This window comes from Hippoglossus hippoglossus, chromosome 8 (genome assembly GCF_009819705.1).
Source record: "Hippoglossus hippoglossus isolate fHipHip1 chromosome 8, fHipHip1.pri, whole genome shotgun sequence".
Classification (NCBI taxonomy): Eukaryota; Metazoa; Chordata; class Actinopteri; order Pleuronectiformes; family Pleuronectidae; genus Hippoglossus; species Hippoglossus hippoglossus.
Genome location: NC_047158.1, coordinates 16379878 through 16524056, shown reverse-complemented (window position 1 = coordinate 16524056; position 144179 = coordinate 16379878). Strand labels below are relative to the sequence as shown.

At 41.5% G+C, this 144179-nt stretch overlaps 8 protein-coding genes and 3 long non-coding RNA genes across 26 annotated transcripts in view; 6 read left to right on the top strand and 5 right to left on the bottom strand.

Moving 5' to 3' along the window:
• Nucleotides 1-8561, top strand: part of LOC117766391 — an 8771-nt gene extending 210 nt beyond the window's left edge. Inside the window, exons 2-4 of one of the 2 annotated variants that reach the window (XR_004614706.1) lie at nt 133-257; nt 1968-2080; nt 8495-8561. This is a non-coding gene — a long non-coding RNA (uncharacterized LOC117766391). Of the gene's footprint in view, nt 1-132; nt 258-1967; nt 2257-8494 lie in introns of those variants that run through there. The other variant, XR_004614705.1, reaches the window with a different exon arrangement.
• Nucleotides 8562-38684: 30123 nt separating this feature from the next.
• spag9a (sperm associated antigen 9a) lies at nt 38685-62176 on the bottom strand. Of its 11 annotated transcripts, none has more exons than XM_034593347.1 (32): nt 61619-62118; nt 57678-57798; nt 55919-55989; nt 55732-55820; nt 55007-55157; nt 52290-52376; nt 50981-51116; nt 50682-50775; nt 50470-50591; nt 50005-50016; nt 49483-49497; nt 49191-49248; nt 48772-48924; nt 48607-48658; nt 48379-48509; nt 48207-48263; nt 47148-47312; nt 46829-46958; nt 46076-46165; nt 45894-46001; nt 45559-45745; nt 45224-45439; nt 44886-45096; nt 44244-44360; nt 44021-44101; nt 43868-43935; nt 43599-43750; nt 42863-43034; nt 42517-42630; nt 41317-41493; nt 40776-40913; nt 38685-40631 (listed from the first exon to the last, which is right to left on the bottom strand). In XM_034593347.1, exons 1-32 carry the CDS (start codon nt 61916-61918, stop codon nt 40513-40515), a joined length of 3894 nt encoding a protein of 1297 aa, XP_034449238.1. In that variant the 5' UTR covers nt 61919-62118; the 3' UTR covers nt 38685-40512. The 11 variants fall into 11 exon arrangements, with proteins under 11 accessions (XP_034449238.1, XP_034449239.1, XP_034449245.1 ...); XM_034593348.1 differs by having other exon boundaries at nt 43599-43747; nt 61619-62097; XM_034593354.1 differs by having other exon boundaries at nt 45269-45439; nt 61619-62097.
• A 1522-nt stretch (nt 62177-63698) lies between these two features.
• Nucleotides 63699-66021, bottom strand: LOC117766385 (interferon-induced protein 44-like). Its single transcript, XM_034593367.1, has 7 exons — nt 65997-66021; nt 65868-65925; nt 65469-65667; nt 64876-65025; nt 64317-64488; nt 64101-64201; nt 63699-63995 (listed from the first exon to the last, which is right to left on the bottom strand). The coding sequence occupies exons 1-7, from the start codon at nt 66004-66006 to the stop codon at nt 63834-63836; spliced, it is 852 nt and encodes a 283-aa protein (XP_034449258.1). The 5' UTR covers nt 66007-66021; the 3' UTR covers nt 63699-63833.
• Nucleotides 66022-73778: 7757 nt separating this feature from the next.
• On the top strand, nt 73779-76469 carry LOC117766389. The gene is made up of 3 exons (XR_004614703.1): nt 73779-73863; nt 75712-75789; nt 76312-76469. It is a non-coding gene; the product is annotated as an uncharacterized LOC117766389 (long non-coding RNA).
• LOC117766384 (interferon-induced protein 44-like) lies at nt 74367-86050 on the bottom strand. 2 transcript variants are annotated; one of them, XM_034593366.1, is made up of 9 exons: nt 85926-85950; nt 85772-85814; nt 76698-76739; nt 76299-76497; nt 75682-75831; nt 75123-75294; nt 74907-75007; nt 74441-74820; nt 74367-74404 (listed from the first exon to the last, which is right to left on the bottom strand). In XM_034593366.1, the coding sequence occupies exons 1-8, from the start codon at nt 85933-85935 to the stop codon at nt 74653-74655; spliced, it is 885 nt and encodes a 294-aa protein (XP_034449257.1). In that variant the 5' UTR covers nt 85936-85950; the 3' UTR covers nt 74367-74404; nt 74441-74652. The 2 variants fall into 2 exon arrangements, with proteins under 2 accessions (XP_034449257.1, XP_034449256.1); XM_034593365.1 differs by having other exon boundaries at nt 85772-86050.
• On the bottom strand, nt 76748-78452 carry LOC117766390. The gene is made up of 3 exons (XR_004614704.1): nt 78225-78452; nt 77672-77702; nt 76748-76977 (listed from the first exon to the last, which is right to left on the bottom strand). It is a non-coding gene; the product is annotated as an uncharacterized LOC117766390 (long non-coding RNA).
• LOC117766388 (LITAF domain-containing protein-like) lies at nt 79114-90564 on the bottom strand. 3 transcript variants are annotated; one of them, XM_034593373.1, is made up of 5 exons: nt 90367-90564; nt 88851-89010; nt 87801-87945; nt 87489-87579; nt 79114-79810 (listed from the first exon to the last, which is right to left on the bottom strand). In XM_034593373.1, exons 2-5 carry the CDS (start codon nt 88993-88995, stop codon nt 79802-79804), a joined length of 390 nt encoding a protein of 129 aa, XP_034449264.1. In that variant the 5' UTR covers nt 88996-89010; nt 90367-90564; the 3' UTR covers nt 79114-79801. The 3 variants fall into 3 exon arrangements, with proteins under 3 accessions (XP_034449264.1, XP_034449262.1, XP_034449263.1); XM_034593371.1 differs by lacking the exon at nt 79114-79810 and having other exon boundaries at nt 87151-87579; nt 90367-90560; XM_034593372.1 differs by lacking the exon at nt 79114-79810 and having other exon boundaries at nt 87151-87579; nt 88851-89006; nt 90367-90560.
• Nucleotides 90565-92531: 1967 nt separating this feature from the next.
• On the top strand, nt 92532-94393 carry LOC117766386 (myeloid-associated differentiation marker homolog). The gene is made up of 2 exons (XM_034593368.1): nt 92532-93007; nt 93381-94393. Exons 1-2 carry the CDS (start codon nt 92741-92743, stop codon nt 93969-93971), a joined length of 858 nt encoding a protein of 285 aa, XP_034449259.1. The 5' UTR covers nt 92532-92740; the 3' UTR covers nt 93972-94393.
• Nucleotides 94394-95735: 1342 nt separating this feature from the next.
• On the top strand, nt 95736-96932 carry LOC117766387 (myeloid-associated differentiation marker homolog). Its single transcript, XM_034593369.1, has one exon. It carries the CDS (start codon nt 95835-95837, stop codon nt 96687-96689), a length of 855 nt encoding a protein of 284 aa, XP_034449260.1. The 5' UTR covers nt 95736-95834; the 3' UTR covers nt 96690-96932.
• Nucleotides 96933-102930: 5998 nt separating this feature from the next.
• Nucleotides 102931-108200, top strand: LOC117766382 (somatostatin receptor type 5-like). 2 transcript variants are annotated; one of them, XM_034593361.1, is made up of 4 exons: nt 102931-103243; nt 104656-105384; nt 105510-105854; nt 106100-108200. In XM_034593361.1, the coding sequence occupies exons 2-4, from the start codon at nt 104704-104706 to the stop codon at nt 106163-106165; spliced, it is 1092 nt and encodes a 363-aa protein (XP_034449252.1). In that variant the 5' UTR covers nt 102931-103243; nt 104656-104703; the 3' UTR covers nt 106166-108200. The 2 variants fall into 2 exon arrangements, with proteins under 2 accessions (XP_034449252.1, XP_034449254.1); XM_034593363.1 differs by having other exon boundaries at nt 102945-103243; nt 104630-105384.
• Nucleotides 108201-113852: 5652 nt separating this feature from the next.
• LOC117766381 (Na(+)/H(+) exchange regulatory cofactor NHE-RF2) lies at nt 113853-141463 on the top strand. The gene is made up of 6 exons (XM_034593360.1): nt 113853-114488; nt 115709-115990; nt 133768-133995; nt 138678-138831; nt 139301-139419; nt 139535-141463. Exons 1-6 carry the CDS (start codon nt 114282-114284, stop codon nt 139697-139699), a joined length of 1155 nt encoding a protein of 384 aa, XP_034449251.1. The 5' UTR covers nt 113853-114281; the 3' UTR covers nt 139700-141463.
• The last annotated feature ends 2716 nt before the right edge of the window (nt 141464-144179 follow it).

Genomic DNA, 144179 nt, shown 5'->3' with positions numbered 1-144179 from the left:
ACCTCTACTTCCAGCTCAGAAAGCAACAAATGTGAAAACTGCTGGGTTATTCTTTTTTCTTGTAAGATTTCAGCAAATCTAACTCTAGTTTTGCTCTTATTACTTTCCACTCTTCCCACCTGTCATCCATAGTCGCCCGACTCCGGATGTGTTCCGACGAGTTTCCGTGGCCAGCCCCAAACTCCAGATGATGTCTGAATGAGCCCATGAAAGAAAACAGCCGGAGATTCTCAAGAAGATTCACCAGGAGCAAGTGGGTGTGTTGATGATGTTTCTGACAAAAAAGTAACAAACATAAAGAATGCAAATGTCTCAGGACAAGAAAAGCGGAGCCATACTCATGGAAGACACTGATGATGATATCAAGAGAGCTTTTTGGGATATGGGCTGATGCCGGAGTCGATGTGCTGTAAACAAAAACATGTGATCTCTGCAGACGCATAACTATGCTACGTCCAGCTGCCTCTGCCTGCTGCATTACTCCTCTGAACGATTCCAACACATCTGCGTTGTTCAAGTGTGAAAGGAAATCTCCAAAGAAAGTCCGTACTCAATTGGGGGGACATTCTCCGGAGTTCACGTCCAAAAAAAGCTCCAGTTGATGTGATCACAAGTGGACAGCTCTGAGGTGTGAACGTACCCAGGACACACTGAGGATGCATTTGAGATCTGATCAAATTCAGAGGTCTAAAATCAACAGAAATGACAAATGTGTGTATTTTACATTTCATTTTAATACCAGGTATGAACAGGGCCTCAGCTAAATCTGATGGGTTCTTATGTAACAACCCTGCAGCAAAACATCTTCACCAAAGTTCTTTCAAATTTCCTGGGCGTTTTGTTTTGACATTGTAGATTACAGAATTATATTTTATTACACTATTTAGAGGCGACTTCAATGTGTTTTCCTCTTTCACTACTGTAAATCGAGAGGATGCCTCGGTACTGTAACAGAGTGATACCGGCAGTGCAGCGTCTCCCTCTGTCTGTGTCCCTCAGATTTATAACTCAATTACAAAAATGACTGAGCCGACTGGAACCATGCAATTCACCTCCACACGGCCGCCCTGTGTCATAAGCGTGTTGACGTAACCGATCGGTTACAGCAGCCGCCCACGACGGAGAGATGCAGAGGGATGGGAGAGGCAGGAGCGCAGAGAGAGAGAGAGAGGGAGAGAGAGAGAGAGAGAGAGAGAGAGAGAGAGAAAGCCCTATTATCCTGATTGCCCCTCAGTATCCAGGAACTCTGAGAGCCACATTTCTGTCACTTAAATTTCACAAAGTGCCTCGCCTCCGTCGTCTAGGGCACATTGTTTGCCGTCACCTCTGCACAAACAAAACTCCCATTGAGGCAGAGCGAGCGCAGGCCTCCGGTGATGTCACAGTCGCCATGGTAACTATTCTCACGGTGCCCCCCCCCTCTCCTCCTCCCCTTTCCTTTCACCCTCTTTGATCCTTTAAATCTCCTCTGAGTGAGAGTGCCATTCCATCTGTCTGTCGCGCTAATGCCTTCTCCTGCAAACATGCAGGCTGCACTGTGCGACTCTGATGTCGCCGATTCACGAAATCTCCGGGACGCGGCAGAGGTGGAAGAGGGCTGCGTCACTGCGATAGGTTTGAAATGCTGAAAAATGTTTACACAAAACATACGTCACACACGTGAAAAAGCCCGTCACACCCCTGACATCTTAATGTGAAATTCATTTAATAGTTAGAGTTGGGAGGAGGATCAAATAAAGAGAGCAGGCTGCTGTTTGGTATGCATGTGTCTGTTGATTTACGAGGGAGAGCTGTGGAAGGGGACGCTGGACTCAGAGATGGATGAGATAGATGGGTGGTGGTGATTGATGACGGACTCAGCGGTGATGAACACTGCACAAAGGCAACAAGAGAGAGAGAGAGAGAAGGGAGGGGGCAGATACACACTTAAAAACCAATGGCACTATTTTTGTTTTTCTCCTGTTCAGCATCTGAGACGTGATCCACATAACTGCCCCTCCGGCCTGAGGAGGAAGACAGTGACTCAGAGAGGTTTAATTCCAGAAGAAACTGCAGAGAGGGCGGCCCGAAATACTTCAAGGTGTACACTACTCTTTCACTTCATACAAAGATGGTAACCTGGTATATTTGTGCATATAAGGAACGCCAGTGCCCTCAGAAACCCAAGTAACTCCCAGTTCCCAGTTCAGGAAAGTCTGACGGACAAGTGAGTTTTTCCACTGAAGTTATAGCAGAGACCGGCAAAGTCACTGGTAAAGCAAATACGACCCAATTAACAGGCGACCAAAATGAAACATCCTCTCTGGGTTTGAACACAGTTAGAAACCATGTGGGTGATGTAAATAGTATTAACAAAATAGATGTAGTCGCTTTAGACATTTAAGTGAAGAGTTACATATTATATCTTTAAGTACTTTTACTTACCACTGGTGCGATAATAACTGTGGTATTGTGGTTGAAGCACACAGAGGTCATTTTCTTTATTATTTCAATGTAAGAATTAGAATTAAACAGCTTTACTGTCCACAGTCATTATTCACACATAAATAAAAGTAAGAGAGATTTTTAAAAAGCTGTTTAGTAAGAGCATTGATAATATCGTATCATAAGCATTGTAATGGAAACTTTAAAAAATATTGCATGAGTATAACCAGTGGATTGCACTTCAAGATACAGTTGAAACTGACTTATAAAAAGTCAGATGTATTGATATATACACATTAATATTAATAAAACAGCATTTAAAAGAAGGGCTTGAACCCTCATCAGATAGATCAGCCAAAAAAAAAAAAACGGTATTTATCTTGCTGGGTTTTGTTTAATCTAAAAAGTCAGTGTGGCCTCTGAAGCTTGTCGGGGGGGTCACGTCCCACAGCAGCTGATAGTAACGTGTGGACCTGCTGCCGTTGATCACTCTTGATCTCACAGAGACCTGGTTATTATGTAAAAACAAAGATTTATTTTTAGCCCCCCCAGCCCCTCCCAACCCCAGGCTCGGACCCGGTTGTGCTGGTTCCATCATGAGAACATATGGATTACAGGCTGCATTACGCAGTGTGAGGTGTGGGTCGGTGGCGTAATATGTTTTTTATATATACACACACACACACACACACACACATATAAAATGGTGTTATTTACATTTTATCACATGTGGAGTGCAGCACTGTATGAGGGGCAGTTGATAAAATAACTGATATGTAAAGATAATAAGCCAAAGTAAATAAACTAAAACTAAACAATACAAGAGAAATGTTGCAATTAATCTTTGTTTGTTTAGTTTTTTCTGTGAGTGTGAGTTTTATTTTGCTTTAATCGAAGCCTCGGCCATGTTGACCACACAGCGGTCATTCAGAGGCCAGGTCTCAGTAGCCGCGGTCACATCCAGCTCATGGGTTATGCAACGTGAACATACAATGACCTGGTTAACACTGTTGTACTACAACAAACAATTTTCCTACTGTATTTACACAGAGGTCTATGCAGCATGTGCAAGAAACTGGCTGCGTTGAAATCAGACGCGTGGAAAATGAATGTTCTTCATGAGAGCAGACAGAATAAGAGACAAACAGATAGAATGACAAACAACCGGGGAGGATCTTGCAGTAAAAAAAAAAAAAAAAGCAGATGGCGAAAAGCAGCACAAAAAGACAAAGCGATGAAGAGAGGGTGCACGGGAATAATAAGGCATGATGTAAACATGGTGAGAGGGGGGGGGGAATCTGAACACACACAGGCAGAAAATTGAGGTGGCGGTCAGCCAAGGGTCGTGTGAACCGAATTTCAAATCTAGACATGAAAAACCTCTGCTGCATTTAAATGAAATACAGAAGTTAATTCCTCACAAGTATTTAATCACCCGGGGCTTTCAACCTGTCGTAGAGTGATGCCTTTGGATTAAGAAACCGGGCGCTACATCCATTAGCTCCACATCCCTCTTATACAATTACATCCACCTTGGAAAACTAGTGATGGGAACGGGATCCAGATTTTTACACATGCCCGCAGTTGAGTTCAGCGATGCATGTGTCCCATTAGCGCCCATTCTGCAGCCAGTGTTTCAGACAAAGTCTCACAGGCTTTGATCAGCCCAATGTCAAATGTGAGACGGAATGCCAGGACGGCCCAGCTGCCCCTCCTCCTACCAGGCCGCTCAATGGTCTCCTTGTTCGGAGCCAGTGCCCTAGAAGTGAGGCTTCATGGAGGCAGCAGTTAAATTTGTTCCTTTGTGCATAAATAAAAAACATGGATGGATGTAGGGGGGGGGATGAAAGGTAACGAGGACAGGTCGCTGGTGTGTAAGGTCCTTGTGAATAATCAGCGCCGCATACAAACACTGCAGAGCGCAGCCACCGGAGATGGGACGAGGAACAGGAGAGGGCGGGGGACAGGGGGGGGGGGGGGGGGGGGGGGGCAAGTGGAAAAATCATTATCTGAGCACTGAGGGCTGTTTCAGGTCAGATTATTACTGGCAAGGACAAGTGAAGCGGCAGCATGGGGAAAGACGGACAGTGGAAGAGTGTGGAAAGAGCGGTTGACCTTTGTTGCAATGTTTGTTTGTTAAGCAGGGTTTGTTTTGTGGGGAACTGGACGGCCACTAAGGGAAGAGCAGCATTTTTTTTTACGAGTCTCCTGCCTGAGCTGACAGGCAGGAGAAGGGAAGGAAGGGGAAGCGTCAGAGAGGAGGAAGAGCTCTGTTGCCTGTCAAACCGTGGAACAGCTTTGGATTGGAGAGGGACAATGACAGGAGGGGGAGAGAGGACAAACATTGGAGGGGGGAAATTGTCTCGGTATCTGTGACGCTGGTGATGCCAGGTCTCTCCGTGCCTTTGGGATCAGCAGCGATCATTATGCCGTTTCTATTCTTGCACATCATGCATCCTGTGTTCAAGGATCCTATCATTATCCTGTTTGCGTGCGTGTGTGTGTGGTTACCTCTCACCTAATGAGTCTGTTTGGAGACGCTCTGATGCAGAAAGTGCGCATGGCCACCCAAACACACAATGAAGTCCTCTCACACGTAGCAGGAGACTGTCCGGGTCAGACGTGTTCTCAACAACAAGAAGATGTTGAGAACACTCAGGCGAGAGGTGGAGGAGGACATGTCTAGATTTGAGGACATGATGTCTAAATTCTGCTGCAGAAATCTAAGTGTTTTTGTGAACAGGGGTTACCTGCCCCTTATCCTTATCTCCAAAAGCTCTCGAATCCCGTTGTCTTTCCAAGTTGACATCTCCATATGCGCCGCGTGCCAGAAACATCGTAAACATTTCCAATCGCTCACTTTTTTCCGAATATTTTCCTGCTGGGCTCACGCCGACATTTGCCGGACATTTTACTATAGGGGCCTGCCAGAAAATGCCCGGCGCAACTGACTCAAACATTTTCATTCTCACATACAGCCCCTTCTGGAAAAGTTCAGGAAGATGTCCAGACTTCAGTGTAAGCAAAAGAAAAATGTGTATATCAACATTTCAAGAAGAAAGAAAAATCCAATTTGTGTTTCTTTCCCCTTTTGCATTTCACCTCTGACATGATGTCCAGCTCAGAAGTATTCAGCCGTAGTATCGGACGTATTCAAGGTTTCAGGCTTTGATGGCCTCAGGCTGGAGCACGAGCAGCATGTAATGACAGAGCACGCTCAAGGACAATGGAGGGCCAAAAAAATTGTGGCTTACCTCCAAGGTGCTCACGCAAACCCCCCCCCCCCCCCCCACAGGAGCAGATACAATCAATATAAAATGGAACTTGGAGCTAAAAATATGTGTGCGGCCGAGCAGCTGCGCGGTGAAATATGAGCGCTGGAAATTAGAAAAGGGTCAACAATAAAGGCAACATTTAGTGATCTGACAGCACTATCTCACATTACTGATGAACCACGGCTCCATTTACTTCTTGATATGCAGTGCATGAAAGCTCTTGATGCACCACTGAAATAAGAGACTCACATTTCCTAGTATATGTCAGATGAACTGGTATATCTACTGAGTGCCATCAACCTGCAGCCATGGGAAACATTATAAAAATAAATTGAGATTTATTATAAAGGCAATTGGAGATGTTGATCTATCTTAGCCTTTTACAGGCCACATTCCCACGTGTCTTATTTGGTGCACGGTTCGGACCAAAAGAAGTGGTCTTGGTCTTTCACCAATACGTCAGCAGGGATTGGCTGTAGCCACTGGACATTCAACATTGGGAAAGAGGTGGTGTGCATGTTGCCAGCGTATTGTGGGGCTGAAATACAGAGATTAACCTTTCATACCTACAGTCAATTTAGAGTCTGCAATTAACCTAACGGAAACCAGCAACTGTGGGAGGAAACTGGTGTACCCGGGGGAAAAAGCCACGCAGACGCAGGGAGAACATGCAAGCTCGACACAGAAAGACCCCAGCCCGAACCTGGATGGTAAATAAACATCTGTTCTAATTCCATACACAGTAAAAACACTAAACAACCTTTCAGTACTTTGGGAAAAATCAGTGCAGCAAGTGTTTGTTTTTTTTACTCTTGGAGGACTCCTCCCGCAAGCTCAACATAATTCAGTACTCAAAACTCAATAGTGTTTTCCATCAGCAGTTCTGCTCTCTGCCTTGTTCCACTTTCTTGTTTCTTTGGCCCCCTGAGTATTTCCTCCAGCCCCCACAGTATTTCCTCCAGCCCCCACAGCTCAGCCAGGATGCTGCATCCTCCTTGACGAATAACAAAAAAAGGGGGGCAACTAAAGAGAAAAGTTAAAGTTAAATATGATCAAAAAATTTGTGTATTCTTAGATTTAAAGATGAAAATGTAACAATACTTCATTAAAACAACTAGAGCTATGTTATATATTTTGTTGACTTTATCCAACATGTTTCCAACAATGTTCAAACGCAGAAAAATCACAGATAACACAATTGCAGATGTAACACAATTGCCCTTTCAATTGTGTTCCACCGCTTTAACCGTGACTTTGCTCGTTTCCAGGGCAACAACATATGACAAAGTAAAAATACACTGCTCGCCTGTATTGGTCCCTCGTTATGAGTCAGTATCGTTCACTGTCTTTGTGAATGATGTGAACAAAACTGGAACACATTACCTGAGTTGTGAGTGTCATGGCAGATTTTATTTGGCAATGGTGGTGATGCCAACAACTCCCATGATCCCACGCTGCTTCACAATGTGATTCTACTTGGTCTTTTGTTGCTGTTTTCACTAAGAGACCCTGAACTTTCGTTTCCCATCTTATTTTGAAAGGGAAATGAATCCATTAATCATTATCAGCTCTTCATCCGCAATCGTTATATTATAACACAACATCATCATAATCCATATATGCAACACCATCACTATAAAATATTATATATATATTCTTAATTAATCAATTAAAAACAGATTTTCCATCATTTGTAAGAATAATGTTCTTTTCTAAGTGACACCAGCCTTTGGATGCTCCTGGATGATATAAATGAAACTGAAGTCAGACAGCTCAAATGAAGGATGTACTTTTTCATTCTGGTGAAAGGAAGAGACTGTCAATAACACTCAGGAAAGCCTCGGCTACAGCGACAGGTCTCACGTTACCTTGAGATGGGGGAACAAATGTGTCTTTTTTCATTGGGCTCATATCTGTAACGGCTGAATGGTTTGGACGAACGCCACATATGTAAAACAGCCCGAGGCTCTGAAAAGACAGCAACAGGCTCAAGGAGAAATAATTCATGCAGCGAGAAAGAAAATGCTCCTGTCAAATCTATTCATTCTTTCCCCTTTTTCACTGTGTTTTCTCACGAGAAGAGCAAATCTAAATATGAGTGTATTTCATGCTGGTGATTCCGGGGGTGTAAAACAACAGATAATAAGGTGTTGTCTCCGAGGAACTACAACCGACCAGCTCTTTTTTTTTTTATTAGAAAAACCTTACAATGCCAACTTACTACACACCTTTCCAACACATGCTTTGGGCCAGTTTTCATCCATCTCTTTATACACACACACACACACACACACACACACACACACACACACACACACACACACACACACACACACACACACACACACACACACACACACACACACACACACACACACACACACACACACACAGTACCACAGGCCCGATAATAGCTGATGAAAGCAATGTTTGATGATGTTTAATACCAACAGCCTGGGAGGGAGGATACTTGAAGTTCAAATAATCAGCCCTGCCGTCCACTACTTCATTCATCCTGGAGACAATTTCATTTATCGCCGCAGCCCAGATACATCACCTATTACATCAGAGTCCACCTCATCTCCAAGGACACACTAACGACCCCATTAAATAAGGATGAGGAATCCTGCGGTGCGTTGCCGCTGCCTCCCAAGTGTGTTTCATTACTCCACGTGTGCGCCCGCATCAGTGTTTGCATGGGCCACGAGACGGCTCCCACAGCAGCACTTAAGTCTTCACACACATTATTACACTTTTCTGTCATCCCAACACTTGTATTTGTTTTCTTCCCACAGTGAACAGCAGCAGTGTCAACAGCCTTTGCACAGAGCGACGAGGATTCCCCCGCTGTTAAAACCCACAGTGAGTGTCTGAAGGAGTAAAGAGAAAGATGTTATGTTGTCATAGACGTGGTCCAACATGGGCCAGGGGATGTGCCTAAAAAGCTGAGTCATTGTTGTCCTCTGACTTCTGAACATATAATCAATACCTCGGGGCATCGGACAGCACACTGGAATTGGAGGCCATTTTCTTGCTCTGTTAAAGTGCCTGCAAGGCACCTGAGGAGTGGCATCAGTTCTGACACCGCCGTGCCATGGTTTTTCAAGCAGCCGCTGCAAAGCACTTGTGTTGGTCAGCATGAAAAAGAGGAAAGACGAGGGCTTATTTAATTACAGTATCTTTTTACAAACCACGTAAACAAGGATGCAAACGTATAGATTTACTGTATTTTTTATTTGCACTGTGGCAACATTGCAGTTTTCTTGGTTTTCCAGCAAATTCTGACAAATTCACACATCACATTCGACTGCCATCCTGCCACTTGTTACACATTCATAAGGAAATTGAATCAACACGTCTGCTAAGATCAACCACAGAGATGGACTGAATAGTAAAAGAGGCTGCGCTTGCATAAATAGCCCAAACTCCTTCCCTCTTCCCCTGTAACAAAGACAGGCATTCACCATCTTTGGTAGACACTGGTTCTTTCAGACCAGTTCTGGTCATGTTGCCATTCTTACTGAGAGAAAAATGCATTGTAAAAAGACGCAAATGAACCAGGACCGTGCGTGCTGTGTTTTCCACTGTGGGGAAATGTTCTTTTCACAGTGAAAGCAGAAGCGCCTATTTTATTTCTCCCCGTGCAGATATGCTGCGGGATTCAAAATGATCCTTCAGTCATTTCTGACCTACACTGTCAGTTGTACACACTCTTGCTGTAGGGCAATGCAAAGTACTGCCCTGACTACATGCTATGCTGATAACAAGTCAGTGAGCAAGCCCGGACCTTGACTCAGATCTTATGGGCGTTAGCCAGCAGAGAGCTGCTTTCAATGCTGGAGTCATCGTCCTCTGGTTGCCTTCTAATGCTCAGATAATAAAGACGATGAGACGTGTCAGAGAAAACAAAAAAAAAACGTAATTTTCATGGTGCCAGATTTCTCTGTGGTCTTCTTCGTAGTGCACATTTATGAATGAACTGATGCAGGCACAAATCAAGGACACATCTGTGTCTGTACTTGGAGGCATTTTTAGGAAGTGACCCTCTACCACACATCCTGTCGACAGAAATATTCTCTGTGGAGGATTGAGCTGAAGCTTGGGCCGATGTTGTGTTTGGACAAGGAGGAAAAAGCCTGTGGCCTCCACATTCACACAATAGAGTCTTTGAAATCCTGCAACACCTTAGACAGGGCGGGACCTGTTTTTTTAATCCTCACGTCCTCATTAGAAACACTAGGAGCTCCACAGCTGTTTATATATAGCCAGCATCTGAGAGACTCTTTTGTCCTAAATAAGTAATTGGATGGCACGAATGCTCTCATTTCCATAAATTAAGCCACAAAGTTTTACAAGTTTGGCAAAGACCCCCTGCCACGCACTCAGCGTTTGAGCATTTTGAAGCAATGTTGTGGTCCAATTAATGTTGGGCTGCACAAACACTGCTGCTGCTGCTGCAAACTCTGAGCCCTGAGGTGGCAATTTGTCTGATATCTTCTCTTATTTCTCATACACAGTCTGTCTGAGCCACTCCAGCCTGCAGCTGCTCTGCTCTTATATATTTTCAGTTGATGACTTCTTGTAAAACTTGTATCTGGACACTTGACGGATTAATCAAAGGCCACAGCACTCTCCCGAAAAGTGGTGGTGATGATGGGATTCCTCCGAGGAGGCAGTGGCAGGTTACTTTCCAGCAAACTAATCTGCATATAGAGGAAGTCGGGGTGGCTGGATTGGTCAGTCAAACTTCAGTGTCAATGTTTTTGTAATCATGACCGAGGTCATTCTCTAACAAACCACAATGTTTTCCTAAGCCCAACAAAGAGCTTTCAACACATTCAAATCAAAATTCTTAATTATTCCTGAAGATAAATATGAAAGAACAGCAAAAGGAGTAGTGAGCGAGCAGTGTTGAACAGGCCCTTGCGCTGCCATGCATGTCGAGGGAACAGACAGGAAGCGTATTGACACATCTGTGTGCTGTCGCTACCATCGGATAATATGCAAATGAGTTTGATGTCATTTCTTGCTCATGTGTGTGGCGTGAGAGACATAAAATGCATATTGTGTATCAATTCCCGGGTCTAATATTTGGTCCTAGAGAGCATGCACCAATGTTACAGACCAGACCAATGTAATTGGAATGGTGATTGTGACATGACGGCTGCCTTCTGTTGCCAGTGGGTGGCGCTATGACTGAGTTTTGGCATGCAGATGACTTCTGGCCGGGGATTCTTATCAAACATATTCAATTTGGAGCAGATTAGACAGTGTATATGTGAGTAGAAACAATTTCCTTAGTGCTGACGAAACATCGAGTCGCCACAGAGGAGCCGTTTGATGAAAACACAATTTTCACAATGACTCATCATCATCGTCTCGAGGTTTTTCTGACAAACATTACAGCAGAAAGTCAAAGATTCATCTGTCGGTGATGCCACAGTCAACTGAGACTCTTCCTGTCGAGGGATTGTTTAGATTTTGTTTTTGCCGCCAGTGTGCAAAGTAGCTGCTGAGTGAGCGCTCTTGGCTTTCGCACTGAACCCCCGGGATAAAATCACTCCATTGCGTCAAGTTGTTCTGTCCACTTGGTGAGGACGTCTGCAACAGCTGCAGGCAGCTGCAGACCCGGACCACGGGTGAGTCTGAGTGAGATGGAGGCAGCTGCCGGGAGGAACAGAGGCTGTGCACTGTCCAGCTCCCAGATAACGTAATGTTCTGCATAGAAGCGGTGAATATACAGCTCACAGCAACAGTCTCTGGCTTTTGTTTGATAGCTAGATATTCACACCAAATTCCAGTCACATACACAACAGGCACGCCTGGTGAGAAAAGACTTGTTTGCTAAATTAAAATGAAAGTACATGGAAATCAATGTAAGCACAACCAGCTCTAGCAATGTTTCTCCTTGCAACACAGGCACGTCCATCATTCTCAAGTTAGTATTTTGAGCCATTTCATTTCTCTTCTGCTCCCTGCTACTCTTTCATTGTATGCATCTGCTCAGTGTCTTAATACCACTGATTGATCTAAAAGCCACTGTGTGATGCTACTGACGTTTTTGCTGAGACAACAAAGTGGAAAGTAATAACTTTGTGGCAGCATTAAAACAATTCTGAGTACTGTTTTTTTTTTTGTAGTAATGATTGTCCCTTAAACAAATCCTGGTGCTGATGAAGTGTGATTGCCTTGCTGCAGAATAATGGAATAGCGTGAAAGGTAGGGGGTGGAAAAACATAATTTGCTAAATGTGCAGTGTGTAGATTGTATATTCTTTGTGTGTGTGTGCTCAGCAATCTCCGTAATTGCATGATTGGTAATGTCACCGCTGTCACCCTCGCTCAGTGATTTACAGTTTCAGCATTAAGAAAGGTGTCAACGACTACAAACAAATGGTCCAGAAGTTAATATGCCTTCGTGCACAACATGCGAGCCATATTTTCACGAACAAATGCTCCGCGTGAAGTAAAACTCTCTTTAATGTGCGAATATCTGCCGAGAAGAGAGTGAGCACGGTGGAAAAGTTCAGAATTATAATTGAAACCCCGCAGCAGTGATGAAATTATACCAAAAGGTGCATTGGGCTGTGGTGACTCCTGATAACGGATGTGAGGTTTGGACTGAACTGGTGGTGAAGGCAAATAGAAAGACAGATATTTCTTGATTTCAGCCCTTTCATTTGTGCATAAATGTGCAGTAGCTGGGCAGCCACACACACACACGGACACACACACACGGACACACACACACGGACACACACACACACACACACACACACACACACACACACACACACACACACACACACACACACACCAACATTTCCACCAACTCTCCTCTTGTCTCGGCTCCAGCTGTAGTTTGTTTGGCAGTAACAAAGGTTGAGGAGTGTTAATGTTTCACTCACTCTGCCAGTCTATCTGCCAAGTTCCTAAAAATGCACTGTAGGGCCTCTTGGAGAGGGGGGGGGGGGGGGGGGGGGGGGGGGGGGGGGGGGGGGGGGGGGGGGGGGGGGGGGGGAGGGGGGGACTGCTTGAGCAAACACAACCTCTCTCTCCCTCCTCTCTCTCTTTTCCTTCCTGACATTTTCGATAACTGCCCGTCATGTGCAGCAATAAGCACTTTTGCCGCCTCGTATTCTCCTCTCCCTCTTTGCTGTGTCAACGCAGCTGACGCATAGCACGCCCGAAACCGTTGAAGCCAATTTTCAGCAGCTCCTCTCAAGCACAAACGCTGGTCACAGATTCAGGAGAGTGATTTTCTAAGTGAGTGAGTTCTCACCCCCCCCTCTCCTCGAGTCTAAACATCAGACCATTCAACATGCACAATGACTGATGTGGTGACACGGGGCCAAACTGAGTTCCTCTCAGGCCCAAGGCTGTTCTGTCAGCCCACCTGAGTCCGACTGAGCAATGGGAGACCCTCTAGGTCTGTTGCCGGGTAGAAGCACATCTCCTCCCCTCGCTGTGATTGGCTGATGCCGTGCTGACGGCCCGGCCTCTTGGATCGCTGGTGTCTTCTCTGAGCTCAGCCGGCTGTCACAAACAGGCAGCGGAGAGCAAACCCTAACAACTGCTCTGGGGCCAGGTATTTGTGATCGGTTGGCTGCTAAAGATAGAGAACAGAGGCCTAGGTCGTCTGATCCAACATCTGTCGGTGTGCAACTCCACTCAACTAAGTTTCAAAAGCCAAGTTTACTTTGCCAAAGTAAAAAGTCCACCCTCCCCCCATCTCTATCTTATCTCTGTATAAGTTGACAGATCCTTTTTCCCCTGAGGACAGACCCTTGAATGCACCACAGCCAGAAAGACAGACTCACTGAGGCACATGACAGTGACGGAGATACAGAGCTGTTACGTGTGTTAATCATCCGTGGGAACTTAAACGTCTTTCAGTTATAGCTGCTGTCACGACACAACTGTCCGAGTCAGTTGCTGCGAACATGTCAGCTGCAGAAAGATTCACAGGAGTGGGAGATGTTTCAACATGTGACTGACATGAAACTACAAGAATACAAATATCTCAGGATGAAAAAAATAGCTGCCGGGCACATGGAACATGCCGAGAATGACGATAAGGTCAAAGAGCTTTTGGTGATAAGGGCCGACGCTGGCGTAAAAGTGCCACAAACAAAAAGCATGTGATTTCCACAGTGAAATTAATTTGTCATGATCTGCCTACTGCCGCCTGAATGTTCCCTTTATTTTTCTGTTATTATGAAAGAGTCACAGCAGAAATCTCCCGCTGCTTTCTTCGTATGTGAAAGGCGAACTCTGGAAAATGTCCAGGCCCGATTTTTACGGACTTTTTCTGGAGTTCATGCCTGAAAACTGCTGACGTTTGAATTTCCGTGGCTCTCTCTTAATGGAATACAATTTTTAAGATTGGCAATATCTAAATAACAATAAAGGATGTTGTGACAAACATACACACACATACACACACACTCAAATGAAAGAGTGGATGGCCTGTTAATATATAGTAAGTATATACAGGGATATTCACTTAAATGTTGTGGAAGGTTTCACACTCGTCACAGTAAAAGTAAGAATAGATATTATTTATCATACAGAGACACTCCTCTGTGAGTGTTTTGAATAATACATGTTATTACTGAATATATAACTTGTTGCATGTAAGTTGCCAGTGAGTCATGGTGCTTTATTGGTTACTTTGAAAGCACAGCACTGCATCATATTCAACAGATGCATGTGAAACATTCATCTGTAAAGTAACTGAAGCTGTCAGATAAATGTAGTGCAGACACTTTGTCTTGTCATAACAGGGAAAGTGTAACTAATAACATCAGCGACGCCTCTCGATCCATTCAGGTTCACCCATTACCCAGCATGCACAGCAGGGCGCCAGCTCTGGCCCCCGCTGATTGAAACGCAGTCATTATCAATGCTTTTAATAAGATCAGCGTTTGACAGATCAGAAGATGTATTACTCGACAAACTCTGAGATGTGGGCGTGATTCAGAGGGTCTGAAACCAGGCTATCTGCTCCCTGGCTTCCCCATCGGCTCGGATGTTCAGCATCAGCACTATGTGGTTACGTAATGTAATCCTACCTCACACTGCTGGACTCTCAGGCCTCAACAGAGAGGGACGGGTTTCTGTGAAGGAGATGTTTCTGGATGTAAACTCTTCTCGGCTGCTGCCACCTGCTCCTCCGTCACGACACGCAGCCCACCTCACCTCAGATACTCTCTTTCCTCCTAATCCCTCCTCCTCAATCTCTAATTAGTTGGCATGGGTAACCCTGCAGTCCGTGTCGTAACACAGATGAAAACAGATGTTGTTGTGCTGAGTTTTTAATCTCTCAACATCAGCGTTGATTCAGACGACTGATAATCACGTTACATCACGCGGTAAATGGATGGAACACATTTTTTTCCCCTCTTCAACATAAACCTCTTCTCACAAAACAGAAATGTCATTTTGGGAACAAATGCTGTAACCTCGTATTTCTTTGTTCTTTAAGTTTTTATATAAATTTTACTGTAAGTATCATTGTTTGTCGTTGTTTCTGTCACGTGGGCCCCGACAAGCTCAGTGAAAATCGTCTTCTTCAACAGGTATATGGTCTCAATGCTGATAGAGTTGTTTGGCTCATGCATTAATAAACAGTGTCATTGCACATGTACATGCCCCACAGCCATCAACAGCTCTGCAAATAGTGAAAGTAAAAATCAAATATTAGAAATGCTGGGAGGGATGCCCGATCTGTGATACACACAGGGAGAGGCGGCTTTGAACAAATGTCACAAAGCATAAAGTAAAAACTGGCAGAGTGTCATGTGCACATGTAGTTGTAGTCTTTGAAATGGGAACCTACAATGTCAAGGCCCCTGAACATGTTGATTCCGTTACACTTTTAAAAATGTCAAACCTACAACATGAGGCGTTTGCATGAATAATTGTCAAATAGATAAATATGGTCATCTTGCCTCTGGGTAAATAACAGAAATTGGCCCAGTTGGCCCTTGCCATGTAAGTGGAGGCTGTTCCCTGCTGATACATCGTCTGTCCCCCCCCCTCTACGGGCCTGCTTCCAAAGGGCGCTGCATCGCTCAGCCTGCCACTGGCATGGTCTTCCCCTTAAACTAACACACACACCCATCCACACACACACCTACCTGTGCACACACTCTCACACACACACACACACACACACAGAGAGCAAGGCTGCCAAAGCCGGGAGCGTGGGTTGAAAGTACGAAAGAGGGAGGAGCTGCATCGCCAGGTTGTGGCAGCCTGTGGAACCGAGGCATCCACCTGACTTCCTCACCTCGCTGCACGAGAACAGGCTAAATGAACTCCTTTCGGAAGATTCATCTTTACACAGACACAATTTTACACTTTGACCAATTATACTAAATTGACCAAAGCAGCCACTGTAACCAGGAGGAGAGCAAGAGCAAGACGGGTTGAACGATGCAAATGGGAGCTGGTTTGTTCAGACAGTGCGTGTCTGTATTTGTGTGCTCAAGCTGTCTGCACGGCTATCTGATGTCCTTCCAGATACATCAGTTGATCCCAAAAAAGGAGCAGAGGAGGAGGGCCGGGGGAGGAGCAGGCAGAGGAGGTGGGCAGTGGAAAATTTTTCCTCCAACGGCGTCAGTAAAGACAGACGTCCGGACAAAACGCTGCCATGTTTAATGTGCAAGCAATGCATTAAGCCGAGCGGCATAATGCAGAAGTAAAGCATCTGATCTTTGGTTCACTGGGAGATAAAGCAGCAGTCAGAAATAGTTATGACACTGCTCTCATGTTTTATTCATGGTGGTGTGCGTGCTGTTGCTTTATAAGATGAGACAAGAGAGAGTGTTGTAAAATAAACTCTTTTCATTTTCATACTCACTGAGAGAAACAGCTGCCCTTGTCTTTTAATGGCAGCCCTGTGAGATTAGGAAAAGCATAAAATCTGAGAGCATAATGAGAAAAGGAGGACGAGCAAAGGAAAAAACAAAAATAAAAAAACAACATCAGGTGCTTTCTCAGTCCATCCACCTCCAGCAAGGTCAAAGACGTGGAAAAGTACACATCATTTTCCTTGGCAGCTCGGGGAGGGGTCACCGTTTGTCTTATCAGGTCGGAGCAGACTGCACCGCTGTGCTGTGACCACAGGAGTACACCTTCTCCTCTTCAGCGATACATACATTCACACACACACACACACACACCCCCCCCCCTGCCCTGAACGTACACTGTCCATCACCTGACCACCTGGCATCAGGCAGCATCTGCTCTTATTCTCAAGCTGAGGAAACACTGAGGGACAGATGGAGGGGTACGGGAAAAAAAAAAAAAACAGGAGAAGGAAAAGTAAACAGCACAGGTGAACGCAGCTGACTATCTTTAATCCATTTTAGATTAAGCCGGAGTAAAGCACATGTGATAAAAAGCACTAATTATTAACCAATGTTTTTGCTCTGAGGGAAGGTCTGACATTTGCACGTCAACGGCCCTGCTCTTAACGTCCGAATGAAACCTTTGAATCATCGTTATTGGAGACGTCCTGCGTTGGAAAGGTCAAGAGAACATGTTGAAGCCGCCTACATGCTGATGGACTGGTGCTTTTTCTTATTGATTCAGATTAAAAGCACCTTTCCTATTGGACATCCATCTGTCATTTGTTACGACCAGAAAGTGGCTTTTCATTTAAAAATGTCAAGGTCTTGACCAGATTGTTGTGTCCGCGACAGAGCATGTTGATGGGACTGTTATTGGAAATTATATAGGAAATTATACGTGTGATCAGCGTGTGTGCTTTTATGTGTTTGCGTTATGTTGTCAGACATATGGAGCTTAACTGATGTGCACTTGATGAATGGGTAACAGGTGGCAGAGAACATGAGGTTGAAATAAACAACATGCTTCAAGGGCACAACATGTACTGACAATTGTTTACCATGATCAGTAAGTGACTGTGTGTACGTGTGTGTGTGTACGTGTGTGTGTGTGTGTACGTGTGTGTGTGTGTGTGTGTGTGTGTGTGTGTGTGTGAAGGCAGAATGAGAAATTAGGGCTGCTGCCTGCCTCTGATGTCAGAGACACAACCTGGCACTTTAATGTTTCAATTAAAATGTGCAGTACAAGTGATCCGTGCAGGAACACTATGCCGCACTGGTTTGTTGCCCCTCACATTCATATCCCCCCAGCAGCCATAGAGATGTAAATCAGTGTAGGTGTAAATACATACACAGGCCGCACATCAAGGGATTCTGAATTCGCATATTTGAATGGACTGTCTGAGGTTCAATTTTCCATGTTGGTGCGATGATCAAAAGATAACAAGATCCGTGGAGAAAAAAGGGGGCTTTCAAACTTTGGTTTTAGCATAATGAAATTATTTAGTGCAGCCTGTTTGGCCTCAGCACAGTGGGAGCATATCACTCTAATTGAGTGCAGGGGGTGGAAAGGCCAGGTCAGGCCACTTAGAGGATAAGACACGAGTTCATCGCTGAGGAAACACAAGCACGTGGTTACAATGCAGGTGAGATGAGGCTCATATTTTAGTCTCAAAAATCGACATCCCACAGTCTCTTCAATAATCCCAAGGCTTAACACTGCAGAGCGTCTTCTGTCCGTCACTGGATGAATGTTAGTCCTAATTGCCTCCTGCCTCTTTGGCTTCTGCAGAATGTTTTCCTGTCAAAGTTTTGCAGAGCCAGATGTGACACGAGCACCCACGTCAGGAGACAGATGCAGCGACACTTAAGGGCTAGTTCAGGACGCCAACTCGAGCCGCGCTGCTCCAATCATGTGACATACATATACCTCACACTACACAATCCTCTATAATACACACCCACCCAATTTGATGGCCTATTTAAGCTGCAAAACTTTCCCATCACTCCCTTTGCTTGCCCCCGCTGCAGCGTCAGTATAGCTGCCAGTTGATATGCGGCCACTGGGCAGCGTTTTCCCAGTGATCACTTGTTACACAGTGTTACCACCAGGGTTGTGTTTTGATTCACTGGACTGTCGGCAGGTCCCCAAAGCCCCAAACAAACAAACAGCGTGCACTTATACTGAGACTGGTAAGGCCACAATAAATAATGGAACACCAGGGGACTGCAAAGTACAGTAACACCACAAACACAGTGCAAATATATTAGGCTTAGCAACATTATTACTACCTATCTGTTAAAGTTAGAGGCTAAGACCAAATGTTACATCCACTGATAACAGCATCATACTGGCCCGCTGCAGTCACTCCTAACCAGGCTTCATGGAAACCAGAACTGTGCAGCTGGGGTACGTGGAAGCTCAAAGCCGAAACTGTAAACCTAAAAGCAGAAGAGTAGCTTTTAGCAATGTTTGTTTGTTTTATGCTTAAATCGTTATTTTATTTGTTGTTTTCTATTTTTTGATTTTGTATGATATCCTTTTCTGTCTTTGATTTGAAATGCTATTGTATTATTTTGCTTGTTGCATTTGATGTTTTGTATTCTCATTCTTTTTTCTCTGCATGAAGCCCTTTGGAACGTGGTAAATAAATAAAATTATTATTTTGATTATGACCATTATGATTGTTATTAACCTTAAGTAAAAGGTTGACAGCTGGTGTACAAGTTGAACAAACCAGTATAGTAATGGAAAAATGATTGATTGAAAATGAAAAAATATGAATATAAATAATGGTTGAAACATCCAGCTCCCGCCACTGCAAGTAGGTTGATACAAACGCAACCTTGAAAATCAACCAACAATGACAATGTAATTGCATTAAAATCAGTGTAACAATGTCCACTTCGGTATAATTAATAGTGTTGAATAAAACTCTGTTTATGGTCCCTCCATAAAAGCATAATTGAACATAAAACATGTTGTTAAATGTCGAGATAACCAGAGTTCATTTGGTCGCACTGGGCTGGTGCTTCACAGAGGAAAGGTTGTGGAACCAGCTTCACTGATGCTGCCTCAGCTGGATTATAGGAGCGTCAGAGTCGACTGTATAGAAAGATGGCCGACATGACAGCTCCCAGCAATGTCTAAGTCACCCACTACTGGCTGGCTGCAGTACTGGCCATAAAACCTGGCCTCCTCCATGTTAGTGAATGGGAAATTGGCCAAACTAAAATGTCAAAATTTATGTCAAATAAAATCAGAAAAACAGTTTATGGTAGTTCTCAGCACACTGATGTTTGTTCTATTGCTCAAATTCCCTGATAATTCGTTTTGATTTAGTTATTAGATCCTATAAAAACCAGGTGAAACCTCACGATTGACACCTGAGACTGAGTCGTGATTGGCCGAGCGCGTGTATCGGCAGGACCTCGCTACCACAGCTCCACCCCCCTCAGATTTTGGTTCAAAAAGTGAAAGATGGCAGTGTACATATCCAGAATATTTTGGGCTTGTGGAGACGTTTCATCCATCTTTATATATATATATATATATAGGTCGTTTCAGATTCAGTAAGATCCAGACAGCCGGTCTGATTGGATGCTGGAGCGTTTCCTCCGTTTCCTGAATAACCCTCAGCACGATCGATCCGGTGACTCATGATCGGTGGACATGCAACAGGGAGGTGGAGCACAGCGACCACAGCCGTCAAAGCATTTACATCAGCTGCTGAATCAGAGGCAAGAGAATTATATGAATTCACTGTGACCTTTAGCATTAAAGTTAGTGTGACATAATAGGTTATGACCATCTGCTTGAATGTGGAGACCCATTTAGGATTGCTATGCATCAGACACAGCTGTGGTTGTTCGGTGTAAATTCATACAAAACATATGGGAGACATAACTATATATTGTAATATTGAATAATTGTGTAACTGTGAAAATATTAGTTAAAATCATTAAAAGCATAAAAGTAGATACGACATGGAGTAAACCAAGGGCTCTGCAAGTCTTTATCCAGCATTTGACTGTATGCGTATGATGTAAACATATTATAGTAAAAAACACTTTCAATCAAATTAAACTTGTTACTCTCTGTATAAAGAATTAAAATAAGTTGAGGGATAAAAATAATAGATATTTATCACCCAAAATAGAAATGTTAATTTATGAACTTATTCATATCTGTAATAATTCAAATTTGATGAAGTATACAATTATAAAGCTAAAGTCTTTATATGTTTAGCTCTTACATTTTTTACCATCCATAAACACACTGATCTCAGACAGCAGGGGCAGAGTGATGGGCTCGCTAGAGGAGAACCAGGACACATATTACACTCCCTATGCTCTCTGCACTCCAGCTCTGATTGATATTAGTGCCATAAAGCACAGGGCCAGGGCACTTTTTGACACGGGCGGCATAAATCCCACAGTATTGAGCTGATGAAAATAATTTTTAAAAAAAAACACTGCTCGCTTAAACACAATCCACCTCTCAACACTGAAAACAGGCTCTTTTTGCTGGTTTAGACGTTTCTCTCTCGAATAACAGTTTCCGGCATTATTCTATCAGACTTCTGTTCATTTCTGTTTCTCTTTTACATTAGACTTCTGTACATCGACGCCTGTTTCCAACATGGTGACCTTCAAGGTATTAAGGCGTGTCCATCCAATCTTTCAGCCTCTCCTGAAAAGTCATAAAGCACTGCTCCGACACCTCAGGGTGCAATGTGTAGAGGCGAGAGTTATGTGCCGTAAAAAAAAAAAAAAAAACATCTAAACATGACTGACTGGACTGGGAGCCCAGCGTGCATGTTTACATTCTATTTCATGCAGGCTTCACACTCCGACAGTGTTTTAAAGTCGTCAGGCACAGACGTCAGGCACAGACGTCATCACATCGGCGTGCACAGACAATTACAGTCCAGTTAAAATCATATGTTGCAGTATAAACTGAAAAATTATGAAATATCCCTCTTTTAGTATTGTTATTTTAGTGTCCCATCACCCGTCTCTTCGACTGAGACACCGCTTGTGTTTCTCCAGCTTTTGCTCAGCCATCGATGTAAAACAAGTCATTTCTTTAGTCAAACATGCTGTTTGAGGAAGAGTGAGATGGGGCCTGCTTCCTCCGTCAAGATGTCCAACAATGTTTACCCAGTAAAGTCAGTCACATTTTAATCCATTTAGCTAATGTTTGCTCAGCATCACTCAGAATACATAAAACGCTCTGTGTTTAGATTGGAAGGGACGGCGTCAGCAAAGCGCTGAAACCTGCCGTGCAAAATGAAAAGAAATCACTTGCCTTGTTTTTGAGCTGTGTCAAAACAGACAAATATAGGGATTTTTTTTGTGTTGGTGAATATTAATGCACATACGGTAAAAACACATAATTAAAAAAAATAACAAAATGTTTTTAACCTTTATATCATTGTATTTGGGCATTTATTTACTCATGAGCAGAATAGTTCAGCCGCCTGGGAGGTTACGTTTTCATCTGATCGTTAGCAGAATTTTATAAAAACTACTTAAACGATTTCCATGAAACTTGGTGGAAGGATGGGGAATGGATCAGGGAAGAACCTGTAAAATGTTGGCATGGATCCGGGTCAGGGGGGCGGATCAAGGATGTTTTTCAACATTTTTGTAGATTTCTCAGAGAAGTCATAAAAAGTCATAAAAAAATCTGGCCCATTTAGGGAACCGAGATTTGTAAGTGTGTTTGGTGCAGATCCAAATAAAAGTCTAGATCTAAGTGAATTTAAATGTGGTTTTTCAAGGGGACTGTTGGGCCTTGGAGGAGGTTGGCACTCTACTGGGTTCTAGTTTTGCATCAGTGCTGGCTTTCTTTAGCACCAGAGAAACAGACATAATCACAGCTAATATGAAAAGAATCAAGAGTGCAACCTGGTCGTGGCATTTACTGATGCGGTGGCCGGCCTCCCTCTCCTGTTTACTTTGTCAACACTGCAGACGGTCTGCAGGGATGAAAATACTGTAAGTACACAGAGCTGCAGAAGCCAATGTTCTTCATGGTGATTAATCAACAGTCATTTCTCTGAAAATGTGAGATGCTCACAGTACTTTTCAGATGGATGGTCATGGCTTTGCAGCATTTGTGTTTCACATTCGTTTGGTGTTTCACAAATTTGCTAAGTGCTGATAAAATTACTCTCGCATTACCACTTATTCACAGAACTGCTGCCTGCTTCCATTCAGCATATAACTATAATAAAAGGGGACAGAGAGAATGAGAGAGAGATATCACTTCCGGGGGCTGAATGTTTGCTTGTTTTGAGAGCAAGGGCAGCCTGCAGCTTTCCCCTAAAAGGTTTATAGTGTCCAAAAAGGAAATGAGAAGAGAATGAAGAGAGACACAGGGGGGGAAAGAAAACAGTAACAGAGACTTTTTATGTGCAAAGTTTGAAAAAAAAAAATTGAGGATATGTGAAAGAGAAATGGAGAAGGAAATCAAAAAGGTAGGATGCTGGAGAGGGGAGAGAGGGAGGAACCATAAAGAAAGGAAGATAGAAGCCGAGAAAGAGAGGAATAAATATGATGTAGCTGTCAGAAGAGAAAGCCACCACTCTCCCTGCTGTTGATGATTTGGCAAGCACCGTGGAGCGCTGCAAAACCAAGGATGGATGGAGCGTAGTTATACCTCCGCTCTGCTGACGCCTACGAGTGTGTAGTGACCCGGCACATGCGCAGATCAAACTGATTCCATCCAAAACACTGTCGCTATCCTTACAAATTAACCAGGGAGTTATAGGAATAATATATCAGTGGTTTGCAAACGTGTGTGAGCTGAAATCTTCCACAGCAGAGCAAGAAAAGGATTTTTTTTATTTCCAATTTTTGCTCAGGCTGCATTGGTTGAATATGAATCACAGAAAGTGAATGAATTAGAGGCAGAGCCGAGTGAAACTGGCAGGAGAGCCAACTGGTTTCCACTTTAAACTTGGCTTCAATTTCTCTTCTGTTGTTTTTTTTTCTTACTCCACTTTCTGTTATTTCAATTCCGGTCAGTTCTCAGATCCACAAACAGCCTCTGAGGTGTCTCTCATTATTACTTTAAACGACATTTGGTGTTTTGCAAAAGTGTAAAAAGCTTGAGGTACCTATTATTGCGGGGCTGAGACGATTTCAAAGAATTTCTGCAGGGTGCTCTGTGACCTACACACCCTTCATGAATTTTAACAGCCCCTTTTACGTATGAGAAATATTGACAGGGAGAGTCAATACAGAATGAAATATTTATGGACAGTGACTGGGTAGAAGGCTTGAGAGGCAGCGCCACCGTATCAGGTGCAGAATGACAGGATTCAATTAGAGCCAACATGTTTCTCAAGTTGAGAGGTGATCATTGAAGGTCACATGCTGTTAGGATTTCTTCGATCCTGAAGGAACTGAGCACCGACGGGTAACGATTGTTTTACTGCGCGTATTGATATTCACTGCAGGTTCATCACGAGAGAGACTTTTCACTTTGCAGGATCACGTTTTGAGTGGGTTTTTTAACCTGAAATGAAAGCTGCATTTTGACACAAGAGCCAAGTAGTCACCTGACAGGATGCTCGCGGTGAAGGTTTAAATCTTTAAACTGTAAACAACACGCAAAAACAGACAGAAATCCAGCTTGCCATGTTGTCCTTTGTAGATGAAAGACAATATGATCCTCACTGAGCACAGGAGACTGTCGTTCACATTAAATCACACACATCATGTACCCTATTGAAATACACTGCAGTGTGTTCCTGAATGCAGAGCCACAGGAAACTATTACAACAAGGCAGTGCTCTTAATACTAATCCAGTCAATGTTAAAGCTGTTCCTTGTGTGTCTCTGGGATTTGGACTGTTCCTGCAGTTTAACCATTATATAAAGTTACACTTTCTGCAAACTCACAATAGGATAATTGAACAACTCTTTTCTCCGTCTGCCTGGTACATGCACTATAATAGCTTCCAGTGCTCCTTATTCCCCTTGTATAAGCTTGAGCTAGCTTTGGTGGCAGAAAGCATCGAGCTGACCTCAATCCCCTCCCACTGTGGGTCACTGTCTTCCCTGGCAGAGCGGCTCTCTGACTTGTGACACGAAGCAGCAATCCGGCATATTATTAGCCCTGCAGCTAGCTGGTTCCCATGGCCTGGGGCGATTAGCCTTGCTATTCATACCCAACCAAAGCTACTCTCTGGGTCCTTCTCAGTCGCTCTCCTCAAGGATGTGACTGGTCAGATTCTCTGTGCTGCAACTCTAGCTAAGCGGCTGATTAGCACAATTCCGTCAGAGAAGAGTTTACGTGTCCTTATGGGGGTCAACAGTGCACCTGATGTGTTTTTAGTTGGCCCTGTCTAAAGGTGCAACCACCGAATGAAAATCAAAAGTCAGTGGCAGCACAAAAACAGACGTAAAAACTGCTTCTAACCTGGTTCTACACCAAACAGTTTCACAAATATATATTAAAATAAAACGTAAAATAGGACTTACATTATTACTTATTAATCCCGAAGGAAATTCTTGTTTCAAGATTACAGTACAGAACAATATATAGTAGAATAAATACAGTGAAAAGAATATAAAATGTAAATGAAGGTCTCATTAAGTCTATACCAAGTAATGCAGAATCAGTCCCTATTATACAGTAGATATCAGTACAAATGAGAATAAGCATAGGCAAAGTCACATTGGACAGAGAAACTAATATTTAACTAAAGTGGCAGTATGTAGAAATGAAATGATAAAGGAGTAAGTGATATGTGAATCACACGAGAGCTTTGCTCTATGTCAAAATAGTTTACACAACCAGATAGTGATAAGGCTTTTAGCTGTGGGAGGACAAGCAAAGTGACATTGTGTAGATGTGTAGAAATAACCTGTTTCTGTTGTGCAAGATTTGTGTGATTATGTAAATGCAATTTTCATCAAACTAAACCTGAACTTTCCAGTCCAGGGAGTTTTGCATGATTTCACACGCAAATTGTATACATTTTATCATTTCAATCTTCACCAATTATTATTAGGTTTCACACCGTTTATCAAAATTACAACACATGAAATGAAACCGGACTATTCTCAGCCCCAAACACCCGAACAGCACATCTGACACCATGGTGCATTGATTTTCAATCTATCATCAATCTCTTCCTATATCACATAAAAAGAGGATGCTGCTGCACGCTGAAATCCTATCCTCCCCTTTGGGCTAAGATGTACTGGTTCTTCACCTCAGCTTGTCATGAAGGAGACTGATGCTCCTGCGAGGCATCCCAGAGGTCAGGCTGCACGGCTGCAGCTCAACCTTGGCAGATAAATTAGTAAATTTAATTCCCCCTCTGCCCTGCTGTATGTCTTTTAGTCGTGCAGTTGCGTGTGTGCGTGTGCGTGTGGGGGGGGGGGGGTCATCCAGTAAAACCAAAAAAGCCATGATTCTTCCCGCTGTATTTCATGTGTCGGCGAGAGAAAGCAGCAGACACAGATGAGGCAAGAGCGGCCAGAGATTAATTTAGTTTGACATATATGAAATAGAGGTTCACAAGGGAAGGTTTATAAACTGGAGTTTCAGCTACACTGTATCTCAAAAATTGCAGCTTTGAAGATGCATGTGGTCTTGCAGGAGTTGTGTTTTAAAAGAAAAAGGAATAAGAAATACTTAATACAAGATATTTTTGAGGCCTGCAAATCATTAACAGACACGAGAGTTTGCACTTCCATGTAACTGAGATTTGAAGACTGAGAGGGAGCAGCTTGAAAAGTGTGGATCACAGAGGTTCAAGGTAGATACAGTACGTGGGAGGCTTCTTCCACAGACATGTCACAACATGGCATATTTCACAAGACGACACAATACCACCAACTGTGACCTATTTGCTAATCAAACTGTAGATGATAATCTCATTGAGGCAAACGGTCGTGTCAGTACACAGTAACTTGTTTTCCCCGTTGCTTGCGTAAAATGTTAATTATATTAAGGCTCCTGTGAATTCTCAATGATTTCAATGAGGAAATTCTTGTAGCATAGCAACACTTGTAGAAGTCCTTGAAACATTTGGAAACGCTAGGAAAAAAAGGGTGGTTGGGGTTCATTTGGATTCGTGTTGATGGGGAAATCTGGTACTTGCGAAAAAATATATATGAATACAAATAATACATACAGTATATAGACATAATAATGAGAGCTTGTGTACTAAAAACTCTATAGTGGCAATACCAGTGATCACCTTTCACCCGCACATGTATGTTCATGTTTCAATTTGCTTTACTCGAAATTGCTTCCACTCTCATCCGCTGTCCATTACTTGTCCGTCACTCTCTTTCACACAAACACACTTGGATCTTCCCCAACACTTCATGCTGCTAATGCCGGATGGACGTTGTCATGGGAACTCGTCTTTGACAGTTTCCACAGTTCACACTGAGCAGCAAAGACACAGAAACTCACTCAGGAGGCATGGAAGGTGTCAGGCGTCAGAAAGATATATATATAAAAAAATAATAGTTAAAAGCAGAAGGGCCGAGCGTGACGGGCAGCAGAGCAGGACGGATGAAATCATCGTGACACCGTGACCGAATGATTCATCTGTAGGCTTTGTACTGTCGACAGAATTATTGTTGGCAGTGACAGATTGCAAAATAAGGATTTAGCAGATTTCAAATATGTTAATATGACACATTTTAACATATACGCACATTTCAAATGACTGTGTTGAGGGACTTTTCCTGCATCAGTAAAAAAAACTACAAAAATGACTTCAAGTACAATCTTAAGGAAACAGTTTAAGATTCCTAAGATAAGGTGAAATATCTCTTTCTTGCTGAGAGCTGAATGAGTAGATTGATACCACACTCGTGATAGTTTAGAAGCTGCAGCAGTTGATTAGTTTAGCCTAGCTTAGCATATGGAACAGGGCAAACGGTTATAATAAATACCAACTTAGCAAACAAGATAAAACATGCTAACTAGTGAGCTTTAAAGACGCTGGTAGGTGGAGTTTGGTGCTGTTGGACAGAGCCAGGCTAGCGGTCTCTTCTTCTGCTTCTCGGGTTTATGCTAAGCTAACCACGCACATGGTAGCTTCACATTTATTGCAGCTGGGCAAGAAACCGAATTTCTCAATGAGTCAAAATATTCCCTTAAATCTCATTTATGCAAATAATGTAACCATCGCTTCCCACATACTTGCGTGTGTTCTTTACGATCCCACGATTATTATCCAATACATCCACTAGAGGGCAGCACAGAGACAACAGTTTCTGACAACAATAACCATGGCAACAGTGTAGGAGGTTGTGATAATGTACCTCCCCATGCAGATGCCTGTAATTTCGAACCAACTCCAAAGTCTCTTCCACCATAGCTGAAATTTCTTCATCTATGGTCGTCTCGCTTGAAATATTGGCTACACTGCCCCCCCCCACCCACCCATGATTTCTGGTGGCACTGCTCCATTTCGTCCATATCCGTTAGCTTTTTGAAGATGATGTGCGCGGGTATGGATCCAGAGTACGCCCGAAGGACGTCCAACATTGAGTATGAATGAGCCTGAAGACCAAAAATGCCAATGCTCCGACTCAAACCTCTGCACTTTGTAGATTTGTTTGCCTAAAAAAAAAAAAAACAATCTAAAAAGCCTTGAATGGAAAATCAACACCAAATGTTAACTGCTCCTGTCTGACAGCACATTAAAAATCATCTCACTGCCAGAGGACATGTGGTGTTCTCACAGTAAAGGTTTTGCAGATTCAGTCTCCCTGCTGCAGATTTATGACTCCATCTCACCACACGCCTGCAACTGCACCTAGAGATGCTCAGTAATCACATCGTGGTGAAAGAAGCCAAAACATTTGCATGCATGTGTGTATTGTTTGTGTGTGTGTTGTTTGTGTGTGTCTGAGCAATGCACACATTTCTATCCACATCCCAGTGTACACCTTCCTCCTCAATGTGTTGTTAATGAAAACCATGAGTGGGCATAATGGAGCTGGCAGTGGCAAGTTATTTTTCTAGTCTGGCTTCATCATCTTTTTTACAATGCATACGGCATGTTGAATTGCTTTTATAGATGAAATATGATCCTGTCTTAATTTTTTTTTTTTAAAAACATGTGGTCAGCAATATTCGGTGTTTCAGGCAGTTTTTCAGAAACACAATGTAGGATATAGTGAAGTGAGGATTTCTTTACTCAGACTTTTTTTTCTTTATCTTTTTATTCCATTTGGTCCCGAGGCGTCCGAGGCACAAACTGTCATAATCTAGTTTTCTCAGCCATCCCAGAGTTCAGGCACAGCAGCAACTGTGGAGCAGAGCATCTGTGCCTGTGGCCTTCAGGTAAAGACGAACCATAATACACAGGAGGACGTCATAAATAAGTTAACAGGGAGATAGTGGGAGACACGTCTGTATTACAGAGTCTGTCAGGAGGGAGGGAGGGAGGGAGGGAGGGAGGGAGGTGAATCCAGGGATACGTTGGCATATGATGCTTCACCACGAAATAACTTCATGTAACATGTTGTGACTTCTTATTGAAAATCATAATTTGGATTAGCAAATGTTGCACAAACACATTATATGAAAAACCTCGTCAAGCGACCAAACTGTCTTTGTTCATTTTGTTTTTTGTACAAGACAAAACAAGCGTTAGTAGGCAAATTTCATTACCTAGGTAGAACCATGCTACCCCCCCCTGTTTACAGTCTTTATGCTAAGCTAACTAGCTTCATGGTAGAATCAATAAGAAAACTGAATACACATGAGAGGCACTTTGTGCGCGCATAAAAAGAAAACATCTCAGCATCTGAGCTGCACAATAAGACGACCCCTGGAATCTAAGACCCCAATCACAGTAATAATACTGATAAACACTTTTATATTGAAACAGACGGTATAAAATATAGTAGGCACTGTTCTCCTCACGCCTTTACGTTACCTTGACATTAAAGTCACAACTAACCTTGTCACATCAGGGTTCGCTCATCTCTGTGGTCTAGCAAGGACATGGATGTAGTTTCTGGGGGCACATGTGATTTGCAGAGGATGATTGACTTCAGACATCAGACATCAACATGACACTGTTCTGTAAACCAGAGACTACTATTATTATTATTAATTATAACTTGAAGTGCATTTAGCCTGACCCACAGCGGCTCCATGTTTGCCATTTAAAAACAGCAGCCACAAGAGCTGCTGACACGAAAGGCTCCGTGACAGAAGTCACATTCAAGGACAGACATTATATTAGTTGTTCTTATAAATGAACACATTTGCATTTTAATGAGCCATCCCATAACTGTAACTCATGAAATTGATCGTGTGGAGGAATATAGAACATCTATCACATTTCATTTCTCATGTGGCCCCGCAGGAAGACATGTGGGCTGCGTTATGCATTCGTGAGCGGCGTAATTGCATAAGATTGTTAAATGGCCAGCGCTCGATAATATTCACTAAACAGCGTGCCATTTTTAATGCGCTCATTTTCACTGCTGACCTATAAATCCGATGCCCTCGTACATGCATGCACTGTAAAACTGTGTCTGTCTTCCAATATGTTTTGGCTAACAAGCAGAAAGTATGATTGCAGATGTTCAGTTGAAGGAAATGTGTGAGTAATCTTTCAGTCGCTCATATGATTGAAGCTTTTCGTTGAAACCAGATTCGAATTCTCTGCTTAATCAGTGTTTCTGCGGACTCTGAAAAATTAAAAAAAAGGCAAACATTTAATAACCTGAGGTCTAAGAGTATGTTTGAATGGATCTTAATCATTTAACTATTCTGTCCTCGACACGTTTGCCTGTACACGAATCGACAGATAGGGAACAGGTGTCAAGAGAAAGTCAGAGTATAGATTCTTTACTGTTTTCTGCTAAACTGAAATATACAAAAGGTCATAACAACTACTGACTGCTCTAAAACAACACAATATATGCACAAACATTAAGCATATAAATAACAGCTACAACATACAAATACCACGTTCAAGTTGTGTGTTAATAGCTGCACATAACATGTGAATAATACACATGAAGTTCACCAGCTTATAGAAATAATACATACAGCAAAAAGCTACCAAAAGACGATTATACGAGAAAACGCCATAATTACCTTAGGCTCAATAACATTAGCAATATTATGTATATATGTATATAAACTACCAACCAAGTACAAGTGTTAATCATACCTAATTGTAAACTGTATATGTACTTACAAACGACAGACACAAACAAAAGATGGAAATGATAAGGTGGCTGGAGCTGCACACTGACCACATGCCACTTGGTAACTACTTCCTGTTTGGAATCTCTGAACTCCGACCTGGCTGTGTCACGTGACTAAAACAACCAATGAAAAGAAAGAAGAAACTAAATAATAGTGCTCTACTCACAAACAACCACCAGGGTAAAACTAAATGCAACTTTTTGAAACAGGTTTTAGAGATAACGTTACGTTCCAAAGGATTTTCTCTACAAAGCGACTTCACATTACCTTCAACTAGAGGGAAGTGTAACCAATCCTGTGACTGCGATCTCTCGTCATATGTCGTACTTGACAGAAGTCTTAGATTTCGTCCATTATGGTCCTAAAAAGTCTTAAATTTCACCTGTTGCACTCGTGTTTTCTGTCATTTTGCATGTTGCATCCCAAGCTGAGACACACATACCATCAATGTACCGGAAATAATAAGTTTTATTTTACTAATTTAGCCATTTTAGCCCTACACAGGTTAGTGGCATTAATCTAACTGCCCTCTCCCCCAGAGTGATGATGGATACTCCAGAGTCGAGAGCCTCAGGATCCAGGAGGACAGCACCTCACTGAGATCTAGACTGATCGGTATTAACCGACAGACAACTTCAAGACTGAAATGAAGAAAAACAGCAATATAAACAATGACACACAGATTCACAATGCATTTCATTGATTTTCTGTAGACTTACTCTAAGCGTAACCATAATTACTACTTGCCTTACCCCAACAAAACCTTAAAACATGTCTTCACTTAGAAATGTCATGATTTTGGCAAAAGGGACATGCTTTTTGTAACTGTGTCACCTGCCTCTCTCTCTCTCACACTCACACACACACACACACACACACACACACACACACAGAGAGAGAGAGAGAGAGAGAGAGAGATGTCAGCTTGTTGCTGCTTTTGATGATGGAAGAGTTCAATATTTCCACCAGCCTCTCCCCAGAGGTTTCTCCAGATGAACGTGACATAGGAGGGCCCCTGGGAAAGGTCAGCACAGCTCAGGGCCCTGGTGGGGCCACATCAGATAAAACAGTGAGGGATCAGGAGCTATATGTAGCCCACCACCACTGCGACTTTGCTGAGGGGCATCAAGGAGGACTGAGCCCTAGAGAGGTGGAGGATGGAGAGATGACAAGAAGACGGGAGTAGCACGGTAGGAGAGGTTGAGAGGGAAGGGGAGGAGACGGGGGTAAGAGGGAGGAGAGAGGTGGCAGGGTGAGGCTGCAATGGAGCAATGGATGGAGCCCAAGTGTGTCAGCGATCATATCCAGGATATTTTGGCTTCATGACTGGATATTGGGAGGTAATGGAGAGATAAAGCGTATTTTACAATAAGATCTCTTGATTTAATGTGTAAATTTTTTAGTAAACATTGTTTGGATTTAACAAGAGCTGATGAGACATTAACTCTGAAGTTTATGTTAACTGTCACACACTGTGGGAGGGGTCAGATGTCATACTGAGGTGATGAGGGTAAACAAGGGAAGAAATTAGACAACTGAGGGATTGTTGGCTCCGGATTTTTATTTGAATTGGCACTTAATTACATTTAATTACACAGACACAAAAACACTCACAATGTTAAAGAGAAAATTCAATAGCCCTGGATCAATGGCTTTCCTGACCCATAATGCATCCTTCAAGTTTCATGGTAATCCATGTGGTAGTTTTTGTGTAATGAATCGAAACAACAGACAAAAACGTAACCTCTATGTTGGAGGTAATAGTGTTTTCAGTATAAGATTGTCGATGAACAAATCCTTGAATCCTTCATAAATCCTCAGCAGGACCACAGAAGCCCATAAATCCATTTCCAGACAAGTCACATTGAATTTTCTTGTGTTGTGTTTCAGACAAATTGTATCGTATAGTTTAGACACCATTTACTTTACTGAAAATAAATATGATTTGAACTTTTCTGGGCCTAATGTAGCATAAATCACATTTACTAATAAAAATCACTTTTTATTAGCAGCTGTTTTTCACCACGAGACGTTGCGAAGCTCAATCGCAGAAGGAGAATGGTTGTCAGAAAGAGAGCAGAGCGCCTGAAAGCCTAAAGTGCCTCTTCAGAGAGAAAACAACTGCCGGCTGCATGAATCATAGAATTCGAAAGGCTGAGAGAGAGAGAGAGAGAGAGAGAGAGAGAGAAAGAGAGAGAGAGAGAGAGAGTGACGCATAAGGCTAAATCCATCCAGTTGCTGAATGCATACAACACACACACAATAGTGCAAAAATGAAAAGGAGCGATAAGAGCATTATGTCTACGTCATCGGTGAAAGAGTAACCAGACCCGCGGGGCAGAGCGGATAAATAAAGCAGCGAGGAGTGTGGGTAATATTACCCACATTTCCCTGCTGCTTGTGGCCTTGCTGCCTGTCATGCTCTGCTGGTCAGTGATGTCACTGAGACTGCAGAGGGGTTCACTGGCCCTGCCCCTCACTGACATACACAAACATGACAGGAGTATGTAAATACACGCACGCACACACACACACACACTGCAGATGCTTGACGTTTAAACACGCAGCCTGTAAATTTAAACACATGCACATGACTCCTCGTCAATATCTGTCTGCTCAATAATTCATGGTACAGTGTCAATGCAGCGACGGCCAACAGCTTTCACACACACACACACACACACACACACACACACAGTTTTTCTTCGTCTTTGGCTGAGCTGTGACTGAAAACCTTTGGAGTCTTGCTTCAACACTTACAGACAGAAACTGGCGGCAGCAGGGTGGATAGGTATCAAGACTCTGGGCTCTTTTCCACAAACAAGGTTACACCACACACTTGTGTACTTCAGAGGCTCTCACTAAATATAGGACGGGAGGAGCAGGAGGAGAGAGAAGGAGGATGAGGAGCTGACTGGTTTGCACCCATATATGACCTCCGCCTCACTGCCTGCCAGCACATGGTGTCACACTAAACTCCCAGTCCCCTCAGCCTTTGACTTATTTATTATAAATAGACGTACACACAGACAATCACCACAGCCACCAATTCATTATGTGAATCTACTGTTTTCCCAGTTAAAACAGATTCCAGCTGTTTCACCTGCAGGCTTGTGTTGGGTTCTTGTTGTGCTCTCTACCAATGCTGTGTTGTGTTACTGTACTGGCTCAGAAAATGCTTAGAGCCCATTTCAGTGAAATACTGCGCACCTCCACAGGAGGCCAAGGGCACTCTCAACGGGACCGAGGGAGGCTTTTAAATCACATTGGATCACATATCCACACACACACTCACACACACACACATGCACGGGGAGGGACAGTCCACAGCACATACGGTCCTGCAGTCAGGGGAACAGGAAACATATACGGTAATAGACTGTAAGTTCTCTCCGTATATGAAATGATTCATTCTCTCTTCATGGCAGCTCAACCTGCTGCCTGTGCTATAAACAGCAGAGGACTTCCTCCGAATGTACACACAGGGGGAAAAGTGTGTACTCCAGTCAAACTGTGTGTGTGGGGGGGGGGGAATTAACTGCATATGTGTAACATTGTCAAGCAATTACATGTGTATTTACTAGTTCTTACTTCCCCCCCACACAAGATGTCTAACTATCCCTTGAAATTTCAGAACACAAATGCTCTTTGTCGCCACCTGATGGAGCCAAAGAGCGCTGATGTTTTTCCATCAGATGAGACGAGGCTTGACTTTATCGAGAAAATCAAGATACATTGACGTGAACTGACAAAATTCCTGAAGGATAAGGTAAACAGGCAGAAACAATACAAATAGTTGTGTGGTCAACTATCGCTGCAACGATATATTCATCAGCTAAAATAATTTACCTGAACCTCTGGTTGTGTCCTGTTGATGCTTATGAGTCAACAACGGTTGGCGAGTGACCTCCTGTGATCTCAAGTGTGAGGAAGCCGCCAAAACAGCTGGAAACGCAAACAAGCGCTCACGCGGCTGCTCTCAAATCCACGCCTGCATGTGACCTCTCAAATGTTGACTTTGCAGATTGAGTTTAGCACTCCGGATTTGTTTTGCGGCTCTGAAATCTTTTTTCACCGCGAGACTTCCATGGCAGAAATTCTCTGGCACAGAGCGGAGATGATTGACTTGATTGATGCCTCAGATGTTGTTTGAAATGAAGAGCGGATCCTAAAATGACAAAATGGTCACTTGTACCAACATGTCTTCAGACGCCAGATCCAGGCAGGTGTCAGAGCAGTTGCTAGAGGAAATGTCATGTTTGAACCTCAAAGATTTTGAGTATTTGTCTTTCTCCATCCAGGGGAACAGAAGCACAGGCCTGCAGAGAGCATCGTGCACTGGGATCAAGCTACTGGCAGAGGGGGAGAGTCCTGATGGTAATTATGGGATGCAGCTCTTCCTCTCTCTTCACCACTGCCACTAGTCTTTCAGGAAACTCTCCTCTTCCCTCTCTCTCCCTTCTCTCCCCCATCCTCTCTGTCTTTCCAGACTTTGTGGATTTCTCATCCTCCTTTCTTTGCTTCCATCCACTCCACCGCCTGCATGGCCAAGAACGACCTTAATTTTGAAATTACATAACACGGCCATCTTTTCAGAAGGAGCTTCCAATCCCACCCGAACACGTCATCGGAAGAAAGCTTTCATAAGCGGTTGCAAAGATGAGAAATTCAATATTATAAAAGCAGTTACTTGTTATTTATTTTCTATTCCACTCTAGATGCAAGTGTCTTCGCTTGTTTCAAACAAAAGCAGTTGCCATTTTCCTGTCCGGCGTCCATGTTTGAATTGCAAATGCACCTGCAGCCATCTGACATCTTGAGTGATGACATGATTGAGCAAAGAGGGGAAGCAGACAGAGACAGGAAGTAAAGTAAGAGAGACACACAAGGAAAGAGGCTTCAAAGTAAAACAGGAAGATTGCAAACCAAGGTATAAAAATACAAAAATACAAAACCAAAGTCCAAACACAAGATCAAAAGATCTTCATATTCTTCATACGTCTGATCCTCTTATTGTGCAAATATTAGAAAGAGTTTCAAAGTTTTGTTCCAATGCTCTGAACACATAAAATACAACACATTTTGTTTACGACACAACTGGGGAAATGGGACATTCCTAGGAGCACGTAAATGCACATGAAGTAAGACCCTTTTGAGTCATGTAGCTGGTTTTGTGACAATGTCTTCTACCTCTGAACTGTGACAGGTGGATTTGAACACACACCCGCTAGATGCAATTGCGCTCCAGACCAAGCACTTAGATCATAAAGGGCCCTGAAGGTCTCCCTGTGAAGTTCTTAAGGGCTTGTTCTCACACAACGTGATCACACCATTGATTTCGCAGCCCGTGTGGCCTGTTGTAAGTGAAGGTGTCGACTTTCAGATAAAAACCCAAACTACCAAAAAAAAGAACACAAGAAGGGAACCTATAGCTTTTAGCTAAGGATTGACTTTCTGCGATCGCCAATAAATAGAGAACGAGGCAGAACAACAGGGTTTAACCTTTGACAGGAGAATGACCTTCATGGGGCAGAGGAGAGAGACGATGAGGAGGCAGCTGTTATATAACAGAGAAATCATGCATTCTTAATTATTAATCTTTATATGAATCAAGTCAAGCCCCATAACAAGAGAACACGTTGGATTTCAGGTGTGCAACAGTTTTACATGCATCTCTCCCTGAGCATTTCTTTACTCGTGTGTTGACAGTACATTCTGTCCCAGCCCCCGTATACTTAGCATCAAACGCTGACCTTTTTATTTACAGTCTACACGGCTCCGACACAGGAAGTTGGGATCACTTCTCCTTTTGCAGCATCCCATATGTAATGCAGCACAGCACAAGCCAGGCGTGTCACATCCTCAGAGTTCCCTGTCTGAGACCACAACACACGGCGTGACGTCAGAAACCTCTTTGTGCGCAGGCCTCGCTGTCGGCCCCCGCATGGCTTAAGAGGAGGAGGGGTGGGTGAGGTGGGACAGAGAGGGAGAGAGGGAGAGAGGGACATGGAGGCGGGAGGAGGGCTTTCCGCTGTGATGTAATTTCATGGAAATTATTATATGGTGATGATGCGTTCGACAGGAGCTTGGAGCAGGGCGGCCTCCTACTGGCCGAGGAGAACACCGCACAGCAGAGCTTCTGACTGTAAACACATGATCCTCGTGTTGCCTCCTCACATCTCGAGCATCAGCAAACACTCCCTCTTTGAGACGTCCACGTACACGTGACCCTGAAACCAATTCTGAGAGTATAGTCATATTTTCATTGTGCTGATTCTTGGGTTGCTTTGCTTTAATCTTTAAACTCACCAGCAGTTTCCAAAGGCAGCAGAAAAGATGATAAAATAAAAACAGTAGGTCACTGACATGTAGTGCTGGTTTTAAACAGTATATTACTTAAGTATTTTGAAAACTATAGATTATTATTATTATTATTATTATATGAGACAGTAGAATAGAGAGGACGCTTTTTTAAAAGAACAAACACACAGCACCCTCTGGTGGTACAGTGTTTTTCAGTTGTGTCATGTGTTGGTCATTACTAACTTTTGAAACTTGAATATCTTCTTCATTTGACCTTGTTAATATCAGAAGTGACTTTTCATTGCTGCGTCGTAGAAACATTTCTACAGAGGGAAACAGTTCACAGATAACGTAGTGCAAAGTGAAATAGTGGAAGTTCTGGTTCCAATGAGCAAATGTCAGTGTTTACATGTCAAACCAGTCCACTGCTAGGGTATGTTTTATTTTTCTTAAATATCGGTATTCATTATTTATCACTCAAAAACTAAGTGTATCTGCTGGTTCTGTTATCTACTGTGTGAGGGTGTGTATTTTATGAGATTTGATTGACAGTGACATAAACTGTTTGTATAGATGGACGACACGTTCCTCATTCTATCCAGTAATGAAGCCAAAATATCCCGGAGACGAAAGCTGCTCTTTAGCACGTTAGGAACCAGAGACAGCGGAGTAGTGAGTGGGGTAGCGAGGTCCTGGCGATAAATGCAATCGACGCAACCGTAAGTCAGTCTCAGTTGTCAATCATGTTTAAGCAAAATCTAATTATCGGAAAAATTGCACGTGTGTGTGTGTATATAAATATATATGTTACTTTTTTAATCTATAAATCTTTCTATATCTATATCTATATATAGATATAGATATATACACATATTTCACATAAATGTTTTGGGTTTCTTCCACATCCCATCCACTAACATGGATGAGGTGGGGTTTATGACCTATACTGCAGCCAGCCACTAGGGGACAATCCAGGGGCTTTGGTTAAGTACTGTATGTAATGGAGCCCCGCCCACCTCAAACCAATGAGAAGATAAATAAACACTTAAATACACACAACTCTTACACACAAATAAATCACGTGATAACAGCAACTTCTCCATGAAACTGATTTAATAGATTGTTAAAAATAAGGCTATGATGCTGTCTTAGCAAACACTGACCAGAGGAACCACCGTCATGGTGTCTATTGGGTTTTACAGATGGACACACAGTGAACACACACATTCACCACACGTTTCAACAAAGTCAATACACACACTGACAAATGTCATTCACTCCTACATGTTCACACACATGTACTGTACACATGTACTGTGTACACACACACACACACACACACACACACACACACACACACACACACACACACACACACACACACACACACACACACACACACACACACACACACACACACACACACACACACACACACACACACACACACACACACACCCAAAACGGTGGCAATTAACAGAGGTTTAGCCGCTAACTTTGCATTGGTCTCTTTAAAAAAAAATCATGCATAGCTTAGAACATGAACGGGTTGTTTGAAAAGTTATTGTTTGCACACTTTGATCTTTGTCAAAAATTCCCAACAGGATAACATTGATTTCTTTTATTTAGCCATTATTAACAATCGTGTAAACGCATTGGACTATTCCGTTTACAATAGCCTCCTATTATACTTATGTAGAAAGTTACATTCTGAACCCAGATAGGCTCCATAACAAAGGAAATAAATACTGGAATGGCAGAAAAATAAAGCACAATATAAAGTTAATATTTTGAAATAGACTGAAGACCAACAGTGGTCCAAGTTTTCAGATATAAAAACAAATTAAAACACTTGCTCAATATTGGAATCCTTCGGTTATTTCAACAAAATAGTCTTCACTTAATGAAAGTGTCTCACAGATGAATACAAAACACACACGATGCCCAAAGCAACAGAAAAATAATGACAAAATTTGCCTTCCAGGCCTCAAAATGTATTTTTAACAACAAAACAAGGAATGATGAGGCAAATCAGGAGAGACACTCTTTAGTGCTGTGTGCATGTCCGTTAGAAGGTGCCACACGGAAATGTTACTTTTAGTCCAATTCCCTTATTCAAGCCTATTTTTCAACAAAACATACATTTAAAACCTTCAAATTATTACTCATGAGACGTTTAAAAGATGGAAAAAAAACAAAAAACAAATAGTTTCACGGTGCATCTTCTTTCGTCCTTTGGTTACTGGGGTGTCACCTCCCTATAAAGATTTGTCCGTTATGTTCCCTTTTACAAAAATGTTTATTAATGAGCATTGTTCCTGTTATTTTAAACCGAATAAATAAATAAATGTAGCACATGGCAGTGCAGTGTGCATCACCACGAGTGTTCTTCCAAATGTCACGCGAATAACATCTAACATCTTAAAGTGCCGATGAGCGGAAGCAAACAGGAAGCACGGGTGGATTCTTCTCGCGCAAATAGATGAGGGTTGAGCCGTAAAATGGCCGAGAAGGCGAACACACACACACACACACACACAAGGATACAGGATTCCCTTCATTCCGGTTAATGCTAACCTACAGTACAGTAAGCTGGGTCCTCTATTCACAGGAAACCTTACAGTACCCTAACTGCTTTGATATGATTAACATTCCTAAACATAATCCTGCGGCTCGGTTTCCTTTAATTAAATAAGACCTCTAAGATAATGTTTTATCGTACAGCTTTTACTCAATAAAAGTACATTTAGTTTAGAGGAAATGTTTGTTTGTGGATTGCTTGTTTGTGAAAACTGGTTTTCTACTTAGCAGACCGACCAGTATCAGCCTGTCTGCATGAATGTATTCTGACCTGTAGGTGTCACATTTACACACCCAGCCCGAATAGTATGGATAATAAAAAAAAATGCTTAACACAGGATAGAATTCATGACTCCATTCTCACATGTGGTTTACAAATGTAAAAGTCTTATGTGTGTAACATAAAATATATTTCATTCAAATGAAAACTCCCTGGTCCCTTTTCAACGACTTCTCCTGAATCCTTCAAGTACTTTTTCCTTTTTGTCCTTCACATCTAAACCCGTTTTTGACGTTTTAGAAACAAACGATCACACTTACAGTATCTCGCACCTTCTCCTGAACTGACTTGAACTTTTTCCTGCGTGCACCTGCTTTTCCAACATGCGCCCCGGCAGAAGGAAACACTCGGACCGTGGACGTTTTCTTTACACCGACATAATCCTCACTTTTTTCAAATTCATAAACAATAAACTGTACAAAACATGGACTAAAAATAATTGTTTTTGTTTTTTTACAAAGTAGTCAACTACTCAGGCATTAAGAACAATCAGTAATATCAAATGTAAAACTTAGAGGAGGACATGCGAGGATTGGAGGGAGGCCCTGACAACAGTATGTCAGTTTTTTTTTTTTCAATCATTAGAAGTTGTGACCTGCCAGACGATGAGGTGGCTCTGCTCAGCCTTGGTGGGTGCCGACTGCTGGTCGGCTGTCGGCTCTGATAAACCGTCCGACTCGCCACCTTCATCACCTGAGGAGGAGGAAGACGCAGAGTTAAACCAACACCAGGTGAGTCTCAGTGGAGATGTGGCTTGATTTAACCAGTTTTAACCAAGGACAGAATATACAGATGGACTTCTATTACTATTTTGTGTTGGAAACATGATGTTCTCACCCATTCTGAAGTCGATGTAGCCTTCACCTCCACTCATGACCAGGTGTGTTTTGGGCTCGGAGGTCGCTGTGTCAGAGGATTCAGACGGGGGCTCATCGGAGCCTGAATCTGCGCTACATGGAGGAGGCATTGCCTGACCTGTGACAAACACAATCACATAACCAATACTCTAAATCTGACTTTTGATACCTGATTATCAAAGGGTTCAGCGCATCATATCCTGACAACTTTCATTTAAAGTTTAGAGATTAAAAAAGTGATCATAATAAAGATACAACACAAGGCTGCAGGTAAAAAGTTCCACAAAAGGCATAGTTTTGTCTGAGCAACAGTTCGAAAGATATTCACTTTAATGTGATATTAAACCAAGGAAAGCAGCTAAACCTCAAATTTGCTGCAAACAACATTTTGCTTCAATAATAATAACTACAACCTATTAGTAATATCAACTACTAAGTCGATATTTATTGATTAACATCTGATAATTCTGCAGCATTTTTTCACACCACCACAAATTTCCTGTTGTGCCGTTTTCGCTTACCTGGCACGGTGACAAAAAACTTGACAGCATCTCGGTGTCCATGGAAACACAGCTGGGCGTGGGCCATGGAGCAGTATGGCACAAAGCTGCCTGGCATGGCACAGTCTAAACCGTCATCACCGTAAACCCGTACAGCGCTGCCGGGCCGATTTGGCACTATTCCCGTTGTCTTGTTGGCTGCAGATCGAGAAAAACAGAAATGAATAAAAGCTGCTGTTGATGTAGGTTTTGCGCAACAATGAAGATAGCTTGTGCAAATAATCAAATTTTATGGTCAAAATGATCAATTAACAAACAGATGAAAGGGTAAGAAATGAAACAAAACAAAGTAGAAGGACCCAGCTCTCCACCATTTCCACTGCTGTGCAGCATACACTTTCCAAACGGTGTCGTGTGAGCCACGCAGTCACTGTGAGACCTGTATCCATGGCAACCCAGTCGTCTTTTATTCAACAAGTAGCGTCAGGGAGGTAACAATTGCTGTCCGGTCTGAATGGGCCTCGAGAGAAACGTGAGAAGTGGCAGAAAAGGAAGTACGGCAGCCAGGACTGAGAGAGAGGTGAAGAGGTGAGGCTGTGTATGGTGTGATGCTGAATCATCCCCGAGGGACCGCAGGGATGCTGAGGTCTGTGGCCTTCGAAAGGCTAAAGGGGAGGTGGGATACGAAAGAACGCGTGGTGGAGGGCGTCGAGAGGGCAGAAGAGGGGGATACGAGTTTGAGTTGTTTCCGCTGTGCTCTGTTTCAAGCATCCATTTTAAGCCACACACTGTCAGAAATAGAACAGTTTGTCAAAGGCTGAAAAAAGTCTAAACTACACATTGTACAAGATACTTATTGTATCACTAGTGCTCCATCACTAAATGTTTTTCAGCAGTAAATACAGGGATTAGAAATAACTTCCTAAAGCCACATGAGATTTATATTCTCTCCAGCACGTTCTAGATCTACCTGGGGGTCTTCTACCAGTTGGACTACCAGAGGTGGAGCAGCAGCTCTACTCTCGCACACGTGATCTCATTCTTTTGGTCACGCTAGTCATAGGTGAAGGTTGGAATGTATATTGAAAGTTTAGCCTTCCAACTCACTCCCTCTTTAACACCAGGGTCCAGGTCTCACATGTTTTCATTTAGCTGTGTCCATTACTGTGGTGGTGGCGGTAATACACAGTGGGCTGGTGATGCCGTGCACGAGTGTGATACCTTCAGACAACGGGATGGAGATGATGACACCGTTTCCTGTCCCCACCCACAGACGACTGCAGGACACCACAAGAGCTGTGATTCTCACGAAGGAGAAGCCCAGTTTACCAGTACCTGCAACACATACACATATACCATGTTTAAAAATCATCATTTACATCAACGTTATACAGGCGATTCCCTAACATTTTTTTATCTGTTGTGCTCAAACTACATAACTTCAGATTTAAGGGATCTCTGGGCAACTTAAGCCAACGAGCATTCCCCATAAAAAAAGAAATGTGGCCCGTTCAGATGAAGGGTCAGAGATTAGATTAGGTTTTCTGAGAGAGAGGGGAACAGTTACCAAGCATTTTGCTGACGTAGGGCTCGATGTCCACATCCTGGAGGTGCTGGTAGGTGTGGGCGTGGAACAAGCGAAGGGTGGAATCCAGTCGGATGGACACCCAGATACCGTCTCCAACCCAGGCCAGCTGCCGCACCTGGCTCTCCTTGCGAGGATGAGCGTCAAAGGACTTCTGCTTTGACACGGCAGAATGAGAGGAGGTGATGTTAGAATATTGTGAAAATGTTAAATGAAGACGTGTTTTATATAAAGGCAAGTTTAAACAAGTTTTGATGTTATTTCCCTTTAACCCATTAAAACCTAAGGTGCCAAATAAAAACGCACTCTCGAAGCACTATTTGAAAACAACCACCTAAATCCTGAGAGATTTCTGAAGAGCTGACAGAGTGTTTGCAACATAAAAAAAAAAATATATATAGTCTCATCTAGATTCCCTCCATCTTCCTCCTCCTCCTCAAACAAGCCTCTAACCGACTGAGCCTTGGTCAGTGGGTCAGAACGAACATTGTCTGGGTCTGAATCAGCTTCATCGTTATTTTCATAAATGTTTTTATCAGTGACACGCTGCTGTACTCTGCTTCAATATCACTCCTGTTGCTTTGCTCGTCAGCTGTTGTGTGAAAGGCTACTTTAAAAACTACTCTAAAAAGGGAGAGGCACGCAAATGTGGCACCCGGTCTTAATGAGTCAACAGTAACAACAGGCCGGACAGATGTTTGATTCACTGCAGTTGTACCTCTATCCTCATGGCCTTGGGCTGGACAATGTAGATCTTGTTCCTGTAGCCGCACCACACCTTGTCATGGACTACGGTCATACAGCGGATAGAGTGGTGGGGCCGGCCCAGATCCAACAGGTGATAGTTGGTTAGGTCCCACTGTCCGTCTGCTGGGGAGAGACACAGGCATGAACAATATACATATGAGGACAAGATGTATTAATTTATTACATTAACATTAAATGAATGTAGCAGCCTGTAGGTTGACTGCTATGCCACACACTTACTAATGCTTCTGTGGAAAATTGCTAATGTCCCATCAGCCAACGCTACCAGGACTCTCCCTTTAACATGCCTGTAACACAACAAGATGCTGGTATAGGTAAAAATAAAACATATATATATATATTCAATCACTACACAACCAACTTTGTACTCACACTATGCTGAGGATGGAGTCTTTGAGCTTGATGGCGTGCAGACACTTCCTCCATCGTGCCACGGACGAGTGGACATACAGACTTGAAAATGAAGAGATGGACAGAGAGGGAAAACGTTACTGGTGAAAGTATATGTGAAACTATTTGCACAAAATGACAACAACAGAACCACTATTAGGTGAACACAATAATAGCTCCCTCCAGTGGTCATTCTCATGCTCACCATCCATTCTGAGCTCCGAGCCACATGGTGGGGAGGGCGCTGCTCATCCTCAGGACATCCCCCTCCGATGGGTCCGAGTCTGGAGGCAAGGAATCCACTCCATCCTGCCCGGCGCCCCTGGATCACAGGAGACACAAGTTTCATCAGGCAGCAGTCTCACATTCATGATTCATAATGTGGCATCTCGATTTTGTACAGTCTACCAGGGGAAGAAATGATTTAAGACTGACATTTTTTAATAAATGTAGTCTATACACAATTCCTGTGGGACATGCGGGTTGGGAAAGTCAAGACAACTAGGGACACTACAGACGGCATTTTTGTTGTTGAGGGTGTGTGACACTGCAGAACTGCCTCTACCTAAATAACGTGTTGGTTCTCAAACTTTTTTCTTCATCGTGCTAAAAATTAAGTAATGAAATCTCATTAACGTCTGAGGGCCTAAATGATCTCTCCCAGTCAGTTAATGGTTGGATTCAACTGAACATCTCTAAATTTGAGTTCTTATATTCTCCTGCTATTGTGAATTTCACCATGAGAACTTAATAATTAAACAAAGTAACAAACAAACTTACTTCCACATATCTAAGCGTAAAAGAGTCAACAATTTCATAGGTTATGACCAAGAGTAACAGTCCTAACCTCTGTGCGTCAGTAGGCGAGGAGTCAGTGGGTCCCACCCCCAGCGGGTCGGTGAACACATGCTCTGTGTAGATTCCCGGCTGGTTGTGTTCCGCCCCCTGGTCCTCCTCTCCCTCTTCACCCACACCAGCGTTAGCTTCTGTTGCTTCTGTTGCCTCCTCCGCCGGAGGAATCCCATCTTCTGCTGGACTCGACTCTCTGGACAGCTCAACTGTGGGCGGTTTGAAATAATAGGGAGACGGAATGATAAAGGAACTGTTTTAGTGAGGGTTCAAACACACGAGGGAAATGAAAATCATTGAGGTGATTTCAAATTTTTTTTCCCTGCAGATAACTACCTGAGCCAGAGATGGCGCTGTGCTCAGCCTGCTGGTCTGTAATACCTGAGCTGGCTATCTGTGGGATTGCGGTGGTCCCTTCTGCTGCCATGGCTCCATCGCTGCCTGTAGACCCCACACTGGCCACACTGCCGGCCAGTGACACCACATCACCCTGGTTAGCGTCCACGTCCTGTGGTACCTCCTCACCTGTCGAAAAATCTGACTCCAACACCCCTGAAAAACAGACAAATAACGTCACCGTCAACATTCAATGCTGATTGAATCGATGTCAAATAGAAAGCAACCCACTAAACCAACGACCACAAAACTAAAAATGTCCCCATTCAGCGTACCAGGCACACTGGCAATGCAGACGACGTGGGTGTTGCAGGCATAGAAGCTGTCAAGTAGGTCAGATGGCTGACTTGCATCCAGCACCATAACCTTGGTGGAGGAGTGGGTGCTGGTACACACCCACACCCGACTGGACGTCTCATCCTGAAGTATCAGCTCCTTCTCCTGCTCCACTTTCTCCTGATCCTTACAGAGGGAAAACAAAGTCAGTCTACAGCTTTGACAGAATTTAAAGCAAAGTGTGAGAAACTCATCGAACCTACAAAGTGTGGCTCCGGTTCAAACATTTTAATAATACAAAGACCCACCTCTTACTTTAAGTACTTAGTCTTACCTTATTCTCTTGCTCCAGCTGGTCCAGGCTACTCTGAGAACCCTTCGTCTGCTTCGTGAGCTCTGATATCCCCCCCCCACACAGGTTGACCCCTGCAGCACACCACAGCTGGGAAACAGAGAGGGATCACACTTAATCTCATGCTTCTAGTTTGGGGTATAGAAGTTTCTTAAATTTACTACCTTCATAGAAGCATCTTTCTGATCGAGAGGTCTCAAGTACACCGGTACAGGTAAGTTCACTTTGTTCTCCACCTGTCCACCATTTGCCACCTGTATAAGTAGAACATGCAAAAGCCATTTAAAAAAAAGGTAACACAATCAACACCACTTAAAGCCAGCATTCTTGAAACAGACATGGAGTAGAACTACTGGGCTTATGCTGGAATTTGCTGAACCATTTTAAATGTGGGGCTTGGTATATTTGTTACTAACTACATAGACATGGACACATAACTTTATATTTTTACAAATTACTAGTTTCAGAAAACATTCCCTTGGAAGAACAGCTCCAATAGATAAACAACACAAATGGAGCAGTAGTACCCATCGACACAGTAGAGAGAAATGTCAGTAACCATTCATACCTAAGTTAAATAAAAATGTAATATTAATCAAGTCAGTCAGAGCCTGGAAAACTGCACCTGAACCTTCAGAAAGTTATTTTTATGTCACTGTGGCCTCAGTGTGTGTCCAGCTCCATCTGCTGGATAGTTTAAAAAATATTTTATATTCAGTTCTGGCAGAGGAGAAAGGACATTTTACTCTTGTATTTCTGCTCTAATTCTGCGTGATCTTCAAATTGCTTTTACCTGTTGAATTCTAACTTGTAAAGCACCTTGTGAGCGTGTAAAGTGCTATATAAATAAAGTTTATCATATTATATGGTTATATATATCTTATTTGTTTTACTTTAACTCCTTATTCCCTTCCCACCTTGTATTTGCTGGGCAGGCTCCAGCCGTGCGCAGTGACTCGTCCATCCTCCTTCTGCATGTGGGCCTTGACCTGTCTGTACTGGGCTCGTTTCTGCTCTTTACGCGATGGTGAACTACACTGGTCCTTTCTACAAGAAAAGTAAAGACACATATACATTATACTGTACATGTTCATTGTCAGAGGGCATTATGGGAAATAAATTCATACAAATGTTGTAATGAGTCATGACGGACTTTAGGTTATGCAAGAGTTTCACTGGGCATGTCCCGATTGATGAAATGCACCACACCCGCAGTGACTTGACTCTGTTACTCACTCTTCATTGAGGAAGTCAAAGGTCTTGGACTTCTCTGTGGGGAACTGGGAGAAGGTGCTGCTCCTCTTCACCATGCCGCCCGGGGCGTTGTACTTCACGTTGGACTGGGACTCCACCTTCTTCCCAGCGGGGGGACTGGAGGAGGAGCTAAACAGTCTGCTGAAGCTGCAGGTGATGAAGTTACAGAAAGCCAAGAGGGAAAAACAGAGCAGACAGGAGTGCAGGGAAAAAGCAAGGGAGGGGAGGGGGGGTCATCAACCAACCAGACACCCGAGGAACTTCCAACAACATTTACTGTACAGTGACGTAGAGCATGCTGGGAGTTGTGGTTTAGCTGAGCACTTCCTATCGTGTTCCATTTGTGTCCTCACCAAGTATCAACAGCATCAACTGTAGATGTCATTGTACCAGTGTTAATACATTCTGAAAGTCCCTATGACAAGCAGCATATATCCATGTATATATATAAGATATGGAGAAATGGTTTAAATATTTTTTTTAAAATACACTGAAAACGGATGTGTCTCCAGCTATCTATATGATGTAATTTCCCACAACTGACTGGCTCTGGCTTATTTTTCGAGACGTCCACTAAATCTGAAGATAAAATGACTGATACCACCCGACTTAAGACAGAACATGAACATGTATCAAGGCTGCTGAGGAAGCTCTGTCCCTCTTTAGCTGCCTATGAGCAGACGGAGCAGGAAAACATCAGAAGGCACACAGCAGGCAGGAGACAGGAGAGCCCAGGGGCACAGGGAGAGCCACGTCTGAGCAGTTTGTGATAACAAGAACTTATACACTGCACGGAGAGTAAACGATTATGGATAAAGACACACATCAGAGTTGGATCCGTTTGTAATGGAGGAGCAGTTCAGGGAGGAAGTTTATTACATCATCTTTACCCAATGCTGCCAAATCAAAAGCACATCGCGGAGGAGATGGGGAAAAAAAGTGTGTGTGAATGATTTGAGTGAGCGAGTTAACTTGCTAACTCAAAACTAAAGCCCTGACGAAAAGTTAGATAATGTTGTAGTTCATTTTAAAAGCACTCACAACTGCCAGATGCTGGACTTCTTCTTTTCTGTTAGTGTTGGATTTTCCCTCGAGGCCCTAAAGAAGAGATCATGTTAACTCAGTTTTAAAGTACAGGTGGGAAATAGTAACTTCCATTTGAATAAAGATGGGATTGTGAACATGTGTGAATTTGCAGCTTTTTGTTCTGCACCTGATCATCTCTGTCCACCGCACCGCTTCCTGTAGCTCCATCAGTCTCTCCTTGTACTGGTTTCTCTCCATCAGCACTCGGGCCATTTCCACTCTGGTGAAACGCTTCCTCTGGGCTGTAGGTACATCATTCTGTGGCAGCACACAATTACACCCACACATGACCACACAGATTCAGTATTTAAGGATTGAGCTAGGATCTCAAACATAAAAGGTGGGGAAGACTCACATCTTCTTCATCTTTAGTTTTGTGTTTCACTTCCTCCATCTCCACTCGCACTCTGGAAGAGACCATTTATCACAAATGTGAGATCATAGGAAACATTCTGGTATTTTACTACTCACGAGGGCTGCAGTAACGTATCTCAAACTTGCTGTTATCACCGTTACTCACTTTTTGAGTTCCTCCTCCAGGTCTTTGTTCTTGTCCTCCAGCTTGGCCTTGGCCTGCATCACAGCATCCATTTCTCCCTGCAACATCTCCTTCTCACAGGTCAACTCGTCCACCTTCAATATTAAGTCTTTATTCACCACGTTCAGGGCGTTCCTAGAGAGACAGAGGACATTTTAGGATAATAATTCAGTACGTTTATATTTATTTGTCCTCTGGGGACTGAGAAAAATAAAAGCCATTAAACAATAGACTGTTTATAAAGATGGATGGCATGACTGCTCCCCAAAGTGAAGCCATAAATCCGGCCTCCTCCATGCTAACATTAGTGATAGTGGATAGTGGTAGGAAGTGGAGACGTGTCGTCCATCTTTACATAAGCTCTATGCACTAAACAAAAACACGATGAATTTTGTTCTTACTTTGTCTCAAGCAGTTGTGAATTCTCCTGAATGAGATTTTCAACTTCCCGGCCCATACCTGACCAAAATGGAACATGACGTTAGAATATTCTTAAAAAACTGAAATCAATCTGACACCAAGCTGGATGAGTGACTACATGGAACAAGGCACTACAAAGGTAAGATGTGAAATATCTCCTAGTGAGATATTTGTTACTGTACGTTTCACAGCACAAGAAACTACCACACAACACACAAACCCACAGCACCTCACAGGACAGGAGAAGGATGGATAGAGTGGGTGAGGTCTTACCAATCAAACTAAGGTCTGAGATAACCATGCAATCCAAGCCAGGCGGAAAGAATAAGGGAGAGAGAGAGAGAGAAATGCGGAAACAGTTTGAGACAGTGGAATGACCAAAACGATGGAGGAGCCAGAGCTGAAGGTGTAGCTGTTGACTCCACAAGCAAAACAGGAAGGAGATGCTGCCGAATCTCTAAGACTAGTTGAATTCGACAGTCACAACAGTAGAGAGAAAGAAAAGAGGAAAACACAAGGGCCAAAAAATATTTTAAGCTGTAAAAAGAAAAGTTAGGCCAACAAAGGAAGCGTTAAACTCCCATCACTCATGCACCAAACTCTGTCAAAAGTATTCAATTGTAAAACTACAAACTGTGAACTACTACTAAAAGCTAAGCATTACCAAACATAATGAAGAGGAAGCTATGAGCTGTATCGATGGCGGATATGACAGAAAGTGAAAAATGAGTAGGGCTCAAAAGGGACTTTACAGAAAGAAATTTGAGTTAAGGAAAGGTTGGAGGTCATACACACCAGAGTACTCCACTGGGATTATGGACAAAAGCCAGAGGATGAGACACGGGGAGAGAGAGAGGTGATGTTACCATGGGCAGATTGCTAACACTATCACATCTGAACCAAAGCAAGCAGGTGTTGGAGGAACAGAGAGTTGTGAACTAGTGCCATCAGTAAGAAAACACGGCAGCAGAGCTTCAGTAAAACGTTTTGAAAACCCCGGAAAACCAGGAATACATAGAGAAGAAATATTCAGGGTTGTTATGTATTCATTTGTATGCATTGACCTCAAGAAACAGAAAATCACAGCCTGGTGTAAAGTAATCTTTGCTTCACAGAGTATTATTTTCTATAGCGGGACTCCTCAATGTGTATTATTACACCATGGCCACTTAGATTACAGCCTGTCACAACAACAATACAGAGGAAATATATCTAAATTGAATGTCTATTATTGTTCCAATGAAGACAGATCTCACTCACCCAGCAGATCTGCCCCTTCATCCACATCCCCTATTATCCCAGTGCCCGCAGATGACAGCTCCTCAAACAGAGAGTCTGTATTGCGGTCGAAGGCCATGTTCTCAATGCCTTTGGTAGGAGTACTGGAACAGTAATAAGAACAGGGGTCGATGTTTTGCATTCCATTTGAAACTGAGTTTGGATTCTGCCCTACAGCAGGTTCTCTGTCGTACCTGCAGAGCTTGTATCCAGCGAGATCCATGTCCAGTTCAGGGGTGGACTCAATGATGTCCTGCACGTCTGAGCTGTCTTTGTTTTCAGGCAAACCTTCAGGAGACACAGAATGCGCCAGATTACCAAAGAGAAGGATGGACAAACAAAATGTGGAAAAAGTGCCCTTCTCTGTGGTGTTTATAGATTAAAGATTCTTCTACGACACCTTTACAGAGTTAACACAAACATTTATATCCACTATGGTAAAGAACAAAAGAGAGAAATGGAGGAAAGCCAGTTTCATGATGTTTGAACGTACCCACTGATATGGATCTGGTCCCTGGAGCCGCCTGCACCTCAGTGCTCTTACTGTTCCCATTTTCCCTCTCCATGTCAGAGGCGGTCGTGGACATTGGTGTGGCCGACTTGGAGCCGGTGAAGTCCGACAGCTCATCCTGGAAGCACGGGGGACGGGTTTATGGCAACTATTTACAGGTGGCTGCTCAAAGTCAAGGGTGAAGATGACACGTTAAATGAACCAGTGGTGCAATGAAGAAATAACCACATACTGAACATATTCGCAACACAAAGAAAACAACAACATAACAACACAGATGTTGCACTTCGATGGGCTGTTGTAGGAACAGAGAAAGTGCTAATGGACTGCAGATGTAAACTAGCTTTAAGCTAACTCTGGTACAAGGTAACAAATGGCAACATTTATGTATAATATTGTACATGGTCCCTTTATAAATAAAATAAAAATAATAATAATCTTAAACTAAAAAATGCTGGAGATTCACTAAATATACTACACATGCAGTATCACAGAGGAGAGCTCCAAATGATGTCAAAGTGAAAGTCTACTTCTAAAATGGATCTTCTGATTTGGCTTTTGGCTCTCTGTAAAAATAAAATCTTATTGGACCAAGAAAAGCTAAATCTGAAATGCTAAGCTACTAATTTTGTAAAACATCACAGTAAATTAACACAAAAAAAAGGAACTTGAAACTCAATAAAGATGTGAACATATTGTCTCAAACATGAGCAACACAAACACAAAGTCCACACAGAGCCACACAGATTGCGGGGGGGGTGGGGGGGAGCGGCGGCGTCACACAACATCGACTGAACATAAATCATGGCCACAATGAGAGCTGCCATTCTACCTCTAATACACAACACAACTGACACAGGATCCAGAAAGAAAGAGTGAAATTTCAAATGCACTATGTCTAATGTTACACAACTACAATGTTTAATGTCATGTTATTGTGCAATGAGTGATCAGCAAAGATCTACATGAGTGAAGCAAAGAAGCAGGTGAAATAAAAAACATGTATATTTTTAACTGAAATGAAAAGGCCAGATGCAACCATGCTGTTATTGAATCTGACAGATGAATAATTAACCAGGTCCATCTGTGACACAGCTGATTGTCGTGTGCACTTATTTTGAAAGAGCGCGACGTAGCCTACAGACATGGTTGCATGTAGCACACTCTAGCGCGGGTGGTCTATGAAGTGAGGGTCAATAAATGCACAAGGTGAGAGGCGAGGCTTTTGAAAAGATGAAACAGCGGCGTGAAGGGGTCTACTGATGCGGGCACACACCGCTCATCCAACTACCTTGCAGTCGTCTGCCAGTGAATTTCCCCAAGTAGAGTCCTGCGCACTCTTACCCTCCCTGTCCCTTGGGGGGTCGACATAGTCCAACTGCTTGTGGGGGGGAGAGTAAGAATGAAGCTCAAATGAGCAGAAGCAGGAAAAGAGAATACCATACACCTCAAAGTGTGCATGTCTGTGACGTGAATGTAAAAGTCAAATTGTGTGTGGCAAAATATAAAGATGCGTGTGAGGCTGTGGGTTTTTAGCACGTGGCTAATTCATAGCAACAGATTATTTCTTAATATAGTTAACAGCTCTTTTCTTGACAATCATTTTCTGTATATAATGCAATGAATACCCTTTATAATTATTTTTACCAATGCTACCAAGTATATGAATAAATAAAATGAACGACGTGACAGCTCCCCAGAGCACCCCCCTGGTGGTCGGCTGCAGTATAGGTCATAATAGGCTGCGTCCGGACTTTGCCTTTCATTTCTGTACAGTGAGATAAGGTGGATACGCATCGTCTGCTTATAAGTTGACAGAAAACTCTTTTTGAGCAGAAATCTGCCTTTCTTTGACTTATGTGATGGAATTTGTTTGTTGTTGGTCAGAGAAAACAAGACATTTCATGACGTCATCTTGTAATCAACAGTGGCTGCTGCACTTAAACAAGTGAAACTATTACTCCATAGTGATGTTATGTGATATTTCAACTTTATATTTATTTAAAGTATAGGTTAAAACCATACCGACTTGCCCATCTGCATAATAAAGGGTTAATGGTCCTCAATAATTTTGGGCACAAAGAGTTCACCTCCTAAAGCGAATTTAATGTAAGTGAATGCGGACAAAAGGCGCAGTCCTAAAAGTTCCTTAGAGTTTCAATTTCAGCATTTTATTTTTGAATTTCCCTCTTTATGTTAAGACAGTGTTTTGCTGCTGAGCCACAGAAACCCCAAGAGGGAGTTTGGTACTAAACACACATTTGGTCTCTTCTTGATCTGACTAATTGACTTAACATCTGAATGCAGTTTTACACATAAAGATGAGCGTGAAGTCGCCACCGCACTTACACTGAAATCATTTTATTTAGAGTGATCTCTTTGCAGCCAAGAAGAAGAGCAACCAAAAAATAACACATGGGCATGTAAGTATTGGTTTAAAATAAGACTTAAAAAATCTGAACTCATCCTTTATAGAGCAATTTCTTTGTCAAGGTCCCTTTAATTGAAACTAACTGTAATATATGTACTGTGTATATAATAATAATTATGCCAAATTTAAGGGCAATGAGATGGTTTTGAGTTATGACTCATATTGTGGATGGAAATTAGATCATGGCTGTCATGCGAGCTAATGCATGTCATTAACCTGTCGTTTTTTTTCTCACCCGCCAAGGCAACAACACCCACTCCTTAAAATAAATATGACATCTCATGTTCAACTCAGAGAGCTAGTCTGCATATCAAAGCCATTCGTGTTCAAAAGACCTCGGCTCAACAATAAACGTCCTGTAGCAGCTATTACATAAGAACCAATCACATTCCAGCTGGCCCCTTTTCTCCCTCAGTGACTGGCTGCGAGCCATACAGCGGCATCACTCCCATCATGCACTGTGCTGCTGAGCCGATGCCCCAGTTTAAACAAAAACGCAGCAGTGGTATGAACAAATATTGTCACCGTCCAGGTCATAACTGCCACCGACACAAACATGGCTCACATAACAGAGGTGTTTTGGAGAGCGTCACTTACATAGGAGCTGATGGAACAAATTGTTTTGTGCAGAGTTCAACTTGAGCTGAAATCACTTAAAATACACATCATAAGACAAAGCTCAGTATCATGAATTGCACCTGCATCAAAAAGAAAATTGTCACGATCGTGAATATTCATGAGATACATTTAATGATCTCTTTTGACTGCTGCCCTGGTGGAAGTTTGCATATTCATCAATGGCTAAAGAGGAGGATGTCTGAAAACAGAGATTGTCTTGTCAGATGCCTACTAAAATACGCTTGTGCACGCCTGAGCCTTATCAAAGGCTCTCTATTTTTAAATGGACCCACAGCCAAACCTTCAAATCTCAGACAGGATAGCTGGAAACACTCAGTCAGGCAGTGCAATTACAGAGATTATCTCATTTTCCAGATTTAGATTTTTTGTATTCTATAGACAAAGAAAAGAAATGTGTTGTGAGTTAACTCTGAATATGAACTACTGTTAAAACGATGCTACCGTATACTCTTTTGAGTGTTTTCGTTCTAACTCCTCGTTATTTGTCATACATTTGGTAACTGCCATATGTCCACTTAAACTCCAATTTAGGACAGAATACTCCACATGCCTTAATTTGATTATTATTTATTCTGAGTATGACCTCATTCTGGTTCAGGCAATCAGAAAATGCTGTTTAAATGTCTTAATTGGACTATTGTTTTAATCTGATTGATATTGATGTTGGTGTCCATGTAAACGTGTCTATTTTGTTTGTTTCATTTACAATAAACATGATTTAGACAAGACAATTAGCATTTGACACTTCACCATATAAGACACGTTACTGATTAACAAATTATGAAGAAAAAAATGAGAAGGACATGATCAAAAAAGACATGTGTGAGTCAGATCATTTCTAAATTCCCTATGTGAGTCATGAGGCTGATTTCATGTAGTCTGACCCTGACATGAGTTTATTTTCTGCAGAAATAAAAAAGGCACACAGACACACCCACCTTGAGGCTAGTGTTGGACCGTGGTTGTGTTGAGTCAGTGAACCTCCAGCGGTCTGTGCCCGGCGTCTCCGCTTTGGCCTGCGGGTCTGGGATGAGTAGAGATGCCCCACCAGGCGAGGGGAAAATCCCCAAAGAAAGAGGCCGTTCTCTCCTGGAGTGGTAAAGAAAGATTTAAGAAAAAGCTTTCTAATCATGTTTTCTCAAACTTTCTCAGTTGATTCCGTCGTAACCACTTAAACCTGCAATATGTAATTCCGCTGCTAGGGGTCACTTAATCAAAAACAATAACAAAAGACCTAGTTTGACTCTGTTGTGAAGCAGTGTGGGATCATGGGAGAGGATGAAAATGTACCTGACGCTACTCACGCACATATTCACTGATGAGGTAATGTATCAAAGTTGGATTCACAATACGCAGCAAACGGCAATGAACAATCACGATCCATTACGAGTGACCAATACAAACACAGTGGAAGTTATAGCAGAGATGGACATACTTACGAGGCGACCAAAATGAAACATCCCGTTACCTTGAATACATTTGGGGATTTCTCTGGGTTTGAACATTGTTGAAAACGTTTTTGGGATAATGCAAATGCACAAGTCAACAAAATATATAACATAGGTCTAGCTGTTCTCAGGTTTGGTTCATGATATTTTTGTCAAGCAAGACATTCTTCTTCATGGAGCGCTCCACATTTGTTCCTTAACACAAAGGATCTTACCTGACTCGGCCGACTGCGCTCGATTCCAAAGTCTCGTTAATCTGCTGCATTTTGATCCTCTCTACATGCTCCATATAATTATGGATCATCTGCACAAGTCAAAGCAAAAAGACGCAGAGGACACTAGTCATGAATATCATTGAGGATCACAACTCGACAGCATTTCCTTCCTCCCTCACTCACTTACCTCTGAGTGTCTCTGATGGAGGGAGTTGTATTCCTTCTTGATCTCCAGCTCTCGTTCTTCCAACCTGCCGACTGAAACAGTATCGTGTGTGAATTATTTTCAAAATGCAAATTATAAAAAACAAAAAACAAAACAGGGACTAGGAATGAAAGTTTATGATGCAGAGTTATTTCAAATCGTGTTTTGTGAGTTTTGGTTTAATCTCACTCAAATGGGCTTCAGTGTTGGGCCGATTTAGGGAGTGACAAAAACATCTAATCCCCTATTAGTGTGTCAGGTTTAGCCTGAGCCACACTGAGAGCTGCTGTGGCAGACGTATATATAAAGCCCGGATATTATCAATTACAGCAGCTAAAGCATCTGCATGCCGTGTGATGATGTCTCGTCCATGTGTGTACTTTCACACTACCGGGAGGTTTCATTTTGCTTATTTGTGAGTCATCAGATTCACGGAGACATGTAATGAAGTGAAGTCTGAAGTAATCCCTCCTGTACATTTGAATTAGTGATAAATAACAGAATGAGGAAGCTGAATGTGCGGCTGAATATCAAAGCTTAAGATAAAATAATGTAACTTTCTTTAAGTATTATTTCTTTAATAACATACAGCGGGGGGGTTGTGTTTGTTAGTTAGTTATCAGGATTACACAACAACTAAACCAATTTCCATGAAATTTGGTGGAGGGTTAGATCATGATTGAATGAGTGCACTAATCATAGAAATGATAGAAGTCCTCATTTCTTCAGAAGAACCAAAGATCATGCTCCCACAAACATCTGCAGACAGTGGTCAAAGATCAATTTGCCCTTATGACACCGTGAGAGTTAGTTTCGTACTTAAATAGGAATACCGCACACAACAGCACTATCCAGTATGCAAAAAAATGTATAAATCTATATTTTAGCAACATGTTTTCCACACATTAGATTAATACCACTCATCGGTGCACATGAGTTTCAAAAGTTCATTCTGGGAGAGAAATAAAGTGACAACTTCAAAACAAAATAAACTTGTATTAATTCATGGTAGACTAGTGGAACTAAATCCAACACAAAGCCAGAAGAATGGCTTAAAAAATCGAATCAATTCTGTCATCATCTTATTTACTCCACGGTAGCGTTGGACTCTGTCCTTAAAGTCTTGGGATACAATCCGCTCATGTGCTGCCACATATAATAATAAATAAATGATTTACCATTCAACGGGACTGGCGGAGGGACGGCTTGACACATGGACTAGTTAAATGGAAGGTAAAAGCTCAAGGATCTGTTTTTTGGGGGGGTTTGACAATGGAAACAATCACAATGAATATATCTGATTTCCCAGAATGTGCCAAAAACTGAGCAATTACAAAATTCATGTTTTCATCTCACAGCTTTGTGTGAATGCATGATGCACTTCAACCAACTGTGTTGCTTTCCATTTGACACTGGAGCGGCCACTGTGTGAATCCTGTTGGGATCCATGTTGGGAATCCACTGTTCCCAACATGACAGAAAATCTCAACCAAGAGCATTGCCTCCATTAATCCACCAATATGATGGGTGGTGGAGCACTGCTGCATTAAGAGGGTGGGAATAACAGAAATCCCATAATCCCATTACTGTTAACCCCGCGAAGAGGGAGAAAAGAGTGTGTATGTGTGTTAGTGTGTGTTTGTGCGCAATAAGCCATGAGAAAGAGAGATCAAGTAGAGTAGAAGACGACATTAAGAAAATAAAAAATGACAAAAGCAGAATAGCTTGCGTGCGTGCGTACTCTGGTCTGCATAGTTCTTGATCTTGAGCTCCAGTTGTCGGGAGTGCGATTCCATTCTGTCCACATGGTTCTGCAGGTCCTTCTTCTCCTGTTCGTGAGTGTCCTCAAACTCAATGAACTTCTACTCACAAACACACACAAAGAGAGAAAGAAAGACTTGGTCAGACTCCCTGAAACTTCATAAAATATCCATCATTTCCAAATGATAATCTGATGCAGTTTAAAATGATGATCTGGTCTTTATTCTACACAAGCTCCCACAGCTAATTTCTTCTGTAGTCTTCTGTTAAAGTTACTAAATTAATGAAACCATGAATGCACCACCGAATATTTGTTTCACTATCTTTATATGCACCAATCAAGCACTATAATACCATGTGTACTTTATTGCAAACTAATTAAGTTCTCACCAAAGAAAGCTGTTTTTTTAATAAGAAATTCACTTTTTCAGTTGTTTGGCAAAATCGAGAAAACAAAGCCAGAGATCCTCTGTTTACAGTTTCTCAAATGGGAGAATGGACTGTTGGTGGGACAAAACTTTTTAATTTCTTTTGACATATATTGACTTAACAGCAAAGGCTACATGTGCTGTGTACTTGTGAACATACAGTGTAAATGGCTCTGAATCATGACAACAGAGGCAGGATTTTAAGTTATTGCTTCATCCGGAAATTCCGGTTGCTCCCATTTTCCTCCTGGCCAGACCTCTGAATGGGAGAGTGTGTTTGTGTTTGTGTCAGCGTCCACATCCTGTCCAGCTGAGGCCCTAAAGTGGCTGCCCTTCTTCCTCTGGGCACATGAGAGTTACTGTGCTTTGACATACAAACGCACGTTACAGACTGCTTAGCACTAAATGACTGCAAAATGAAACAGGCATTTTGTCCCAGCTCAATGTGTTTGCTCCAGATTTGAAGTAGCCACTCAAGGGTTTTTCATTCAGGTTCAACCAATTCATGTTTGACAAATTTTGTGTCAAAGTGATCTAACTTCAAATCAAACATTAAATTTATTCCGAGCTGAAACAACAAAAATCCATTAGCTGATCAACAGAAAATAAATCTGTGACAATGAATTAATCCTTCACAAAATTCTTTTAGCAAAAATACCAAAGATTCACAGATTTCAGCTTCTCAAATGTGATTTTTTTTTTTCTTCTTCTTCTTAAATTTAGCTGAAGGTTTTGGGGTCAGACCAAACCAGGCATGTTTTGAGTCATGCTAGGCAGCAAAAAATAGCAACTAATGAGAAACTGGAGTAAAACTGAAAAGCGGTTTTAATGGTAGGAACAGCTGGCAAGATGCCTCAGGCTCAATCGTCACCAATGACTTCCACAGTCATGGATATCACAAGAAAACTACACAATTTCATTTTGTGTATATGACCTCAAACGACATCAGAGCTTATTGGAAACAGGGCAGCTAAAATATAGTTTTTTGGTGATTGTATACCCAATGTGACACCCTCTGCTACTCTTGCAAAGTGTGAAGCAGGGTTTAGGTCTGAAATGCAAGAATTTGACAATAAAATTCAAGACCAAAAAAGAGGGCTGGGAAGAAATTGTAAATGCAAACTGAGGAGCACTCCCTTTCTGCTAGTCTCTGACAAAGGAGCACATGACCTGGAAGTAATCCCTCGCCTCTCCAGCAGGCTCGTTGTACCCCCTGCTCACTCCTCCTCAGGTCTGTGGACAAAGAATCTTTGCCAGGACAATCCCACAAACACTGGCTTAATGAGTATATGTCTATATATATATATATAAATGACAGTGTGACACCACAAAAGTGCAGGATGCTACTGTCAGTTTGACTATTTGTGTGATTGGTCGCCATTCTGCTTCAATGTCACTGTATGTACACAGGGGTCCCTGCTGTCCTGACGCCTTTAGTCAGAGAAACGATCTGAGACAGATGGTCTGAGTCACATCACATCGCCCTTCGTACAGAGGCTGAGGGCCAGGAGGCGGAAAATCTGACACACATGTGCAGCCTGTCATCATCTGAACAACAGACACATTTACATGGACACCAAGGGTCCAATATTAACCTGATCAAGACACAGTCATGTAAACAGTATTTTCTGATTACCTTAACCTAAATAAGGTTTTTGTTTCCCTTCGACAGCAGGATTACGCGAAATCTACGGGACGGATTAGCGCAAAGCTTGGTGGTGCATGATGTAGTACAGGTCAGGGAAGAACCCATTACATTTTGGTGCAGATCCAGAGTTTTTCATAATTTTCCTTGATTTCTCAGAGAATACTTCACGGCTCTTGATAAGTGAAATAAGGCACGTAAAGGAGACTGGAGTCTACGGGTGTGTGAAATTTGGTGCGGCTGGTTTTGAATTGAATGGGACTGCTGGGCCATGGCGGAGGTATGAGCTCTCTGAGTGCCACTCTAGTCTCATCTTATATCGTCATATCTTTTTTCTTGTCGAATTTAAACAATTGCACGTTTGTGATGCACTTTGTGACTTTGCTCTGTAAAAGATGCGGTAGCAAATAAACAGCTTGACTTTTAATGCTGGACCAAAAGTGGATTGAAGACTTGCCGGCAGTGCAGGGAGTTGGTAGTAGTGGTGGACTCTATATGATCATAAAGCTGTGGTGGGAGGTTTTAACCTTTAAACACATTTATGCTTAGAGCAGCTATTTAACAAGCAAATCTGCCATCACGTCCGAGCTCCCACTCTCCGGAACCATCTGGAGATCTGTGCGGCAAATTCCTTATCCTCTTATAAATCTCTTTTGAAGACACATTTGTATTGGTGTGCCTTCTCCTCCATTTTAAATCATGTTATAATGTTTAATTCTATTTTTACTCTTTTCTCATCTGTATCATTTTATTATTTCTGCATCTGTGCTCTAATGCCACGTGATCTTTAAATCGCTTCTAATAGTGTATAAGATTTAGGTAAAATGGATCTACTGACAGAATTTGAATATAATATAATCCTAGTGATGTTTTCACTAGTGTGTTTCATCTAAATTGTACGAATTGTTTTTGTTTTTAACCTAGAATGGGCCCTTTATATTCAAATACTTTATATTTACATCGTGAGCGGGTCCTCTTTACGGAGGCCACCATGTTTTTTACAGACAAACGTGAGTTTTTATGACAACTGAAGTCTACCACAGGTTCTCTTTCGTGTTTGGAAGGGGAGGGTGGGGTGCAACATGCAACTTCACCACTAGATGTCACTAAACTCTACACACTGAACCTTTAAATCGCTTTTTAAATGGTCCAGTATGTAAGATTCAGGTGGAAGCGAGCTATTAAATATAAAATATTCCTAGTGATGTTTTCACTACTTTTTTATATTGTACGAATGTTGTTTTATTTACCCTAGAATGGGCCCTTTATATTGAAATACTTTATATTTACATCGGGAGCGGGTCCTCTCTATGGAGGCCGCCATGCAACTTCACCAGTAGATGCCACTAAATTCTACACACTGAATCTTTAAATTGTGTCTTCTCTGCTTTTTAACTGTTTCCTATTGTTTGTCTTCAATTTTGTATATTTAACTTGTCAGGCACCTTGTGACTGTTTAGATGCAATAAACATAAAATTACAGTGATGGCCCAAAAAGCTGAGTCACTTCTCCTGCTGTGACTCCACTGTTATCTGATGCAATAAGGATGAATAGATCGATTATAGGTGTGTTTGTTTTGTTTGTCAGGATGAAGCTGCTGAGGAGCTCACATGCTCGGAGCAGGGGTTCCAGTGTTGTCATGTCACTAAGCATCCACAGTCAGCACCAGGGCCCGTGTTCGAGTCTGACGTGAGCCACGACGCTGCCTTGTTTACATCCCTGCCGAGCACCGTGGCCGCTGCTCGGCCACGTGTGCGGGTGAATTCCCCGCTGAGGGATGCAGGAGGAGGAGGGGAGCCGACGTCTCCCCGCCTCCAGGACCCCGGAGGTGTTGGACCATCACTCACCTCCTCCGCGTGCTTCCTCAGCGCCTTCTCCCGCTCGTACTGGGTGATGAGTTGCTCGTTGTCCTCCTTCAGCAGCTCCAGCTCCACTTCGTGCTCCTGGTTCTCCGCGAACACCGAGTCCAGGTTCTCCAGCACGGCCACCACCAGCGGCATCAGCTCCTTCACCACGTCCTCGTCGTACTTCCCGATGAGCCGCTCGAACTCGCGGTAGATGGAGTTGGCCAGGCCCGACACCCGCTCCGACATCATCGCGGACGTCCCCGGGTCGTCCTGGTACACGACTCCGTCTTCCAGCTCCATTTTCCCCGCTGTCCTCTCCCCCGCTTTCAGCAAACAGCACCGGTGTGGGCAGCCCCGCGTCACCCCGCCACTATGGACGCCTTTATCCGCCGAGTAGAAAAGCAGCGTTTCTTTACACGGGCCGACACATCGAGGACACAACACGACCGGACCCCGCGACGCGAGACGAGCTACGTGGATTTCCTCCTCTTCCTCGTCAAATGCTGCGTTCACAGGCGCCTGGAAAGCTGCGTCTTCTTAGCTTCACCGATGGACCACGCTGAACAGTGGGGGTGGGAATCAGAGGGTATCTCACGGCGGGGGGGCAAAAGTAGGCTATACACATTATTTACTGTAGTAGAAGTACAGGTATTTGAAGTCAAAGTATACGTATTGATTCAACCTCTTTATTCAAGTATAAAAGGACAGGCCCTGAAATGTACTCGAAGAATAAAAGTGAAAAAGTACCACTCTTAGGGCCAAATCAAATAGAAATATAACAAAATATTACAAACAGGGGTTAAAGCAAGATCTGTATTCAATTTTCTGCACAGAGATGGCAAAAGTCCCCCCATTCTTTACTCAAGTAAAAGTAAAGATTCTTGTTTCAAGAATAACTCAAGTCAAAGTATACATATTGATTCAACCTTTTTGCTCAAGTCAAAGTATATAAAGTACATGCTGTTAAATGTACTGTAAGTATTAGAGTAAAAAGTACCACTCTGAGGACCGCAGGTCACATTTAATCACTTCAATAACTGTTTAAATTAAAACACTCCTGCTTCAAATCCAATAACAATAAAAGTAAATACTACAAACAAGGGTTAAAGCAAGATTTTAATTTTTTTTGCACAGAGTATAATTTTTATATTTGTACTTCATTACTTCCCACGCCCAGGAACTCACAGTACATGATACAAAGTCAACAATAACAATATTATTAATCAACGTATATTGCAAGACAATCATATAACAGTACTTCACAATATTGGTCAAACTGAAAAAGAATACAGTGTCCCCAGGGATGTAAAGCGCAGGATGAGATGATTATATTATACATTGTAGTGGAAAAGTAACTTTTTGCATACCTGTCTGAAACTTGTATGACCTGAACTGTTTGTGACCTGAAACCTATATGACCTTTCTAATACCTTTATGATATTTCTATTACTTATTGACTGTCCAAGAATTTTATTTCCGTCTGCTTAATCTTCTAAGAAAACATATGCAAATCAGTTTCCTGTGTCTTAATTCCTGTCCCAAACTGCGCCTACAGAACCAGTCTGAACTGGCTCAGACAAACAGCCTTAGTTCTCCTATATAAGATCCTTGCATTTGACTGTTCTCCATCAACACTCTGAGATCCCTGTGACTCTCTGTGTTGATCATTTCTGCAGAATGCCCCTATTAAAATACACATAGACAAATTTGGTGTTCCAGCCTCTTGTATTTTCAGATTTCCATCACAACATAATTTAAAATATTTATCTGTTTGTCTCTTTAGCAAAATCATTTGTTTGTCGGATTATTATTTTATTTTTTACATGAACAAGATGAAGCAGAGACCATGCAGAATTAATTTGTTAGAGCAGGTGATGTATTAAATACTGGGAGTCAACAATAAAGACGAGAGCTTTTGAATCACTCCTTTCCGGCGGCACGTGAAGGCACCATCACAACAGCTGAGTTATTGACCAGATCACGTGATGACGTCACACCAAGCTAACGACGTAATGACAGAGCATTGTCCTGCTATTGTGCAAAGTCTCAATGAGATAAATCCTATAAAGACTTTAGGACCTAATTTGTATGCATTTTTATTCCATATTTCATGCTTCAAGCTTGCCTGCTTGACAAAGACAGTAAACATTGGCTGAATATTTCCTCATTCCCCTACAAATCGCCTACTGTGTTTTTGCCTCAGGGGTCTTCATGTTTACAGGTCGTTGAGTAAGTCTTCTCCATACAAAACCATCTGTTTCAGTGCACACATTATTGCAGCGTTCATTTTGTCATTTGACTCAATTTCATCACTGTAGTTCTTCACAAGGAAGATGCAGTTCATTGGAATGCCCAGCAGATGGTGGAATCCTTCTACCTAAGTTAAAGTAACAACATTTATGTTGATCAGTAATCGTACAGCGATGAACAAACATGACATATATGCAGAAAAATGACATTTTGCAATAACTCCAAAATGTACCTTTTCCTTCAGGTACTTGCTCTTATAGATATTGCTTGTGTCCTTTTTAACCTCGGGACAGGCTTCATCAACTCTGGTGAGAATAGCCAGTTGGGGAATTCCTGTCGATATAGAAACCTGATCAGTATTTCAAACATTTGTGTCCTGGTATTTTGACTCATACAGTCCAATGTGACACTATCAGTCCACGCAGAGAAACAATTGTTGTGCACTCACCCAGTTCACTGGCTGCCACTCTGACCTCTCTCATCTTCTCCACCATCTCATCACTTAACACAGACACTGTGTCCGCAGGAACAACACACACCAGAACGTGAACTTTGTCTTCCAAAGTGGGATCAGAGTTGTAGCCATCAACACCCTCCTTCAGTTCTTGGTCAGGGTCGAACTAGAAATCAATCAAATACAATCAAATAATGTTTAATGTAACTTAAAGTTTCTCTGTGTTTCACCTCATTTGTTTGTCTCGTGCACATACACACATGCACGCTCATATTGTTAATGTGACACACATTCCTGCCATTGTTCACAAGATTTAACTGATGTACATGTGGCTGCCATGTGCCCCAAACTCAGCAATTTGCCAATAGAAAAGTTTGATATTTGAAAAAGAATTGTAAGAAAAATTGACTTTGTTTTATGAGACAGGAAATGTGCACATAACGTTTGTCAAATTTCAATAATAATTTTGATAACTACGATAAATATAAAACAAATATTGTGTTTGTTAGTTAAAATTAGACTTTAAATACTGTCAAAGTTCACAGTGCTGTACCTTGTAACCTTCTTCCACGTGTCCTCTCAGGGCCAGTTTGACGTCTTCCACAGGGACTCCTCTGTCAGAATCCTTCTCAAAGCCCATGATGTCATTGAACACAAAAGAGTAAGTGGCCTCTGGATTTTTGTGAAATTTGAAGGTCCGGTACTGTAAGGCAGAAGGTGCAATTATTTACATCAATGAATCAAAGTAAATATCAGCAGTTGTCTGTGGGCCGATCAGGAATGTGTGGGGAGGCTGGAGAAAGGTGATTTGTATGAACATCCACAGTGGCATCAGATTCAAACTCTGGGCCTCTAGTTCACACATTAACCTGAAATTTAAATGGGTGCAAAGCTATAAGAAGTAAAAAAAACAGACAGATTTAGAAAGATTTAATGTTTCATTTCATTTAGCTTGTGCTGACTAGAATTTATTGCTCTGAAACATAAAGACAACATTTGTACAAAACATTTGATATAAATCTGCTGTTTTGACATTTTAATATTAGTAGAAGTTGCTCTGTATTTTCATCAGTGAACTACTATTGAAAATGAATTCCTGTGGTTTGTTACCCTCAATGGAGTTTTATCCTTTCCTGTTGTTCATACCTTTCTGGTGTAGCTGCTCCCAGAGTTTGCATTTGTCAAAGCTCGACCAGCAGATCTGCCTTTTAAAACGCTGTCGACAGAGTTGATGAAGCTCGACTTTCCAGCACCAACTGGTCCATGAAGCAGAATCCTGAGATGTTTGACCTGTTTGTTTTCAGGCTGGTAAGATTTCACAAACTTAAGATTGCTCTGGTACTTCCTGTAAATTACAGAAAATATTAAACAATCAGAATAAAGTGCCGTATTATTTTTATTAATGATTGCACAACATTGCAATTGTGATCCTTTTTTTTGTCACACACACAACAACGAGTTGTTTAAGTCATGTGTTGAGCAGCAGAAGCACAAACACTGAGGGCACAATGGAAACACACTGACTGAATGTTAGATCATACTCACTCTGACACCTCCCTCCATGGCTGCTCCAAGAGTGCTGAAGGACCTAAAAAGGACCAAACTGTGATTATTGAGAATGTTTTTTGTTATTGTTCATTTGTTTATTGAAGCTGAAAATGTAACAGGACTTACCTCCTCCCATTGCTGTAAAGTAGGACATTCAGACTACATGTTAATGCAGGAATTCACCCCAGAGGAGGAAGATGCATTCAGATTGTTTACTTAAAGGTCCAGTGTGTAAGATGATGGTGAAAGGGATCTATTGGCAGAAACTGAGTAATCCAAGTGATGTTTTCACGAGTGTGCTGCATCTAAATTGTACAAATTATTGTTTCTTTACCCTTGAATGGGCCCTTTATATTTAAATACATTAAATTTGTTTTTTACAGTAGCCCAGACTGGACAAACTAAACTCCTTTTGAGTTTGAACCTGTGGTAACTGATGGCTGCCACAGGTTTTCTTTCATGTTTGGAAGGGGAGGGTGAGGTAACCGGTGTTCAGCTGCAACATGCAACTTCACCACTAGATGTCACTACATTCTACATCCTGAACCTTAAAGCATAACTGACAATACAACAATACAAAATCAAATTTCATATGAGTAAGAATTCTTCTGTCAAATTCCTATTGAGCTACTTATTACCAGCAGCATATACTGGTTACGTGAGAAAAATGACCCCATGGGGTTTTGCTGTTTATTCACTTGATGCAGTAAAGAAATTAGCTTTAGCTTGACAGTCACAGTAATAGTAATAATAATAACTTTAATCATAACTTTATTTGTATAGCACTTCTATAAACAAGGTTACAAAGGGCTTCACAAAAATTCATGGCAAAAAATGAATGAACTAAAATAAAAGGTATTCCATTCAGTTCAATAGTAGTAACAGACAGATTGAAGTCCTTACCTTTGCTTATGTGGCTCTGGACAGAGTGACTCTGGAACAAGGAGGAGAAGATGCTTTTATAGGCAACACTTTGACTTTCTTTTTCAGGCTCAGTCTGAAGTCAACAATGTGACCTGAACAAAGTCCAGACCTTTTCTTTGTTCAAACACCCACTCACTCGCTGGCAGGGACTGTTGAGACTAAAATCTATGTTTTTCTTTGAGTGTGTGTCTGTGAAGATAGCAATGAAACTGAACTCTAAACAAATGCAGTATGTTAGACAGGGGTGGGGGCAGGGGCAGTTTGGGCTGAATATGTGGGAAAATGTGCGGCCTTCACATAGTGACTGATAGTAGCCGTTGCTGGCGGGTTTTAATCTTGAAGTTGATTGTTGTGTGTGTGCGTCACATCGCAGTTCAGTCTTGCACCTGTCTGATAATGCCTGTTTGAGAAGACTGTACATCTGTGGCATACAATACACTGTACTTTAACTTGTTCTCATACCTAACTTGCTATATTACAGCCTAAACTCCATTAGCTTTATTCAAACATCACACATACATGAATGCACTGTTTTCTTAAAAAACTGTGACATACCCTTAGAAAGAATTCAAGCAGCTGCCACTAGGGTCTGAAGGACAGATAGGAAAGGCGTCACAAGCTGTCAGCCGACTCAAGGCTTATTTTAAAACACCAAACCAAACACTGTCATAATGTGAAGATTTCCCCAGCTACTGTCAAAGGAGGGACGGAACTGGGAGCGGCTCCTCATCATTGGACCAGCCTGTGCACTAGCCACAGTGACTCCCCCTCGTTATTGACCATTATAATATCTTTAAATTAATGTTGTGTAATTCTATTCAAAATTGTCTGTTCTGCCAATGTTTTGCTTCTCTCTGACTTTAGTGTGGCTTCTGTTTTAGGACCATGGACAGAAAGGTTACTTAAAGAGGAGGTTGATAAACAGACAGAACATATATCATCATCATAAACAAATCATTATTTATGGGTTCGTTTCAACATATTAATCATTGCACTACACTGAAATAACACTTACACTTAAGGTTATAATAGCATGAGGAGAACTTACCCAATAGAAAAAATGAACATAAATGTTTCCCCTTCAGTCCTTTCCTTTGAGTTTGAGGCTCTGGACACTCGCTTTTATAGGACATGAGCAACTTTCACTTTCGTTTTCTCACATGGTTTATCGGAAAGCACGTGATACTCAGATACTGTAATGCGCAGTCACTGGTCTCTGTATGGTGGGTGGGACTTTGTTTTCTGTTTGGATATTAGATAACTAGTAAAACCTCAGTGTCTAGTTTTTTGTTTCATTTGAGACTTTCATTACTGCCTGTAATGAAAGACAAGACATGTACCAGTTGTTCAAAATACAGTTACATTTTTATACAACAACAATAATTAATGTATTCTATCATAATTTAAACTGGGTATATTATTGATTATTTGCAAAAGTAGATGATTCTGGTTTTGATTAATGCTGCGATAGTAAATTGTGCCTTGTTCCCACTTGCTTTCTGCAGATGGAAAGCAGCTGGGAAGTGATGGGTCGGATGAGGAGATGGGGAAACAGCAAGGAGAGAATGAGGGAGACATTGTGCCACAGCCCAGAGAAAGAGTGCAGGAGAACTTGTTTAATCAGCGAATATCTCTCCCATGTTTTGTTTTATCTCTAGAGTCTCAGATCAATACAGCCCTCCAGCAGCAGCATCAACAGCAACTTGTAGCTTTGTCGGCAGATGAGCCTTTTTCCATGTCCCCTACCTTTTATAATGTTTAAAATAAAAATGTGTTTAATACAGTAATGGATCAAGTCAATTGAAGTAAACCCCTAATGAAAAAGTTGGAACTGTAATGAGAAGTGTTAAATCATTTATGAGTAATGGTTTAATGATTAACTTGCTTTAAATGTGTTTTATCTATTATACATGTCAAAGTGCGATGTGTGATATAACCATGAGGTGCAGGGCGTAGGCGACATCATGTCAAAGGTTGGCATGATGCTGAATATGTGTGATAGAAAGATGCTAGATTTGTACCATATTAGTTCCTGGTCCAAGAACGGCCATTTCTATAGGTAGTGAGTCATTGCATACTGATGACTTTGTAAGCTTTAGAGTTTGAGAGAGTATAACTAAGATGTGAGAAGGGTGTTGGTCAGTTCTTCTACACAACAGGTTGAAGATCCTTCCTCAGCCTACAAGCAAAAGAACGGAGAAAGCGGACACTTCTCAACTAAGAGAAAGTTTCTACAGAGAAAATCTACGACTTGGAAAATGCGCACTGAGGAGAAATTCTTTAAAATGGAGAAATAACCAACGAATGTGTGGATTGCAATTGAACTCTGAAGAAACACTGCATCCGACCAGGCTCAAATAAGATTTTTGTACTGACCCTTTACTGGGATACACTGGGATCTAACAACTTTCATTTTCTTTTTCCGCAACCTGAAAAACCTATATACAGTCTATGCCTGCACCAAGGACATAGCACACCCTGGTGGTGGACACAGGAAGATCCAAATAGTGTGTTTCATGGTTATGACAGTTAACTGAAATATAACCAAACCAAAATAAAAAGTGAATTAGTCTAACAATAAAATAATTATTACAAAGTTGTTATTAAGTATTTTGTATTACTTCAAAATCACCTCAAGTAGTTTCTGCATGTAACATTGTTGGACTGAAACCAGGAGTCGCAATTCTTTCAATGCTTGACCTTTTATTTTCCACGTCATTATGTATCATTTAAAACCAGTTAGCCTTGACGAAAATAAAACTATGTGAAATTGCACTGAAACATCACAAAGACAGTTTTGATTTCACTTTGTTGCCTTGCAAATAATCCTCTTCAAATAAAACTAGCACCAGAAAAGAAAGATTTTACCTTTTCTTTTTACCAAAGAAGCTAGCTTACAAACTAAGAGTTTTAAGTCCTTTGTTTAAAAGTCAAACATTTACTGTATACATTACTGAATAGAAATAATTGGCCAAAAATATACATGGCCATTTTTGATTCGTTATAGATCAACGTTGTAGAGCAAGTCAAACCACTAATAAGCCACTGCATGTGTGGGTTCTGAGTCCTTCTCTTATTCACAGTCAGGATAGTTTCACATTCACTTGTAGATGACTCTGTAGCAGGATGGAGGAAAACAAAGGGAGTTTGGACTTAACGACCATTTTCTCCCGACAACAATAACTTCTAAAACAGGATCTTTTGTACCTTTACTTTTTCTTATCCTGAGTTGACATAATTTCAGATTATACGTTAATACGTCTCCCTGTGTTTTCCATAAGATATCCTCCAATTGAAACTATGTGCAGAAAGTTTGAATCAAAACGATCACTTTTACCCAAAGATGGTGAGGCCTCAGCAGACGGCCCACGTCAGGAGGTTTGCTTTGTGCTCCGTGGTGGGGACCACAGTCTGGTGGCATTTAGGACACCGCATTTGTCCTGGGGCGTCCTGCAGTGCAGGTGTCACGTCCACATGAGTGACTGAGGATGAGAAATGCACAGCACAGTGAAATTAACAATTTCTCAATTGTTTTTACACAGCGTCCCTTTTCAAGACCAACTTCTGACTGCTGTGTATGATCCAACTCATCACAAACTACGCACACAGTAGAAATTCTGTTGTGTTTGTATATTTGTTTCGTTCTTGTATTTAAACACATGCTTTTGCTATATGTTTTACTGTTGGGATCATTTCCGTTGGTACTCCACACTGCACTGACTCAACAAGACCAGCAGAGGCTGCACAACAACTGTAATTTGATCAGGGGATCGTCGTCTGTGTCGTGATGAGCGCTCTGTTTTTCCATCAGCTTTACATTGTGAGGACTCTACTGAGTCATCCAACTGGACCATATAGTGTTTTATACTGTGTGATTCAGATTGGGAAAATGTTAATTTGTCATGTGTGGAGTTCATTGGAACCAGACACCCTCAAAATGGGACTGTGCACATACAAAACACTGGACAATGGTTTGTTGTTGAGCTACAATTGGACTAATCTTCAGATCAGTTTGGTCGGAAGCCGAGGATTTCACCCACTGACTTCGCCTCACTGGTCTGTCTTGTCACAGATGTGAGTTCACACGTGTCCATGAACCTTTAATACAAGCATATGTGTCATAGACAGTATATAAAGAGATGAATGTGCATTCACATGTGCTGGGAAATGGACAGGCATCTATACTGTGTTTTACATACGCACGCATCTCCTCACCTGAGGTTGTTGGGACTGGAGCAGAAGGAGCATGTGGTCGGGAAAGAAAGGTTTACAACAGATATTTAGATTAATCACCGATCAAAACATAATAGCAATTGCATACATCAACTAAGATATAACTCGCTATACATAATAATGTATGAAGCAGTATAGTAGTGTATAATGGAAAATTCCACTGATCAATGTCTTACTACTGTTTTGACTGTTTTCTGTGCACTTAGCTGATACAACATCAATGTCATCCACCTCCTGTTGACCTTTATTTGTGCAACTGTGTGCTGGATTTGATTCCTCTTGGTCTGAGAAACTCATTATTTCAAATCTCATGATAAATTTCCACGACAATAAGTTGCTTACACAGTATACAAACAGTTGAGCTTTTTTCAAAGATGTGAAATGAAGAAGGAAAAGTAACAACATCATCTTAAGCAGCGACCTCAGACACAGACCTCCTTGATAAACAACAGGTGGAGGTGCACCCGGTGAAAGTCCCGGCTGAGGGTACATTTCTTGCGGATGTAGCATACCTCCATCGTTCATGTGTGGTCCAGGGTATGGTGGAGCTGAGACCTGTGGTGGGTGTCCCTTCTCCATCTCCAGATTTCCTGACTGGATGAGAGGAAGTTGTCAAATTCATTGTTAAATGAACAAGTATGAATGTATTCAATTCAATTCAATTTATATTTTATGACATGTACAGGAAACACATTCTGCCTCACAGTTCAATGAAATTCTTAATTTGTGAAACCTCTCAGCAACGTTAAACATCACTAAACATTGTTGACACAATAGGTTGTAAATGTGCAGCAGTAATACTGTTGACAGCAGCAGGGTTAGCTCTGCTGTATCTGAATGTTCAACAATGGTTTTATTGACTATATATTCATTTCATTAGATCAATCGAATGTATTGTTGCCAGAACAAATACATACAGGAAAAGGTACTGAAGGTATATGCTGTACACAAACTGGCACTCACAATCACATTGCATTTTAAAGTAAACACCTTTTGAGTTTGTATTATAACTGAAGGCTACCACACGTTCTCTTTTCAGAACCATCAACATTTCTGAGGGATGTAAACTTTCACATGTCTCTTTTGTTCTTTCCAATCCACATACTTGTGAGCATTTATAGACAATAATGTATGTCGTACATTAAAGAGCTGTGGGAGAACCTGGAAAGGTGAAGTATTTAGGTATCTAAATGTATGAAATGGTTTCTGTGGGTATTGTACTTTTTTATTATATTACATTTTAATTCATTATAACTTTCCTTGAGTAAGCAGCATTTTAGTTGGTCAAGATGAGGATCATTGCAACAGTTTTATTGTAAGTATTACTTTAATCCATGAAAGTACTTTCAAAGCACTGTTATAGTTTTATTGCTACATTAAGTCTTACTGAAGGTGTCAAATTGATGGAGTGTAGTTAAGTGTCATGATGTAGATGTACAAAGTGAACTACATACACCTATACCTCAACATTGAACTCAAGAACGATAACTTTAACGTTAAAGAAAAGTAGGTCTCTCTCCGGCCGGATGGGAGCGGTTGACAACAGGAAGTGATTTTATGAGTCATTTCCTTAGTGGGCAACAGAGCCCTGAAAGCACTTTGTTCTGACAGTAGAAGCCGAGACCTGCTCAGATACTTCTTCAGTGATACAACCAGTATTATTAGTGTATCAGTGCTTCTTTAGTCTGTATTTCGATCATACAGAAGAATGCAGTGCCACAGTGTATTCTGCTCAGTCTGCTCGTGGTGAACAGGCCCAGTCAGTCCCTGTGTCTCGTCATCAATCCATCCTAAATCCATTAGAGCAACATGAGCCACATGCATTTTCGTTCACCACAGTATTCGTACCTCGCCCTGTTTTGTTTGAACAGCGAGGCTGGAAAATACAACGTCATGAATATCATAAGATATATTTTATAGTACAAATGCTTTTTACATAAAAACATATATATCCAGACAACATCTGTGCCACAGTGGTGGAATATATCATTTGAACTGGGTGTATGACTATGCCTCCCTCAAACAAACTCATAACTTTCACAAAATAGCAACAGCATATCATCGTTATATAGCTTCAAATGTGTTCAATAAGCTTCACTGTACCTACCTGTGACTTTTCACCGACAAGAAGGTCTCTTCTGGAGCTGCCTGGTCCTGACTGATGCAGGAAGAAGGAGAGTAAAACTGAGAGAGTTCCGGCAGAAGAAATTTATTGAGGACAGTACAAAAAATAATTAGAGCATGATGGCCACACTGATTGAAAACTAAGTAGAGGAAGGGATATCTGTAAAGCTGCATCTGCTTAGCTTCACCGATGTACCACGCTGAACAGTAAAGATTTTTATTGTTTTTTGCACAGAGTATAATTTTTATATTTGTACTTCATTACTTCCCACAACCAGGAACTCAATGATACATGATACAAAGCCAACAATAACAATATTATTAATCAACGTGTATTGCAAGAACATCATATAACAGTACATCACAATATTGGTCAAACTGAAAAAGAATACAAATTGTCCCCAGAGAGGTAAAGCGCAGGATAGAGATGATTATATTATACATAATATATAATATTTGTCTGTTCGTCTCTTTAGCAAAATCATTTGTTAGTCGGATTTTTTGTGGTTTTTTTTACATAAACAAAATGAAGCACAGACCAAGCAAGGAATGCAGAATTAATTTGTTAGAGCAGGTGATGTATTAAATACTGGGAGTCAACAATAAAGATGAGAGCTTTTGAATCACTCCTTTCCGGGGGCACGTGAAGGCACCATCACAACAGCTGAGTTATTGACCAGTTCACGTGATGACGTCACACCAAGCTAACGACGTAATGACAGAGCATTGTCCTGCTATTGTGCAAAGTCTCAATGAGAGAAACGATACAAAGACAGTAGCACCTCATTTATTACCTGGAAATGTATTGATTAATAGTTAATTTGTTCCAACTTCATTGATCAACAAATCCTTTGTGGTTAGGAGGCAGCATTAAGGAATGAAACAGTTGATGTTGAGTAACATTGTAACAGATTTTTAATAAACAAGATTTTGATGGAAATTATTAAAAATGACCTGAAATGAACTTGTTCATTGTAACAGGAAGATTATCTCAAGACAAAAAACTGCAGGATTAGTTTACCCTTCAAAGCACATATACTGTAATGTATATGTATATGTACTACTACATATATACTGTAACTTCAATTTGATTTTATTTGTCTATAGCATCAAATCATAAGTAAGCAATTATAGATTATAAAGAAAGATCAAGACCTTAGAAACTATAGAGAAACCCAAAGTTCCCACTGTAACTGTAACTGTGTAACTTTACTTTAACTGAACATGTTGTGTATTTATTCATGTGATTATTTCTTTCCCAAGAACTTTTTTTATTTATATGTCTGTACTTTCGCATGCAGAGTGCAGGGTGCATTATTTAAAATGTTTATGCAAACCATGATTTATGCTTCAATCGTCTATTTGCAGTAGGGGATTTGTTAATTTTTACATGTAGGGGGTTTATGTTGAATCTTGCCTGCTTGACAAAGACAATAAAAATTGGCTGAATATTTCCTCATTCCCCTACAAATCGCCTACTGTGTTTTTGCCTCAGAGGTCTTCATGTTTCCAGGTCGTTGAGGAAGTCTTCTCCAAAGCAAAGCATCTGTTTCAGTGCACACACTATTGCAGCGTTCATTTTGTCATTTGACTCAATTTCATCACAGTAGTTCTTCACAAGGAAGATGCAGTTCAGTGGAATGCCCAGCAGATGGTGGAATTCTTCTACCTAAGTCAAAGTAACAACATTTATGTTGATCAGTAATCGTACAGCGATGAACAAACATGACATTGTGCAATAACTCCAAAATGTACCTTTTCCTTCAGGTACCTGCTCTTATAGATATTGCTTGTGTCCTTTTTAACCTCGGGACAGGCTTCATCAACTTTGGTGAGAATAGCCAGTTGGGGAATTCCTGTCGATATAGAAACCTGATCAGTATTTGAAACATTTGTTTCCTGGTATTTTGATTTATAGATTCCAATGTGACACTATTAGTCCACGCAGAGAAACAATTGTTGTGCACTCACCCAGTTCACTGGCTGCCAGTCTGACCTCTTTCATCTTCTTCACCATCTCATCACTTAACACAGACACTGTGTCCGCAGAAACAACACACACCAGAACGTGAACTTTGTCTCCCAAAGTGCGACCTAATTTGTAGCCATCAACACCCTCCATCAGTTTTTCTTTAGGGTCGAACTAGAAATCAATCAAATACAATCAAATAATGTTTAATGTAACTTAAAGTTTTTCTGTGTTTGACCTCATTTGTTTGTCTCGTGCACATACACACATGCACGCTCATATTGTTAATGTGACACACATTCCTGCCATTGTTCACAAGATTTAACTGATGTACATGTGGCTGCCATGTGCCCCAAACTCAGCAATTTGCCAATAGAAAAGTTTGACATTTGAAAAAGAATTGTAAGAAAAATTGTCTTTGTTTTATGAGACATGAAATGTGCACATCACGTTTGTCAAATTTCAATAATAATTTTGATAACTACAATAAATATAGAACAAATATTGTGTTTGTTAGTTCAAATTAGACTTTAATTAATATCAAAGTTCACAGTGTTGTACCTCGTAACCTTCTTTCACGTGTCCTCTCAGGGCCAGTTTGACGTCTTCCACAAGGACTCCAACGTCAGAATCCTTCTCAAAGCCCATGATGTCATTGAAAACAAAAGAGTAAGTGGACTCTTGATTTTTGTGAAATTTGAAGGTCCGGTACTGTAAGGCAGAATGTGCAATTATTTACATCAATGAATCAAAGTAAATATCAGCAGTTGTCTGTGGGCCGATCAGGAATGTGTGGGGAGGCTGGAGAAAGGTGATTTGTATGAACATCCACAGTGGCATCAGATTAAAACTCTGGGCCTCTAGTTCACACATTAACCTGAAATTTAAATGGGCTCAAAGCTATAAGAAGTAAAAAAAAAAAATTCAGTACTAAGATGATCAACAGACAGATTTAGAAAGATTTAATGTTTCATTTCATTTAGCTTGTGCTGACTAGAATTTATTGCTCTGAAACATAAAGACAACATTTGTACAAAACATTTGATATAAATCTGCTGTTTTGACATTTTAATATTAGTAGAAGTTGCTCTGTATTTTCATCAGTGAACTACTATTGAAAATGAATTCCTGTGGTTTGTTACCCTCAATGGAGTTTTATCCTTTCCTGTCGTTCATACCTTTGAGGTGAAGCTGCTCCCAGAGTTTGCATCTGTCAAAGCTCGACCAGCAGGTCTGCCTTTTAAAACGCTGTCGACAGAGTTGATGAAGCTCGACTTTCCAGCACCAACTGGTCCATGAAGCAGAATCCTGAGATGTTTGACCTGTTTGTTTTCAGGCTGGTAAGATTTCACAAACTTAAGATTGCTCTGGTACTTCCTGTAAATTACAGAAAATAAAAAACAATCAGACTAAAGTGCTGTATTACTTTTATTAATGATTGCACAACATTGTAATTGTGATCTTTTTTTTTGTCGCACACACAACAACGAGCTGTTTAAGTCATGTGTTGTGCAGCAGAAGCACAAACACTGAGGGCACAATGGAAACACACTGACTGAATGTTAGATCATACTCACTCTGACACCTCCCTCCATGGCTGCTCCAAGAGTGGTGAAGGATAAAAAAAGGACAAAACTGGGATTTTTTGAGAATGATTTTTGTTATTGTTCATTTGTTTATTCAGGATATTTGGAACTTATTACAAGAAGCTGAAAATGTGACAGGACTTACCTACTCCCATTGCTGTAAAGTAGGACATTCAGACTACATGTTAATGCAGGAATTCACCCCAGAGGAAGAAGATGCATTCAGATTGTAACTTAAAGGTCCAGTGTGTAAGATGGTGGTGAAATGGATCTATTGGCAGAAACTGATTATAAAATAATCCTAGTGATGTTTTCACTAGTGTGCTTCATCTAAATCTTTACAAATTATTGTTTCTTTAACCTTGAATGTACCATTTATATTAAAATACTTTAAATTTACACAAGGAGCAGGTCCTCTCTACGGAGGCCACCATGTTTTTTACAGTAGCCCAGACTGGACAAACTAAACTCCTTTTGAGTTTGAACCTGTGGTAACTGAAGGCTGCCACAGGTTTTCTTTCATGTTTGGAAAGGGAGGGTGAGGTAAGGGGTGTTCAGCTGCAACATGCAACTTCACCACTAGATGTCACTACATTCTACACCCTGAACCTTTAAGCATAACTGACAATACAACAACACAAAATCTAATTTCATATGAGTAAGAATTCTTCTGTTAAACACCTATTGAGCTACTTATTACCAGCAGCATATACTGGTTACGTGAGAAAAATGACCCCATGGGGTTTTGCTGTTTATTCACTTTATGCAGTAAAGAAATTAGCTTTAGCTTGACAGTCACAGTAATAGTAATAATAATAACTTGAATCATAACTTTATTTGTATAGCACTTCTATAAACAAGGTTACAAAGGGCTTCACAAAAATTCATGGCAAAAAATGAACGAACTCAAATAAAAGGTATTCCATTCAGTTCAATAGTAGTAATAGACAGATTGAAGTCCTTACCTTTGCTTATGTGGCTCTGGACAGAGTGACTCTGGAACAAGGAGGAGAAGATGCATTTATAGGCAACACTTTCACTTTCTTTTTCAGGCTCAGTCTGAAGTCAACAATGTGACCTGAACAAAGTCCAGACCTTTGCTTTGTTCAGACACCCACTCACTCGCTGGCAGGGACCCAGGTCAAACCAAATCAAACCAAACTAATTAAAATGATCGTAACCCTATAGAGCGTCTGAAACTCATAACTCTTTATTAATAATTTCCAGGTTGGATCTGGCACCTCGTTTGTCATTATAATATCTTTAAATAAATGTTGTGTAATTATATTCAAAATTGTCCGTTCTGCCAATGTTTTGCTTCTCTCTGACTTTAGTGTGGCTTCTGTTTTAGGACCATGGACAGAAAGGTTACTTAAAGAGGAGGTTGATAAACAGACAGAACATATATCATCATCATAAACAAATCATTATTTATGGGTTCGTTTCAACATATTAATCATTGCACTACACTGAAATAACACTTACACTTAAGGTTATAATAGCATGAGGAGAACTTACCCAATAGAAAAAATGAACATAAATGTTTCCCCTTCAGTCCTTTCCTTTGAGTTTGAGGCTCTGGACACTCGCTTTTATAGGACATGAGCAACTTTCACTTTCGTTTTCTCACATGGTTTATCGGAAAGCACGTGATACTCAGATACTTTAATGCCCACCCACTGGCCTCTGCATGGTGGGTGGGACTTTGTTTTCTGTTTGGATATTAGATAACTAGTAAAACCTCAGTGTCTAGTTTTTTGTTTCATTTGAGACTTTCATTACTGCCTGTAATGAAAGACAAGACATGTACCAGGTTTTCAAAATACAGTTACATTTTTATACAACAACAATAATTAATGTATTCTATCATAATTTAAACTGGGTATATTATTGATTATTTGCAAAAGTAGATGATTATGGTTTTGATTAATACAGCCCTCCAGCAGCAGCATCAACAGTGACAGCAGCAACCTCATTTAGAGGTGAACAAAGCAGATAAACCTGATCGTAACCAAACATATGAGGATACATTTGTACACACACTTTTGAGAATTTAATCAAATAGTAAATTGCACAACTTACACATGCTTTTTATTCACTTGATGCACTGATCGTTATGTCAAAGTAAGAAATCAGCTTTAGCTTGACAGTCACAGTTGTAGTAAGAGACAGATGTAAGTCCTCATAAGCCTCTGGAGGGAGTGACTCTGCAACAATGAAGGAGAAAGTGTTTTTATAGGAAACACTTTGTCAAGAAGGATCGAGATATCACCACTTAAAGCATGAGCTAAGAACATAAAGTAACATGTTTCCTTGTGTACACTGGGATCTAACAACTTTCATTTTCTTTTTCCGCAACTTGAAAAACCTATATACAGTCTATGCCTGCACCAAGGACATAGCACACCCTGGTGGTGGACACATGAAGATCCAAATAGTGTGTTTCATGGTTATGACAGTTAACTGAAATATAACCAAACCGAAATAAAAAGTGAATTAGTCTAACAATAACATAATTATTACAAAGTTGTTATTAAGTATTTTGTATTACTTCAACATCACCTTATGTAGTTTCTGCATGTAACACTGTTGGACTGAAACCAGGAGTCCCAATTCTTTCAATGCTTGACCTTTTATTTTCCACGTCATTATGTATCATTTAAAACCAGTTAACCTTGACAAAAGTAAAACTATGTGAAATTGCACTGAAACATCACAGAGACAGTTTTGATTTCACTTTGTTGCCTTGCAAATAATCCTCTTCAAATAAAACTAGCACCAGAAAAGAAAGATTTTACCTTTTCTTTTTACCAAAGCAAATGATATGAAAACAATATAGAAATAACAACAGTGTAAATCTGCAATGCGGCAAACAGCGCGGAAGCTAGCTTACAAACTAAGAGTTTTAAGTCCTTTGTTTAAAAGTCAAATATTTACTGTATACATTACTGAATAGAAATAATTGGCCAAAAATATACATGGCCATTTTTGATTCGTTATAGATCAACGTTGTAGAGCAAGTAAAACCACTAATAAGCCACTGCATGTGTAGGTTCTGAGTCCTTCTCTTATTCACAGTCAGGATAGTTTCACATTCACTTGTAGATGACTCTGTAGCAGGATGGAGGAAAACAAAGGGAGTTTGGACTTAACGACCATTTTCTCCCTACAACAATAACTTCTAAAACAGGATCTTTTGTACCTTTACTTTTTCTTATCCTGAGTTGACATAATTTCAGATTATACTTTAATATGTCTCCCTGTGTTTTCCATAAGATATCCTCCAATTGAAACTATGTGCAGAAAGTTTGAATCAAAACGATCACTTTTACCCAAAGATGGTGAGGCCTCAGCAGACGGCCCACGTCAGGAGGTTTGCTTTGTGCTCCGTGGTGGGGACCACAGTCTGGTGGCATTTAGGACACAGCATTTGTCCTGGGGCGTCCTGCAGTGCAGGTGTCACGTCCACATGAGTGACTGAGGATGAGAAATGCACAGCACGGTGAAATTAACAATTTCTCAATTGTTTTTACACAGCGTCCCTTTTCAAGACCAACTTCTGACTGCTGTGTATGATCCAACTCATCACACACTACGCACACTGTAGAAGTTCTGTTGTGTTTGTATATTTGTTTCGTTCTTGTATTTAAACACATGCTTTTGCTATATGTTTTACTGTTGGGATCATTTCCGTTGGTACTCCACACTGCACTGACTCAACAAGACCAGCAGAGGCTGCACAACAACTGTAATTCGATCAGGGGATCGTCGTCTGTATCGTGATGAGCGCTCTGTTTTTCCATCAGCTTTACATTGTGAGGACTCTACTGAGTCATCCAACTGGGCCATATTCATGGAAACAGTTCATTGGAAACAGACACCCTCAAAATGTGACTGTGCACATACAAAACACTGGACAATGGTTTGTTGTTGAGCTACAATTGGACTAATCTTCAGATCAGTTTGGTCGGAAGCCGAGGATTTCACCCACTGACTTCGCCTCACTGGTCTGTCTTGTCACAGATGTGAGTTCACACGTGTCCATGAACCTTTAATACAAGCATATGTGTCATAGACAGTATATAAAGAGATGAATGTGCATTCACATGTGCTGGGAAATGGACAGGCATCTATACTGTGTTTTACATACGCACACATCTCCTCACCTGAGGTTGTTGGGACTGGAGCAGAAGGAGCATGTGGTCGGGAAAGAAAGGTTTACAACAGATATTTAGATTAATCACCGATCAAAACATAATAGCAATTGCATACATCAACTAACATATAACTCGCTATACATAATAATGTATAAAGCAGTATAGTAGTGTATATAAGTTGCTTACACACTATACAAACAGTTGAGCTTTTTTCAAAGGTGTGAAATGAAGAAGGAAAAGTAACAACATCATCTTAAGCAGCGACCTCAGACACAGACCTCCTTGATAAACAACAGGTGGAGGTGCAGCCGGTGAAAGTCCCGGCTAAGGGTACATTTCTTGCGGATGTACCATACCTCCATCGTTCATGTGTGGTCCAGGGTATGGTGGAGCTGAGACCTGTGGTGGGTGTCCCTTCTCCATCTCCAGACTTCCTGACTGGATGAGAGGAAATTGTCAAATTCATTGTTAAATGAACAAGTATGAATGTATTCAATTCAATTTAATTTATATTTGATGACATGTACAGGAAACACATTCTGCCTCACAGTTCAATGAAATTCTTAATTTGTGAAACCTCTCAGCAACGTCAAACATCACTAAACATTGTTGACAAAATAGGTTGTAAATGTGCAGCAGTAATACTGTTGACAGCAGCAGGGTTAGCTCTGCTGTATCTGAATGTTCAACAATGGTTTTATTGACTATATATTAATTTCATAAGATCAATCTAATGTATTGTTGCCATAACAAATACATACAGGAAAAGGTACTGAAGGTATATGCTGTACACAAACTGACACTCACAATCACATTGCATTTTAAAGTAAACACCTTTTGAGTTTGTATTATAACTGAAGGCTACCACACGTTCTCTTTTCAGAACCATCAACATTTCTGAGGGATGTAAACTTTCATGTCTCTTTTGTTCTTTCCAATCCACATACTTGTGAGCATTTATAGACAATAATGTATGTTGTACATTAAAGAGCTGTGGGAGAACCTGGAAAGGTGAAGTATTTAGGTATCTAAATGTATAAAATGGTTTCTGTGGGTATTGTACTTTTTTATTATATTACATTTTAATTCATTATAACTTTCCTTGAGTAAGCAGCATTTTAGTTGGTCAAGATGAGGCTCATTGCAACAGTTTTATTGTAAGTATTACTTTAATCCATGAAAGTACTTTCAAAGCACTGTTATAGTTTTATTGCTACTTTAAGTCTTACTGAAGGTGTCAAATTGATGGAGTGTAGTTAAGTGTCATGATATAGATGTACAAAGTGAACTACATGCACCTATACCTCAACATTGGACTCAAGAACGATAACTTTAACGTTGAAGAAAAGTAGGTCTCTCTCCGGCCGGATGTGAGCGGTTGACAACAGCAAGTGATTTGATGGGTCATTTCCTTAGTGGGCAACAGAGCCCTGAAAGCACTTTGTTCTGACAGTAGAAGCCGAGACCTGCTCAGATACTTCTTCAGTGATACAACCAGTATTATTAGTGTATCAGTGCTTCTTTAGTCTGTATTTCGATCATACAGAAGAATGCAGAGCCACAGTGTATTCTGCTCAGTCTGCTCGTGGTGAACAGGCCCAGTCAGTCCCTGTGTCTCGTCATCAATCCATCCTAAATCCATTAGAGCAACATGAGCCACATGCATTTTCATTCACCACAGTATTCGTGCCTCGCCCTGTTTTGTTTGAACAGCGAGGCTGGAAAATACAACGTCATGAATATCATAAGATATATTTTATAGTACAAATGCTTTTTACATAAAAACATATATATCCAGACAACATCTGTGCCACAGTGGTGGAATATATAATTTGAACTGGGTGTATGACTATGCCTCCCTCAAACAAACTCATAGCTTTAACAAAATAGCAACAGCATATCATCGTTATATAGCTTCAAATGTGTTCAATAGAGCAACAGAGTATAATTTTTATATTTTTACTTCATTACTTGCCACCACCAGGAACTCAATGATACATGATACAAAGCCAACAATAACAATATTATTAATCAACGTGTATTGCAAGAACATCATATAACAGTACATCACAATATTGGTCAAACTGAAAACGAATACAAAGTGTCCCCAGAGAGGTAAAGCGCAGGATTGAGATGATTATATTATACATAATATATAATATTTGTCTGTTCGTCTCTTTAGCAAAATCATTTGTTAGTCGGATTTTTTGTGGTTTTTTTTACATAAACAAAATGAAGCACAGACCAAGCAAGGAATGTAGAATTAATTTGTTAAAGCAGGTGATGTATTAAATACTGGGAGTCAACAATAAAGATGAGAGCTTTTGAATCACTCCTTTCCGGCGGCACGTGAAGGCACCATCACAACAGCTGAGTTGTTGACCAGATCACGTGATGACGTCACACCAAGCTAACGATGTAATGACAGAGCATTGTCCTGCTATTGTGCAAAGTCTCAATGAGAGAAATCATATAAAGACAGTAGCACCTCATTTATTACCTGGAAATGTATTGATTAATAGTTAATTTTTTCCAACTTCATTGATCAACAAATCCTTTGTGGTTAGGAGGCAGCATTAAGGAATGAAACAGTTGATGTTGAGTAACATTGTAACAGATTTTTAATAAACAAGATTTTGATGGAAATGAATAAAAATGACCTGAAATTAACTTGTTCATTGTAACAGGAAGATTATCTCAAGACAAAAAACTGCAGGATTATTTTACCCTTCAAAGCATATATACTGTAATGTATATGTATATGTACTACTTCATATATACTGTAACTTCAATTTGATTGTATTTGTCTATAGCATCAAATCATAAGTAAGCAATTATAGATATAAAGTAAGATCAAGACCTTAGAAACTATAGAGAAACCCAAAGTTCCCACTGTAACTGTAACTGTGTAACTTTACTGTAACTGAACATGTTGTGTATTTATTCATGGGATTATTTATTTCACAGTAACTTTTTTATTTATATGTCTGTACTTTCGCATGCAGAGTGCAGGGTGCATTATTTTAACTTTTTATGCAAACCATGATTTATGCTTCAATCGTCTATTTGCAGTAGGGGATTTGTTAATTTTTACATGCAGGTGGTTTATGTTGAATCTTGCCTGCTTGACAAAGACAGTAAACATTGGCTGAATATTTCCTCATTCCCCTACAAATCGCCTACTGTGTTTTTGCCTCAGAGGTCTTCATGTTTCCAGGTTGTTGAGGAAGTCTTCTCCAAAGCAAACCATCTGTTTCAGTGCACACACTATTGCAGCGTTAATTTTGTCATTTGACTCAATTTCCTGACTGTAGTTCTTCACAAGGAAGATGCAGTTCAGTGGAAGGCCCAGCAGATGGTGGAATCCTTCTACCTGAGTCAAAGTAACAACATTTATGTTGATCAGTAATCGTACAGCGATGAACAAACATGACATATATGCAGAAAAATGACATTGTGCAATAACTCCAAAATGTACCTTTTCCTTCAGGTACTTGCTCTTATAGATATTGCTTGTGTCCTTTTTAACCTCAGGACAGGCTTCATCAACTCTGGTGAGAATAGCCAGTTGGGGAATTCCTGTCGATATAGAAACCTAATCAGTATTTCAAACATTTGTGTCCTGGTATTTTGACTCATACAGTCCAATGTGACACTATCAGTCCACGCAGAGAAACAATTGTTGTGCACTCACCCAGTTCACTGGCTGCCATTCTGACCTCTCTCATCTTCTCCACCATCTCATCACTTAACCAAGACACTGAGTCTGAAATGTGCACATCACGTTTGTCAAATTTCAATACTAATTTTGATAACTACGATAAATATAAAACAAATATTGTGTTTGTTAGTTAAAATTAGACTTTAATTAATGTCAAAGTTCACAGTGTTGTACCTCGTAACCTTCTTTCACGTGTCCTCTCAGGGCCAGTTTGACGTCTTCCACAGGGACTCCTCTGTCAGATCTTTGCTCAAAGCCCATGATGTCATTGAAAACAAAAGAGTAAGTGGCCTCTGGATTTTTTCGAAATTTGAAGGTCTGGCACTGTAAGGCAGAAGGTTCAATTATTTACATCAATGAATCAAAGTAAATATCAGCAGTTGTCTGTGGGCCGATCAGGAATGTGTGGGGAGGCTGGAGAAAGGTGATTTGTATGAACATCCACAGTGGCATCAGATTAAAACTCTGGGCCTCTAGTTCACACATTAACCTGAAATTTAAATGGGTGCAAAGCTATAAGAAGTAAAAAAAACATTAAGTACTAAGAATTTCAACAGACAGATTTAGAAAGATGTAATGTTTCATTTCATTTAGCTTGTGTTGACTAGAATTTATTGCTATGAAACATAAAGACAACATTTGTACAAAACATTTGATATAAATCTGCTGTTTTGACATTTTAATATGAGTAGAAGTTGCTCTGTATTTTCATCAGTGAACTACTATTGAAAATTAATTCCTGTGGTTTGTTACCCTCAATGGAGTTTTATCCTTTCCTGTTGTTCATACCTTTCTGGTGAAGGTGCTCCCAGAGATTACATCTGTCAAAGCTCGAACAGCAGGTCTGCCTTTTAAAACGCTGTCGACAGAGTTGATGAAGCTCGACTTTCCTGCACCAACTGGTCCATGAAGCAGAATCCTGAGATGTTTGACCTGTTTGTTTTCAGGTTGGTAAGATTTCACAAACTTAAGATTGCTCTGGTACTTCCTGTAAATTACAGAAAATAAAAAACAATCAGAATAAAGTGCTGCATTACTTTTATTAATAATTGCAGAACATTGCAATTGTGCTCTTTTTTTTGTCACACACACAACAACGACCTGTTTAAGTCATGTGTTGAGCAGCAGAAGCACAAACACTGAGGGCACAATGGAAACACACTGACTGAATGTTAGATCATACTCACGCTGACACCTCCCTCCATGGCTGCTCAAAGAGTGCTGAAGGAGCTAAAAAGGACAAAACTGTGATTATTTGAGAATGATTTTTGTTATTGTTCATTTGTTTATTCAGGATATTTGGTACTTATTACAAGAAGCTGAAAATGTAACAGGACTTACCTGATGCCATTGCTGTAAAGTAGAACATTCAGACTACATGTTAATGCAGGAATTCACCCCAGAGGAGGAAGATGCATTCAGATTGTAACTTAAAGGTCCAGTGTGTAAGATGATGGTGAAAGGGATCTATTGGCAGAAACTGATTATAAAATAATCCTAGTGATGTTTTCACTAGTGTGCTTTGTCTAAATTGTACAAATTATTGTTTATATACCCTTAAATGGGCCTTTATATTTAAATACTATTTACCACAGGTTTTCTTTCATGTTTGGAAGGGGAGGATGAGGGAAGGCGTGTTCAGCTGCAACATGCAATTTCACCACTAGATGTCACTACATTCTACATCCTGAACCTTTAAGCATAACTGCCAATACAACAATACAAAATCTAATTTTATATGAGTAAGAATTATTCTGTCAAATTCCTATTGAGCTACTTATTACCAGCAGCATATACTGGTTACGTGAGAAAAATGACCCCATGGGGTTTTGCTGTTTATTCACTTGATGCAGTAAAGAAATTAGCTTTAGCTTGACAGTCACAGTAATAGTAATAATAATAACTTGAATCATAACTTTATTTGTATAGCACTTCTATAAACAAGGTTACAAAGGTGTTACAAAAAATGTCTGACACTATTTAGCTGTTCACATGACATGCATGAATAAAACAATAATGATACATGAATCAGAATAAGTATGACTTTATTGTGTTGAACTACTGATTGACACGGTGAATATTTCGTTCCCTGCTTGAATATTTGGGTATTTGCATAGAACAAAAATTTCCATGAAGCATGCTGCATGTGGAACACACATCCATAAATCAACATTAATGCAAACTCGCTGTTGGAGGGTTTTAAAACCCACCTCCACTCCCGGCTAATTGGTTTGGGATTGCACTTAATGTGGCCGACGCTCCCTGCAAATCACACAGATGGAGTGGGAGTGGGTAGGGAGAGAGGTTGTAAGGGGTGGTTTGAGAAAGGGCTTTTATTCTTGCCAATGCTTTTTATGTTCCTCGAGTGTGAGACCATGGGGAGGAGCAAGAGGGCAGAGCAAATCACGTACAAGTCCTGCCAAACAATAAGTGCTCCTCGAATATTACTTTGAAAAAAAATGATTATGAGAGTTTAGAGCCTGCCTCTACAGAAATACGACGTTATTCACTAAATGTGTGAAAATGTAAGACATCAAGCAGCCAACTCAAAACTACAGCACACACCTTTCTGTTGCTTGCTTTTATTGGCATATTTGTTGATGTAAATGGTTGACATTTATAATAAATCACAGATGTTACACATTTTGCTTGACATATATATAAATCACCCTAAAGTACCATGCCTTATCACACGTCATTACAATTCACATTAAGAAGTATATATTGTTGCAAAATAAACAGTCAGCATACAATCACAGTAAGTGCATTTCATATTATATTGTATCCCTCACTATCAAGGGAATGTTGTCAAGCAGCTAAAACCACTGATAAGCTAATGTGTGGGAAAGTAGTCTAAGTTCTTGTCCCACGATCACAGTCAGGGCGGTTTTATAATCGTTTGTATAAGTAGATGACTTTGTTGCACGATGGACAGTGATGCTCCACATCTTTGCAGGAATCAATGCAGAACGGGATGCAGCAGCAAAGAAAACATCTAAGAGGAAAACAAAAGGTTTATTCCTAAAGTGATGATGTCAGGATACAACAGGATATTTTCTAACTTTCGATCATCTTTTGCAAGACAAATTGGGCATTCAAGTGTTTAAATGCACTTCAGATTTATAGTTTAAGGCGTCTCTTTATTTTTTTCCATCAGATATCAGTTGCAGAGGAACTTATTGTGCAGCAAATGTTTACCCATAAGATAATTTTTACCCAAAGATGGTGAGGCCGCCGCAGATGGCCCAGGTCATGAGGCCTGGTTTTTGCTCTGTGACGGTGACCACAGTCTGGTGGCAGTGGGGACACACCGCTTGTCCTGGGGTGTCCTGCAGTGCAGGTATCACGACCACGTGAGCGACTGAGGATGAGAAATGCACAACACTTCAAATTGAGAATTTGTCTCTATAGGTTCTCTCATGTGTAAACGCTTTCACACATTCCGACCAGTATTTAGGAGTCACCAATTTAATGGAAACCACCATCAGGCCAAACAGTACAACGTGACACTGGCTGAATGGCACAGTGACGTCAGATTACCATGATTGGGATAAATACTAACCTCTGGTTGATACATGGCGACGCATTCACTGACACAATGGGCCTTTTTTCACTGCAGAGGTTTTGACATGGCATTGTAGGAAATACACAGGCGTTACTGGTAACATTAACATTCACACCCTGTGGCTCAAGTGTTCCATTAAGACACTGTGAGAATATGAAATAACACAACTCCCAGAACCTGAAGCACCTAAATAGAAATCAACCTTGTGTTTTTTTATAGATAGATTATAGATAGATAGATAGATAGATAGATAGATAGATAGATAGATAGATAGATAGATAGATAGATAGATAGATAGATAGATAGATAGATGCTATTGTGGTCATTTCTGTGGCTACACTGTCCACTGCACTGACTCCTCTGCAGAGTAGCAGAGGCTGCACAACAACTGTAATTTGATAACGGGATGGTGCTCTGGTTTGTAACGAGTGCTCTGTTTACAAAAACAGGAAGGGAAGGTTCAGAATATATATATTTCCTTACATCATCTACCAAAACATTTGAGCTTTTCCATAAATATAATATACAACAAAACCATGCATAATAGTGTAGCATTTCAATTTTGTATCCCTTTTCCTGAACTCTTCTCTATTTGAACATCTTTTGATGTGATTATGTACAATGGAGTATAAGGGCCACATTGAAGAAAAAAAATCAAACATTACAGTCGAAAAAGAATAAGCATCATCTCAGACACAGACCTGTCTGGTGTGCAACAAATGGCGGTGCAGCAGGTGAGAATCCCGGCTGATGATACATTTCTTGCGGAGGTGCTACACCACCGTAGTTCATTGGTGGTCCAGGGTACGGTGGAGAGGATTCCTCTGGTGGGTACGCTTTTTCCATCTTCAGATGTCCTCACTGTAGATGAGAATGTTTATAATATTCATTATTAAATACAAGCTATTACGTTAATAAGTGTCACCTCAGCAACAATGTATTTAGGTTTTAGCCGAAAAGATTTGCTAGCACTCCCTTTGACATAGACCTGTTCATCAATGGCCAAATATCTTTACAATATGTAATCTGCCAATGGACAACAAGGCTTGCTGCTTTTGATGCCTGCATTTGAACAAGTGAACAAGTTATGTATCCATGTCATCACTGTGATCTGTGGAAAAGGTGGAGAAATTAAATGGGGACCGATTCATTAATGACTCGGTGAAAGAACGCCTCAGTTTTCAATGCGTTTGTGACGTCAGACATGGAAACAAGAGGAGAGGCAAACTCCTCTTCCAACAATGGGAAAGGAGATAATCCCATTTTTCCAGCATTTAAATAATACATACTTTTCTTTTTGTGAACGAGGTATTAGGTTCATAGGTTTCGTTACCTTAGAAAATAAAGGAAGAAGATGAGGAACCAAACTTACATTTCCAAGTAAAGTCAACCCTCAAACCTCATATTTCATATCCTCTTTCTAATCTGCACAATCAGGGGCATTCATTAGATATAAGCTATGGTTAGGGCAGAGTGTTTCTGTGTGGACTTTGATCAATCAGAGGTTTTAGATTGTCTAGGGTGTACCCCGACCAGATATAGTGGAGTTGAATGCCTCTAAAATGTTGTGATGTATAAGAGTAGAAAGTAACGTTGGACTATAGACTTCAATATGTATTGCTCAAGCTGGATGTTTGGTGTATTAATGATTGATGAATCATTTCCTTATTGGGAGAGATGTTGGGCAACAGAGCTCCTGTTTAAAGCAATTAACTCTGATAGTGGAGGGCACTACCCGCCCAGATAATCTTTCCATGATGCAGCCAGTCTTCATTAGTCCCAACATGTCAAACACAGTTCAACATGAGTGTTTAGTCTGTATTTCGATCATACAGAAGAATGCAGTGCCACAGTGTATTGTGCTCAGTCTGCTCGTGGTGAACAGGCCCAGTCAGTCCCTGTGTCTCGTCATCAATCCATCCTAAATCCATTAGAGCAGCATGAGCCACATGCATCTTCATTCACCACAGTACTCGTGCCTCGCCCTGTTTTGTTTGGACGGCGAGGCTGGAAAATGCAAAACGCCATAAATATCTGAATAAAAAATGCTTTTGACATAGAAAATATATGTTTATACCACATCTGAATATAAGCTGAATTAAGTATATTGATAATCCGACCTTACACAAACTCATGGCCGATAACTTTGACTCAATAGCAGCAAAATATCATCGTTGTATGGCTTCAAATATGTAAAGTAAGTTTTATTGTACCTACCTGTGACTTTTCAACAAGAAGATCTGTCCTGGAGCTGCCTGGTCCTAAGAGATGCAGGAAGAAGGCGAGTAATATCCTGAGAAGAAATATATCGAGGACAGTACAGGAAATATGATTGGAAAACTGAACAGAGGAAGGGTTATACTCTCACGAATGAGCTTCACAGCTGTACAATGCCTCCTCCTTGTTTCTCCTCCCATTTTATATGACTGTGACTGGGTGGGTCAGAGAATTTAAATGGATTGTTGACCAGTGTTGGAATATGAGCAATAGAGACAGAGCTCAGAGGGCGAGAGATGTGGGTTTGCTAAGAACAAAGTTTCCCTTGTTGAAAGATTGTGGCGATAGCAGGAGAGGGAGAGCAGGCTGCATCACTTGAGGGAGTTTCACCTTCAGGAAACTGTTCAGGGAATTTACACGCTTTTGAGTGCAAGTTAGTCACACAGGTTCAAACTCACTCGGGCTGGAGACAAGATTCCCAAAACATAGTGAATTTACCAACAAACTAGAGAGCGCACACCCAACAGCCCCCTCTCGAAAACACATTTGAATTCACTAGATTAGGATTTTTATTTACCTATTTCATTCAGTAGATTCTGCGTATTCCTTTCGACAAACAAACAAACAAAACAAGCGCAAACGAAAACTCAAGAAGTGCGGTCGAGAGTGCAAACCTCCATCAAGGCTAGTGCCCTATCTCGCCAAGTCATAGCAGCATTTCCCATAATCTTCTAGTCTGTGGTCGCCCTACATATTCTAATATGTGCTGCCACATTTTCATTATGAACCAAAAGAAACGTTCTCACTTCTCATAATAACAACAGATCTCTAACTTGGTGTTGTTCTCCCTTGCTGCATTGTATCGCTGTGTTTAATTGGCCGCATGCTCGCCTGCACAATGTGCATCATCCACATAGTTTTCACCATCCACGCAGACAGTCGGCCGCCTCTCTGTGTGTACTCACAAGTGACTTGCAGTGGTTTACATTTTGTCAAGCTCATTGAAACACTTTTCACTCGGGACGTTCAGCTCCTTCAAAACATTGGATCACGTACAGGAACTGGAATCAAGCAGAAGTAGTGGAAAAAAAGCAGAAGTGTGTTACAGTAGCTGAAAGGGAAATAAGAAGATAACAGGTTTTGACAAAGTAGCGAATGTTTGTGATTTAACCGAGCAGCATGTGGAGCTCATTGTCTCTCAGTTTTGAACCAGACTACACACTCTCACAACATTAACCCTTGATACTAACTTTATTAACTATTTTAATGTGACAGAAGTTGCACAGTCATTCCTTCTCTCCCAAACACGACTTTCAGTTGTAGTTTCTGAATTCAAATCCAGAGAATGTAGTTGTCTATTTTTTACTGCCACAAGAGGTCAGAATAATTCCAACATTAGACATTATTGTAACCCAGAGAGCAAACACATGCATCCACATCCTTTCATGCAGACAGCTATTTCTTTAGCTCTATTTCTTCTGGATCATTTAATGGCACACAGTGTGATACCAATGAAGAAGTATTTGTATGACCATGGAATTTGAGCATCTTAAGTTGTGTTTCGGTGCACATCACTATGTCTGTCTGCTGTTAGTGTTTCTGTTTCGTAAATGTGATCACTATTTCATACCCATGCAGCCGGAGGGTGAGGTGAGGGGTGTTCAGCTGCAACACGCAACTTCACCACTAGATGTCACTAAATTCTACACACTGAACCTTTAAAGTACCTTAAAGCCAAAACCTTTAGGCTAAATCGTGGATTTTGTTTCTTTTCCATTGTCTCACACCTGCTTTTATTCAGTGAAAGACAAAAATCACCTGATCTCTTTTTTGCGATCACTCCTGTCACTTTCCTCTTTTTACTAATTCCTCTTACACCTCTCGTAACACATTAACAGGTTTCAACAGTTTATGGGTGGGCGAGCAGCTAAGTAAGCAAACACAATGGATGACTAAGAGGGTGAAGCGGGAGACCTGTGTTCTGTGTCATAAGGTGCAGTTTCTGTATAAATATATACATTTGTTGTACAACAGGATTCATTTATTAACTGAGGCTCGTGCAACTGATAAGCAAATGGGGGTAAAGTGCGAACAACTGCACCCTTTCAAAACACTCCATGTAACTCTGTAACACACGTGCATTCATGATATGGTTGGTTGACATTTGAGGAAGAAGGTCTGATAAGGCCGGCGACGAGGGAGCGGCCAGAGCAACCTCCCTCTCCGTGTCCGTCACATTCAGGCAGAACTCACAAGATGAGGAGCTAGGGAGGACGGGTTATTCAAAAATAAGAAAAATATTACATCTGCAAAGACACACTAGTTAAGAGGTGAGAGATTAATTCAGTTAACTGAGCACAGGATTACAGGCACCATGGTTATGCTGGACTTCACAACACTGACGGTGCCCGTGGGCATTGTGAGGATATTCGAGGTGATCCTGACCTGTATCTCCTTCAGCCTGGTGGCGTCGGTAGGCCACAAAACAGACTCCTTCTGGACGTGGTGCATGTTCACCTGGTGCTTCTGCTTCTGTGTCACCATCCTCATAATCTTCCTGGAGTTCACCACCCTCAGCGCAAAGCTGCCCATCTCCTGGGACGACTTCACCACCGCTTTTGCCATGTTGGCTACTCTAATGGTGTGTGCCATCTTCCACTGCTGTTATTTGTCTTTGTCTGTTTTTGGAGAAGTAAATTACTTGACTACAGCCACGGTCACCGGACATTAGTGTCATTAATGATATAGATAAAGCCGGCACTGTAAAAAGAAAAACGTTATTTCGCAGAAATGTACTAAAAAATATTTACCATAAAATAACAGTTGTAATCGCTAAATTAATATTGAAATAATTTAAATAGTTAGTCATTCAATTGCTTAAAATGCTTAAGTGCTGAAAGGTAATACGATATAGATGTCAAACGTATCCATCTTCCATACTTTATTTGGGACTACTGCACAACTACTACCACTACAACTTTGAAGAATGATTCATTTCACACTGTCTCTGTCAGGTGCTGGCAGCTTCCATCATCTACCCCTCCTTCTTCACTTGCCCGACCTGCGGTAAACAAATCGGCGCCACCGTCACTTCCTGTCTGGCCTTCATCTTGTACGCCATCGAGGTCGGGCTGACCCGGGCCAAACCCGGCGAGATCAGCGGATTTCTATCCACGGTGCCGGGCCTCCTCAAGGTTCTTGAGGCCTTTGTGGCCTGCATCATCTTCATCTGCTTGGACTACAACCAGTTCTCCGGGTTTCCCGGACTCCAGTGGTGCGTTGCCGTCTACTCCATCTGCTTCATTTTTGCCATCCTCGTCATCGTGTTCACCATCTGCCGCCTCCTGACGCTCTTCCCTGCGCCGTTTGACAAAGTTCTGACAGCTTGCAATGTGTTAGCGGTGTTGATGTACATGACGGCGGTGGTAATCTGGCCGCTGTACAGCTTCCAGAACAACTCCAGACCCAGCTCCTGCTCAATAAATAGATTGTGTACATGGAATAATTTAGTAGTCATCTCTTTCATGACCTGTGTCAACCTCATTGCTTACATCGTGGATACGGTTTATTCCTTTAGACTCGTGTTCTTCATCAGAAGAACATAGAACAAATGTTCCTCATTTACAAATATTCTCGGTTGTAGTTGTTTACAAACTTCAATCTCAAACATAGAACATGTTTTTGTATAACATATTTCATTTCGCTTTCAGCAGGAGATAATGTAACTAATCTCTTTTCATCAAATCATGATTATTATCTTATTCTAATTAATTTTCCTATTTTGCTACAGAATTTATACTTTTTCCGTGTGTGTTCTCTTCGACTGAATCATTTGAAATATGAATAAAATGTTTCCAGAAGTGTGAGGCTATTGTTAAATGGAGGAATAACCTGTTTAATGATTAAACTGCTCCCTCTCAAAGCATGTTTGTATGGGTGTGTGATGGTTTGCATACCCGGACACACACAGCAGCATAGGTTTCAATCTCCACTCCCAGTTTCCCATAATGGATGACAAGAGAGAGAAAGGGAGGGAGAGAGCTGAAACGATTCGACTGTAAATCAAACTGTCCATACAATAGATAAAAGAAATTATCAGCAACTTTTTTATAAACACAATTATTTACTTCATCTATTTTTCAAGCAAAAAGATTGTAAAAATCTCTTATCACTGATTGAATGTCCTTGGATTTTGAAATGAAACTATTTTAAAGATATTTAATTTAAAACCTGATTTAAAATACATTTTGAAACACTTCATACATTTGAAGAACTTGCCAAGAATTCATTAAATGGAAAAAGTAATTCTCAGACTATAATGAAAATCACTTTTAGTTGCAATCATAGCTGAAGTACATTTATCATGCAGTTTGTTATAGTGTTTTACACCACAAGCCACATGTACACACTCATTCACACTGCGCTACTTTTCTATTACACACTGCCGGCACAGCAGTAAGGAAGAGATTGGAGAAGCCGGGATCGAACTACCAACCATCTGGTTAACGGAGCAGATGTGTGTGTTTCTAATAAAATAAAAAAGTGTAATTGGTTCAGGTTCAAAACCGGAATTACTGATATGAATGATATCAGTGATAAACAATAAATATATGACATACTGTATATTAAATAGGAATAGATAGGAATAAAAGAACCAGAGAAAAAAGGTAAGAAAACACAGAAATGGACCATAATGAAGAAACTGCAAAGCGAAGAACAAATGTTGTAAAATTTGGAATTATTTCTCTCATTTTTCTCAACACATCTATTAGAATGCAAAATGAAATAGAAAATCTTAATTTTAATAATAATAATAATTATTATTTTATTTTATGTCATTATTTGTATTTTTCGGTGTATGGGGATCTTTTGCATTACATCAATTTTGTTTTAACTTGTGTTCATTGTGATCACAAAGCTCAAAATCCACTTCACATAGTCTGGGAAGACAGCTTTCAAAAGTGGTTTGTTAAAGTTAATAAAGGTTCCCTTTCCAACTTTTCACTTTCCACCGGAAGTGTCCTTTAATCTAGAAAAAGGCCTGAAAGCAATCCCTCCTCCAAACGCTGACATTAGTCCTGCCCAGAAACAATAAATCAAGTGAACTCGAGGACAGGATAAGAGCCAGTTTCCTGAATATGTGACCTACACACACCTATTGTTGTAGATTCCTCTGAACTTGGATGAAGATCAGAGTCCAGTGTGTGTGTGTCATGAAGTGAACGTAACACGAAACCACCATCCAATCAGTGACATGAAACAGGGGTCATAAACCACGGAGATAAGCCCAAGATACACCACCACACTCAAGTTTCAGTTTCTAGGAAGAAACCTGCTCGGGCGTTTGCCTACATGGATTTCTACGAAACCAACCCTGCTGCCTTGATGCACTGTGAAGAATAAACTGAATTTAGAAACTAAACAATACTTTTAGCTTTTTATGTGAAAGCGGATCATCCTGTCCAGCCATGGCCCAAGTGGATTTGCGGTCGCTCACCCAGCCTGTGGGCATCTTGCGAACACTGGCAGCCATCCTCGCTTGTATGTCGTTTATCTTGGCAGCAACGGCGGGAAATGAATCATATTCTTACTGGGCATGGTGCATGTTCACGTGGTGCTTCTGCTTCTTCTTCACCCTTCTCATCCTCATCCTGGAGTTCACCACTGTAAGCAAAAAGCTACCTTTCGCCTGGGATGACTTCACCGCTGCCTTTGCAATGCTGGCCAGCCTCATGTTCCTGGCCACCTCCATCATTTACCCCACATTTTTCACCTGCACGACCTGCTACTGTCAGATCGGTGCGTCTGTGGTGTCCTGGGTCTGTTTCGGGGTGTATGCCGGCGAGGTGGTCCTGACACGCCTTCGCCCCTGCGGACAGAACAGCGGGTTTCTCTCCACGTTGTCCGGTATAATGAAGATTATGGAGACCTTCATCGCCTGTCTCATCTACACGTCCCTGGAGAGCAAACAGTACGTGAACTCCCCGCCGCTGCAGTGGTGCGTGGCCGTGTACTCCTTGTGTTTCATCTTTTCCATCATCATAATCCTGCTCACCCTTGGACAAATGACCTCTTTTTTTCCAATCTCATTTGACAAGCTGGTGGTCGTCTTCAATATTTTGGCAGCAGTGATGTACGCGACAGCGATGGTGATCTGGCCGCTGTACAGCCTCCATAGCAATCCGAGACCCGGCAACTGTGGCCACCTTTGTGCCTGGGATAAACTGGTGGTGGTCACCTTCATGACGATCTTCAACTTCATTGTTTACACCCTGGACACTGCCTACTCCATATGCCTTGTGTTCTTTACTAGCAACCAGTAAAGCTGCTGCTCGTCAAATCAAACATCAACTGAAAACAGAAGGTTTCTGAATCATAGTGAAAAGGCCATTTTGTAAACTTTAATAATGTTCTTGTTCTTTGAGAAATGATGCAAATGCTGACTTCAATGATTATTCTGCAAACCCTGTTCATCAAAAATGCAAACTAACTATATTTAAATACCGGCTTACCAATATTTGTACAGTGTTAGTTGGTAAATGATTAAACTGTATCACTGTCATAAAAATAAAAAAATATCCTGGTGGAACTTTGGATCCTGATATGCCGCGTGGTCAAATAGTGAAGGTAATAATACTGAGTGCTCACTTTGGTTTATGACACTGAGTTCGAATTTGTGCTTCTTATCTTTTCATTTGTGGCTTTTGCAAGTTTCTGACTGAAGGAATAATTCAATCTTCCTGGAAATATATATTTTTGCTCACTTGCTGAGAGATAAAATGCCTCTCTCATGTGTGTACCAGAAATATGTAGCTGCAGACAGCAGGATGTCAGCTCAGCACAAGCACAGGGACAGGGGTAAGAAGGCAGCCTGGCTCAGTCCAAAATGAATAAACAAAATCTCTCTAACATTTAACGTTAATCAGCTGACAACATACAAAAATAAGCAAAGCGTTTTTTTCAGTTATTTTATTTGTCATGAAAAACTGGTGTCCACCCCCGTGTTTTAGTCAGAGTACGATCAGTGTACTGCAGATCATGTGACCACAGTCATTGATTTGTTGGTCAATTTTCCTTTTCATGAATATCCTCCCAAATGGTTGCATCCATGCTGACAACAGATAAACAGTGGATGTGGGACATAACCAGTGACAAAGGCAAACAGTGGAGCCAACGAAAGATGAGATAGGAAGAGAAGAGAAGGAACAAGAGAGAGAATAAACAAGGACGGGGAAGTTGATGAAAGAGAGACAAACGGAAAAGGGAGAGCCAGGATAGAGGCAGTATGAGGTTTCCAGATGTTGGAAGGATACGTGGGAAAAGTAAAAAAATCAAATCAACAAGCAGCTCCTGCATTTGGAGCTGGATTTGTGTCAAGGTGTTACGTTTCTTTTTTTCCTACCTGGCTTCTTTTCATGAGTGCAGGGCATCATTTTTTTTTCTTTTTTCTTAACCAATGGGACAATTAAAAGTGCGTCACCCAAGTCTCACCTGTAATCCTGCAGCTATTGTGCCACCCGGTAAACCAATCTGTGTGAGTGAAGAGAATAACTGAAGCGTGGAACCTTTGCTTTTCTTCTCATGTCAGTGCCGTCAGAGAGACAGAGCACATCAGAAGTCTGTCGCACAAGGCAGCAAAGTGCAGGTGGCAGCGTCTGCTCTGACTTGGATTTGCAGCAGGGACAAAAAACATCTTTCTTCCTATGAATCTGGAATAAAAATGTATGTACACTGAAACTGCACAATGTTGGCAGAGGTGTACAACTGCAATTCTAGTTGACTTTAATTCACTATCTCTTTATAAACATGACTATTTAATACCTCTGTATAACCACCGGCTAGTTTTCTAAAAGCTCTCTCAAGCTGGGCCCCGGTTCACTCACAGCACGAGACTAGCCTAGACCTGTCCCTCCAAGCCTCCTGTACACAAAGAGGAGGACCTCTAAAACTTGTGTATAAAAACACAATTTTATACAATATATATAGTAGGGGGTCCCTGCTCCATCTCTCCATCAGTTTGGGGGTCCTTGGTATACAGGGCTCATGTACCACCCTCAGAACCCCCCCACTTTTAAAACCGATGCTCCACCCATGGCTGACTGAGCTAAAACCAAGGACAGAGAGGATTGAGGATATTTCCAGCTATTTCAAGTATGCGATAAAAGCAACAAACCTTCCTTCCTTCATTAATACCAATATTCTGATAATGATGGCTGATTTATACAAAGAAGAAACCTGAATAAAAGACTCTGTGTTGTCTCATCAACAATTAACATCCGATAGATTTTGTCCTTACAAACCAAAAAAGAAAAACAATCCTCTTACTCATTTTAAGAGTCACCTCAGGTTTCTGCGATGAAGAAAAAAAAAAAAAACACTTCATCCTTATTGTCCAAAAATAATGCAGGTTCCCTTTGGGACAATAAGTGACAAGACGCATCGCCTCTCACGTCCCATTAAATCAGGCTCATGGTGAAGAAACTAAATGTGATCTTTGAATTTAATTCCCACTCAGGCCGACCAGGGTAGAATTACCAGAGCACAGTGGCAACATGTCAAAGCTGCTTGAGTCTAAGTTGCATTTTAAATTAAATATCTGATTGTCTGGGCTGAAATCAGCCAGTATTTTTCTCAATCTTTTAATTCCTTTGTGTGTATATCCATGCAATTACACATGTTGCCTATATGTGCATGTAGTAGTGGATGACATGATACATGTCCCTGGAGCCCAAGCAGTTTTTAAACATCCTTGCCTGAGCCCCTAATGGGATCCACTGAGGTGAGTCCAGCAGATGACTATAGCTGTAAAAGGGAAGCGCTGTATGAGTCACTCATGTTCACACCTACTCTGTTTCCTTTTTTATGGTCATTATCTTCCATTAAACTTCTCCTCTAATTAGTGGCCTTTGACTCAACTGTGCAGCAATCACAGGCGCTCAACCCCTTTCTGGACATTGTGAAAATTAATTACCGCCAATTTTTTGGGGCTACTTCAAAAGTGTGACAGGGGGAAAAAATGCACATACCTTGAAAAGCATGTGAAGTCTAATTATAGTGTAGTTTACTGGGTTTTTTAAGAGCTGCATCAAAGTGAATTGATTTGAAAGTGGAACTCTGTATTAGCTGGTGCTGTATTTAATTAATTACAATAATAGAGTTCTAACCTGCTTGTTTGCGATAGGCTGTCTGTTTGGCCTGTGGTGAAGCTGGCTGCAGCTTTCTTTCTGACACTATAAAAAGTGACCTGCAGGAATCAAGCAGAGGAAAATAAAGACAGACTGCAGGCCGCTGTCTGCAGAACCCTGACGCATCGCCACCTCTGCTGCACAAAGATCTGTTCACCTGTTTATTCAACGTTTGGTGAAGCTCGACTCATACGCAGAACCCCAAACTGGACAATCAGTCCAGACAGCTTTAAAGAACTGTGAAACACAGGTCTGCAGTGTCAAACCATCAACCGTCAAGCTACGTCACGTATCCACATTGAAAGAACGTGGCCCAGCTGCGGGGGGGTAAATACAGGCTGTCACTTCCATAAAAAAAGAATGACGCCAAGATGCTTAATGAAGTGTCTTTTTTGGGAAAATCTATTCTTCATTCACCCACATAGTGTCATGTCTTGTCATAATGTCCTAATTATGATGGCCCTGCGTAGAAGTAAAAAAAAGGGGTTTGTGAGTGGGGGTGTAATAACTTTTGAGCCGAATGAAAACGAAAACCTGCAAACACTCAAATGCCTTCAGCAAAGGAATCATTGATGTTTCAGTTATTGTCTCCATATTTTGAGGTTGGAGCCTCGAGTTTGGCATTTTGGCCGGCGACATCTTGGTTTTTTCTAAACTGGAAGTAACCATATTTGGAGGAGCAGGGGGTGGAGCCTGACTGAGAGCTCGGGGACACTCAAAAAGATAACAAAGCCTAAAACGGTGACTTTATGTATTTAAGTAACATATTCAAATTCCATCTAACTTCATCACATAAGTTCAATGTGAAGGGTCACATTTTATTAAGTGTTTTCTATCATGTTGAAAAAAAAACTACATAAATATATACATTAAAAAATACTTTTTATTTAATAAAATCACATGTAATTGAAATACATACACTCAATCATTATGACATTGCTGTCAAACATGGTATCCACAATGCGAACCGTGCTTTAGCGTCTATTTAACAATAAATGGGACCATGGTTTATAAACTGAACATCATGCTGCATTAAGTATAATTAGAAACTAGTGATTGAGGCCATAAACTCAGATGTTTATGACGTTATAAACCAAGTTAGAAGTCATTTTCTCACAGACGGAACACAGGCTTCAGGCACTTCCCCTTTGGCTCCAATATGGACCCAGCGTCTATTTTCATATGCAGTCACTGTTGACTATTAAAACAGCTTCACAACAGACACATTTAGTTTTTTAGAAGTTTATTTCATCCTCTGACCTCAGCCCGTAGTGTGAGCCACAGAATCGCCCCTTTGGACCTCACCTCCATTACCTTCGTCCTTCTTACACCTCCAATCAGCCCCTTAGCGCCACACTCAAGCACACAAACAACTTTCAGTCCCCACACACGACAGCTCCTCTGGGCCACCAAGACTTGCACTTCTGTGCTCAATCAATCCTTGCCGGAATTCTTGACACCGCCTCGACATAATCTCCCTGCACATGCCCACAGAGAGGAAGCTTTATATGGAAAGGCGAGAGCTGCATGAAAACTGCCTGAAGCCGGTGTGACTCATCTGAGCAAGGGAGAGAAAGTTGGGAGAAGGAACTGGGCTGATTCTCTCAGAGATTTTTGAACATTTTGCCGATACAGACGTGAAATTAAATCATATTCAAGAAAACAACTCACGTCCGTATCTAATAAACAACATTTTTACAATTAAAACTATGAACCATGTGACATCATTTAAAGATATAAAGAGCTGAAAACAATAATATCCATGCTTGTGCCACTACTGTGAATGTGTATTGGTGATTACTTTTCATGTGAAAGTGTAAGTAGACTGTCATGCATCATTGATGGCTTGTGCACGCAGTGTGGGAGTACTTAGCTCTATAGATTAGTTCAGATGAGACTAACAATGCAATTAGATCACTGCTGTATAATGTAATAAAGATGAGCTGCTGTATCTGGAAATTTAAAAAGGCAGTTTGGAGACTTTTTGGATTATCAGACAACCTCTTTTCCCCTGTTATTTTTCTGTTGAGAGCCTGTATAGATTTATTTGGCCTTGGTGGAGGTATGGGGTCTGAGTGCTATTCTAGTTTTGACCTTTTAAATGTATGGTTTTTAATTACCCCCACCAAGGCTGTTATGTTTTCATCTGCCTGTCTGTCTGTCTGCCTGTCACCAAGATTGAGCAACACTACAGGACAGATGACAATAAGATTTGGATACAGTGTGGGTCAGGAAAGAACACATTACACATTACATTGTGTGGATCCATTTTTTCACTTTCGTGAACATTTGTCTTTTGCAACACTTTCATGGATCTTGATGAAAAAGAATCAGGCATGTTTAGGGGACTGATATTCACCAGTGTTTGACATTTGCTGCAGATTCTTTGTCTTGACTTCTTCACTTGACCTTTTATTTCAATAATGGCAACTGGCTTTGTTGACCTTCTCAGTTACAAAAAGATTCACAATTATTGACAAATTTCTGTGATATTACAGAAATGTTATTGTGTGCGCCACCTTGAAAATGAGGCCTGGTATTATACGCAGTGTAAGTTAACCACTTTATTATCTTGGCCTCGCACACACATCTGTGTGACTGTGTTTTCACTCACCAGTCTCATAAATATGACCAGTTGTTCTTGTTGGAACCAGTCAAACAGGACCCACATAGTGTGAGACGTCATCAACCTCCCGCTGCCCCTTATCAACCCCTTTGATGCTTGACACTGATGGAAAATGCAGGAATATAGTATGTACTGTTGTGTATACACACACACACACACAGGTACACATGTTGGTGCATGCATTTCACAGACGCACATACATGCACACACAAATCTCTTTTACCTGTTTAACAGATTGGTTTGAAACACATATAACTAAAGCATTTGTGTGTGACAGCCTGTTGTTAACACGGCACTGACCTGGATGGCAACAACGTGGAGCTAATTGCTTAAAAGTCGTCAGCTTTCCCAGACAATTACCATCAAATCCCTCAATCTCATCCTCTCATCCCCATTTTTCCCACTTCATCCTAATTCCTCTCTCTCTCTGACTCAGGTGCCCCCCAGACCACCACTAAGGTGGTTCATTCCCAAGGTTGGATATGGGCATTGCTCTATGTCTCCTCTGTCTATCCTCTTTGTCTCTCACATACAGCAAGGAAAGTTAAAATCAGTATCTTTTTCATGATTGACTGGAAGACTTCAGCTAAAGTCTCTGCTGCACAGGAACAGAAGAGAAAGGAAAAGATGGCTGCAGTGTGCGCTTTTAGGCAGTACAGTGGTTTGGGCTGTGAGGTGAATGGGTGGGACATTCAGAGGCTGCTTGGGTGACGTTCTCCATATAAATACTGGCAGTGCGTGGAGGCACATAAAGACCCTGTGGTTGACTTGCTAGGAGCTGAGGACGGCGTTTCACCATGCAGAGGATTCCCTTCAGAATTGAACTGTGAGGGGTAAATCCTGGAGAATTAAACATACCGTGCCATACATGCGCCGCTGGTGATGGAGATTTAATCGTGCTGTCATCAAGAAAATGCGTCAACATGAAAAGTTAAGTCTGAGCTGGATTCTGAGGTGACAGGAGCGACGCAGTTTGATTTTAACCTCACGCAACGTGTGAATACTTCAGGAGACGCGCATCACAGCAGCGCATAGCGGAGAGGAAAAGGCGCACGGGAGCGCACAGGTAGGTGGCATCCCATCAAAGAATCTCACAGCATTAACGAGGAAAGAAATGTGTTTATCAAATAATATTGAATCTCCTGATGTGTTGGATAAAGATGTGGGCGTGAAATATTTAAAATGTATTTGTCATCATATTTATTTTAGTGTTTTTTTCCCCAACAGAGGATGCGTGGGTCTACGCTTACAGTTGTATGTATTAACCTCACATTTAATGACCCGGGCATTATTTAATTGGTTCCCAGGTCTGTGGGCTATAGCTGTTATCGTTTGTTAGAGAAAAATGTCAAGCCCGATGCAGTTTGAAGGGGACTCGGAGTGTTTGTTTTCCCAACAACACGCTGCGGGCTGCGCGTCACTCCCGTGTTTTGGAGCGCGGTTCAGTGAATTTGCGCGTCACACCGTTTATTTGTACAACACGTTTGCTCAGCCTCGGGTTGCAATGTCTGACACCTGACAGTTATATGATTGTCATGATTATTTCAGGTCGACCACAAGGTGAGGACGTGCGCTGCCCCCCTTCTTAAAACACTTAAGGATTTTTTTTTAAAGTTTGCCTGAAAACGTATATCTTTTTTCATTTTAGCTTGAACTGCAGAAAGTAATTACACTTCAATGAAAAGATCAAATCCCATCCTCAAACTATTTTCCAAACCTGCAGGCCGTCAAATACACGGGTGAATGCTAACCTTTATTTTTATTACAATAAACAAGTAAGGAAATGATTTGGAAAAATCTAAATGGGGGCCAAAGGACACAGATCCAGGCGCACGAAAGTCACCTCGACCAAAGTTGACAATTCATTTGTTGTTGCAAAGTCTTTGTGTTACTCTTCACTTCCTGTTGAATCTTTACGCACAGTGTGGCAAAACTTCTTCTTTCAACAGAAGCTTCTCCGTAGAACTCTGCTCTCAGTCTCCACCACACATGGACCCGACTTGGAAACAAATGATAAGAGTAATTCACAACATTTGAACCCCAGTGAAGAACTTGTCTCCACTTGTATACAGACAGGATTTACAAAGTCATTAACCTTTGCGAAATACGTCTTGTCCCCATGTACATTTGCCTGCACTGCACTCCAGCACTCCGAGGGTTTTGTTCCCTCCGTTTAGGAAATCTAATTCAATGACAGAGAACATATTTGAGACCTGCTCAACTAATGTCTTCTTCTAAAGTGCTACTTCCTATTAAGAGATATTAATGTTGACCCCTTGCCCAGACAGTTCAATGGAACAGTTTTCTTCTCTCCTGGTAAAAATGGCCATCGTGCCAAGAGCGGCCATGTGTCAGTGGGTAGGGTGAAATTCTCTGTCGCAGAAATGTACAGAACAGTAGAGCATCTCTTCAGTTATTGGTTGTTGAAATGTATCCCACATAATAATTGTAGTTTGTATCTGTCTTTTCTCTTGTAAGCTACTTCTTACTGTAATCAAAGCGGACATCAGCACTCCCTCCTTCAACATGGACGGTTTCAACTGGACGTCGACATCTGAGAACGTCACGAGGACCTCCTCCAAGATCTACCCCAACTACACCAACAACAATTCCTCAGAGGCGCCTGCGCCAATGCCCTTCAGCGTGGTCACCGCTGTCATCTACACCATCGTCTTCATCGTGGGTTTTCTGGGTAACACGCTGGTCATCTATGTGGTGGTCCGCTACGCCAAGATGAAAACTGTAACAAACATGTACATCCTCAATTTAGCCTTGGCGGACGAACTCTACATCTTGGGAATTCCCTTCCTTGGCACTAATAGTGTACTTTCCTATTGGCCATACGGGGATTTCTTCTGCAAGGTGTGCATGACTGCTGACGCCATGAGCCAGTTTAGCTCCACCTTTTGCCTAACAGTAATGAGCATTGATCGCTATCTGGCCGTGGTTTATCCTATTCGCAGCTCCAAATGGCGGAAGCCACAGGTGGCCAAGGTATTCAATGGCATGGTGTGGGTTGTGTCCTTCCTGATCGTGCTGCCAGTCACTATTTACTCGGATGTACAGGATAATTTTTACACCTGCAACGTGACCTGGCCTGATCCAAATGATTTGTGGTCCATTGTCTTCATCCTCTACACATCCATCCTGGGCTTCTTTTGTCCACTCTTTGTCATCAGCCTCTGCTACCTGATCATTGTCATCAAGGTAATTGGTCAGATAAACCAGGACTCCTGCTTTTGATTGTGTCAATTGAAAATGTTATATGTTTCCAGCGAGGTTCTGCTCTCATGATCTCACAAAGCCTTTCCAATCCACCATCTGTGTTTCAGGTGAGGTCTGCCGGTGTGCGTGCAGGCCTGACTAAGCGGCGGAGGTCGGAGCGCAAGGTGACGCGTATGGTGGTGATCATCGTGTTGGTGTTTGTTCTTTGCTGGCTGCCCTTCTTTACTGCCAATCTTGTCAACCTGGTTTATATCATCCCTGAGAGCAATTCCACCGTCACAGTCTACTTCTTCCTGGTCATCCTCACCTATGTCAACTCCTGCGCCAATCCAATCCTCTACGGCTTCCTCTCCGACAACTTCAAGCAGAGCTTCCAGAAAGTGCTCTGCTTCTACAAACCAAATGGCGTCAGCACCACGGACCAGATGAGAAGCAGACAGGCCGCACCCAAGGTAAACCACAATGTTTTTTTAAATCAAATAAAATCAATAAAAATATAGAAAATGGAAAAATAGAAAATTAATAAATTGGAAAGTTTAAAGTTTTATATTTCTATACACTGATAGAGGTATCTGAGCATCCAGCTCAACTTATTTCTGATTGGCAGGCATCCAATACTGAACGCTAAGTTGTTCATACTAAAGCTCAACTAAAGTGTGCCCTACAATGTCTGTGTGTGTTTCCTCAGTCTGTCCAGATGGAGGTTGTTGACAGCCTTGACAAGGAGCCTTTCACCTCAACAACAGCAGTGGATGGTCAGTGAACGCTGCGACCCGCCATGTACCGGTGTGGTAACTACCACATGGAGCTCAGACAGTTTACCCCTGGATACTTTATTATTCTGTACGTCCAGTCTTTAATGCTGATCCCTCCTCTCTGACTGGGACATTTCTTAAAAAGGACCAGAGGAGAAACCCTGGAGAGAAAACTTCTTACAGCGTTCATCACTAAGCATTTTTGTTTGTACTCTATGGGCCTGATCTACTAAGATCCCAAATAAAAAGTGCTAAATTGCGTGTGAATTACAACAGATTTCACGTTTTGTTGATGGCCGTTTTGCAGGTGATCTACTAACAATAATTGCATAACAGGTGCAAACATGGTTAATATTTAAATAAGTGTTTTGCGTGTGTTACTGGTTTCCACCATGGACTTTTAAGGAGAGCAGAGTGACCGCAAGCGCAAAGCGAAATTTAATGCCATGGAATTGGAGGTGTTAGTGGAAGAGGCAAACAAACATGTTGTTGAGCTACAGCAAAGTAATATTAACAACGCTGTGCTGATTAGCACCTACCTTTCAAACGTACTAAATATAGACGCAGTCACAATCCCCGCAGTTATTTTCCGGCTTTGTAAATCACATTGCGTGGGCTAAATTAAAGTATTTGCATCTACGCCTCCCAATATTTTGTGCACTCGGGAAGAAATGCCCAATATTGCATATTGATTAAGGCAAACGTACTAAATGGACAGCGCGTGTTATTCTGCACCGTTAGTAGATCAGCTTGCATGTTTTTTTGCGGGTGAAATCAAGGTTTGCACACGTTTTTCCACGTGCAAACCTTTAGTAGATCAGGCCCTATGTGTTTGTATTGTTACTATATTGACTGCATTGTAGGCCTCAAAGTTTCTGTATTGATGTATGCTCTCAAAAGTCATGAAATCCTGTACATTCTCAAAAAGCTTTAGGTATAACCAGACTTTTATTGTGAAACAGGCATTCATTCATTTTTGTATTTGATCATACTTTAGTGAGAGTTCCTGTTGTCTGATCTGCTTTGATTGGAGAATGTACAGTATTTCATTTGACCTCCTACAGCCAGAGAGATAACTGTTCTGCAGGTTATTGTAAAGCTGGTTGAAATGTATTGATTGTCATAACAAATGTTTTTTTGCTGGTTGTGTCTGTTGGTAATATCTCCTGCTCCCTCACATTGCTGACCGCTGTCATTGGCGGAGTGATCGTTTTCCATCCTCTGCAACATGTCATGTCCTCACTCACCGTTTATCTGGGCCTGACTGGACTGTTGAGGCTGACATTTGATGCCCACATCATTGGGAATGTGCTGGACAACACTGTTGCGTCTCCATTGTTGTAACTTGAGCCAAGAAAAGACCAGGTCCACAATGTTTATGGTAAATTTGAGGTCATTCGAAAAGCTGGAAATAGGGATACGAGGTATTTCTGTTTGAAACACTGTGTATTTTAAAATGATAATTTTGAACAGACTGCGGATTCATGATGCTCTTACATAACTAAAAATGTTAACATAGTTATGTGATTATGATCTTTTATTGTGCATCCATCTCGTATTGTTGCTGTGATTTATGAACATTATGTCAGGTTTATGTTTCAGATTGAGCCACTTTATCAATATTTCCAGTTGAAACAGAACGTTGGCAGCTTTACACTTGAATGTCGTTGTCTCTGTCTTGTTTTTCAGATTTTTAGCTAATGTCTTAGTTTGATTTTGCAGTAAATGTTTTATGCAACATTCATCAGACGGAGGAAGAAGATGAAGAAGTGTATTTTTTTTCCCAATGAGCAGGCAACTGGTAAAAATGTGGATTTATTTCGTGTTATGACTCTAGGACTTAGACTTACCACCGAAATAAAACATTTACAATCAGAAAATCTGTTGCGAGCACAGAATAGAGAGACAGTTTCCAGTTTCCATGTGAGCTAACTTTTATTCGTTGTTGGTGGTGGGGTTTTGTTTGTTTGTTTGTTTTCCCCCAGAATAATGATCTAGCAATGTTAATAAATGTAACAGTGTCATTAAACAGTTTATATTGTGCATGTTGTCCAAAGTATAGTAAATATACGTACACACCTTGTTTTAAATTGGTTCCCATCTTTAAGTTTGCTGTTCAGACAGATTTGGAATACAAATATTATAATAAAAATGGTAAATAAAACAAATGTGTTGTTTATTTTAATTGGAAATTTAAAACCTCTTTATCAAAATTGCTTATTCAGCATCCTCAAAGCTTTAGATACTTTGAACTTGTTAAAATGCCTAAAAATGGGGTAAATATTTGTCCATAGACCTTCCACCATTGCTGGCTCTTGTTTCCATTTCTCTCATTCTGATATCACATACAGTATAAATGAAACAGCTATGCAAATCTATTCATAATATACTCCTCTTACTGCTTTATCATTATCTGGAAACAAATACATCCTAAAGGGAAATTCTGGGAGAGATTCAAGGAAACAAGGGGTTTTGCAAACCAACGTGTTGTGTGCAAACCTGAAGCCTCCAAATAAACTTCATTTTTACGTAAGTCTTTTCAAAGAACTGCCTGTTCAAGTGCAGAAAGCAGACGCCTGTGTGAGAGACTGCATAGATATCCGCATCCTCAGCCAATGTAACCTTTGTCATTGAGGGTCAAGGAACATGTATAACCATAGTATTTATAAATTGGTCACACATAACACTGTGTTGTCATCACATGGAGAGGTAAGAAAGGTTCGCATGACAGAAAGCCAGCACTAATTTCAGACAGGCTTTTTTTCCCCCTGTGGCCAAGGTTCCCTGTGGCCAAAGTGTCTGAAGCAGCCATAATGAATTTAGGTCAAATGCACATTTTGAGACATATTGTGCAGTTATGTGTTGCAGTCACTAAACCGGTAAGAGGACAGATTCCATTGTTGTTTAGATGGAAATATGTTATGTCACATAGATAATTGACTGGATGTGATTCAATAAATCTAAGGTTGTAATTGAGGTTTTTCATTTTCTGCTGCTCTAATCTCTCTGTTCCTCAGAAACTCAGCTGTGTGTCTTCTCCTTGTTCTCCCTCCATCACCCATTCTGTGTTTTCCCTCTCAGCCCTTATTCCACGTGTATTTACAGACAACCTGTTTCCATGGCAGGCTGTGGGGGTAGAAACACACTCTGGGTCTTCTGTGGCCTCTGGTTACCACTGTGTTAGTGGTCATTCTGCTTTTGCTCCATGTGTCTCGATGTCAAGTGAAATAACTGGTATTTTAAATCAATTCATGCAATGCACTGGCTGTGTTCTGGCCTCAGTATCACCTCCAGGAAATCACTCTGACTTGTTTGAAGTGGCAGATAATATTGAGTGTAAGAGAGACATGAGACATAATGATAAATAATAATAACACTTTATGTAAACAAGGTTACAAAGTGCTTTACAAAATACACGGGAATAAAACAAAAGAGAGCAAAACAACACAAAACAAAAAATAAGAAACATGACTAAAAGACATAATAATAACAATCATAATAATATTATGAAGAAGAAGAAGAAGAAGAAGACAAAGACAAAGACAAAGATAAGAAACATATCTAAGAGAAAATATTAAAAAACAAACTGCATCCGTTAAAACAGTTAAAAATCTGGTATTAAAAGAATTTCTTAAAATTAAGCAATGATTTTACAGCAGGTAAATAGTTCTAGAGCCGCGGCTTATAGTCACTTAAAGTTATAAGTGAGACACAAGGAAAGTCATAACACCTGTAACACACTATCGGTTATTCTGCATTTTCCCGAAGTGTCCCTGGGAAAGATACTAAACTCTAAATTGTTACTGAACGCTGTGCTGGCATTGGTTAGTGATGTGTGATAGAGAAAGTGCTGCACACAAACAAGCTGTATGAATGTTTGTGTGATTGGCTTGAGTGGTGAAACTGTTCTTTGAGTGGTGAGACTAGAAAAGCGCGACATAAACACAAACCATTTACATGAACTGAGAAAATGGGTTTGTCCCAAAATATATACGACTGGTGGAGTGTGTGACCCACAAGTTGTGTTTGTTGACACTGGGAATTCAGTGAGATCGAGGTGAGGTCAGCGAGACACACAAGCGGAGCAGAGAGAGGATTATAATCTCTCACCAAATAAACCACGTGTCATTTAGCGAGGTGGTGAAGAAAGGAATTCAAGCATTTATTTTGGTGGCGCTAAACTGACCTGCAGAGCTTTGTCTACGATTTGTCATCAGCCTGCTGCGGACGCTGTGTGTGTCCTGTGTGTTTGCTGACTTATGGAATCGTTCAGCTGAAGCTTTGACAGCTTCAACAAAGTCTTAACTTGGATTTTCTCCTGGGGATTCCCCCCCTGATGGCAGCCGCCGTCTTCTTAAATATAAACACAGAGAAACTGAGACCAACACCTTCGCTGTTAATCAAGCAGTGTCAGTGGGTGGCAGAGCAACATGCTGACAAACGACCGACAACCCCCCCGCCATCACTTTCCCAAAGCAGCAAAAGGTCATAGTATCATCAACATCTGCAGGCATTCGTAACCTCGCGGGTTAAAGCGTTGTACTCAATCAGAGGCAGCAGTTCATCTACGCTGCTGAATACAATCTGCGCTGTACTGCTGAAAATGATCCTTCCCGTCTCCACCTGCCTGAAAACTGATGTACGAAATGGAAAAGTCATCAAGATGAGACCATTTATCAGCGAGTGGGTGAAAATAAATCACGACACCAGAGCAGACAAACACTGATCTGCTTGTGTGTGTGTTCCCCAGAGGAGCTAATAGAGGAAATGATGCTCTGGACCAGTGGAGCCAGTGACTGTGGACAGGAAGCTCTGTGGGATGCCACAATGATAATAAATGGTATCAAATAATAAAGACATGCTGTTGGATCTAACTGGATTTGCACTGGCCCTTTTGGTAAGATGGACATAACCTGTAAGCTGCATCTATTGTGGGGCAAATTTCAATGTATTTTGTCATCGACTGCCACAAAATAAACCATTTATATTAGCATACATTGCAACAAAGAGGGAATCTAACAATGCTTTAGATTACAGCCTGCATGTAGTTACCCTGAAAGAATGAATGTGCACAGAGCTGTAAAAGGTCCAGATGGAGGAGTTGTATGGTCCAACACTACACACCGGGAGAAAACCTAAAACATGTGATTTACATCCGAGACACAAAGGGCACATCTAGGACGGATGAACTCTGCCCGATGATGGCAGGTGTAGCTTTAAGGTAAAAAACAACTTAAGTGTTTAAAAGTTGGTGTGGCCGTGAAAACACACAGTACATTTTAACAGCCCCCATCAAAATTATAAAGAAATAATTTGTTCGGGGATGTTTGGGCTGATTTTCAAGTTAGCAACTGTGAGCTCACATCCATTCTGTGCAGGCCACAAGACGGCTGGGAGAGCAGCATCATTGCCTGAAGTGGCTCACATCCGTGAAACATCCAGATTCTTTCTCAGTGGGTAATAATCCATACCCTGTTACAATAGAATAGGGATCTAGTAGATAACAAATAACTACAACATAACCCCTAATATTCCATCACTTCACATCTTGTTCCCCCAGTACCTACATATAAGTATTTGTATACTTCACCGGTGCTGTGTTAACAGTAGATTTGCTGAGCTTGTTTTGCTTGTTTCAGTGTCTGCCAGGTAACGAAAGGTGATGAGCTCCGTAAACACCTCATGTTCGTCTCCGTATCACAAACAAGACAGTTTTCTTCCAAAGGGTTTTATTCACATTGAGACAGGCAACACATGGATTCTCATTCTGTTGTGTAACTGAAGCTCAACATCATTATATACATTACTGAGCAGAGTCAAATCCACAAAGTAATTATGTTACATTTGAACTTCCTTAAAGTCATTAATATTGTATTCATGTCTGTTACTACTAACAGCAAGATATGAAAGCTCACCATGGATTTTCGACTAAATTGGTTCATGTGGTGAAATTCCTAAATGCACATCATCTTTAAAACTGCACTGCTGACCTCTTGTGGTCCACGTCAGCACTTTCTGAGTTTCTCATCCACGGACTTTTAAAGATGTTCGACATGGCCACTCCCCTTAAGAGACCCTGAAAAAAGTGAACAGACAGTGAAAACTGTTTATTAGTGATAACTTAGAATGAGCAAAGCATAAGAGGAAACAATCCTTTGTTCCACACAAAGGATAAAAGCAGCAAAATAAAATAAAATAAGGATGATTGTTGGACGCCGGCCTTCCAGCAGGGAGACACATCATACCAGCTTGTCTGGACACCGACTGAAACAGACGACACAATTATAAACCTCCTGAGGACACTGATCAAATTCAGGTAGTTATCTAAAAAGGTGACTGAGTCAATAAGTATATATTGATACCACAAGGTGGATTGTTGTTGGAACGGATGAATGAATGGATGGATGTTGAATAAATGGATGATGTCTGGATAATAAACAACAGATTAACCCATGACCATGTGTGTCATTACAAAAATAAAACGAAGAAATATACCTAACATTACTCATGCATCTATTAAGACAACAAATGCACCAGAAACTAATTCATTTCATGCATCGACAAACACTAGGGGCTAATGGACATCAAAAACATAAGTAAGTTAGGGTGCAGAATACATAATCATAATAAAAAGAATAGAAAATTAATTCTCAAACAATTGACACAATCAAACTACTTACTGGTGCATGGCCACATGGATTTGGCTGGACACACCCAGGCCTTAAATAACTTCCCCCTTCAAAACACCTCCCCTTGCACAGAAAGGTTAATCGCTCCTCCTGACCTCAGCTTCACTCTCGTTTGAGATTCTTTAAAGGTTCAGTGTGTAAATTTAGTGACATCTAGTGGTGAAGTTGCATGTTGCAGCTGAATAGCCCTCACCTCACCCTCCCCTTCCAATCATGAAGGAGAATTTGTGGAAGCCTTCAGTTGTTATAAAAACTCAAAAGGTGTTTAGTTTGTCCTGTTTGGGCTACTGTAAAAAACATGGCAGCCTCCTTAGAGAGGACCCGCTCCCGATGTAAATATAAAGTATTTAAATATAAAGGGCCCATTCGAGGGTAAAGAAAACAACAATTCTTACGATTGAGGTGATTACACACTATGATCATCTTGTGATCCACAAAAATAAACACTTTGAACTTTCCATCTAATGTCAGCTGATAAAAACATATCTGAAGTAACTAATTCATAGTTCTACTCCCTGGGAAAGTCAAATTACTTCGATTTATTTATTATTATATATATTTAACTTTACTCTTAAATCTTCATATTCATTTTTGGACTTATGAGTCTCTCTTGTTTTAAACATATATACACACATTCAGCTTACAGTTCTACTGTATAGAACAGGGACACTTATGCACTCTTCTGACATTAATTTATAAGACTTAAAACTTCATAAAATACTTACAGTTGGAAAATACGGTTTGGTCATTTACTTATACATTTTGCAAGGTTCATGGTAACTGTGGTGCCATCATCATTTTATACAAGGACTTTCTTCACTTACCAGTCTCCCACCACCCGGGGACACTGTTGCATCATTCTGAATCTTCCCTCTCTGCCCTGAACACTGCAGCTCCCCCTGAGAAACCAACAGGTAGCCTGGCTGCAGGTAGATGGTGCTGTTGGTGCACCGGGGCGCCAACTCCAGTAGGCTCTGAGTCAATGCGTATTTCCCCCCGATCAGTTGTTATGATAAACGTCGAGGGAGAGGTCATCTCCTCGACTTGAACACGTCTGCAGTAACATTGATGCTGAGGATCCCCTGCAGGCTGAGTGCGCGCTGCGACACGATCAGTTTTGGAGTCGCCAGCGGTGCGCGTCAGTTTGGACCCAACACACACGAGCTGGTGGACCGGTTGCATCGTTTTTAAAGTTTTAACCCTGCTGCCTCTTTCAGCGCAGTGGGATTTATTCCTCTGGAGAACATTGAGAATTGAGGACTTTGTGTTTTTGCGTGTGCTGCTCTACTATGGGGGAGACCGTGCGTGCGTAATGGGCAGATATGTTTTCGCTCTGTGGAAGTTTAGCCGTGCGCCCGCTCCCCTAACCCAAACTCCCATCTTTGCGTTCTGATCATCATCCTCTGACTGAACTCTGCGGGAGGTTTAAAACGACATGGCCAGCGAGCGGAAACCGCGGCTTTGTGTCATGGCTAAAGGGGACAACGGGTATGGATTTCACTTGCATGGCGAGAAAGGGAAGAGCGGACAGTTCATCCGCAAAGTGGAGGCTGGCTCCCCCGCAGAAGCGGCGGGGATGCGCGCAGGGGACCGAGTGGTGGCAGTGAATGGAGTGAACGTGGAGAAAGAGACGCATCATCAGGTGAGTAGATGGTTTTTGTGCCACAGGACGCATGTGCAAGCTGGGGGGACATCAACAGGTCACACGGGGCTGGAGGGTGCATCTATGGGACGACCACCCTCCTCCAGCTCTGAGGAGCCACTAGTCAAGTTATCAACTGTTGTGAAACTCTCAACACACACACACACACACACACACACACACACACACACACACACACACACACACACACACACACACACACACACACACACACACACACAGAGCTACGTGTTGCTATGATTGAGCAGGTATGTACTGAATCTGATAAAGAGCTTCAGGTAGCACTGACAGCACTGTCTGCTTTTGGATGATATCAGTGTCATAGTGTGTTGTTCCACATATTCACTCCTCTCATCTGGTGACAATCAGCAGGCCACACTTGTATGTTTACATATTCAATCCTGCAAATGTCTTGAAATATGTATAAAAATAAGACACAGAAAGTCTCCCTGAGAATTAAATGATGGTCATATCCTGTTTCACTGGGGTCTGGTCTGCAGGCTCAGATAATCATTTCACTTGCAGAGGCAGATCAGCACCAACATGTCCTGTCCAGGTTTCTCTGTAACTTGTATGTCTGATGCTCTCACAACAGTTTTTACTTACAACACATTTATAATAAGTATTGTGTAGAGATGTTCCGATACAATTATTCCCTTCCCGATACGGATTCCGATACCCGGGCTTTGCATATTGGCCGAAACTGAGTAACAATCTGATATTTGAAAAAATAAAAAGAACACAAATGAGTAAACCTACAGGAACACACAACAATTACTTACTTTATATAGCTTGAAACTGAAGTCTTACATACATGTCAACGTTTACTGAAATATTGTCAAATCGCTGACATTTTAGCTAGCTCTGGCTAATGCTACACAGCCAGAAATCGCTTCCTCTTTGCCGCTCTCTAAAAACAGCACTCGCCAGTCGTAGTACAGCAACTGTTTTGGAGAGAGCAAAGAAGAAGTGATTTCTGGGCAAAGAAAGTTGCATTTTATCTTGGTAAAACACACAAAATCGTTCAAAGACGTGGTATCTGATCGTCACATTTATGTACCTGCTGATGACACAGCATTTTTGTCAGTATCTGAGGCATTTCCGATGCTGGTATTGGTATTGGAACCTCTCTAATATTGTACATAACATTTACCCTACAACCAGTAAATTACAAAAAAACCTACCCTCCCATCCCTCAGGTGGTACAGTGGATCAAAGCCATAGCCAACGAGACCAGGTTACTAGTGGTGGACAATGAGACACACGAAAGTCTGCGGAGTCTGCGCCTCACGGCTACAGAGGAGATGGCTGTTGTTGGGACGGGCCCTTCGTCCTCTCCCCCGGTGTCCCCGTCCCCGTCCTCAGTCCCGTCCACCCCGGGCAAGAAGCGGGAGAACGGCTCGGTGTCCAAGCAGCCGCTCACGCTGAGTGGCCAGGTGCAGAAGCCCACCAGGAGGTCGCCATCGAAGGCAGCAAAGAAGGTAAGGTGTCCCTTCCCACTGAGGCGGGACATGTGGGATTAAGATTAATACGTGTAATCGTGTTGTTGAACTTTTATCTCATTATTCTCTTAACTGGGAATAGCGAACAGACAGCGAGTTGAAACTGAGGTGAGGTGCAGGTCATCGATGATAACGCCTCACTCTTCATACTACTCAACAAATAAGTAGCTTTGACCTGATGATACAAGGTTTCTCAGACAATCAGAGCATTCTTACATATTTGTCTACACCCAGACACAAGAGTTAAAATTACAAAACACGTTGAACAGTGAACAGATTGCTGATAGTGAGTCACCTCTTTGAAAGGATTCTCCTCTGCTCACACCGGCTTTCAACACAGACTTGTTTAACTTGCTTCTTTGCCAGTTTGAGATTAGATTAAGCAGATGTCATGTGAATTTCCGTCCTGTTGTGTAGCCTTCCGTGCACATGTGGTGTGTGTCTGTTTACAAATGTGTGAGTATGTGTATGTGTGTCCCGAGGGAAGAACATGGCTGGCTGAAAGCGCTCCAGATGTTGTGTGTGGGGGTCAAAGAGGGCAACACAGGTCAGAGGGCAGAGCCCATCAGAGGTTAGGAAGCTGGACAACGCTGTGACTCTGCAGAACAGGAAATCCACAGAAATCTTAAAAATAAATAATAAATGGATAAAAACGTTTTTCTGAAAGCTTTTGTTTTATCAGTATTGCATTTATTGTGAAAGGGTTCTCAAGAGGGGATGTTTTTTTCCACATCTTCCTGTGTTTATTGTACTTATTGACACTGTTGACTGCATAATGCTCAGTGGGCATTTGATACACTTTTGTTTTCATTCTCTTTTAAATTCCCAGTTTGTTTTTACCTCCTCGAGGTGTTTCCATCCGCCGCGTCTCTCCTGGAACGCAAAGATCCGATCGTCTTCAGTTTCACATGCGCAGTATCAGCGAGAGGCGGTCGCTCCATCTCTGCTTTCTGCATTTTACACAAACATGTGTTTTCACTTAGGTTTGTCCTGCCAATATGTGAGCGGCACTATTGCTACAAGAGCAGTGACAGTTCAGACTGAAATGTGTGTGGATTTGTCTTTTTGACCCGTGGGGAGGAGGAATCCCGGTACTCGCTGAGGTCAGGCTGGCCCAGCTGAAGCTCAGGAAATGCTTCGAGGTCTCTTGTTTCTCTCTCAGACTTTAATGACTCTAATGAAAGAAAGGAAAGAAGGTTTAGCAGGATGAGCCAAACGGCATTAGCATTGCAAAATGAAGAAAGGACGGGGAAAGACTCTGTTACCTTCTGAGTCTGTAAAGGTTTGAATGTCTCTGCATCCCCTCCCTCTGCGTCCTGCGTGCAGGAGGCAGGACATGACGTATATAAACACTGGCGTCGATCCCTCATCACCAAAACTCCCAAATCTCGTCTTTCCAAGTTGACATCTTCATCGGCACCTTCTACTTGTGGGGGACTCCTCTTTTTCATCCGGAGATTTTTTTCGATTGTTATTAATCACGCAACTTGCTCGTGGTGAAATCTCTCAACATCCGGCTGTATTCTCACATGGGCTCACCTGGACATAATCCAGAGTTTTTACGAGGCGAGCTGGCAGGAAAAACTCTCCTTGTCCGGGGCCTCTGACTCTGTGATTTGTGTTCTCACATACAGCCCCTGTGGATAATTTCAGGAGATTGTCTGGGGTTCAGTGCTCGTCTGAAAGCAGCTCCTGTGACTGTAAGATGATACAGTATATGATGTCTGAGTAATTACCGCAACATAAGCAGAGGGGAAAACAGACTGATCAGAGATTTAAGTATGAATCACCAAGTGAAGAATCCAAGCTAAAAAGAACAAAACAACCTTTCACAGCTGTAAAGTTTGCACAGTTTGCAGGGAGATGTTTCATTTTTCTTTCTCTGATCTTTAAGAAAGTGCTGAGAGCTGCACATTTCTTCTCATAATTTATTTTTGAAGGGAGGGATAGGAGAAAAAAGACTAAAGGAAAGAGAGACAGAGCACAGACTCTTGGACAGAAAGAACCCAGGACCTTGAAGGTTTGTTGGAAGGTTTGATGATGGACGCTTGGCATTGCCTGAGCAACTGGGTTCATACTCTTTTATTTTGTCCTGCTTTCTTTGCCATTTTGTTTCCCTTTGAGGAGATTGTATCTGAATATTGAACGTTGCTATGCAAGGGGAGTGGCGAGTAAGAGATGTGAGACAAAGATATTGATGGTGAGAGGCACAGGTGCATGTGGGTGTTCTGACACAGGGGGAGGTTAGATGTATGCTAATACACCACTCATGGAGGCAGTTAAAGTACTTTTTAAAACCCTTAGCAGCTGGTTTCATTCTGCATCAAAATTTAAACCCCTCAGACGTGATACACATATTTTTACATTCAGAGGGACTTGCACTTCGCAGAGGTGCAATTTACTGTGATGTCCAAGTGACGCCGAACCACCTTGATTTCCCCCTGGTGGCTGGCTATAGTGTAGATCACAAACCCCACCTCCTGCATGTTAGTGGACAGGACATGGACCACACTAAAAAGTCAAATAGATTTTTCTCAAAGATGATTTCTGTCATTTTAGGTATCTCTTATCACACGGATGTGTGTCCAAGTGCCTATAAGTTTTGTTTTTAATTGGTTATTTGATGCTATAAAAACAAAAAACATCATGATTGACATCTGAGACTGACTTTCGATTGGTGGAGCATGTGTCTTGGCGGGACAGCAGCTCCACAGAACAAACTGAAATGACGTCAAAAGTACAACATGGCGGCACCCGTGTCCGGGATATTTTAGTTTCATTTTTGCAAGGAGAGGAGGTTGAGATGTGTTTTCCATCTTTATGTACAGTTTGTGGTAACAACAACCAAACTCCACAGCTAACCCACTCTTTGGCAACACTATACTTCCTGTTTACGTCTCTCAAAACCACAAAATTATGGGAGCTGTAGTTCCAAACCTTGAGAACTACCCAAATTGAAGTAGTAGCCAGGGGGCCTTTGTTTTCTAAGTTTTGTTAAAAGAGGGGACCACAGTGTCAGACTGTGAAAATTCCTGCTTTAACATTAAAATGTCTTTTGTGGTTTAATATTCTAAATATAGCGGTGGAACCAGATGTCAAATTTGATGTTGTGTTTTTCCTCTCCGCTGCTCTCTGTGAAAGCAAAAGGAATCTTCTGCAGCTACAGTCTAAGGCCCCAGAGGACACACAACACAGACTCTACACGCACACATATACAGGCATGTACATCGACATGGTAGAAATCGTTTTTCCATCTATAATCACTTGCACATTCGCTCAATGAATATCCCCACCAGAGGTTTTCTGTGTGTTTGTGTGCGTGTTCCCCAGGTTACATGACTCTGTCTGTATTTTCCCTCGGTTTTATGACCACTCGTCCGCCAGGTCTCCTTTTTTGCTGCATTCCTCTCATGTTTGCCTTCCACTAGATTTGTGACACAGCAGAAAGAGTCGAGGGGAGACCGATGACCCACAGACTCTGTGCTTCTGTATCTGTGTGCGTACTACTCCTGTCTTCACACAGTATACATACAGTAGGTTGTATTGTGTCCCCTTCGTTCTCTGTTCTCTTGCTGCATCTCTAAACCAGCAAACTATAAACTATGACCAAAAACAGGTCTTTTCTTCTTGTGTCTTCATTTGAATCATTAGAAATCCATATTCAGCCCCTAACAGGCCGTTACTGACCAGCCGTGAATAACCTTGTTTAAGCCTGGTAAGCAGAGGGACTTGTGTTTAGCTGAAACCTGCTGTGTAGTTAGCTGAGATTATTCAGTTGTTGTATCCTCATTAAGGCTGCCTTTACTTACGAAAAAAGATCCGTCCAATTTTCGAACCACGGAAACCGCCAGAGCCCAGATACTTCCATGCATCTTTCACGTTGCCATGGTTGTTAAGCAACTTGAGGGCAGCGTAAGGGCGAGAGTTTCTGATAACGCTCCCCTTAAGAAAAGAGAAAAAAGTGGCAGCATTGTAAATGGCAGTGGTCCAACTTACCAGCTCGCAAAGTCTCCTCAAAAAGTTCCTCATTATTGTTGAAATGTCTTCCTTGTGTCCTATGGTCCTATGGGCCCCCCTCCATGATTTTCCGTGGCACTGCTTTTTTGTTGTCTTTTTACAGAAGGTTCCAGTAAACATACAGTAAATATGAGCTGAACTGGGGGGGGAAACAGCATGTAAATCAGTGATCTTTCACTTTGCAAATAATGAAGTGAAGTATTCATGTATTTTTAAATGGAAAGTCAGGGAAATTGAAGTGGAATTTATAAAACGAACCTGAACTAAACCCCATATTGTAAAAAAAAAAAAGCATCTTGTCTTGTCTCAGTCCCGCAAGAACAGAGGAAATTGCATCAAATTGAGGCACAAGCTCAGTTCGTCTAGACAATCTCTGTCTCTCAGACAATTTTCTGTTCTCTTTCTTGTTCAGTCATTTTGGTGACGGCACGATGGAAGCCTGCAGCGAGGTTTGATACTCAGGTGTTTCAGGGAGACAGGAAGAGACGTTTCAAGGACAAGAACATTGTGAATGGGGTATGAGATGTATCATCTTACCTTAACACACTGTCTTACACACAAACACACACACACACACACACACACACACACACACACACACACACACACACACACACACACACACACACACACACACACACACACACGCATCAGGGTGTGTTACGTGGGTGTGCCATTAAGACTTAAGTTCAAGATAAAGTGTCAGCTGTCACTTTCTTACCATAACCTTTTTTTAACTTGCAAACACAAACACTCACACACACATACATCAACATATAGTTAGAGTCACAATAACAACAGAGGCTTTAAAATAACAAAAAGGGTGGCATGCATAAATTGCAAATAAAAAATGAGAGACATACAGAGAAGGAGACATATGAGGGGTCGTCATTATTCCACAGCCACAGAGAGGCATGTTCCTGGCTTGTTTATGGAAGTTCTGGGGGCAATATAGTTTCTGGTATTTTCCCCGGTCTGAATTTTCCCTCTCGGTTGGTGGCGAGAGCCTCCACCACATGCACAAACACACAGTATTGTGGTCTTTTTGTCATTGTTCTTTCCAGTCCTGTTGCACTCCTGGTTTGTCACGCCAGGCTTGTTAGAAGGTACACCAGAAATCGTTGCTGTGGTAACGGCCCGCAGCAGAATTAGTTGTTGGTGGGAAATAAATACAAACAGCACACTTGTGCAAAAATAAAGGTTTGTAATGGTCAATATAGACAAAGAGAAAAGGGAGGAGATGTGGAAACTTGCTTATATATCTTAGGCAACAAGATGCATATTTAAGAATGTTTTTCTTCAGCCAAGTTGAGATTGACTCTTGATAAAGTTCTTTCTATTGTGTAACTAAGGGTTGTATAAAAACACATTCCCTGGATAAGAATGTCCTGTCAACAGGATCGAGACGATGAAGGGACAGAGGGTAAAGGTGAAGATGTGTATGGGTAGGGTTGGTTGTAGAGTTGTGTGTTTGTGTTTGGATACACACACTCACACATCTGTTAAAACAATTTTAGAGAGAGGGGGATTGTGGATCTCTGTCTTTGCCAAGAATGTAGTGCAGCTTTGTGTGACATTTGAAAGTCCTTACGTCCAACATTGTGTTTTCATCTGCGTTTGTGTTTGTTTGTCAGCTGGATTACGCAAAAACTACTGGACGGATTACCATGAGATTTGGTGGAAGGAACCCATTAAATTCTGGTGCGGATCTAGATCTTGTGGGAATTGGTGGCTCCCATAGCAAGTGTTAAAAATACACTTTTCTAGCAGATATACATTACATAGGAATAGAAGGGAGGATTTTGATCACATTTCACATTTGGTCAGAAACTGAATCGGTAAAACGGATCTTGGGCGCCGGCATTGAAATTAGATCTACTATGCTGCTGGGTTGATATTTGAAGTATCATCTGCTGACATTGCTACAACTTTGTTTTCTACCAGAATCGGTTTTATTGACCAAGAAATTTAACTCTGTCACATTCAACAAGAAACCACAAAGCTGAACAAAGTCTGGACAGACGTGGATGTAAACTGGGACCTGACTGGCCGGCGGAGGCAAACAGCCGCAAGGCCGTAATTCCTACTCACAAAAATGTAAATCTTCTCCACAAATATCTATTATTTCAGATTTATTTTTGCAGGTTTGCAAAGGTTGATTTACAACAACAAACATTAGCGTTATTTGTGAACATCACCGTACAAGCTCAGAGTCCTGTTGACCCTCATTCACATGTGTGCCGCAGGTGGTGAAACCTTAACAAACTCTGATTTCCATCTAAACAACAGCCGAGACTAAACAACACGGAGTAAAACAAGAATCCTGAGACAATCCTCTGATCTGTAAATACTTAGAAATAGTAGCAGTAGTATTTAGTAAATACATCTTGAGGCTTGGTTCATTTTAAAGTCTGTGGTATTTGAGTGGAAGTGATCTGCGTGAGACGTGAGAGGACAGTGTTTAAGGGTCAGGGCTTGAGGTCATGAGGTCAGGATTGAATAAACACAAATAGACAGAGCAACAGATGAGAGATGTTTGGTCGCAATGAACAAAAGTAAAATGAGAGGTGCTGTTGCAGTTGTGAGTGTGTGGCATTGAACATTGATTTCTTCTTTGATGCTTCCTGGGCATTTTATCATAAATAGACTCACAACTGAACCAAACAATGTTTTTCTTCTGACATGTGTCCCAGTTTTCCCCTGTGACGTGTTGTCAGGCTGTCAGAAAAACTGCTCTTTTTACTCGTTTATCAAATTGTCCTTTAGATTTATCAGGTTTTTCCTTTGTGTCACTGCAGCCAAATCATGATCATCCTCCGACCATTAGATTTAACAACACAAAATGAGATGATGGCTCAAGCAGCTCCCCGACTCTGGGAGAGTCACACCCCCTCTGTGCCCTGCTCCGTGGCTCAGTTTTCTCATTTGCCCCAGATAATAGGAAAAAGATGTTGCCTGTCAGCTCGAATGAAACAGAGCATTACACAGGAGTTGTCTGGAGGTAAAGTCAGCACTTGAGCCATGTGTGATCGTACGTGCATGTTTTCTGCCTGCCACCCGGGCAAATGTGAGGTTGTTTCTTGCAGCTTTGACAAAATGAGGCATTTGAGGTTTTGCACGATGCAGTACAGTAGCAGTGCAGTTCGATTGGGAGAGTGGAAGCATTGTCTCTTTTTGGTAAAAAGCTTGATTTAACCTGGCATGCCAACTAGTCAAACTTCTCCTCTTTACTTAAAGTCAATATTTCTGCTTTTTTTTTACAATCAAACTTGTCAGTGTAAGATCTCAGATGAAACATAACTTTAAATCAAAGTGACCTTACATTGGCAAGAGCAAGCGATTCAGATTCTTTTTTACTAACATCTGGAGATGGTGTTCAAGAACCCCCTCCCCCCTCCTTGGAATACCAACTGCGTTACATCAAGTTGTAGGGGTCCAGATTCAGTGTGTGTGTGTGTATGGAGGGGGGGGGGGTGGACCATTAACTGAATTCCTGAAGTAAAAACATGGCCTATAGGATGTGGACAAGTCATGAGTGGGAAAAGAGGGTGTGTGTGTGTGTTGTGGGTGTTAAGAAAAGGAAGAATTTTGTGATTTAGTTAGTAATATGAGAGGAATAAGCACAATCGAGTGTGTTGTGTCAAATGCGTGTGGGTGTGAGAGTGAGCACAGCTGTGTGTCTGCATCTGTTATCTCCCCACGCAGGGCTGATAATATATTCAAATGCTTGCCTCGTTAATCCAGGAGACACTGACCCTGCTGTCGGTCTTCAGATGCAGTTTGAATCAGTTTACCAACTAAAATAGTTCTTTGACCGCAGCAGGAAATGTCTTTGTCACTGTGTCATGGATTAAGTCACAGTGTTTACATCATTTGATATGATATAATAAAGAACCTCCCTTTTCCATCTCAAGTTTCAATCTGGTTTTCAAGCAAAGGCTATTAGAGAGACTGTTCTCAGAGGCCAAAAATCTGCCCCCAGCTGGTGGTTTTGGTGTCTGCATTTACAAGAATTTGTTGACGAACATATATTATTTCCTACCTCTTTGGTTTACTCTCCTTCTGAACTCTGGAGTACCTCAAGGCTCCATCCTAGGTCCGCCTGTATTTTATATCAATGAATTCTGTAAAACATTTCTATGCCTACATGCCTCCAGGGTCAAAGGTCAAGGTCCCAGTGACCTCATGTTCTTGAGAATGTGATACTGTATATCAGGAGCACCCTTAGGGAAATTCTGTTGATCTGGCAAAAACATTCACCTGGACACAATGATGACCCTGCAAACGCAGGGCAGTAATTCTAGCTTTTTACTATTGTTCTTCAATTGTTTTTATTATCATCAAACCATAACTATACAGAATATGAAGCTGCAACGTTCCTTTACTGAACCACAAATTGTGTCCGTAGCAATTAAAACACTTGACCCAAATCTTCTGAATTATTTATAGATCGCACTAGTTCTGTAAAGCTCCTCCTGGGTAAGAATGTGTGGGACCTGCCATTACTTTTAGTTTTTAATTTGCCTCGTACTCGTTCTCTCCAAATCCTTTTAAGAACATATTGAACCTGGTTTTGATGAGTTTCCAGAACTTTTAGATTCTGGGTCCATCCCATTGAATGATGTCTGCTTGGGAAATATTTACTCGCCCTGCTTCTTCTGCTCCTTTTTTCAATCTAATCTTTTAAATATGACTTGTTGTCGGAATATCAGTGGAGCGCAGGTCAGCTGTAGCCAGGCTGAGGATCAATCAATGTGCTGCCCACACAACAGCACCGGCAGCAAATATAAGAGAGAGAGAGAGAAAGCAAAACTACCTCAAGAAATTCTTCATTACTTCACCTCATCGTTGCTGATCATCAAGTCCTTGACAGCACTGAAGACAGCGTTGTACCTTGTGTGTTTCTACAGTGTGACAGTATCTGTTTAGCGAGCACAAGCAAATATCAGCCTTGCTGTCACAACTGTGCAGTTTCACAGGTTGACTGTATTTCTAATCCTGGCCACTCATCATGTTCTGTTCCTTCACATATTCAGTTTATATCTGCTCCCTGCTGCACCCACAGCTGTGAGCCAGCACACATTCCCACACACCGCTCACACACACTTTAAAAAAACACACACAGCCGATTGTTTCTGATGTCCCACTGGCCCTGCTCTGTTTCACTCAGCTCGCACGTCGGCATCTTGGATCAGTTTAATTGCGGGCCTCCTTCTCTCTGTGTGTGGGAGTGGAGTGGATGTAATGGGAGAGAGGCTTTGTATCCTTATGGATCGACTGGGAATTCTATAGATGCTTGAGTAGCACGAATGAGAGGAGAAGGTTTGGTTTATGTGTGTGAGGTGAGCGTAGTGTTTTTTGAGTCTGAGAGAGGATGCGTGTGGGGTAGCAGCAGACAGGAATCCCCTCTGATTGATTCATTATAGGCCTGGGCGATTTGACTTTAAATTAATACCACGATTATGTCAAACTTTTACCTCAATTACGATTAATGAATGATTATTTTATGCCACCAGCCAGCCACCCCCATGTGAAGATATCCATCACATGCTTAAATAAGCTCTTTTTAATCCATTATCGATTTTGTGTTGATCCATTTCCTGAGTAATCGGCTACTGTTTGAGCTTCAGTCACATCTTACACACACATATTTTTTAATACTCTAACACCCAGAGAAAAAACACACGCAAACCAATAAGCACCAGGGACGAGAAATATCTGCAACACACTGATAACAAGGGTGTGGACCAACTCACCCACACACACACACGTGTTAAATCCCCAGCATCAACTGCTGTCTCATCACACACATGAAAAACAGAGAATAACCCAAGAAGACAAACACACACACGTATAGCAACACATCACTACTGACTTTAGCAGCATGGCCAACCGCCCACACAATTTAATTTGGCATTTAAATGCAAACAAGCAGAAATGTTGCACTCTCTTCACTCCTGCTTCTGAAAACTACACGTGAACATGTTGTGAGGTCGTAACACAAAGATAAGGGTGAAAAAACTCGGGCTGAAGGAAGACATGAAATAGCACGACGTGGCCGGTGGATGTGTGAAACGCAGAGCAAACTGGAGCTTGAGGAAGAACGAGGTGTAGAAAGATGTAGAAAATGTAAGAGAAACCACCTGTTGATCTGCGGCATTTTCCTCCCATAGTTTCACAAACACCCACATGATATGTTGACCCTGAAACTGAAACAGACACTCTCACTTGGATATATTGAGATGTCATTATGATGGAGGGAGCTGAAATCGATGAGGGGGGGGGGGTCTGTTGTGGTGTTGGTTAGTTCTCTAGATGTTGCGGTTTTTTTCTCTGTGCCTTTGATGCTTTTTCTTCTGCAGTGTCCACAAGATACTGTAGCATGAAAATGGTCCATGGAAACATGACATCAAGAAACACTACCCCAGTACCGTCGCTCCATCCCCTGATCACTACTGCGCAGACTCTGGCTCCGAATGCCAAGGATTGCAGCGTGCATGCGTATCTGCAATATTTTGGCTTAATTTGTGGGTAGTGAGAGGACGTGGAGACTTGTTGTCCGTCTTTATATATAGTCTATTTTGAAAACTAGCTCATTTAAATAATGAGCCATCAGCTATGTATAATTCTTTATGTTTTTTAGCCCGTTTTGGAAATAACATTTTTCTGTTTTTTGGACTTATTTTGATGTACCATGCTGATCCTGAGAAGCACTTCTTTGTCTGCTCAGAAACAGCCTGAGCCACATCTGACCCGAGATCAGCCACAGCCAAGAAATGGCAGCAACATGGGGACATATTTGCTACAGTTTGATGAGATCAGCAGCTGAACCATCAGAGGACCACACTATAGGACTTTTGCACATCTTCTTCCCATTATAGTTTTGCAAAGTAGAGCATTCAATTCATGTGGACTGTTCTCCAGAGGGTATAGGGTAACATCTCAGGTCACTGAGCAGGGATGTTGAACTCCTTGAGGGAATTTAACTTTTAAACCCTCAAGAGACCCTCTTGACATTTGGATGTGTGGGGAATAGGTTGTGCAATGTCCGTTATAACAAAGGATGGAACATTTTTAAGCGAAATTTCAGTCTGGCCTCACTTAGGCTCGTTGTTTTAAATCACAAATATTGAATGATTGGAAGAAACGTAGTTGTTTCCCTTAACATATAGACTCATCTACTACATGGGTCTCATCTTGCTCTGTGCCTTTTATTCATGCGATAAGTCAAGATGAGAGCCATGATCTCATCTGTGCTCGGTGACAGCTCAGCCTGGAGCTACGACACCCTGAACAATATGTTTCCACTCATTGGAGATCTGCAGATAACTGCAGCGTCAGCCCTGCAGCTTCCCAGGCAGACTGGTTACAGTCCACATGAAGCTGTGGGCATCTTCAGCAGGTGTTAAATGACAACAAATATCAGCATCCATGTCCGCCTCATCAGATATTTAGGACAGTCTGACAAAAGGATGAAACATTAACGAGCAGCTCATCAGTGAGTTAAACTTTGTCCCAGACTAATAAATGGCTTTTCCTGCTCACGTCTTAACTGTTTGGATGTTTGTAGCTGTAAAAATAATCTGTCCATTTAAACACCTGCCAAAGAACTACATGTACCAGGACCACATTTTCCCACAGCTGGTTAATATCCCTGCAGCACATTCTAGAAAGCTGCACCTGTAATGATATTGATAAACATCATGGTACAGACAGTTATCAGGGGATGTGCAGACACAGACTGTTTATAAAGATGACGACTCCCCAAAAGTGAAACCAAAGTGTCTCGATCACCACCTGGTAGCTGGCTGCAGTATAGGTCACACATCCTTCCTCCTCCATGTTACTGGATGGGAGATTGACCAAGCTAAAAAGTCAAAATAAATGTTAAATTGTATTTTTCTTAGATGGTTTCTTGCATTTTAGATATTTCTTATCACACTGATGTTTGTCCAAGCAATCCCTGATCGCTTCTGTGTAGTCCATCTTTAAAATCAAGCCTGACTCTACACATCCATTACCCATCACCTCCACCAAAACAATCTATATCGTATTAATTAAAGAAACAAAAACAAGATATCGTATGTTAACAAATTAGTTTTCTCTCCTGGATTGTATTACCTTCACAGGGAGCCAGGTTAGTTATTTCCCATCTTTAAGCTAACTTGAGCTAACAGCTGCTGGGTCCAGCTACATATTTATCACAGGCATGTGAATAAGTTTTATTAGAATAGGAATAGTTCCCCAGATGTCAAACTATTCTTTTAGTCGACTAAATTTGTGGATTAAATAACAAGGATTCAACTTTGACCTGAGGTGTCCATCGACCCAGAATCCTGTTGTATAGAGTCAAACTAGTTGTAAGGTGGATCTGATTACTGTCAACAGCACATTAGAGATCACTAGATTACTACTTTCTACCTTCCTCGTTCACTTTCTCCTGAAGTATGATCTCAGGAAACACAGCCGGTAATACTAAGGTTATATGTAAAACACACAAACACACAAACACACACACACACCACAGTAGAGTAGGAGACTTTGTAAACAGATATCAGCAGCTCTGTCCTGGTAGAGCAGCACTGGACACACAAACACACACACACACACACACACACACACACACACACACACACACACACACACACACACACACACACACACACACACACACACACACACACACACACACACACAGCTCACTTTCATGTCACAGAGCAGTTATGCAACACACCACAACAACAGTGGGAAAAACTGTTATCAAGATCTCTGGCCAGTTCTCGTGTTGTCATGTTCTCTCGACCTCTCTTCCTGTCCTCCACATGCTGTGCATCATCTCCTCCTCTGCCTGCCCTATTTCTCCTTCTCTCTGTCATCCCCCCTTTCCTTCATTTTCATTTTTACAAATCCCTCTCTGCTTCTCTCCAGCTGCCGGTCATTTCCTTTCTCTCTTATTCCCTCCTCGCTCCTCTCTCGCCCACTGTGCACTTTATGGCCAGGTCGGATATTTTCCTCTCAGGATTGAGCAACATTTAAAGCAGCTGCATGTGGGGCACATGAACACGCACACATGATTGTCTGAGACATTCTTCTTGTTTGATTTGTTAAAGCCCAGTTAAATGAACTTCCTAAGGTCTTTTCTAGCACGTTTGAAAAGCTGCTGTTGCATTTGGGCGTCACACACACACACACACACACACACACACACACACACACCCACACACACACACACACACACACACACACACACACACACACACACACACACACACACACACACACACACACACACACACACACACAGGACCATGTGTCACTGAAAGGACATGAAATCTATCTACTGTATTATATATGTCTGTATGGTTCCCTCCTCGTGCTAAAGCTTCACTTCTTCTCTCTGTCAGATAGAAGTGGTTCTACTGGTTCCACCGCTGTCTCCATGGCAACTGGTTGTCAAAGATGACATCAGCAAACGTCCCATGTGCTGTTGTTGTCAGTGCATCATGCAACGTCAGCAGTGTTTCCATTGAGAGCTCTGTGCAGTCTGGCTTTAGGCTGACGCTCACAAGGCGTCAGTGCAGCTTCCAGGAAATGTTCACGTGTGCTCATTTCTATCAGGTCGAAAACATATATATACATATACACATATGTAGTGATGATATGTCATAAGTTTCAAGTCTTCTCCAATACAGCATGGAGTTAATTTGCTGTATTATTGGTAATTGTAATTATGGTCCCATTAAGAGTGAAAGAGACTAAAGCGTTGAGGCGTGCAAACCATGTGATTGTGTGTGCAGGTCATAAGTGTAGGTGGGGGTGCAGTGTCCTCAACCTCTCAGTCAGGCTTCACCTCTAGATATAGTTACTTCTGGTTCCAAAGAAACAAGATGGCGCTGGACAGAATCCTGTCCTGGCGGCTTCAAAACGACAGCTCACAAACCAGTGGGGGATGTAGGTGGAGCTTATTAACCCCAGTATTTCAGTGCACTTTAATTTATAAATGTGTACCTAAAAGACTGTTTGGATGCAAACTATACAAAAACATACAAGTCAGTTGTGGAAAGTGACAACTGTTGTAGCTTAATTCCATTTAGTGCATTTAAAATGTTCCGAACATGAAACTTGTGTGATTTTTCTTCATAGCTGGAAAACCGACAGTCACCTCCTGTCGATTTTTTTTTTTCCGAGCAGTGAAATAACGTTAAAGAACTGGCACTCAGTTGTTAGGTCATGGAAGAAGGAGCCATGGAACAAAAACTGATGAATGCATGTTTGTTTTAACTACAGGGCGGATTTTCCCTGCATTTGTTTAAACCTGCCATTGAATGCTTTACATTTATTCAGTACATTTATATTTCCTTTTACCTGTAGCTTGTAACTGTAGTGGTAGTTCCATTCATGTATAGTGGTGAGTGTGTTAAACTGTAGAATGATCACAAAATATTCTATACTGACCGAAACACTGCATGACTTGACTCAGGGCTCAAAGGAAACTTGACTTAATCGACTTTATGGCAACTGCCAGTGGGAAGCATAAAAGTGAGAGCGACACAGACACACACACACACAGACACTCGTTGTTGTACAACAGCACACGCTGGCAGATGCACGCACATCCATAACCAAACCAGTGAGCCGGTGATCCTTGGCTGTGAAAGGGTTAATGGTGGTCATGATCCATCCATCGCAGTAGGTTACCACTCAATTATTCAGCAAGCCGAGATCTAGTTTCATCAACTGCGACCGCCACCGACAGCGGTCACACGCAGAAGGAAATATGTGTGTGTGTGTGTGTGTGTGTGTGTGTGTGCGTGTGTGTGTGTGTGTGTGTGTGTGCAAATACACACACAAATTAAACACGTAAACTAGTAAGTCTTCATTTTTAGTCACAGACCTTATAAAACTCTGACTTACTCCCAAGACTCACAGTCACAAACACAGACACACTGTTACCGCTTCATTTACAATTAAATAATTCTATTTAAATGCAACATTACAAAACATATTTTTTTTCCTGTTACAATCCTGTGACAAACACTGATTTCCCCTTGGTAATAACAACTCCTCCACTGGACAGTGATTGTTGAGTTAAAGCTCAGCAACCAATGTGACACCAAAACCACACATACAGGAGCAAAAAGGTAATGAATGGATTAATCAATGTGATTGTGTGCTTTAACATGAACATCTAATGTAATCGAGAATTGTGCAATCCTACCATAGAGGCTTGTGTGTACACTGTACTCTCCCCCACATGTTCTCACTCAGTGACTTAAACAAAGGCTTATTATAGCAGGAAGTTAAAGGAATTCATGGGATGGCACTTGTCACTGTGACTGCACATCCTCTCAGTGTGCCACAGTCAGGACACCGAGGTCAGTGTGTGTGTGTGTGTGTGTGTGTGTGTGTGTGTGTGTGTGTGTGTGTGTGTGTGTGTGTGTGTGTGTGTGTGTGTGTGTGTCCATAATGTTCTGCAGTAGGCGTGAAATATTCCATATTATTGTCATTATAGCCTGATTTAGTGCCGAACTTTCCACGTGAACTTGTTTTGAGCAGCTCAGCAGTTATTCACATGAGCCCGAAACAAAACATGGATGTTTTGTTCCTGCTGCTCCTCCTCCCATGTGTTTTGAAAAATCAAAACAAATGTCCGACGCAGATAGCCGACTGATGACAGGTTAGTTTGCTGATAAAGGGGGAAAACGTTACATCTCTTTTTCTGTCCCATCAAAATATGTTTTCAACACCCACATTTCAAACAAACACAGATGATCGTATTTTCCTTTGATGGCCTCCTGGTTAGGAGACTTCATGTGGTGACTTCAGGCCATTCGTACCTCATAGGCTGACACATGAAATACGAAGAAAGCAGCAGTTTAACATGCTTCGACACACGCGGAGTCATGTTGTCACCCTTCCCTGTCGACAAACCAGACTTTCACAATGAAATTCATATGGATCAAACCCACGGGACATCGAGACAGAATCAAAAGTGTCCTAAATGGACGCTGACGTCGAAGGCGCAGGGTATAAGGGATGGCACAAGCCCCGGGGGATGATTAGTGGGGTGCAGAAAGGCAGAGAGGCAGTCAGAGGTTAGATTGGCAGACACGTCTCCCCCACATAATGACTCCCAGCTGTGCTACTCTCCACTGTTTATGTTTGAGTTCCACTGCAAACTATTTTCCTCCCCATCGTCTCTTACTGGAAACTTACTGTTGTCTTGATTTCTCCGCACCGCTCTGTCTCTCTATTTGTCCGTTTATCTCTCTGCTGTGTTTCTCCGCTTACTTCGCTGTTTCTTTTCTCGAACTCTCTCTCAGTCCTTTTAGCTGCATCTAATTTTCTATCCCTCCCACGCACCCTCTCCCTCCTATTCCCTTCCTCCTCTCCTTCTCTCATGACATTTTGTTTTCCCTCTGTTGCCCAGATCCCTGAATGCTAATAGGTTTTGATTTTATATTAATACATTTTCTCTCCTTTGGAAGATCCAGTCCCGTCGCCAAACCCAGGGACTTCCTCTCCAGTCAGGAAAAGGAGGGTCTGGGGGGATTCATGAGCGTCGAAGTGCTCTGAATTATTCTGTTGTTACTCCCTCTCCCTTTTCTCTTTTTCTCTCGATCCCTCTTTCTCAGGGCAAGCTGCCCAGATCATTGCCCAGGAATTTGGTTCCTCAAATGAAATTATATGTTGCCATCTGTGTTATTTTTTCACGGTTGAGGGCTAAAGTTGGAGGCAGTATTGTGGTGATTGAGGCAGGCTCATGGTAAATTTTGTAATAATAAATAGTGCAGTACGTTGCTGGTGAAATGAATAAAGGACAGTTCTCACTTTTTCTCTCAGAACACTGCAGTACCTTTATATCTCTCTCACCCTGCCCACATACTCTATATGTATTTTTAGCATGTGCATGATGGACTCATGCAGTGAAAACAATAGACCTCTCACGTTGCGTAACATGATTGCAGGTCTGTTGTATGTACACGACATGTGTGTCACCCAGAGCTTCACCCGTTTGCCACCTTTCAGCAAATATCAGCTGGGGGTGCAGAGCTGCATGGCCTCCATCTATTATTCCTCTCACGGCATGTTTTTTTTAATGTAGGTGGTAAATCAGCGTGATCACACTGGAGAGCTCAGGGCACCATTCCAGCTTCTATGATCATCTTCTCCGAGGCTCATTTATATGCTACTAATGGAGAGTTTCACTCCAGATGGAAACCTCTAGGCTTGAATGGCAGCACACAGTGAAAACAGAGGGGAGAATCAATTTTCAACCAACAAAGAACACTTTGGGTCTTTTTATTCAAAACTATTAGATCACATTCACTCTGATGTGTTTTTCTTTTGACTATGATCTGGAGAAACTGCGTTACTCTACAATACTCTATTCATTTGTACCTTCAAGTGATACTCCACCCACATTTTTGTGCATGAAACACTCACCCTGCAGGCTTGTTATAAAGGACCAGTGAATCAACCATGTGTTTGAGTCTCACGTCATTGGAAATCATCACATGCTCTGCACTTTTAAGTATCTTGAAATAACCAGGTGACGCTCTGAAATATTTATTTAGCTCCGCCAAGGAGGTTTACGTTTTCACCCCTTTCCATTTCTTTGTTGGTTAGTGTGTTTGCTGGTTGGATGCAAAAACTTAATGAGAGGGAAACGAAAAGGTACGAGGATTTCTGCATGGAACTTATTAAAGGACAATATACTTCTGTCTCACTTCATCCAGGAGGCTCTTGCTCAGGCCGACGCTCACATCCACACGCAAACCCAGCCACGGCCCACGGTCAACCCGTCTGAGCTTGTTCCACGTCTGTGCCACCTGGTGCGGACAGAGACGGGCTACGGCTTCAACCTCCACAGCGAACGGTCACGACCCGGACAGTACATCCGCTCCCTGGACCCAGGATCACCTGCAGACGGCGCCGGGCTCCGGCCTCAAGACAGACTCATTGAGGTAAGAAGAAAGGGTGTGGATGAAGGGTCTGTAAGGTGCTGAGGTGCCTGCTATTTTCTACACTCTCTGGAAATGTTTTCCATAGTGATGGAAACAAACACAAATACACCATTCAGATATGAGATGCATCTGAATGTTCAGAGTGCATCGGCGGGACCTCGCTTCCATCCTCCAGCCCCCGATCTCTACTGCACAGACTCTGGCTCCAAATTTACAAGATGGCAGCGTTCGTATCCGGGTTATTTTGGCTTCTTTTCTGGATAGTGGGAGGAAGTGAAGACTTTTTGTCCGTCTTTATTTACAGTCTATAATACAGATGTTAGCTTTCAAGTTAGTGAGTTTAATGTGTGTTTCATACATGTGTGCAGTTGACTGGCATGACTAGAAAGAGGAAGGAGGTGGATCGTAAAAAACATGCACACTAATGAGGAGATAATTAATAAATGATTTCAGGTTAGTCTGGTATATTTATCATAGTGATTGACTGGGTGTGAGAAAATACTCCGAGAGGCTTCCTGTAACCCTTCATCATTCCACTTTAGAAAAGAGTGGATTTTCACTATCTTTGTCATCACCAGATGCTTTTGCATAGTGTTTGCATAGGAACTAATTTAGTTGGTTGTGTGTAGTTATAGAGAAAAGGTGTGTGAGAACACTTGAATGCACCAGGTCCTTGTAGAATAATGCCACCAAAAGCACAAATGAAGATGGATCATGTGCGTACATGTTCTAAAAATAACAAGTAATAGCTTTTATCTAAATGAAGTCACAAGTTACAGAAAAGTTAAGTTTGCTGATCGAATCCAGATGTGACCCCTCAACTTCTTGTACTGTTACAGCCGTAATTAAAAAGGTAAGGAATCACACTTGCCGTCGGGCCCCAGATTCTAAGGAGAACAGAACCTGGAATCTGGACTCAATCTTGACTCCATCTCAGAGTGGAGAGCGGAGAGGCCGCTCACAGGGGACAGTCGGTTATAAATCAGTGTGATTACTAATGGCAGGGGCTTGAGGAGGGGGGGGGTGGTACGTGTGTGTCTCCTCTTGTAAAACCTTGAGAGAAATGGAGACCGATACAGTGTGTTGTACGAGACAGACACATGCGTGTCGAAGAGCATGGGTGTTAAATCAACTTTTCCCCTGGTTTAAAAAAAACGCTGGTATCATCATCATAAGCAGTTTCTAATCTGAGTGTACACACAAAACATTCACCCTTCATTCCCATGGCCTTTGCCCTCAGTGGCTGTACGTCAGGGTCCAGATCAGGCTGCAGAGCTGGACTGATACAGAGGTCAGGCACAGTTCATGTAGGAATTCACTGGAGGTTTTACATGTTTTTAACTTTTTCACATGAGTTTTTGATGTATTTCACACCGCATGGGCAACAAATGGTTCCATTTGTAGAAAATGTTGCCTGAAACTTCAAATTATGAACAGAATGTCACTATACTCATTAAATAAATCAAACACAGAAAACACTTAAATTTGAGATGAAACTCTCCATTCTCCCAGTACAGCAAATATATGGTCTACTTTCTAGCAGCTCTTCCCTAATTAACAAAATATATATGACGCACAACTAATATGGATTTTTTTGTCAGTCCCCAATGCTGTAATGGATATTAGAGGGTGAAACATTTCTGATATTTAACCATCGACTATAATAATTATAAATAAAACATATAGAAATGCAATTAGGATTATTATATACCTTATACATAAATGCCCATCTTTTCTGTATTGTTATTAAGTTTTCATATTGGCAAATATATCGGACGATATTTATCGGCCAACCCATAAATCGGTCGGGCTCTGGTTATATCTCCTTTCTGTTATATCCACAATAATATATTCACTGTAATGGACTATCTGTGGCTTCACCAAATATTTTAAATGTTCATCTCATGCCTAGAAAGTAATAATTTTAAGGTAGCGAGTGGAAAACAATGAGCCTGGTTTATATGTTGTAAATCTGACTTCAGCAGTGAGAGTCGTAGCTTTAGAGGATGCTGATGAAGCGACGCTCTGCTGGGACATTAGTTGGCTGGTGATAGGGTGTGGGAACATCCTGTAGCAGGTCACTGATGGCAGGAACAGTCTGCCACACAAACACACAATCATACTGTACAGTCACACACACACACACACACACACACACACACACACACACACAATGAAGTTCGAGACAAGTCAGTGACAGGCCATGTTTTTTTTCTATATAAAAGGAACGTTATTGGCATGATGCACATTTGCACATTTGCCAAATAAAGCAAAGATGTAAATGTAAGATAAGCTGATAGTATCTGCTTAGTTAAGTTATTCACCTACATTTGTGTGAAAAGAAAACGTGTCGTGTGAAGCTTTGGACTTTGGCTCTGTGTTCTTGTGTAATCATCTTCAATGTCCTCTGGGATTCTTTATTAGATTTTAAGCATTCTGGTAAATCTGTGGTTTCTTTCCAGGATAATAACTTTATCTCAGTGTGATTGTTTTGTTTGGACGAAAAATGCTGAACCCCCCGTGGAGATAGTCGGCTTTTCAGTGTGCATGTGTGTGTGTGTGTGTGTGTGTGTGTGTGTGTGTGTGTGTGTGTGTGTGTGTGTGTGTGTGTGTGTGTGTGTGTGTGTGTGTGTGTGTGTGTGTGTGTGTGTCTCTGACCACGCATCAGAACATCTCTTGTGTCGTCTGTCAGCGGCTTGTTGTCGAGGTCAACAACCATGACAGGTCCCTCTCACGCCCTCTGTCGCTCGCCGTCTTTTTCTCTCACCACGCCCCATTGCTCTGGAGGTGTGTGGTGTATAGAGGCTATGATGAGAGAGCTCAGCTTTCTGTCAGTGTCTGGCACAAGCACTGACACCAGTGAACGCCTCATCAGGCTCTCTGCTGTGTCGGAGCTCAACCGTGTGTACCCTGAACCCCTCGTATCCGTCACAACAAACATACACAGCACTTACGGTTCTAATTCCAAGATAGGCCACAAATCAGCTGCACAGTGATGGGACACCGGTTCACTCTCTCTTTCATTCACGCTGTTGCTTGCAGAGAACCCTGTATGTGTCATCGGGGCCCCTCGGACTGAGGAGATAAGGCTCACAGACTCAGTGACTTCTCAAAACCTATTTTTTCCCTCGTGGTCCCACTTCCAGCGAATGAGCTCTCGGTGTTAGACAGCGGTTTTGTCTGGCGACCAGAAAGTTGAAAGTCACACACATCACAAGCGTCATATTCACAGATGTGCACATGCATCCTGCTTGTTTTGATCAATCCCAGGTTGCTCTGTGGCGGCCTCCTCACACGCACACAAACCACTTCAAATATGAACTGTTGGACTTCAGGTGGCTGCACGCATCATGACTTTGATGAGACGTGCACTATAATGCACACACACACAACACATGCACGCACGCATTCTTGTCTCGAGAGGTTTCCTGAGGGATAATCCCATGAGAAATAAGCGTCTGTACTGTTCCTACAGCATGTATTAATTAGCCCAGTGGGCAGAGAACAGAGTGTATTGTCTTGTGTGGGATGGACTGTTAATGAAGGGCTGTGAAACATGACACAACACCTGTTGTTTGGCGGAATACAAAGATGCTTGTTCTCGTACTATCACGCACTGTCTGTGTGTGTTGTCCTGGCTGACCGATGATCTGAGAGGAGAGGAGAGGAGAGGAGAGGAGAGGAGAGGAGAGGAGAGGAGACTTTCACATTTTCCATCTGTTGATCCCACTTTCTTCTTGTTCCCTTCACTCACTCTCTGACTTGTTTTTCCTTCCTCTCTCCCTTGAAAGTCCTGTAAAGTCTATCCCAGTATACACCTTATCTCCCCCCCGGCTTCTATTTCCACTTCACTTCTTGTCATAAGCGGTGAATATTTTAAAATATTTCGGCCTCGGGCCTCTTGTCACCTGACACCCCCACTAAACCCAGAGCCCAGGAGAGCCATCAATAATTGAATATGTACCAACACTAACCTGGCTTTGTGCGAAGCTGCCGGCCTCAGAGAAGCCAAGGTCTGCACAAAGCTGTTGAAACAAACGGCTCTTAATACACGTCTAGATTCGACCAAACAATAACAGTCTGTTGTGTTTTGCTATAGGTGTAGAGGCAAAGGGAATGTTGTCGAATAGATTGGCCAGTTCCTTGCTCACATGTTGATTATGTCCTGTTGCTCAGCTTTAGTTTTTGGTCCTGGAACTAATTGTTCTTCAGAAGAGTCTCGCTGTGGTAAATCATAGCTTCGGGCTTCGTCTGCAGCTGCATGTGCACTGAATGCCTTCCTGAGTCGCTGTTGCAAGTATTAATAATTCACAACAAGAGTTGGAGCAACATTGTGTGTAGTGGTCCGAGGCTCTGAAAGACATGTTGAATGGTCTAGAATCATTATATTGGTGTATAGCTCCCCCTACTGTGGAAATTAAGTAGCACAGGCTCTCCGTGTTGTGTACAATATGTCAACAATGAAAAATCATTGATAAGACAAGACTTCTTACAGGTGCTATATTCAAAATAAAAGTGATCATCACTCTTTAAGGGATCAATAAAGGTGATCTTATCTTACAGGGCACACAAAGTCTTCTTTTCATCTTTTCATCATCTTTATCCAACTCACACAACAACAACAAAACCTCTTTCCTGCTTATCGATAAAACACTTCTCTGTTTTTTTTATGTGTTTTCCAGGTAAATGGTGTGAACATCGAGGGCATGCGGCATGCAGAGGTGGTGGCCTTCATAAAGAAAGGGGGAGACGAGACCTGGCTGCTGGTGGTGGATCCAGACACAGACGATCACTTCAAGAGGAGGGGGGTTATCCCCACAGTTGCTCATGTCAAAGGTAGCACTGCCCAACGCGAAAAGGAAGTGTGTTGCATTTAAACTTGAACTTCCATGATGCAACATTGTCCAATAAGGTTGCGGTCATGTCACTCGAGGGAGGAATGACAGACATTATATTGGAAAAGATGAGTTCTCAATTATTCTAGGGGAACATTATATTTTCCATGTTTTTCTCTTAGGTTTCCTGAAAAACTATGTTAAGTTTGGAGATAATTATTGGAACCAAAAATCTGTCCTTTCAGTTATTTGAGTTATTTGGGGGGAATTGCGTTAAATTTTGTGAACATTTATTCATAATTTATTTATTTTTGGAAAGTTAATCCTGCAAAGTTGTTCATGTTTAGCTACTGACTGAGCGATTGGAAGTTACACAAACAATTAAAGGGAAGTCAGATTGATTCCTGAATCAATGAAGGACATATTGTGAGACTGTGTGTAAAGTGTGCATTGTTTGATTGTTTTCACAGACTATGATGGTCCGTCCATATCCAACGGCTCCCCCAGCCCTCAGATCAACGGCAGCTCCACCACGCAGTCCATCAGGTCCACGCGCTCCGACCTCAGCAGCCAGGGCAACAGCACACAGGTGGGTGTGGGCATTCAGGCATGATGCTGTGTTTGCTTCTCCACATGTAAAGTCAGAACTCTCAACCTTTCTATCTGTGTTCCCCTTTTCGATAATCACTCCATCTCCGGTCCAGCTGGCGGACGATGAGGGCAGCCCGTTGTTGGATCCATTCGCTGAGATGGGCCTGAGTCTAAGCGCCACGGCAGCAGAGGAAAAGATGAAGGTGCACGCCAAAGAAAAGAGGAAGGCACCACAGATGGACTGGATGAAGAAATATGAACTCTTCAGTAATTTCTGAGACAGTCCCCTCACAGGACACTTCACAGAACAAAGGACAGAGCTGTCTGCAGCCCTCTGCGTGGATGAGTTTGTGTTGTTGGAGAACATTCTTACTACGCTTAAGACGACTCAAAACAACTGAACATAATTTGTTCCTGGAATGAAAAGTGACAGAGGGATAAAGTCGTCCAATGGATTTTACTTCAGCCACTTAAGAGACTCTTAAACTGTTAAATGTCCCTCATCAAAGTACAATAAAGCGTTGACTGACCTCAGAAACTGACATGTACACAGACATGTACTTTTAAACACGTTTTCACGAATTTGCCTCAATCCCCATCACTCTTCCTCTACTTTTATCATTCCCTTTCCTGCCTATACTCCGAGAGACTTGTTTCAAACAAATGGGGGAGGCAGTTATTTTTATATTTAAAATATATAAACTATAAACTACAGATAAGCATTATCCCAAAATCATGGTCTGGATCATGGACTGGATTTTAGATAGTTTAATGGACACTGTGACATTATTGATTGTGGACTTTGTCGGTCAGCGGAAGCCCAAACTTGGCAGAAGATCACTGTGAATGAGCTGAGACCCTCCCCCCCCTCCAGCCCACCTAGACGTTTAACCACTGACTGAGAAAAGGAGGGCTGCGTGTGCTGGTTATGTATAATGTACTCTACATCTATTTGTACTTTAACAAGGAGATAATCAAGTTATCCTCAGCTTAAGCCCACATATATGCACCGGCTGAACCGCTTCAGATCTGCCTTGCTTTATTCAGAAAGAACCAATGTTACTTGTTATTTAGTATAAAATACGTTAATACGTGTATCACCACTAACCTCTTTCCCCAGATTGTGCTCCAGTGTGCATAACAAAGGTAAGCACCACTAACATTAAATGCATTGATGAAGTGAATAATAGAAAATGGAGGTTTCTCAGGCCGAGTGGGTCGATGAGAGCTTAAAGCAACACTATGTAACTTTTACTAACAACAGCGCCCTCTGCAGACACAGTTTTTTTATGTAGAGAAAAAGTAACCCATCACAGCTCTGATTGCGTAGTCCCGTAGTGAACGGTGGATATTACCCATGACCCCCGGCTTCCATAACCAGGAGAGCTGCAGCTGTGAGAAAATACACCAAAGTCTGTTTAGGAATATTGATATTTGAAAAGTTTCCCCACTGACAACTGGAGATAAACGCTGGTTTTAATGACATTTAAGTCTTTCTAACTATCTACTGTTCAGCTTTACTCTTCAGCTTGTTGAACCTAATTCTAGAAATCCAAGCTCAGTTATGTACGTCTCACAGGAGATTGTACGCGCTCACCAAAGTTAGATTGAGCAAGAACAGGTGTTGGTGGTTAGCAGAGGAAATGAAAGCTTCACCATTCTCCCTTTTCCAAGTCAGTGTAGTGTTAATATTGAAGCTGCTATTTTAAGGTTTAAAAAGTTGCATAGTGTTGCTTTAATGTGAACAGCAGAGGGCAAACTTACACCACAGATAGAGACATATTTTTGCACTTAAGTAGGTGTTTACCCGGAGATCATTTGTCATCACACAATGTCCTAGAAAAAAAAATATGAATTCAGGTGAGGTGGAGGAAAGAAACTCAAAATAATCATCATTAAAATATGTGAAGGACACTTTTACTTTTACTTTAGTTATTGTGTTACATTTACACCTGTAACTGTGATTTCAAAGCAAGCCCATATAAATGGTGGAAGGTAATTGTCAGTATTAATGATCAACAATAAAAATTAAACTGAATGAATTTAAAAGGGATTTTCTCAGAACATATTGGTCAAGTATTTAAGAAATAAGTTAAATTGATGAGGAAAACAGTTGCACAATGACGTACTTCTGCTTTCTTTCTTTTTCTTTCCAGTTCACTTCCTGTCAATACCTTCATTTCTGACCTGATCCCCCCCACAGTACTTTCTTGTCCTTAAATTAATTCCTCCACCTTCACGGTTAGCTTTGTATATATTGTTAATAGTATTTACAGAGTAATGTAGTTCGTTTTTTAGCGTTATGATAATCAGTGTCTTATAAAATAGCGTGGTTAGCCAGTCAGTTAGCCTAGCTAGCCACTAAATGAAGAGCACATACAGTTTAAACCCGCGGTGCTCTGCTGCTGGCTTTCACAAGGCAGCTGTCAGTCACCTTGATTTTTGGCAGCTCATCCAAGCATTTGGTATTTAAAAAAGCGCCATAGCGGACCAAAGCAGTGGAAATCGAACTAGCTAGCTCGCTGTTACACGGAGCGACAGGGAAACGATTTACGACACTGATATGATTACAAAAACAATAAAAATGCTAAAAAGAAACTCTATAAAAACGAATGGTGAATACTATTTGTAGTGTCCCACAGTAAGGAGCATACAAGACTCTTTGCTTGCAGGTCCAACCTTAACATGTTAACCAGTCCATTACACTATTAACAATATATACAAAGCTAACTGTGAAAGTAAGAAAGCACTGTGTGGAGATCAGGTTGGAAGTGGAAGTAACATTAGTCGAGCATTTAGGGGAATCAAACCAACGGGCAGTGCAAAAAGCGGAAGTACGTCATACTACATTTTGCAAGTAGTAATTTGGGGAAAGACAAAGGTTTGAATATTGAAACCTCTCCTGTTCGACGGTAAATATGAAGCTACACTTGGCAGCAGGCTAACTTAGCTTGGAAACAGGTAGAAACGCTTAGCCTAGCTCTGTGTAAAGTTAACAAATGCTAGCTGACTACATCTCTAATTCACACCTGTTGTTTACTTTATGCAAAAAAATAAGTGTAAACACAGAAAATTTGTCAAATGAGAGTGGGGACAATTTTCTCGTAAAGGCAAATGAGCATATTTGCCAAAAACTGTCCCCGCACATTCCTCCGGGTCAGGAAAGGAAGTGGGATTAAGGCTCAGAAGTGCAAAGTAGCAGATATTAGGATGAAGGGATGTGATGAGGTATCACATGAGCGGTGTGTGTTAGCATGGTTACATGATGGCGTACAGGAGACGCACAGAGTGAGGTCAGCGATGCCCTGGAGGATCTGGTCAAAGAGACGGTGGGAGCCATGGGGATTACTGAGGATTACTACACATACAGGGACAGCTGTCATACACATGCTCGCACACATTCTGAGCACAATGTCCGTGAACATATGTGTAGGGAGGACGTCCACGACGAAACCCGAAGCAATGCTGATGTAAAAGCCTAAGTGGGACTGCAAGTTGGAGAAATGCCATGTATGTGGACAGCTTTAGTTTTTTTTTTTTGGTACCCATGCATTCATACCCTTGTTCTTACTTTACAGAGCACACACGGAATGTACTGGCTCATCTCTGCGTGAAATGGTGTATCTTGACAAACCACTGTTACCATGGCTGCACATGTACATACAGTAAAAGCAAACATTATGGCAGGTTGCTTTTTTTTTTTTTTTCAATAAAGTGTGACTATTGCGATATTGGATATATTAAACTGTTGTTGTCATCTCTCATGCCTTCTCTGTTACGTCCCCCCCGCCCCTCTCGGATGGAATTCAGCACTTTGTACTTTGAAACTCTTTGTAAAAGTGAAACTGCGCCTGATCTCTTTCTCCCGCCATGCCTCCTTTTTTTTTATCTTTACAGTATCGCTCGTTTAACTCCCTTTTCCCCTTCAGCCCTCGCTCTCCTTGCCTTTCGCCCGCCGAGGATTACGCCGGCGTTCAGTTTCAGCCCGTTCTCAGACTTCTCCACCAGCCAGCTGCTGTGAGCTTTCAGGGCACACAAAGGTTAAACACAGGTCAAAATGAGTGTGTGAATCTGTGTGTAGCAGGGGCTTGGAGATCAGTCTCTTATCTCCTTTGTCTTGCCTCTATGGCTGCATGTGTCTGCATCTTCAACCACTCTGAGTTATGGACAGTGGAAGAAGCACTCAGATCAATTTCTGAGGTAAAAGGTACAAATGCAACAATGCAAAAATAATTATTATATATTTATAAATGTCCAGATCATATTTTTCATATCAGATATGATTATTATATTTGAAGTAATGATGCCTCAAAGTGTAAGCAGTATTTAATTGATGTAATTAGTTGAGTTTTAACTACTGTATATAAACTTATGTAGTCCTATATGGATCTCAACCTAGGACCCCTCCAAAGGACGACAAAATTAATCTGCATGGTCGTGAAATGATCAACGTAATAAACATATTTTTTGATGCTTTCATATCTTGATCATTTCACCTCTTTTGGCCTCAAACACTAAAATCATCTGATGGGCTTAGATGGGAAGTTTCTCTGTAAATAAAAAAAAAATCATGTTTTGTAAGAAATTAAGATATTGAGTCACAGGCTTGCATGCCTAATAAAATAAGTATAAATTCAATTCCACCTTTACTAGGTAAAAACATAAAAGTGATATACAAATGAATGAAATGTAATCCAACAACAATATCTATAATACAAAATTCTTTTAGCATTGGTGCTTTAAGTTTATTTTGACGCC

What these genes read in the sequence shown, in the direction of transcription:
- LOC117766385 (XM_034593367.1), bottom strand. An exon ending in ACGTGGAAGAAGGTTACAAG is followed by an intron (nt 64,489 to 64,875) that starts GTACAGCACTGT and finishes ATTGATTTCTAG; the next exon opens with TTCGACCCTGACCAAGAACT. An exon ending in GCAAGTACCTGAAGGAAAAG is followed by an intron (nt 63,996 to 64,100) that starts GTACATTTTGGA and finishes ACTTTAACTTAG; the next exon opens with GTAGAAGGATTCCACCATCT.
- LOC117766384 (XM_034593365.1), bottom strand. Translation starts at nt 85,866, where the DNA reads ATGAACAATAACAAAAATCATTCTCAAATAATCACAGTTTTGTCCTTT. An exon ending in CCATGGAGGGAGGTGTCAGA is followed by an intron (nt 76,498 to 76,697) that starts GTGAGTATGATC and finishes TGTAATTTACAG; the next exon opens with GAAGTACCAGAGCAATCTTA. An exon ending in ACTGGCAGCCAGTGAACTGG is followed by an intron (nt 75,008 to 75,122) that starts GTGAGTGCACAA and finishes CTATATCGACAG; the next exon opens with GAATTCCCCAACTGGCTATT.
- LOC117766381 (XM_034593360.1), top strand. Translation starts at nt 114,282, where the DNA reads ATGGCCAGCGAGCGGAAACCGCGGCTTTGTGTCATGGCTAAAGGGGAC. An exon ending in CTCAAGACAGACTCATTGAG is followed by an intron (nt 133,996 to 138,677) that starts GTAAGAAGAAAG and finishes TGTGTTTTCCAG; the next exon opens with GTAAATGGTGTGAACATCGA. An exon ending in GCCAGGGCAACAGCACACAG is followed by an intron (nt 139,420 to 139,534) that starts GTGGGTGTGGGC and finishes TCTCCGGTCCAG; the next exon opens with CTGGCGGACGATGAGGGCAG.
- LOC117766382 (XM_034593361.1), top strand. Translation starts at nt 104,704, where the DNA reads ATGGACGGTTTCAACTGGACGTCGACATCTGAGAACGTCACGAGGACC. An exon ending in ACCTGATCATTGTCATCAAG is followed by an intron (nt 105,385 to 105,509) that starts GTAATTGGTCAG and finishes TCTGTGTTTCAG; the next exon opens with GTGAGGTCTGCCGGTGTGCG. An exon ending in GCAGACAGGCCGCACCCAAG is followed by an intron (nt 105,855 to 106,099) that starts GTAAACCACAAT and finishes CAGTCTGTCCAG; the next exon opens with ATGGAGGTTGTTGACAGCCT.
- LOC117766387 (XM_034593369.1), top strand. Translation starts at nt 95,835, where the DNA reads ATGGCCCAAGTGGATTTGCGGTCGCTCACCCAGCCTGTGGGCATCTTG.
- LOC117766386 (XM_034593368.1), top strand. Translation starts at nt 92,741, where the DNA reads ATGGTTATGCTGGACTTCACAACACTGACGGTGCCCGTGGGCATTGTG. An exon ending in CCATGTTGGCTACTCTAATG is followed by an intron (nt 93,008 to 93,380) that starts GTGTGTGCCATC and finishes TGTCTCTGTCAG; the next exon opens with GTGCTGGCAGCTTCCATCAT.
- spag9a (XM_034593347.1), bottom strand. Translation starts at nt 61,918, where the DNA reads ATGGAGCTGGAAGACGGAGTCGTGTACCAGGACGACCCGGGGACGTCC. An exon ending in TCCATCAGAGACACTCAGAG is followed by an intron (nt 55,821 to 55,918) that starts GTAAGTGAGTGA and finishes TGACTTGTGCAG; the next exon opens with ATGATCCATAATTATATGGA. An exon ending in GACTCCATCCTCAGCATAGT is followed by an intron (nt 43,936 to 44,020) that starts GTGAGTACAAAG and finishes GTTGTGTTACAG; the next exon opens with GCATGTTAAAGGGAGAGTCC.
- LOC117766388 (XM_034593371.1), bottom strand. Translation starts at nt 88,995, where the DNA reads ATGGAAAAAGCGTACCCACCAGAGGAATCCTCTCCACCGTACCCTGGA. An exon ending in ATTTGTTGCACACCAGACAG is followed by an intron (nt 87,946 to 88,850) that starts GTCTGTGTCTGA and finishes TCTCATCCTCAG; the next exon opens with TCGCTCACGTGGTCGTGATA. An exon ending in GGCGGCCTCACCATCTTTGG is followed by an intron (nt 87,580 to 87,800) that starts GTAAAAATTATC and finishes TTTTCCTCTTAG; the next exon opens with ATGTTTTCTTTGCTGCTGCA.